This window comes from Vidua macroura, chromosome 1 (genome assembly GCF_024509145.1).
Source record: "Vidua macroura isolate BioBank_ID:100142 chromosome 1, ASM2450914v1, whole genome shotgun sequence".
NCBI classification, from domain to species: Eukaryota; Metazoa; Chordata; class Aves; order Passeriformes; family Viduidae; genus Vidua; species Vidua macroura.
Genome location: NC_071571.1, coordinates 23,207,815 through 23,328,267, shown reverse-complemented (window position 1 = coordinate 23,328,267; position 120,453 = coordinate 23,207,815). Strand labels below are relative to the sequence as shown.

At 36.3% G+C, this 120,453-nt stretch overlaps 2 protein-coding genes across 5 annotated transcripts; one reads left to right on the top strand and one right to left on the bottom strand.

Moving 5' to 3' along the window:
- The first annotated feature begins 1,877 nt into the window (after positions 1-1,877).
- LOC128814442 (lanosterol 14-alpha demethylase) lies at positions 1,878-13,278 on the top strand. Its single transcript, XM_053990315.1, has 10 exons — positions 1,878-2,055; positions 2,860-2,958; positions 3,957-4,133; positions 7,608-7,734; positions 8,674-8,848; positions 9,025-9,144; positions 9,593-9,788; positions 10,387-10,482; positions 11,360-11,528; positions 12,121-13,278. The coding sequence occupies exons 1-10, from the start codon at positions 1,903-1,905 to the stop codon at positions 12,297-12,299; spliced, it is 1,491 nt and encodes a 496-aa protein (XP_053846290.1). The 5' UTR covers positions 1,878-1,902; the 3' UTR covers positions 12,300-13,278.
- A 277-nt stretch (positions 13,279-13,555) lies between these two features.
- AKAP9 (A-kinase anchoring protein 9) lies at positions 13,556-119,727 on the bottom strand. 4 transcript variants are annotated; one of them, XM_053989944.1, is made up of 51 exons: positions 119,525-119,727; positions 94,609-94,863; positions 86,426-86,470; positions 80,217-80,270; positions 79,639-79,809; positions 77,138-77,293; positions 76,036-76,233; positions 72,911-75,355; positions 71,109-71,322; positions 70,268-70,347; positions 68,509-68,644; positions 67,956-68,077; positions 67,336-67,441; positions 66,604-66,802; positions 65,969-66,065; positions 65,037-65,129; positions 63,435-63,809; positions 62,586-62,816; positions 60,848-60,988; positions 60,220-60,323; positions 59,288-59,490; positions 52,492-52,703; positions 48,233-48,395; positions 45,232-45,444; positions 44,004-44,042; positions 42,573-42,805; positions 41,830-41,949; positions 38,640-38,816; positions 38,425-38,529; positions 37,869-38,021; positions 37,439-37,618; positions 33,390-34,478; positions 32,253-32,393; positions 31,385-31,870; positions 30,891-30,954; positions 30,080-30,198; positions 29,114-29,305; positions 28,141-28,329; positions 27,359-27,503; positions 26,386-26,605; positions 24,628-24,778; positions 23,058-23,726; positions 21,087-21,286; positions 20,103-20,211; positions 19,084-19,269; positions 18,324-18,524; positions 17,691-17,923; positions 16,596-16,681; positions 15,818-15,893; positions 14,822-14,961; positions 13,556-14,180 (listed from the first exon to the last, which is right to left on the bottom strand). In XM_053989944.1, the coding sequence occupies exons 1-51, from the start codon at positions 119,570-119,572 to the stop codon at positions 14,137-14,139; spliced, it is 11,808 nt and encodes a 3,935-aa protein (XP_053845919.1). In that variant the 5' UTR covers positions 119,573-119,727; the 3' UTR covers positions 13,556-14,136. The 4 variants fall into 4 exon arrangements, with proteins under 4 accessions (XP_053845919.1, XP_053846002.1, XP_053846092.1 ...); XM_053990027.1 differs by lacking the exon at positions 80,217-80,270; XM_053990117.1 differs by lacking the exons at positions 79,639-79,809; positions 80,217-80,270.
- Positions 119,728-120,453: the final 726 nt, after the last annotated feature.

Genomic DNA, 120,453 nt, shown 5'->3' with positions numbered 1-120,453 from the left:
TTAAAAAGCAAGAACCTATTCAACTGCCAAAAGCAAAGATTTGAGTAGAACACTTTTGCCCTGTAAGGCAAAAGAGTTTAAGAGAACTTAAAACTGTGAAAAACAGGCAGGATTTTACCAAGTGGAATAACTGATCCCCCTGACTCCAGTGAGCAACTAGTTCAAGAAGGAAGCCTTGTCCTGAGGTGATGTCCTGATGCTGCTACTTGGTGCAGGGAACAATTGCTCCAGGGAGGTGGGAGTTTCCCAACCACTGTCAGCTTATAGCTGAATGAAGTTTGAAGCTGGGCTGTTGACTGAAAAAAGAAATACAGGTTCAACAGAAACAACATACATGGTCTGCAAAAGCTCTGCTTTACCTTAGTTGTTATTACTATAGGGTAAAGATATAAAAATAATGTACAAATATAAATTTAAATATAATTAGTAATTACATAAAAATGAAGTAAAAGCTATATTCATATATAGGTAATTAATCTGGAAATCCTCTCCCTTGGAAGAAATAGACTGACACTATTCCACCATAAATGTCCTTACTTCATAAATTGACAGAATGTCAGTAACAACCAGTGATAGCTCTCATGTCCCCTGAAAGAATTGTCAAGGCTTGTAAATACGAAGGAACTCTTTCTCAATCACTACAGCACTGATGAATTTCCTCTGGCCCTGAAAAGTGTTGAAACTTCAGAGCTTGCAGGCAACAAATTGAAAACTTTACTAGATCCCTGTAGCTGATATGAAGAGTTTGAAGATACTCATCACTGATTCCATGCACATCTCAGCATTCACAAGCATTCTCTGCTACCTCCACTCATCTAGTAATAATACTCAGCACATATGAGACTTTGATATAGAGTTTACCACGGGATATTACACATTAAAAAAAAAAACCACAAGAATATTCACTCAGTAACAAGCTTATGCTTTTGCCTGTGCACCTTTTCCAGTTGACAAAATTAAAAGTACTCAGAACTGATGACAACAAATAGTTAATTTCAGATTAAGTCGGGAATTGATGAGAATTTAGGTTTCTGAACTTTGCAAAAATTTATTTAAAAGCATTACAGATAATCTTTGGAACCGTACCCTGTTGAAATGTCTTACAGTATGTAATCATCAACTGGCTTCCTGCTAGTGTTCCCAGATGTACACATTTAAACTTTCGAAACTGACTGGACTCACTGGATGAACAAATACTGCCTTTAAAAGACCTGCTCAAACCAGAATTTTCCGGAAACACATTAAAATACACTCCTGTTGAATTAAACAATTGTATGTGGACAACAAGCTGACCTCGGTTGTGATGAGCTCTCTGTTTCCAAATACAGCTTTGTGCATTATTTGATCTTAAACCCTTAGATCTTAGTGGGAACTCAAAAACAATACGCGGATTTTCTGACATTAAACATTTGGAGCATCCGGAATTAAACACAAATAAGTCGTCCTCGTTCTCCGCGCGCTGTTGCAGCCTTACAAAACAGCGCCCTGGGCTGTCAACGGGGGCACCGGCAGCGATGCCCGAGGGACGGCTCACCGGCCTAAGCCCCATTTCTCGGAGGAGAACCGTGCTGTCCGGGTGTTCGAGGACACCCAGCACTTCAAACACTCAGGCGCCGAGCGCCCCGCGGCCGCCGCCGCCGCCGGGGCCGAGCCCTGAGGCGGCCGGGCCCGGCCCCGCGCGCCGCCCGCCAATGGCGCGGGCCGCAGCCCGGCCGATGCCGTCGCCCCGCGCGGCGCGGCCGCGGGTTGGCTGCGGCGCCGGCAATCGTCACATGGGCAGAGATCAGCCCAGCGCCGGGAGCCGCCGCACGGGCTCGGACCAGCCCGGCCCACCGCGCCGCGCCGCGCCGCACCGCCCTGCCCTGCCCCGCGGAGCCGCGGCGAGTGGCGGCGGGCGCCGAGATGCTGAACCTCATGGAGATCGGCGGGTCCTTGCTGGAGCGGGTGGCCGTCGGCAACCCCCTCTCCCTGGTGCTGGCGGCCTCCGCCTTCGCGCTCAGCCTCGGCTACTTGTTCCAGCTGGGGTACCGGCGACACCTCGGCGCCGACCAGAAGGTGAGCGGTGAGGGCGGCGGCCCGGGGCTCCGCCGCTGTCCCTGCGGGCCGGGGGAGCCGGGCGGCAGCTGCAGGGCGCGGGCCCGGGGAGCGGCCTCGGGACAGCCCTCGGGAGCGCGGGGGAAGCGGGCTGGAACCCCGGCGTGGGGGAGCGGGCCGCGGCGGGCGAGCGGCGTTTCCAGCAGGCTCGCCGTGGGCGGCTTCTGGGGCAGCTGGCCGGCTTCGCCCTCACCGGGCTGCTCGGTACCGCGGCGGGCAGAGGCGCTCGCGGAACCCGAGGGCATTCCCGGTGCTGTTTCATCGATGGAGCTTAAGAGAGGTTGCCCGCTAATCGATGAAACACAGTGTTAACCTGAAGGCGCTTTTGATGGGCTTTTTAACAAATCCTCCAGCGCTGTTCCGTTTCTGGCTGCCTTCTTTTCAGTTGCAGTATCTTTGTGCTTCACATTCAGAGGCAGCATAGGAAGAATCTTAATCCTATTCACTTTATTTTAACCTTTGCTGCTTTTAAATGTACTTCTATCTGAAAAACTGAATATTCTTTTAAAGTTGGCCTTTTCACAAAAGAGTTTAAACAAATATATATAAAACTTGCTCTGTGGTTAGTTTTTATGTAAATGGACATGATTTTGTTACTTTTGGGCTCAGGGACATACTGTCACCCTTGTGGATGGCCCTGTGCAGGGCCAGGAGTTGGACTTCGATCCTTATGGGTCCCTTCCAGTCCAGGATAGTCTATTAGTTCATGAGTCTGTGATAATCTCTGAAGAAAATTCAGTGTTTATTTTTCTCTTTCTTCTACAGAACTACCCACCTTTTATTTCATCAGGCATCCCTTTCCTTGGTCATGCAATTGCATTTGGAAAAAGTCCCATTGAATTTTTGGAAAATGCTTATGACAAGGTATGTTTTCCCACATGATTGGCTGAGCATATGCAAAAATATTTTTGTGTATATATTAAGTTCTCTGTCTGAGGCCTGTTTAAAATCACTTCATTCTCATTTGCCACCTCAAATATGGAATGGAGTGTGCACAGTAGGCGCCGTGATCTTCAGGTCTCTTTATGCAGCAGTAGTGTTTTCTGAGCTCTCCTGATTCACGTCACAGATATGCTTGTACATTTGGGTAATATTCATAGCTGAATCACAAGTTAGTTAAAAAGTCATTTGCATGAAGTTATTTCTTGCTGTAATTGGTAACTCTTAATCACATTCTTTACCAATCTATGACCAGGTTGGAATGTAGCTGGCCACCTCTGTGGGTATCTTGATGAACTTTAAGGCCTCTCTGATGTTAATAGAGCTTGTGTATAAAACCTCAGTAGTTTTTATACTGTAACAGCCTAGAAGAAATTAACTAAAGTAAAGCTTTAATTCCAATTAAATTAGATTTATGAAGCTGTTTCACATTGTCTAAAACTATCTAGAGTTACAAGCTTAAATCTTAGCTTGGTTAGCTTAGAGGAAGCCAAATCTGGTACATGAAGGTCTGCTGGAGATGACTTTTAAACTTCAAAATCTTGTTTGCCCCTAATTATGTATGCATAACTCCATAAATCCAGAATTTTTCGAGACAGTGTTTGTAGATTACTGGGGTTAATATGTGCTGCAATATCTCTATTAGTCTTTTCAGTGTGGTTGATCTTTTACTAATGTTTTCTAAAATAAATGGTTTTAAAATGTGCATGTTCACATGTGTTCATTATAACATTAGATATCACTGGTATGTACATTGAAAACAAATTTAAATGTGGTTTTAAATTATATTTATCTTTATTAAATGTCTGGACTTACTTAGGAGAAAAAGTAATTTATGAAAGACTGTACGGGATAGAGATTTAATGATTTTTGTTCTTATTTCAAATAATTTTTTTTGTTTGTTTGTTTATTCTTTCTCTCAGTATGGACCTGTGTTCAGTTTCACTATGGTTGGCAAGACATTCACATACTTACTGGGTAGTGATGCTGCTGCTCTGCTCTTCAATAGTAAAAATGAAGATTTGAACGCGGAGGATGTGTACTCCCGGTTAACTACGCCGGTCTTCGGCAGGGGAGTTGCCTATGACGTCCCGAATGCGGTTTGTATTTTACATTGCAGACGAGTAGAAAAGCAGTGCAGTTGTTATGCTGAGTAGGCAGCCCTGAGCTCTTGGCTCTGTGTGATGGGGTTTTATTCATACCATCTGTGGCATATTGCAATGGTATAGGTAAATAGTCTCATCTGGATAATCTGGTATGTTCAGGTAGCTTTCTTTACCACCTGGCCATTTGTCACCCTGGATGTTATTTTTTGTTCTTTGGCACCATCTGATCTCACCATAGAGGAAAAACTAATGAGTCACTTTTTCCTTCCCTTGCAGCATGCCACTACCTGCAGCTCACTTTTCCCTTCCAAGCAACCTCAGTTCTTTTTTCTGAGAAAGCCCTAAGAGTGGTAACTTTAGATTTATGCCATGCCAAATCTAGACAAGAGAGTAATAATTTAACAGTTTGAACCACAAGGTTTGTTTTGCTCAGACAGAAATCATGCAGTGTATGTTTGCAGAATACAGTCTGCATGGGAGCACGGGGGCTGTGTCACGTGGCATTGTGTCTGAGCTAAGCATTGGCTGCTTTCTTGTTTGTGAGGGTGGCCTGCCATGTCAGACTCTCAAACTGCAGAAGCCAACTTTTCTGTGGCCCCACTTGCTTCACTGGCACTCTGTGTTCAGTGCCTGTTATATAGCAGAGTAGTTGGGTGGAAGAAACAGCACTGTGATGTACTTTATTTTTGGATCTTCAGTTTTGGCCTCACTTTGTTAGTATAAATGCCAGTCATTTGACTGCTTCTGTGACCATGAATTTCTTTTCCTCCTTAGCATGCCTCTTCATTCATCCCTGCCTACGTGCTGTGATTGTTGCCCTATTAATGATGTGGCTTAAGGGCAGTAATTACTACTTTCTTTGCCTCCATGCTGGCAGTTTGCCATGATCCACAGAATAAGCATGTTGTTCTTCCCCTGTTCTTTTGGAAATCTCATACACAGCTAACTACCTACAACTTGCTGCTTTCTAAGTAGGTAAAGGAGAACTTGGTTGTCTCCTCCTTTGTCAGAAGTACTAAATTGTGGATAGCAGCGGGGGGAGAATTGGTGGGTTGGGTGGTAGGTTCTTTGCCACTTGATGGATTTGCATAACTCCTCATCCCTATGAGAACCAGCAAGACTGCAGCCTGGATAACAAGTAGGAGATAATTTCTTGTGTCCTAGGAGATCTCTTTCATGAGTGGGGCCATTCTAACAGACTTCTTTCTACCAGTTTGGATAGTCAGAGGTCTTCCTCAAAAAGTCAGGGATGGAGTTGGGAATCACTTTTGTAGCTGCTGGATCATGGAGGATGCATGATTCTCTGCAATACATCTCATGTTCATCTCTGTTCTTCTCTGACTTGCTTCAGAAGAGTATCTGTGAATCAGGCTGCTAAGCTGGCCAGATTTTCACTGTGTTGTGCTTGTTTTGTGGATTCTGACTGTTATGGGATGTCTGCTTGAAACTTAAAGGTCATGGTTTGTACCTTAATTCTGTGAAAGTTTACCCACTTGTTACAGATGGTTTGACTTCTGCTTTCATGCCCTTCAGTTTGTGGATGGATTTGAATGTCTGTCTTCATGCAAGAGCTAGTTCTTTGATGTGATCTAATCTCATCCATCAGTTTTATAGAATTTTCTGTAAGCTCCTTGGAAATGGGCATTTCTTACCACCATGTACTTCAGGCACATAGGGACGATTGAGGCCTACCTCATTGGCCCACCATATACAGCTTTTTGTTGATTTTTTTCTGAAATGAGGTATTTTTCTAGAAAGAGTCACCCTAAGTTTTCTTTTTCCCTAGAGTGCACTTGAGTTCTGCTTTAGTCAAGAGATGAACCATATTACTCAGTAAGTCTTGGGTATCTGTGGATATGTCTACTTAATTCATATCTTTGATACCAGAAAGACTTCTTTCTTTTTATCCCTGCAGATTCGGGTTCCTCAGAAAAGTCTTTTTTTTCCACAAAAATTACTCTTTTTCCACAGCAAGGAGATACAGGGAGTTTGCTATTGACATTTCAATTATCTCTGACACTGATTTTCTCTAGTTTCCCTCTATGAAGCTAGAGAGGTAGCACAGCCAGTTGTGGCCAGGATGCATTCTGCTAGAGGTAAGCTGGTTTTTTTTGCATAGTGTCACCACCATGATTTCATTTCAGACATCTAATGGGAAGTCATTTATGAAAGCCATGGAAAATTTCGTTGGCATTCTACAGTTGATGGGTCATCCTGAAATTTCTTTTGAGACCCCCTTTTCTCTGCTTAAGCTGCTAAGTATCTATTAGTTCAGTGACTTTCAGTCATGTGTTTGGAAGAACCACCCCTTATTCTTCAAAATGAGTAACTTGCTTACTTACCAGTGATTCTGGTAATTGTTAATATCCATAGTCAATATATCAACTAATATTCACTCTCTCTCTCTCCTCCCTCCAAGCCTCTTGCAGATAGTTTTTGTTGAGAGGAGCTGAAATTGCAGAGGATGTGTTCATTCCTGTGTGCCATTCCTGTCTCCATCAAGCTGGAGACTGGCTAGCCTGCTGCAAGGGAAAATGTGCTTGTCTCTTTGCTCTGTGGCATGTGTGCCCTCTGACAGACTGCTGGGGTCCTCACTGCATTCTCAAAACAAAAGCTTCTAGGAAGTAGCTTTTCTTTTAATGCCTTTTGCTCTGTATTGTACATGCAGAGCCCTTGGTGGGAAGAGAGTTTTTGGTGTATTACTCATGGTACAGTGCAGAGCTATAGGGAAGATGCCTCATTCATAATTAGGGCTTAAAAATCAAATAAATACATTTCTGAGTCAATGTCCTGTGAATGCATTGAATGATTCTCATCTAATGAAGGGCTTTTCACCAGTAGGTTTGTTAGCTATGAATCTGTATGTAGAAAAAGAGGATGAGGTGAAAATGGTGTGAAACTCACTGTTTTCCTAGGAAGCAGTTTGCCTCCTGCTTCTGTGTCTGACTTGCAGGGCAGCGATATCAGAGGGCTCTGTAAAAGAAAGGGTCATCTCTAGTTCAGGGTCCTTCTGCCTGAGAGAAAGTGAGGAGGCCACATATCAGGGAACACAGGCCAAATCCAGACTTTGCAAAGATGGGGCTGGTTGTGTTTGTGATTATTTATCTAAAGGGCATTTCATAGTTCAACTTTGCATGCATCTTGTATCTTCAGGGATAAAGCTTAATGAAGATACTAAAATAATTTTTTTTTGTTTTGTACTGCAAAAGAGAGAATTGGAGCTTCTTTGAGCTATTATTTTACTTGAATGTTTCTGAACTATTGCTTGAAAGGCAAGGTGAAAAACAGAGTATTACCTATTAGTAAAAACTGAGTATCTGCTGTACCCTGCAGTCCTAATCATAATCCCTATTTACTTCTGTTGTAAGTAAACTTCTGATGTTCTTATAGTAGGAATTCTAATAATTTTTAATCACATTAATATGATGATCCTTGTACTGATTGCTTGTTCTGTCTTGGTTCTTTTAGATATTTTTGGAACAGAAGAAGATGCTCAAAACTGGGCTAAACATTGCCCAGTTTAGACAGCATGTATCTGTGATTGAAGAAGAAACAAAGGAGTATTTCAAAGCATGGGGAGAATGTGGAGAGAAAAGTAAGCAGGATTAAATGCATTTTTTTCCAGTTCTCTGGGAAGTACTTAAGGCCAATGCAGTATATTTTTGTAAAAGATGTACTGCAATATAAAAAGAATTAAAAATTACGTAGGTAAAAGGGTATTGAACATCAGAAGAAAGAAAATACAGAATTTTAAAAATCAAATATAAGACTATTGGAGAATAAAGCTGCTCAGAAAATCACTGAAAGGAATGAAGGACTGTCTTTGTTTTGCTTTCCTAGTCAGCTCATAGTGCACCTGTTATGCTAATTTTGGATGGTTATCAGTCAGCTCAGTGTAACCACTTCCTAGGCCCTGGGAAAAAATGCTGCTCTGACTTCCTAGAGAGCCTGTGCTGAAGATCTTGGCTCTGGGAGTTCTACAGTGAAAAACTGCATCTTCAAAGCTGATACGGTTATGTTAGTGACCAAAGTGAAATTGTTATTTTCCCTCATTCCCAACTTGCCCATCATCATCGTTGCAAGCTCACAGTTGCATAGCAGTGTCAAATATTATTGAAACATACATACTTATATTTAAATGCATAAAAATTATATAATACATGTCAAATTTTAATATATTGAATTACTTTGATTGTATATGATTTATATGTAAATATAGTTAATAATATGGTAATATATAAATTGATATTTAAGTGTCTAGGTACTACTATATAAAAATAATTCAGTGAGTAGCAAAATGAACTGGTTTCCTATGGATTTGGATTTCAGGGTTAAATCTTTGTATGACTTCACTTACATTTATTAAGGATTGAGCTTGTGATGCATGGCTTGCTTTGGAAGATTTACTAACTGCTAGAAAAATTTCTAGAAAGAAATACCTTAGAAAAAAGGTATCTGTGATCCAAACAAAAAGTTGTTCAAAAAAACATCTGATCAGACACATTTCAGTAATGTTTTTCAAATATTTCCTCAGACCTGTTTGAAGCCCTTTCAGAGCTGATCATTTTGACAGCAAGTCATTGCTTACATGGGAAGGAGATCCGAGGCTTGCTGGATGAGAAGGTGGCTCAGCTGTATGCTGACCTGGATGGGGGTTTCACTCACGCTGCCTGGCTGCTGCCAGGCTGGCTGCCTCTGCCAAGCTTCAGGTACCAGCACTAACAGAGAAAGGCACTTTAGCATTTTATCTAAACATCATTGTTTGGATTGCCCCCCATCCCCACCACTTCTTCTTTGTAAGCTATTCTAGACATCCCAATCAATCCTCGTAAGCATTTTGTGTTACGCTGTGTAAAGTTGCTAATGGGAGTGTTTTGAATCGCAGACGACGAGATCGAGCACACAGAGAAATAAAGAATATTTTCTACAAGGTTATCCAGAAACGTCGAAAGTCCAAGGAAAAGGAGGATGACATGCTCCAAACTCTACTTGATGCTTCATACAAGTAAGCCAAGATTTACTTTAGCTTTGAGCTGTTAAGTTAGAACTATCTACCAAAACCCAAGAAACACTCTCTCATATTCTGAATTGTTTTGTTGCATGCAGTTTGTCCTAGTTGTGTTCTTAAAAGCAGGTTTAAAACTTCAGTTGTCAATGGTTATTCAGATTTCTGAGATTTTCATTGGTGGTCATGAGGTAACTGAGGTTGCTTCCTTTCTCTTTGCTGGCTGTTGAGGAATGATTTTCTTTAAGGCTCCTAAAGAGTCTCTCTCCCTCTCTTCTCCCTTCTGCCTACCCTTAGATCATTTGCCCCTTCGTTTAGGGTAGGCAATAAAAGAGTAGAAGGAGTAAGGAGTACATTAGAAAAAATTGTAAATGCTACTGTATAAATAGCAATGCTAAATGGTGAAACATGACCAAACGAAGCTCCAACGTGGTTTCGTTTGATGCAGGGATGGGCGCGCGCTGACGGACGATGAAATTGCAGGAATGCTGATCGGGCTGCTGCTGGCAGGGCAGCACACGTCCTCCACCACCAGCGCCTGGCTCGGCTTCTTCCTTGCCAGGGACAAAGCCATACAGGAGCAGTGCTATGCAGAACAGAAAGCAGTGTGTGGGGAGGACTTGCCACCCTTAACTTACGACCAGGTTTGTTTCTATGTTACATTAGTCCTGAGGGGCATTTTTATATTTTTAGATGCTTATTAAAAAAAAAAAAAAAAAAAAAAAGCTCGTTGGACATGAAATACAGTCATATGCTTTTGTGTTAAAATAATAATTGGCACAGTCATTCTCTGATAACACTGTTTGCCAGTACATTTCCTCTTATCTTCCTGTCTGAATAAATTTTCAGCTTGATACTGTTTTTTTAAATCAGTGTTCATTAGGGAAATTGCAGTTCCTGTGCTTATTTAATAAATGGCACTTCTGTAGCAAAGGAAGATCCTCATATTTCCACTGAGGAAAGCAGTGCAGTGTGACCTTGTTCTTTAATTAGGCAACAGAAAATACTTAAGAGACAGATCACTAAGACAGTAGTTGTATTTATTGCACTGGTCAGTGATTTTTTTTCTTCTTAATTGAATCAAATGGAAAAGAAATAGTCAGTGTAGCTAATAAAGTACATGTAACTATAAGCTTACTCTTTGATTTTTTAAAAATGTTTATAAATGGTATAAAATAGCATTTTGTTCGTGTTGAATAAACTTGGCTGTATTTTGATATATTCTTTCCTCTCTATTTTCAGCTCAAGGATCTCAGTTTGCTGGATCGCTGTCTAAAAGAAACATTAAGGCTTAGACCTCCTATAATGACCATGATGAGAATGGCCAGAACTCCTCAGGTGAGGACACTTTTTGGAGCTAATGTCACTATAGGAGCACAGGCCAGGTCAGAGGTATCTCAGCTGGCAGAAACACAAGTGAGCTGTTTGCTGGCAGGGAGGAAAGCTGATGGCATTCCAGGGTTCCGTCAGTGGTAACGTAGCCAGTGTTGAGATAGGAAAGCAATTAATACCTTGAACGTAGTATTTTTTACCTTCATGTGTAATTGTGTCCAGTTTCAGACCCCTGCAGTCCCCAGCAAGCAAAAGACTGATGAAGTGAAATATCCGGCTGGGAGGGGGCTGCAGTACTGGTGGTGAGAGGCTGAGGGAACAGGGATTGTTCCACCTGGAGAAGAGCAGCTCTGGGATCCAGCAACAGCCATGTGTAGTTTTCTTCAGCAAAACTGACCCTTTCTTGTAGTTACAAGTCTTATTTGAGCTTAGTTTGGTGCCACCATTTTTTGTTTGCCAGGTATTTTGAATTGTTGTAGTAGAAAAATTTGGTATGCATTTAACACAAGCTAGGTAAATCTGAAAGAAAACTTGCTGTTTGTACAAATACGGTACCATGTCAAAAAATTCAGTTATTTTTTAGCTATGTCCCTTCAATGTCAAAGGCTTTCAATAAAATTTAATTTCATTCTTCCTTTTTTTTTTTAAACCTCCTCCTGTGGAATTGCCAGCCTTACTAAAACAGCTGGAAGGTTCCTGCAACTACTTGAGCACTGTGTCCTGCTCAAGTATGAGAGGAAGTTTTAGGTTGCAGTAATTTTAAATGCACTTGGCCAAAATCTCTTGAAATGTAAAGCCTCATGATGTAACACTTCAGGTAACGTTTTAAAAAGAAAAATTGAGACATTTTGTCATGTGTGGGGTCTTGTCTCTTCTCTTGTAGAGTGTTGCTGGATACAATATTCCCCCTGGCCATCAAGTGTGTGTATCTCCCACTGTTAATCACAGACTCAGAGACTCCTGGAATGAGGCTCTAGACTTCAAGCCTGACAGATACCTCCAAGATAACCCAGCAGCTGGAGAGAAGTTTGCATACATTCCATTTGGTGCTGGTGAGTTAAAGAATGCAACACCTTGTGTGAGGTTGTGTTGAGGTGGCTCACACCAGCCATCTCCTACAGCACCTCTCCACACTGCAGCAGCTTAGGATAGATTTTTTTCTTTCCTGTTTCTGCCTGAAAGTTTTCTTACTGTGAAAGTGCTATTAAAATAATTAAGTTAATAGTTCTGCATTAGTCATAGCTGTATATATCTCTCACAGCAGTTATCAAGACACCTTTAGATTAGTGTGAGTGATGCCTGACTCACATCTTTTCAAGTCAAGGACAAACCTGGTAACACAAGTTCAGCTGAAGGCAGAGAAAAAGTCTGCAGAGTCCCAACTTCCAGAACAGTTTGCAAATATTGCCTTGACGGAGTTAGAGCTGATCTCATTCCTGTGTTGCAAATGCTTCTTTCCTGATACATAAATTAATGCTTTCTAGTGGGGACAGAACAGCACAATCTCATTCCAGTTATTTGTCTGTTTTATGCAGTGACACTTGGAAAAATAAGACTTGGGTGGAATTATAGAATAGAGTATTTAAAACATCAGAGCCTCAGTGTGTTGAGAATTCTAATTGCATTTTATGGCTTTCCTTCTAGGCCGTCATCGGTGCATTGGAGAAAACTTCGCTTATGTTCAAATTAAGACTATTTGGTCTACTTTGCTTCGTTTGTATGAATTTGATCTCATCAATGACTATTTTCCAACTATAAATTATACAACAATGATACACACACCTAACAACCCTATTATCAGATACAAGAGGCGGTCACTGTAAACTCTGACGCTAGAACCTTACCTTTTAAAGTTGTGTGAACTAACAGACTTCTGAATAAAATTCTGACAGAATAAGTGGCAGATGGAAGCTGATGAATCTACTGTTAGGAAAGCAACAGTAGTCTACCAAATGCAGAAGTTTTGCATCTATTTTGTTTGCCCATACTGTTTACTGCTGCTGTGTATAATTGCTCGTTCTACCATTTTCTCATTGCATTTTTAAAGCAAAAGCGTGTTTTCTATTGATGTAATACTTTTAAGGTGCATGCCAGATCTTCTTAATGAAGAAAAAAGTAATTTCTACAAGTGGAACTCTTTCCTTTAGAAAAATGATTGAAGATTACTTTTCCCAGATAACCAAGGGGCAAGGCTGCCTACCTTGCCTCTGTACCCAATTTCAGCAAACCGATCTGGAACAGGCACCACAGGGGACTGTACTTGGTGGTGCCCTTCCTTTGGTATTTATGATCCTGTTCCAAGTGAGTGATGGTCTTGGCTGATTTAAGAAAAGGTTACTGTACAGCTACGTGGTAGGCAGAGTTCAGAGTATTCACAGGTAAGTCATTTCAAGAATGAGCCATTTAACTGTCGAAGTAGTTGTAAAATGTTTATGTTCAGAAAGCAACAACAAAAAAAAAAATTGAAAATGGTGATCTCTGGAAGCTTGATGTCCAGTTGTAAGAGTAACAATATGAAGATACCAACAACATGAATTTTGTAAATAACATGTTTGTGTAAAAAGGTGAAATAGCTGAATGTTGTCTGGGTTTGTACTGACTCATGCAGGATTGTTAAATGGTGTTTGGTTCAAGAGTTCTGATGGTAAATGGTAATGAGCTCTGGCTCACAGGAATTTTGAATTAAATTTGTAAACAAACCTCTTGGGGAAGCTTTCCATGCTCAGCTCTGTACTTCTTTTTGAAAAGGTTTCATCAGTAAATTTGTAACTCTCTCTGGGAGTGGGCAGTGCCCCGTGTAAACAGGGTTTTGTCTTGTCCTTCCTGGTTTAAAGTTAGTTTAACTGTTCTAAAACCTTGTGTTTGCATCAGTCATGGCAGGTGAGGGAGCACAGGCTCTTCCCTCCTAGCCTGGTCAGATGTGACCAGGGTCTGCAGAAGCCAGGCTTCTCCCTGTCCCTCTCTGATAGCAGCACTTTGGAATCTGTAAAATGTGAAGCTGCAGTCACTACAAGCAGGGGAGGAACTCGGGCAGGAGCAACCTATTTCATGTGAATAAGGGAGCGGTTCTTGAACACAGTTAGAAGCATGAAGTCATGTTTATTTCAGTACTTTGACAAAATACCCATAAAATTCAAAACTTCTACCATTACAAAAATAGGTCTCTACAAGTGATATTCTGTCTGCACTGCCAGTAGCAAATATTATGAGAGTCAATGTAACTTCAGTAGCCTTGCCAGAAAAAGTGCAAGTAAACTTTGCTGAATGTAGCTCAATTTAATTAATACACAAGTTTCATCTTCGCACCCTTTTGATAAATACACACTTCATAAGTTAATCATTTAAATTAGCATTCCACAAATATACATGTAATTTAACGGTGGGGAGGTTTGTTTTGGGCTTGGGGGGATTTTTTTGGGGGAGGGGGTGTTTGGGGATTTTTTTTTGTTCAGATTTTTTTTTCCCATAAACACAAAGTGCCTACATCCATAAATCCCAGTCTCTGTGGGTGTGCCAGGATGGAACTGTATACAATCGTTACAGCTGTGTTCATATTGGTCCCACAATATACACATTATACAAAAGCACAGAAAGAGCACAGATTTACAGAAGGCAATCTGTTAGCATCACTGCCAGTGATGGAGACGTTGAAGGGTATTATTATCTTCTTATACCCAAGTGCAACTGAGTGTATGAAGTCGAACCTGTAAGATGGAGAAAAACTGTCATCAGGATTACTTGTAACAAGTATGTACATTCAGTTGAATAAGCATGGAAGATTTTACATGGGAAATTGTAGAATAGAGACTTTTATAGATCAAATCTTTTAAGAACAAAACTTTCCGAAATGATGGGGAAGACAAACACAGTAAATTCAAAACTCAAGTTTGATAAATTTCATCCCATTCTTCTGACAATTTTCTTGATGTATTCCTCTTTCAGTACAAAAACTGTCATCTTCTATGGGACAAATTGACTGTAACTTCTGTAATCGAAGTGGTAGGAGAAAATTCCTCTCCCACAACCCAATCTTCTGGGTACATTTTTCTCTATATAACTTAAACTCCTAGCAAGATGCCAATTGAATCCTTCCTGTACATTTATTAGAGATCAGGAAGTAAATTGTTACCAATAATCTCAAAATCTATAATGAAAGCATACTTGTATCTATTTTCAAAGAATTATACAATCTTCTTTTAAGTGAGCTTTTTGCTCAGAAATGCCTCTTGTTTAAGGCTGAAGATTGAAATGGAAGTTGTTTGTTACATATCTCAGAGAAGCAGCACCCACGTGGCAGTGGGCCCTGTGCTGCCCAGAGGTGCTGGGCAGGGTGCCTGAGCCCTACCTGACTGCACGCTTCCGAGCCGCTTCTGCAGTGCCTCCAGACGATGGATGTAATCTGTCAGAGCCCTTTCGGGATCGTAGTTCTGCAGCTGGGGACAGGCGAAGGAAACTGGGTTTAAATCTGCATGCATCCCGTGGAGCCTAGGGGCAGAACAACACACACCATTTCAAAAAGGGAAATTTTGAGTAAAAATATCAGCAACACAGCAAAATACTGTAGGCAGGGATAACTTACGGCCTGCATGGCCCTTAGCGTATCCATGTGGTAGCCAACACATCAAACCCATTTAATCTCCCTGCCACTTACTGCCCAAGCCAGAGAAATCACTCTTCCCCCTGGCCTTTTCTTTCTACTGCACAGGATTTGTTGCTGCATTTTTTTGAGACAAAGATTGACCAGCAAATTCCTAGTGAGATTGCAGCAGAATCCATGGTAGATTGAAGTTTAGTTTTCTATTAAGAAGCTTGTGTCAACAAGGACACTACCATCTTTACAGGATTCTGCCTCTTGTCATTACTCTCTGTAAGTAAAAGTCAATAGTGGCTAAAATAGATTAAATGTTTTTACCATGTAAACTGTTATGGTTATGACAAACTAAGACAATACAAATACTGAGGTGGTTTACATGAAAATGAAACCCAAAAATGGCTATAATTTGATACTCAGTGAAGATCTGAACTCACAACTTCATATAAGCTCATCAAAGTATGATGGCACTCATAAAAGTGTTGCCCTTGGTGAAAAATACCCGGTTTCACATTGAGCTTTGGCCTCAATCATGTGATAAGTAATCACACACTGAATGCCTGAGACATCATTTTTGACATATTCTTACAAAAACATTAAATCTTGCAGTATCAAAGGTTACAAACCTTAGCAGTAAACACTGAGGCTTTCAGTTATTTAAACACTGCCTGAAAGAGAATATTAATAAAAAAACCCCAAATATACTTATGTTGAAAGTTTATAGGAGATCTAGGAGATTCCATGCCTGACCTGGATCTAGAAGAATGCCTCTGTTCTCCATAAAGATCCATGCCACCAGAAAATGAATCAGGCCGTACTTCATTACCTAGAAATACAAAATATACAGAATATTAGAAATACAGAAAGCAGTGTTTTGAAAACTAAAAAATGTAACACCTTTTGCAGTTTACTGGGAATCTCAGATATGAGTTTTCTTTTTGCATATCACAAAAATGGCATTTAACAAGTGTAGACCACTTTCAGACTCCCTCAGAGAAAAACAGAGGTGAAATCCTGGCTTCACTGACGTCAGTAACAAAACTCTCACAGACTGAGCAAAGGTTTTAGTGCAGACCTAAATAGCCACTGAGTAACAAAGAAGCTTCTGATTCTCCTTAGACTCCTACAAAAATCAAACAAAAAGCAAACAGAAAACTCTTATTTCCCAGACTTAAACCTTTAACAAAAGAATGACAAACTTTTGTTCTAAGAAAAAGACCATGGTGCAGATCTCCTATGAAAACTCCAGTGACTCAGCTAAAACTGCTTTCATGAACACACTCCATAGGGAAACCTTCCATATTTTTTTAAATCTCACCCACGATGGAGCAAAACAAAACTGAAGAGAAAGTAAATAGGTTAGTGTGTGTGCTGAGCATGAAAACTGAGAAATAGGTTAATCCAAACAATTATAGCAAAAGAAAGAGGGAACAGCCCCCATTCATTCCATGTGAGGATAATACAAATTAAAAGCCATCTCCATTAAGCAGTGGTGTGACTTGCAAATACCATTTTTTTCAGTCATTACCTGTGTTCTGGCTAAAGACATCCCTATTGATAGTCAGAATACCAGAACCTGTAACTCTGTGCCATCGACGAACCAGGAACTTCATTCTGCATTTCAAATTAAAAAACAAAACAAAACAAAACAAAAACCAAACAGCTTCAGTATAAATTGTCTGATAAAAGTAATCTGCTTTTTGTATTCTAGAAAGTGTAAGAATTTCTTGACCAGCAAGCAAAATTAACAGATGGGCATCTAAAACCTGAGTACCAAATACAAAACATCCTTTTGCATATCACTAAGAAAGACCATCTTTTGTCCAAACCTGCTTTCAGTTTCACCTGTACAATTCCAGAGGTGCTGTATAGGTCCAAGTGGACAGTAAATGGCTCAAACACCAAAGCTACAGCACACCAGTATTTTAAAATCATACTAAATATACTTTTTTGCTCTGTTGCAGCCCCAAAACTTCAACTGCAGAGCACTATGAGTAAAATTCTCACAACAGGTATGTGAACACTTCCTTGAATTTATATGACACACAAGGCTCAGAAGAATAGCAAGCAGAAGTTCTTGGGCGTTCAAACCTTTGTGAAGGTTTGTTAGCAACATGGCAGTACTATGCAGTAATAAACTTTTATTTTTTTTTCCTCACCAATTCCTGCTCATCCTTAGTCTTGTGAAATTCAAAGGACTACCTAGACAGAGAAAATTAGTTCCTAAATCTATATTATACTTACATGTAAGACTTTAATTTTAAAGGAAATTTAGTTGCAGAAAAAGCCTTTGTAAATAAGTGCAATCCTTAGAATTGCTCAAAATGTTTTTTAATAATATGACTTTACCCAGTACACTCCATCTGTGATTATCAGATACTGAGCCCTTTTCAACTACACTCAGACTGCTTATTCCTATTACAGAATTTACGTACACTCTGCTCACCTTGTCACTCTACAAGTACCTACTATATTCATGACTACCAAAAATACACCATTTGTATTTTGGTGGAATATGGAATATGACAATTTCTAGATTTCAGTAGAGAGCTAGAAAAGTATATATTAAACAGCACAGTCATCACAGTCATATCTGTTTGAAATGTAACTTCCTCCAGGTTACCTTGAAATTGCAATGGACACTCTGACTGCAGAGCGAAATCGTGTGAATCCCTTTGAATGATGTGTGATGATTTCAAGGTCTGTGTAGGAAGGCTGTCCCCCCATCCGTGCTATGAGGGCCAGTGTGGCTTCTTCACACTCCTGGAATCCTCCTAGTAACAGCAGCAAGTATTTTTTCTGATATATGAGAGCTTTCCGAAAGCTCTCTGCTCGTAGGTATTTGCTGTAAATTCTCTGCAACAAGAGAAAAAGACAAAATGCCTCATAATCTCCAAGAATCACAACAGTTCCAAGACTTTTGACATTGTTACTTCTATAGCATTTCTGTGATTATTCATTTCTCAGAACCATGGAGAAGATTCTGCTGCTGCTCACACTTGTTGAATGCAACTTTGTATATTGAAGATCACCTAAAGAGCAAGAAATAGAGCACACACAAAAGGACAGCATAGGTGTTTATATGTCATTCTTGGAGAGAAAAAATAAGTCAGGTACCTGAGGATGAAAATTTAAAAAACGAATTAGTATCTTCTTACTCAAAATAAAGCAGAGTGAACACAATGAAAAATAAGCCTAAATCAAAAATTTTAAAGCAGCTGTAGTTAGTATGTGGGGAAAAAAAAAATCTTCTTACCCTTAAAACAGCATTTTCAGTATCTGATCCCAGTTCTCTGAGGAAAGCCTCACTCCTGAGCTCTGCTCTCAGCTTGGAGAGTTCTGCATCAGCTTGTTTCAAAGATTTCTGCAGTGACAGCCTTTCTCTGTTCCAAATTTCCTTCTCAGAAGCAACAAGAGTATCAATATTAACTCCAACATCTGCTGAGTGCCTAGAAGACTGAAGACAAAGGAAACTGAATTTGAATGACATAATTAGGAGAAGCCATGTCATTCTAGCCATTGGTTTGGTGGAGAGCTCATAAAATTAATGAGAAAAACTATTCAATGCTTGGATCTAAGGCCACCCTTGCACTCTGACACATCAAAAACAGTGACTTTAGGAGCCCAATCAAAGTCCCAGAAAAATACAACTTCTCTAAAAAAAGAGTCCCCTCAAGTGGATCATCCTAGCTTTGTGATCTTGAAGGGTATCTGGACCTATCTGGATCTGCTTATCATGGTGATGAGATAGAGATAAAAAAGAAAGGCACAAAGGATTTAAAATAAAAGAGTAGTTAACAAAAAGAAGCTGGGTAAAATCACAAAGTTTTACACTTAACAGAGTGAGCTGATACATACTGACCACTGAACATGAATAACTCACACCAATTTACTCTGTAGAGGGAAGCCAAGAAAGACAGATAGCTTGATCACTCTCAACTGGGTGACTAGGACAAGAAATTAGGCTTTTATGTCTGTATACATAACTCAGTAGATCAGTACCACCAAGGACATACATAGTCTGCAGAAGGCTGTCTGTGCTGGTATCTTCTCAGTTCTTCCTCCAGTTTCATAACAGCATTCCTCAAATTATTCTTCTCTTCACTCAGTCTGCTGACAAAGCCTGTCAGCTCAGCATTTTGCCTGAGCAGCCTCTCAGTCAGGGAGCTGGATGGAGTCCCTGGGGGCAGCACCATCTTCAGCTACGAGGAAGAAAGAAAACCAAACTCAACTTCTATTAAATCCAAATTGCCAACTGGAAAATAACTGGCTTACAGTGAAAAACATTTGTAGATAATGACAATAGCTTTGTATCAACTTCATATAAAAAACTCCAGCGTATACGTAAACTACAAATCACAGTGACTTTCTTGTTTATACTTACCCTATACATTACAACAGAGTATTTTCATACAAGCTCAATTTGCAAAGTTTTCTACTATGTTTATGTTTATCTAATTTAGAGGAAAAGAAAAAAGCTTTTTTTCAAGTTACATTGAAAATCCTTGCTTAAAATATAGGGACCAAATCAAGCTCACTTAAAAATCAAAACTTGCCGAATTCTTTGCAACAGATTACCTAACTTCATTTCTTTTACACAGGTGCATGCTATTCAATCTTCAGTGGCCTTTCATTTACTTAAACAATGCAGTTTAAGCAAATGTGTTGTGTCAATGCAATACAGTAAATACTATATGTTGATTTTAATGTCACGAAGTACTGAATAAAATTTCCTCAGTTACAGGATTACTGCTGAAAGGAAACTATCTTAAAGAAAAAGCCATGAGATGCAGAAATTTAAAATGAAACTGGAAAAGTTTTGATTTCAAAGTTGAAAAATCCCTTTTAAAGTATTAAAAATTGTAAAAAAACAAAAGGAAAGGGGTTTTTACACTTTACAAACTCCAGTCAGAACGCTCACTGGAATTTTCCCCTATAAAGACCTGAATAAGTACAGGCTTACAAACTCCTTGCAGTTTCTGCTCACAGCTCTTCATCCTAACTCTCCCATCAAAGTTACAGCATTGACTCTCACCTCTTCCAGACTGGACAATCCAGGCAGTATTTTCAGTTCTGAAATAACTTCTTCAATAGCATTTTGGACTGAAATGAAGTCCTGATCATCTGCTGTTTCAAACTGCAATCTGAAACAAAAGGGGTTTTAACAGCAGATCAACTCTGACATCACGAGCCAGACTAACAGAACTTTCATGGATACCTATGCACTGGATCTATAGCAAGTTCATTTCAGCAGTACTGGAGACAGGGCAATGTTTTCAAGACTGCTAAGTGACTCTAAACAAAATTGTCTTGATTTAAAAAAAGTGTACAGAACGGTTTCCACTCATTTGTAGACAGGGATATTCTACATGAAGCACATTTAAAATAGTGGTTCTGCTTCCCACAAATCTGTTGAATCTGTGTGATGAAAATCCTAGGGTATTTCCCAGATACACTGCATTCTGCTTTGCCCAAATGTTTCAGAAGGAATGTTTAATATTAAATGACCATCACAGCAAAATAAAAACAGATGCAAACCTCCCACGGACCTGCTACCATGGTATTTTTTAACCTTATAGAGATAGTAACCTTCCAAAAATAAGAATCAAGATCAGTTTCACTTGACCATAATTATTTTTTCCCCAGGGAGGGTGATTCAGAACAATAATGCCTATATTCATCCCCTCAGGCATGATGAATTATTTAATTACTACTTTAAATTCATCTACTTATACCATACCCAGATAAACCTTATCATTTTTCAGAGGAAAAAAAGACAATTTTGCTGTGCCTTAGAAGGGACCCTAATAAAACATATAGGACTTACAGCAGCACTTGATACTGGTCCTGGTCCTATATTTTGATCTTCCATCAGTATATCTCAAGTAAGAGCATACACAATAAAACTAACAACCCCAAACTCAATTAAATCCTGCAGTCTGTGAATTAGTTTTCAAACCAAATATATTAGCTTGCTGGCTGCTATTTATTAAACTAAATGGCTGAAGACTGGTCTAACCTGCTAGCAGCTTTCCAAGCCAACTGCTTCAGCTTTGGAGATGCATTTTGCAGCTTTTGTCTGACTTTTTCCAGAATTTCAGTAGCAGCAGAGAGATCTCCTGTCAGTGTCCGGTAAGTCAACTCATTTGTCTCAGCTCCTTCCATTTTCTGCTGTAGAACCCAGTTTCTTGTTCTGTCATTGGGTGTATCCCAGGTAGTCTGGAAAGAAATATGTATTTTTATATATATATATATATATATATAGTATGTGATCCAGTGCTGTAAAATGAAAACATATACTTCTGAAACACACTCGGAAACTGAAGAACAAATAATTCTGACAGAGAAAGAAATTTAATGTGACTACAACACTGCTGTAATGTAGCACTAAACTATCATTCATGAAAGGTCTAGGGTCTTTCTGTACTAAGAACTAACAATCATGGAGCTATGGAGTGATTCATAGTCAATGAAGTGACTCCATGAAGTCATGGAGTGAATCCAGTCAAAAAACTCAGCAGGATGTCACCAAGCCTTTCTGTTTCTTCCATCAGCAGCTCCTTTACCAGTTGTGCAAGGAATTGGGCAACTGGACCTATGTGTTTTTGAAACCAACTTATAGTCAGAAGAACAAGGGCTGAAAGAGACCACCATGGTCATGGAGGTCAGTCCAGTCACAGGCAACCACACTACTAATGCTACCACAAGCAAAACAATGCACTGAAGAGGTATTCCTAGGTAACAGCCTCCCAACACTGCCATGGAAGAACTGCTATCCCTCACAAAGAAATCTGAGTCCATGGCTCTGCCTTTGGCTGTCTGCCCTACAGTGTGGTACCAAAGGAAAAAAGTCAGAGTGTTGCAAATGTCACAGGAAACAGCAGGAGATTAATTATTTGAAATTCCAGGCAGATCCTGGAAAGCAGATCATACTATCTGCTGATGAGGAAGGGGGAAAAACCCCAACAGCTGCTGCTAACCTGATCCAAGGGAAGACTCTTTGCTGACCACAGTGCTGGCAGTTCCCTCTGGGCAGAGGAACAAGGTGCACAAAATGAGCATGGCAGGAAGGCTGCTGCTGTCACAGTTACCAATACACTCAACATCCTGCCTCTAGCTGTGGGTAGTTTCCAGTGCTTCAGAAGATAAAAACCAGTAGCTGAAGTAGATGAAAAAAAATTTCCTTCCTGGCTCCACATACAAATAACTGGTAAAACAAATGATGTCAGGATGGGCAAAAACATAGCAAAGAGGCAAGTAAGTCTCCCATCAGTCCTCTCTGCGACTACCCAAAAATCATTCACCCAGCAACACTTACCTCTTACAGACAAGTTTCTAAAAATGTTCTAAAAGTAATTTAAAAATAATTTAAAATCTCTCCTAACCTTTTAAGGCAGTGAAGAACTTGGAAGCAACAGAGACAGCACTTTCACTCATCTAAAAATTACGATAATTCTTAAATTGATTTTTTACCTTGATTTCTTTCTTCTATTTTGTTTGCTAATATAGACATATTCAGACATATGCTAGCTTGATTGCTTAGTCATTTATTTATTGAAGCTGTTGGAAGATCACTTATACTATTTCAAAGACCTCTTGCAGTTTACGAACTAAAGATTAAGGGCAGTGACCTGGGGCATTCCTGAGTAGGAATAGCTCATTCCTGCAACTGGTTGCAAGGAATGTTCTTCTCTTGTACTGAGACACAAAGTGGGTGTATATACCCAGATGCATTTCTCCTGCTCCTCCTTGTACACTTCTATGCTCCTCCTTAAATACGTCTATAACTTCACTCTCAGGAGGAAGCATGTGGATAGTTTTAGGAAGCAAACTGGAATGCTTTCCCTTTTCCATTCTCTGGTGCCCATGTTCTGCAATCTGCAGGCTATTTTATAGATTGAGTCAAGGCACAGTGACACATAACTGAGCAAACAAATTAAAGCTAAATTGCATATTTCAATATTACACATTACTTTCAATCCTACTGTACCTCATTTGGGTTGTGGCTTGGTGTCCTTTTGGCTTCCTTTCTTCCTTCATCCTCCTGCTCTTTTTTCTGTAGATCTTGGATTATTTCCTGTAACTTCTTTGTTTCATTATCTAATTTATGAACTTCTTGCTTCTTTTCTCCAAGTTGCCACTTAAGGTCTTCTACTTTGGACTCCAGTTCATGGAGTTTCTTTTGTACTATTATGTTAGCATCTTGTTCTGCTTGCAATGCTTGCCTCTGAATCTGCCTTTCTTTTTCCATTTGCTGTCTCACTTGCACAGATTCCAGTTTATACTTCTCCATCTCACTTACTAACTCCACTATACGGTCATGCTTTTCATCCATTTGCTTCTGTAGCTCTTTAAGCAATTCCTCAGATGGATTAGGTGTTCCAGCTTGCCCCTTATCTTCAGCACTTTGAAGCTGAGCACATAGCTCTTTTTCCCTTTCTAGGGCACTGCTTATTTCGAGAGCTCGAACCTTCTCTGATTCAAGAAGCACCTGCAACTCAGAATTACGGCCTCGCTCATGTGACAGCTGGGCAGCACTGAGTGCTTCTTGGGATTCAATTCTCTGTTGCAGATCACTTGACAGCTGTTTCTCTTGCTCCAGAAGTTTACTTAACTCTAAGTTCTTTTGTTTTTGATCTTCAAGAGAAAACTTTAAGTCCTTTCAAAAGAAAACATAAGAATTTATCAAAGCCATTTGTGCATACTTTCCATTATCTTCTGCAAACTGCAAATATGCTACCTCTACAAACACTGCTTTTAACAGGTTTTGCTATTCCCAAATAATGCAACAATATTCTGAATGCTGCAGTTACATCTGATACTAAAATACATTACAGTTGTCTTTATTCCTAAATCAGATTATTTCATAAAAGTGTCTTTTTAACACATACTTTATAGTGAGATACAAACAACTGTAGTTCTGAAGACAGCCAGCTTTTACTTTCTAAAACTGTGAAAATGATTTTTCAACTTTGGATTTCAAGATGTAAATAAATCAATGTTGTTGATTTATTTATTACTGCTTTTTTGTCTTTTGTCTTGTACCAGGATACCTGCTCTCCCCTTCACTATATCAAATACTGCAGAGGTACCAAAGAAGATACTAATGTAACATTTTCTCCTAAAGTAACTCCCTAGTTTGATTTTCATGAGGTGAAATTGCAGACTTTTTAAATGCTGACAAACAATATGTCTCCTTAAATCATATTCTTAAATACTATATTTTATGAGTTAGGCTGTGGTGGGGGCTGAGTGTAGCCATATCAGCAGTGTCCTGTCCCACTGAAAAACTGAGAGACATTACAGAATCTTCTAATCTTGGGCCTGAAAAGCACAGTAAACTTCCTATTGATTTAAATGGAATGTGCATCAGGCCTTTTTCATACTTTGCCACACAGCTTCTGTACATTTTTCTTCAGTTCTAGATGATATAATACTACAGCTGAAGACAGAACAATGAAGAATGCATTGGACAAAAAATGTAAGCTGAGATGAAATGTTAACCAAAAGAGTATTTTCATGTTCCTTGATGTCCCAGGCCACTTGGGATTATGGAATACCTCAAGCTCTTCTCTTCCTCTTTCCTCACTGCGTTCCATTTTAGCTTTTTCTTTTTCCAAAGCCCACTGTAGCTCTCTTGATTTTTTCTGTTCATTGGCCATTGTATCCTTGAGAATATCTAGTTCAGCTGCTTTTTCTTTAACTTCAGTCCTAAAAGAGAAATGGGCAAACTTTACATGAGGCAATGGCTCTAATACTATAATGAAACAGTCAGTTACTTGGTAGTTATTCCATCCTGTGCACTGAAAACGCTGCTAGTCTAGTAGAGTAACAGTGAAAAGCCTATTTAGAAAGACTAACTCAAACCCAAAAGAATTGCATAGTTCAAGAACTACAACAAGTGTGTTCATTCTGCTACCTTTGTAGCTGCCACTTGTAGGGGCTCAGAGGCAGTTAGTGTTCAACCTTATCCAGTCATGGGCCAAAATCTTAAAGAATGCCATGGAAGTGCATCTTGCTGCCATGTTTCTCAGGGGAAAAAATATATTGGGGGGAAAAGGAAAAATCTACTACTGGAATTTTCATTTTTTTGCAAATAAATTTTGCATCTGTTTGCAAAACAAACTTGCTCCTGATGGTCTGTAAAGGGTATAAAGTAATCTGTGAAGTAATCCCAATCTAAACTCCATCTTAATTTGTTATCTCTGAGCTGAACATTAAGATAGTGTTCATGGTGCATCCCTCAGGTTCAGGCATAAATAATAATGGCTTTCTTAAGTGCCAAATCTGCGGCTTCTGGTATCAACCATGTCAAAGCAACATTTAAGAGTATTTCATATGGAAGCACTTGCAAAGTCATCAATTTTTCTTCTCCATGTTCCTGGGAGATTAAAAAACTTTAATAAATATGGTCTATTTATTAGCTTGTATACAGTAGTCTAATGTGACAAAGTTTAAAAAGGAACTTGATAATTAATAAAATATTAAATTATTAATTGAAATACGTTTTTTGTCAAATATAGAAAGTCTATTTTTGTCAGGTAGGTTTTACAGAAATACTGAGAAGTGTTGGAGTCTAGGACATCCCTCTGGCTGCTCTGGCTGTCTCGAGACCCTGGTAGGGGTCTCAGAGATCCTGGCAAGAAGTCAAAAACATCTGTGGCTTCGATTTTAGACTGTGGAAAAAGCTGCCAACTCTGGATGAGGAATTACAAGGGTTTTAGTAGTGCGATATTTGTCCTAACACAGGTGGGAAAAGTAGAATTTTGGGATTTTTAAAATGGGGTTCAAGGGGGTACAAGATGGAGGAATCTGGGCGTGTCTTAGCCATCTTTCCCTTCTTCTTAACCTCCATGTCTTGCTGTGATAGTGACACTTTTCTGTTGGTAGGGACACACTGTCCCAACATAAATGTTAGGTATTGGTAATAAACTGTAAACATAGTATATGTAACTTTTGATATAAAAGGTAAACACCACCCAAGAGGGCACGCAGAATGTTATGGCCTCCTTGCTAGCCAGGGCTCGGCAGGTTAGAGAGAAAATATTATAGATAAGAAGAAATAAACAACCTTGAAAACACAATCGGAAGCATTCCAGACTCCTCATTTAACTGTGTGCGGGCTAGGGAAGCAAAGACTCTTTCGGATCTCTCTTGGGGTCACCCTGACGTATAGGAGCCCCGAGAGAGAAGAAATCCACAGAGAAGCAATTATACAACATGAGATCAAACCCCTTAAGGAAATCAGTATTATGGTTTCAGATTAGGAAAGATAATCTTCACAGTCAACACAGACAGCTTGGCACTGAAAGCCACACCTGATGGTTTCTAGGTCCTTGAAGTGCTTGTGCTGTGCTTTAAGGGTTGCTTCAAGTTCTAGTTTGGCTTGTGCAAGTTCATTTTTCAGCTCTGTACCCATCATCCTCTCTGAATTCAGCTGCTCCTGAAGCTCTGCTGCTCGGTCCTTCATACTCCGGAGCTCCACTTGCATCTCCAGAATCTGCAACTGCTTCTGCTGCATATTATACTCCAGCATTTCTAATGAGAGCACATTCACATGGAAATTACTTCATGAAGAAAACACTGTGTTCGGGTAAAGCTTCTTCTAGCCAAAGCATGACCACAAGGCTATTATTAAGAGTGATATTTTAAAATAGTATTTTCTTTCAGTAGCGCAATAAAAGCAAACCCATGACTTTTATACTTGAATACCTTTTGTACTTTGAATAAATCACTTCAACTTCTTTATTTCTTACAGGCTATAAGATGAGTGCAACTATATCAATATGCATCATCTGCATAATGATTAACACAATTTAAGTTAGTTATATTACACATATATACTTGTGACCTAATATGTGTAACTAAACACTGACAATGAGCTTTACTTAATTTTAAAGTATACCTGTTCTCTGAACCTTTTTTTCTTCATTCTAATTGCTTCTTAGTTTCTGCATTATGACTGACTATCCAACACAGATAATTTCAAAGCTGCTGAACCTAAACAGTGAAGCATATACATGGAAAATAACCTTAAAATTCAAGCTCGATTTTTACAGCAATTGAAGATAACTTTGTATCACTTTCAGTTTGATACAAGTCATAAGGACACAGATTATATCTTAATTTTTGCAAAAGTAGTCAAATAAGATTGAAGAAGATGAAAAGTATGCATGTTCAGAACATGCATATCAAAATCAGAGACCAAAGAAAGTCACCATTTTTGTCACAGCATTATGAGCACTGCCTTGAAAGCATTTGGAAACAGACATATATTACCACAGAAGTCACCTTGGCTTTTTGAATCAATCTCTTGTTCTCTCTTGGGGTTACTTTTCTTACTGTTCATCTGAGCATGTAATACTTGAATCTCCATTAGCAAACTTCTTCTGTCTGCATTCTGAAGACTGTCCATTGCTGCTCTCTGGTTAGTAGCCTATTAGCATTAGAAACATTTCACAGTATAACTCCAGATTTTATGAGAAAAACTATGGTGTTGACATCACATTTATTTATATATTCATAGTCCACATATATTCAAAACATTTTCAATGAAGTCAGTATTACAGTATTTGGAAAAACTGCTTGTTATTTTTTAGTTCTCTTCCAGGCATCAAAATTAGAGACTGAAGAGAGCTATCACTTATCTGGTGAGCTGCAATTTTCTCACTAATCCTTCCATGTTCCAGAGGAGATAACTGACTTCTCTCTGTCCCATAGCAGCCTTACCACTTTCTCTTCTCACAAATTATTTTGTATAAACAAGCTACCTTTTCTCTTAGACAGTGTAACATAAGTCTAATTAACTTAACGACATCAAGCTCAGGACAACTGTATTTAATTCACATTGATCTCTGAAGTCTGTATATAATCTGTAACGTGTGCACCCAAAACTTTCTTTCCCATGCCACATAGTTTTTCTTTTAAAAGACACCAGTTCATTCTGCAAGTCTGACTTTTTTTTCATCCTCAGACTGTCAAAACTACCATTAATACATATATTTATAATGGATTTATAAATTTAAAATTAAAATCTAATGTAGACATTTTGACTACAGTATGGTTTATATTACCTGCTCTTGTAGTCTGTGCTCTAACTGATTCATCAACATCACTGCATCTCTTGTGCCCATTTCTGCAAGTTCAGTTTGAAATGCAGCAAGGAGAACATTTTGTTCTCTCACAAAAAGCTGTTGAATGGCATGCAGAAGTTCTCCTCGCCAGTCTGACACGCCTTCAGGAGATTCAGTACTTGCATAGATCTGCAGTGGTATAAAAACAATTTAAAGAGCCAAATTGAAAGATTATATCATTATAATTTCTATGTAGAGTGTGTGTTTTCACTGGAATATTTAGCTTTTCTTAGTAATTGTGTAAATTTCATCCATCCAAGTGGATGCATTTACTGTACACATTACAAATTTTTCTGCATTCACAAATCATAAACTTTTAGCTTTGTTTACAATGGAGATGATTTAGCTTTTTGTAACTGAAAACTTAGCACTGTGAGGTTACTAGATCACATTTTTCTTTTAATTTTTCATGTATTACATGTCTCTCCCTAGGCTCTCACAGAGTTATGTGGTATTGTGCAGATATTGTGTATGAAAAAGATTTAATTTTAAATGACACGAAGTTCATCTGCCCACTTTATATGCTAAAGGAAATGTTGATGCAATAGAAAGTGCCTGCATATATCCAAGAGTCTACCTGGGGTAATTTAAGAAGCAAAAGTTTTAACAGATTACAGATTAATAAGCCAATAAATAACAGCATTAAAAATTCAATTTAAACTGCTACTGGAATATGTTTCAAAATAAAACTATTCTTATGAGGACCTATACAGTCAAAAGTTATCAATGCACAGAAGAACAAATATAAGCTGTAATACCATGAAGTGCAATACAGAGTTTTATGGCATATTTTAAAAAATATTTTGCCTTGTAACAGAATATTTAAGCATTTAAACCTGAACAGTGAATGTGTCTTAGAAGGTTATAATAAATTATTTTTTATTCAGATAGAATCTTACGATATTATTTATACCTCAGCTTCTCTATGAACTTCCATTTTTGCAATTAGATCTTTCAAAGATGAGATGGTGCTTAGGAAAGCTTTTCTTTCTTCTAGCCAAGATTCTGGCTCTTGCTTATGAGGTGACAGATCTTTTTCACTATATGGAAATTCAGTGAGAGACAGCACCTGTATGCCTTCATGATGGACTGCTCTCAGCAAGCCCTACAATAAAAGCAAAAAGAAATCAGTAATGCCAGTAATAACAGCATATAATAACAACAACAATAATAATTGCAATCTTATTTCATATGTATTGGAAAACTGGTACTTCTAGTTTGATCAGCATAAGGAAACTATGCTTCCTCATATAAAGGACAGAAATGTAAGCCAGTCCTTTATATGTGTCAGACAGAAATATATTAAATACTTGTATTTTTCATCAGTTTCAAATACAGTTTTCCAGTGTACATCTGCCAAATCAATTTTTTATTTTTAAAATAGCTACTAATGGAAACCGACAATTTCAAAACAGTCCTGGGAAGCTTCCAGGTGAGCTTTGCTATTCACTTTTTGAAATTATTTTGAAGCTAGGGATTTGTTACAAAATACTTTAAAAAAAATGTAAATAAAACATAGTACCTTTACTGTTTATGATAAACACCTTTGCTTTCATAACATAGCTATAAAAATAGAATCTATAAAATTGTGTAATATATGATCATGACATTATTGTTAATGCAACAAAATTGCAATAAATTATAACTAGTTTTCTTTCTCATAATCATAACTAAGAACAAGCCTAGAGATATAAAACTCGTATTTAGCCTAATTTAAAATGCAAAAATGCACATCACTGTGAGAAAATCTATTAAAATAGTCAATACTAAAACTTATCTAAATGGCTCTGTTATCAATAATCAAGCAGAAACTAATCTCAAATTTCAGTAGTATCACTCTTTTTCCTTAAAAAAAAAAAAAAGCTAGAGTCTATTTTACCTTAATTTTTTTTGGAAGTAAATCTGTTGAAGTTTCACCTTCATCTATTCCTTCAGATATCGTGTCAGATCCCTGGGTCTGAGCAAGATACATTCCTTGACTCCAGTCTGAACTGGAGTCTAAAATAAAAGGAGAGAAAAACATGAAAGTTGGATTACTGTGAAGCTTTGAAGAACAGGCATCAAAAAAGTACTTTTTATCTGTTGTTTTAACAGGTAGTTGCATGTCACTAAGGGTTCATTCTAAGCCTGGAGACTACCTGTTTCATAGTTTTTCTTTTTCAGTTTCAAAGAAGTAACAGTAAAACTAAACTAAAAAATAAAACCACAATCAAACTTAAAAATCCTTATTTAGTTTTACAAGACAAACAACTACTTGCATAAACACTTGTGCCAAATGACCCACTCTTAATAAGCTTAGCATTGCCTATGTAAAGGAGCCTATGTAATTTTATTACACTTGGAGAAGTCAATCCCTGTAACCATCTCCCACTGCTAGGGAGCTGTAGTTTTAAATGCTATCAGGAGATGATGAAGAGATAATGTAATATCTAAGAAGGATTTAGAAACTCCAATGGAAAGGAAAATAACTAGCATCTGATGCCTCAACTAAAACCCATCTCTGCTCCAGACATTTTTCTTTTTACCAAATTAACAGACATGGCATGCCCAGAACCTTTTACTTCTGCTTCAATCTGGGCAGTAGTTGTTTTGATTTCTCAGAACACAAACTCTTTAACGGTAAACTTAATATCAAAAAAGCAGATTTAATTTATAATGCTGTTTGAAATCTGTAAAAACAAATTTCTTACCACTAGAACCTCCATCTCTAGCTTGATGTGGTGGAGAATGTGCTAATCCAGAAACTGGGATTCTCTATATTTAGAAAAGAAAACAATCAAGTCTTTAACCCCTCATCCACTCTCAGTAAGGGAGAAACTTTTAAGAAGCATGAAATTATGTGAACCCCTTTGCTCCAATTTCCCTGCAAAGTAATAAATAGAGTATGATACATAAATGAATATGAGAGAGATGGCATTCCACAGGGTGACCTACATTTCACAGAGCAGGACAGGTTCAAGGCAGAAGCACAAGGAAACACCTGATAGTTGAGCACACTTGCAAACTTACATGCTGAGAAAGGGGTTCACAAACTCTCCCAGGGCCATGGAGACATTAGAACACTTTTAAGTTTTTTACTGAGCATGTGGTGGTTCACACTTTACATAATTTAAATGGGAATTTCTGTAGCAAGAGCAAAAGCTTGAACCAAAGTATTTCAGTAATTATAAAATAAAATACATACTTCTTTGGCTTGTAGAGTTTCTATGACTTCCTTTAAAGTATTACATTCTTCAGTCAATACTTGTACTGCAACAAACTTCTCTCTCTTTAATGCTTCAGATTCAGAGATATGCCTTGTCTCCATGTCCATGATTTCAGCAGCGTGGAGTTCCTGCATTTGGTCAATTTTTTCAGTAAATTCTCTTACAATCTCTGCAATCTCTTCTGAAGAGCATCCATTTTGCAAATCAATTTGGATTTCTGCATTTTTAACAAGGACTGGTGAGATTTCCACAGTCTTGTCTGTTTGTGATGAGGAGCTGTTTCTAGTTAGAGTAGACTCACTGGCTGACAAATCACACAATATTTCTGCATCCTTCTTGCTTTCAGTTTTCACCATTTCTTTGTTCTTTCTCAGGTAACTTGCAAGCTTCTCCTCTGCTTGAACCAGGTTGTCTTTGACTTTGCACAGGTCTTCCTGAAGATGTATCAGACTTGCCTCTTTTACCTGTAAATATGGAGAATCTCAAACTGCAATCCTTCCAAATACTTACAACAGCTAAAATCCAAGCAACCCTCTAAACCATTACAGCTCAGTTTAGTTCTATTTTAAAGCAGTTATGACACATGGTAGCACATATTATCTCCTAAGAAATACAGTTCTAGATCCACTGTTGCACTGCAGTAAAACTAATTACTTTGGCAATGAGTGAATATTTGATCTACAGCCTCAGCTGTGTTCCACTCACAGTAGGCACTGAGTGGATGTTTTTCTTGGTGGCATTCTCAGTAAAAGATAAAAAAATCCCAAATTATAGCATGCATATTTGAACAATAAGTCCTGTACAACTATTTGATTTAAATACAATATGAAACACTCTGGTTCTTACTGTTAGTTCTTGCTGAAGTTTTTCTGCCTTTTCTCTGTAACTGTTCAGTTCTTCCTTAGCAGCAGCTGCCTCTTTTTTCACTTGTTCAAGTTCAGTAATAAGCACTTTTTCTTTTTGGCTTTCCATGAGCTGTGCTTCTACCTATATGGCAACACGAAACATGGAAAATGGTAAAGAATCACGTTTTAACAGCACTGATCACTTTCACACCAACTTACAAAGTGAAAAGACCAACGGGGAAAACAAATGTATGTTATTTGGGTTAACACAGCTTCAAAAAATAAGACTAAGACCATGGGAGGAAAGACTATCTTATAGTTCACTGAACTGCAAGCATAAATTAGATACACCACACAGCACAGGGAGCAAGGTCAACGGAAAGTAGGAAATGAGGTTTGATAATATTATTTAACTTATAAGACATTTATGACATTCATTAAATTTGTATTTGGATGGAAGATGTTAGAACTTTTTCTTGTCCAGTTCTGGGTTCCATGACTTCCGAAACTCTTACATTCATAGACATCAAGCCCATTTTTGGACTATCAAACATAGTCAATTTTGACTGATGGCTCTAAATTGAGAGGCAATAAACCACTAGTGCATGGAAATCTGGACAAATGAATACCGGAAAAGCTACTGAAGGGAAATATCTTTGCAACTGAGATGAGAAAACAAGAAAACAAATCAACATCAAAACATACATAAATAAACAACCTCCATCCCAAAAACACCTGTATAGAAAATTGGTATCACTTCTCTTATCATTCTGAATCTTGTCTTAGACAGTTTTTATCATTTTAATTTTTATGTCTCTACCTTCATGCCATGTAAAAGTGTACTACTTTCCATTCTATGTCATGTCAAACTAAGAATAAGAAATTTCATGTCCAAAATTCAAAACCACCTTACAATCATGAAAAGGTAGGGTGTTTTTAATACATAATGGAAACTGATAGTGGCATTCTCCTAAAATACCATCCTTCTCTTTGTAACTGTAGGAATAATATAGAAATGGAAATGCCACACAGAGCAGAATATGCCTACAGTTATTCTCATTAAGAACCATTTCATTCATTGTATGTACATAAAATAACAGGTTTTAGTGAAAACAAGACAAAAGAAAATGGTGTCTACCTGATATGTCTGCATTTCTTCTTGCTTAATATATCTCTGAATCTCTCCTTTATGTTTTTCTTTAATCTCTTCTAACAATTGCTGAAGCTCTAAGAACCTCTCTTCTTTAACTGCAGATTCCTTTTGTGCAACTTTTACATTTTCTTTTTCTAGCTCCAAGCTATGATTTACCATCGCCAGTTGGTCTTCCATCTCACTAAGCCTCTGTGTTAAGTGTGATAATTTTGATTCTATCTCATTTTCAGTTCTATCACTCGAATCCTCTGTTTGGGCATTCTTGCTTGCTTCATTCACACATTTTGAAGCTTCTTGAATTTCCTGCATGAATCTTCTCTGCTCTTGAACTGCATTTAGCTGAACCTGACTCACAAGAGCAGCAGCAACTTTCTCCATTAGTGACTTTTCCAGCTCTAATATCCTCTTTTCAAGTGTTTCTTTTTCAGCCTTGCTTTGCTCTTTTGTGTCTTTTATTTCATTGTAGCACTGGCACAGTTCTGAATCTTTTTGCTTAATGCATGCCTGAAGTTGCTGCAGTTGTATCTCCATCTTGCTAATGGTGACTCTTGCATTCTCATCTGAAGTCCTAAGCTGGGACTGATCTGACAAGTCTATCTCCTGACATAAGTTTCCTTCCATTTGTTCAGTTTTTCCATTGCTCCTGTCTTCTGGTTTTGACTTATCACCTTGGACCAGTGCACACTTACATTTCTCTGTTATTCTTGCATGCTCTTTTTTTAATGTATTTATTTCTTGCTTTAACTGGCTAATTTTTAACTTTGTTTCCTCCAGCTCATTCTTTGTTTGAGATGACTCTGCATTTATGTTTTCTACTTGCTTTTCCAAAGCTTCCTTTTCTGCCAGAACTGCTTCAAGTATGTGTTTTGGACTGTCAGCATCTTCCTGAAAACCAGCAACATCTGTTGGTATCTTTTGTCCAATAATTGCCAGCTCCTGCTGAAGCTTATCGATTACATCATTCAACTGCTCTACTTCCTCATCATTTTTTTTCTTCAGACGTTCTTGATCACTTTTCAGACATTCTACCTGGGCTTCAAGCTCCCGTATATGCTCATTTTGCTCTTCAATAACCTGGGGAAGAAAAGCCAAACACAGTCAGAAACACAAAAACACTCAGATCATGTTTGTCCTGGGCTTCACAGAAACAGTTTAATCAAACTTTGAAAGATCTCATAAAAGAAAATTCTCAATGAATTTCTTAACGTGATGTCTCTTTAGCTTTAATGAGAATTGAGACATCTTCAAACAGGACTGAGAAAGTAGCCCATGACCTTAAAGAACTGAAAAATAGGTATTAAAGCATCAGATGAAGTGAAAGCATTTGTAACATTCACAAGGCAAGGGAACACTGAATTTTAAGTGTTCATTATACTTGCTTATATAAGACACACCCAATTTAGATGAATATGTATTTTATATACAAACAGACCTTTTACTAATTGTGTTGAAAAACACCAATATAATGTGCTTTTTAATCTGAGACCATAGAAAACACCTATCAGTTGACTGTGACATTTTCTGTCACAATCCTAAATATGTGTCTGTGTGTTTATGTGTGCATGCACACATGTATGCAGATGGGCACACAAACACACAGGGTAAATAGTACACACAGATCCAGAGCACAATCATTTCTTTGTGCCATAGTTTAAATCAAAGTAAAAAGAGACAAAGTTATAGAAGTATTTATTTGATAATGTATATGACTATCCAAACAAGAATCAGAGACTCATGAAAACACACAGAGAGTAAGAATAATACTTTCCTATTACAAAGTAGATTTAGATTATTTAGATTACTTCTAAAGACACTTGAAATTAAACGCTGTGTAAAGGGATCAAAATTCCAAGAAATTTATAAAATTATGTAATTGATCAAATATGAAGGTGATGACCATATGATGCAGAAAAGACAAGACATCTTATATTGGCTTCTAATAAATGAGTAGAAACAAAAAATGGAATGACTGGTGTTGACAAACGCTAAATTCAATAAATAAAAAGTTTCAGCAAAAGGAATAAAAATTTGTTTAACAACCTTCTTGTTAAATTGCAGTGGAAGCAAATTTCACTTGAGTGTAAAAGTGACAAAAAAAATTATCTTTATGAAGACAAAATAAAGGCAGAGAAGATTGCAAGTAGTAAGGCTAAGAAACAAAATGGATTTTTTTTTTTTTTAGTGAATGTTTGGAGATCTGAAGTGAACAGTGCTTCAGAAATGCAGAAGAAGATACATAGAAAATAATCCAAAAAACATATAATAAAATAAAATCAGTTATGGTATCTGAAATAGGTAAGAACTCTATTAAGAGTATTTTCAAATATGAAAAAAAACATGCAGAAAAGATGAAAGATGACAAAATTCATTACTCAAATAGCCACGTTTTTTCCTTTATGACTTAACACTTCACTATGCTTAGTTAGTTAAGTAGAATAATAAGATGACTTTGTAATAAGTACAATATGTACAAAAATAAACGTGACCATATAAATTAGAAAGGCTGGTTTGCCAACCAAGAACTTAATTTTTAAAATCCACAGACAGGAGTAAGCTCAGAAACACTAAATAAAATCTGAATGAGTCATAAAATCATAAAATGGCTTGGGTTGGAAGGGACCTTAAAGATCATATAGTTTCAGCCCCAGTGCCACAGGCACAGTGATCCTGGTGACTGCCATCAACTCAGCATAACAGTTTCTGTTCTTGATTACATCATGGAATAAAGGCCCACAGAATGCAGATACAGTAATTAAAAGAAAAGCACTTAGTGGGATGAAGATGTCTAAGGGACTTAGAAAAGGGATTAACCTAAGAATAATCTATTAATATTTAATAATGCTCTCAATAACCAAGCAGAGTAATTATTTAATGTCCTGGAAAATAAAACCAAGTCAGATGATGAAATTAAGAAAATTAAGCTTCATATAACAGAAGAAGAACCAATTAATCAAAATGAATTATATCTGAATGCTAGGTATTTTTCTCAAGGCAAGAACTATAACTCTATTACTGGGGTCATTGTATAGAGCAGAACTCTTCTGGATTCTTGAAGTATATTTCCTAAATCCAGTTTCCTAAATCCAATTTGAATTTTCATTATTAGTCACTGAGTTTCACTATAACTGAATTTTGAACTAAAGACTTAGTGAAATTATCCAGCTTAGTCAGAGCCCTATTTTAGTGGATTCTATATGTCATAGTAGAATGTTAGCCTAAATGCTCAGTCAGCTACCAAGGGATAACAGAAATCCTGTTCTTAACTTGCTTTTGAATGAAAGCTTATGACAAATAAACAACATTTAAAATGGTAAGAATGCAAAATTCAGCCACTGAAAAAATCAATGTGTTTTATCTGTATAAAATTAAAGTAAGCCAAAAGAAGATGAAGCTGATAATCAAAAAACCACATAATTGAAAAATAACAGAAAGCTACAGGTGTTAAAGCTCACTAAATAAAAGATAAATCTGCTTCTTTCTTTCTTTCTCTCTACTTCTAATAAAACACAGCATTTTGTGAGCACCTCCATGCTTGAAATTGGATAAAAGATGTTGCCAACACTGGTATGAGAACAAAGCATTCACACAAGCTCATGGAGCTCAGAAGTTCACCTGCTAAAAATGCATTAAAGTCTAACATGATCCAGCAGATGTCACTGGAGTGCAACACCGAATGTAAGTCATGTGAGGGAAGATGATAAAATCAATGTTGAGATTGAATTCAGCTACCTAAATACTATAAAATATTCAGAAGTATCAGAAGACTAAGGAATGAAGAAGAATTTAAGACAAAAACTCAAGCAGAAGTAAAAGAGAATAATTAAAAAGAAAAGCCAGCAAAAAGCAGCTGTCATAAATGAGACTAAAAGGGAAAAAGAGATTAGGTTTGAAGCATTGCTTGAAACTGAAGCATTTGCATTTTTAAATTAAGGCAGCAATAGAAGATAATGCAACTGGTGGGGACAGAGAGCTTTTTTTTCCTTCAAACTAGCAGCACAAAGTAGGACTCTGACAAGGATTTCAGAAGTATGTACCTTGTTGTCAGTTGTGACTTCAAGTTGCTGTTGCAGTTTTGCTATTTGTTCATGAAGATGATGTATTTCCTGATCCTTTTCTTGCATGATGTGAGCGAGCCTCCCAGCCACTAAGTGATGGTCCTTTATGGCAGCATCTTCAGACTTCTGGATAGCTAGTCCTAGTATTTCCATTTCATCCTGCCCAAAAACCCCCCAAAAACATGTTACAGTCATACATAGCATTTTCTGCATATTCTTGTATGAGTATTTCAAGTGTGGGAATTAAAATATACAAATTTCATGGAAGTAATCATATGAGCTTTTTAATATTTTGGCAAGTTGAATGGTGGAATGTTTGAGAAAGAATTTGATGTCTTGGCATTTTCAAAGAATTTACTTCTGTGGAGGAAGGAGACTAAATCTTTAGGCTTATCTGTTGCAGAGTTACCTTAAATAATTTGTTCTCTTGTTCAAGTTCCTGCAAGTGTGTAGTGGACTCCTTTTGCTGAATTTCTAGCTGCATGTGCAATTGCTGAACTTCTTCATTTTTATTTTCTAGCTCCTCTCGAAACTGCTCCAATTGTTCCTCAAGGTTTGTGACCTATGTTTCCAACAAAAGGAGCAGGAAAAGGAGTAGGAAGCCATACCAAAAATTAAATGCTACAAATTTCAAATACAGTGTCTACAGTAAACTGGTTGGCTATGCACAAACAAAAGAATGGGTACTTGGTGACATTCTGAGTCCTTAAACTGAATGGAATTTTAAACACCACCAAAACAATCAGTTTTCCTTAATTGGGCTGAATTTTTATTTCAGAAACACTCTTGCACGTCATAAATATTAATACAGAACAACAAATATCATAGATCATGAGAGAATTTCAAAGGGATTTGGACTTCTGTCTCTCTAACTGTAAAAAATCAATCTGTATAGTTCACTAAGCTCAACCAAAAGCAAAAATTGAGAAACTAAAATCTAAGTGGAAATTTTCACAGCCTTTTACCTCCTTTTCCTTTCTGTCCACAGCTTCTCGTTCAGCTTGCAGTTGTACTTCAAGAGGTAACTCTCCCTTTACTATGATGGTGCCAAACTGTTTCCTTTCTTCCACCTATAAATATAAATAATACTAATAGTTATCAAATTAAAAAAAATACACTATTTTGGGCTCAAGAAAATAAGAAAGCAGCAAATCCTTGATAAATTTCAACCAAGCAATACCTTTTGCAAGTGGTCTGCACTGATGATTAAGGCTTGTTCCAGTTCTCTTATCCTGCATTCTAGCTTCTCAATTTCTTCATTTCTTTCTTGTATATCTCTCTGAAGCTGCTCCTTAGAGAGCAAAAGTTCACTGCACTTGTCAGTTTTTTCTTTGAGATGATTTGTTAACTGTTCAACCTGATGACAAGATAGCAAGATTATTATATTGTATTGCACTGGAAGGGTTGGCTAGCAATAGCAACACCATGCATTTCTGACACAAAGAAAATGTTCCTCTTTTTCTCTCATAACGAAACTCCTACTCTTTAGGTGAAACAGAACATACAGTTAGAATACTGTAGTACTACATCCAACAAATACAAACAGCATTATTTAAGAAGTGGAATGTTCTGTGCCACATCGCCTACTCTCTAGATCTGATCTTGTCCTTCTGAAGCCTTCAGACTCTGTAGTCAGTTAAAAGCAACCAGCACAACATCCCTATGCAGCCCACTAAAATGATGCCTTTAACACCTGTGGATGGAATGTCTTGACGCTATGGTCAAGAAGCTATTTGCCTCAGAGGAAAATCATAGTTCTAAAAATCTGTGACAAAATTATTCAAAAGAAGGAGCTGATTAGTGACATACAGGAATAGCCTAAAAGTCACTGGATCTTTAACATTGAAGAGAATAGCTACACTTAAATCACAAAAGACAGGAAGCTTTGTTTTCTTGCTATGTCCCTTAAATGGGACCAAACAGATGTCATGGATGTAATAAATTCACTTTCTAGGGGGGATTAAACATCCAAACCAAACATTCTGAATCTCAGTAGGTCAGATGTATGTATCTCAGAAGCAACATATTAAAAGATTAATTAAAGTAGCAGAGATAGTAATATCTATCCATTTCTAGTTGTATTTCAGAAATTATTAATTGAAATTACAGATAAGAAAGATGATAACAAATCCATAGTATGATGTACAGAGATAAGACCTGAGTTACTGAGCAAGAGAGAGGGAAAGTAATCTTTGCCCCACTCAAGAAACTGATTTCAGTATTTACAATTAGGAAGTTACGATGTAGCCAAAAGGTAGAAGACTCAAAGCATTTCAAGAGATAGGAGAGAAGAGGACCAGAACATAAAGCTGGCAGGATGGTATTATTGACGTTATCCACCCATGAGTAACATCACAGTCTGAAGTGACCTCAGAAAAGTCCTGAGAAATGGAAAAATAAAAATCAAGTCTGGAGCAGACTCTATGACAACCCTCCCTGGAATAAGTTGACAAAGCTGAAACAACAGGAAGAAACAAATGGTCATGGCGCTCCCTCAAAGCAGAAGAAATATGCAACTATGAAAAATAGAACAGCTCTCCCAAAAGCATGATAAATAATGAAAATATGTATATTTACAAAATATTTCAAGGAACACTGTGACATCAAAATACACTATATAGTAAGAATATGTACTGCATTTGGTAAGATAAATGTAAGTCTAATACATTATTGAAAATCCCATCTATAATTTCTAGCATATCACATTTAAGATCACCTATATCTAAACCAGCTCCTACATCTGTGGTGCTTGCAGACATTATCTTACTGTCTTTCTGCCTACTAAAAAAATTTAATTTAAAGACATCAAGTACAAATCTCAAAATTTTAATCACAGTTAAAGCATGTGTTTATAACATGCTTTCAATTTCCATTGTAGCATATCTGCCACCTTAAGAGTGTACACATATGTGTACATGGACATATAAATCAGGATGATTTTTATATATAGATTATGAAAAAATAGGACAATTTTTATTATGCTACCAAATTTGAACTCTTCTTGGGAGAATTTTTTAATGTGAGAATTTTAACCAGGAATTCCATGGATATGCTATCCATGCCAAAACTAATAAACAGACATGTAACAAAATGTACTGTAAATGAACATCCTGGAATCAGGAAAATTAATTGTGCTAGAGCCACCTCCATCTGTGTAAAATGTCAGCAGCAGAGGAATGTGCACATTCTTGGCAACAGAAGAAAACAGATGTAGAATTGCTCTGTATGTTTTGTTTAACGTGTACCCAGCTAATTCCAGATGATTCATTCTTCACAGAGGCTGATGACAACCATATCCCATAGTACTGACTGAACACTGTCACATTTCACACAAACCTTTGTACTAAAATATATTTAGAAACCAAATGAAACACAGTTTTGCAAATTCCAAACAGAAAAGTACTTTGACTCGCTCATCTCACATATAGCAATTTACGTCCTGTTAATGTCTGTGGTCCTAAACTATAGCCTAGAATCTTAAAATGGTTTCGGTTGGAAGGGACCTTAAAGGTCACCTAGTTCCAACACACCTGCCACAGGCAGGGACACCTTCCACTATTTCATAATAATACAGAATATGAAATATTGCTAATATTTAAGAATTGAATGACAACAAATTAACTACTCCAGTAAGACCTTTGATTTGAAAATGACAGTCTAACGTAAAAGAGGGCATTTTATTGCTGAATATCAAGCAAGAAAATAATGCAAAAGTATCAGCCTTAATCAAAAAGCAGGACATAAGAAAACCCACAAAAAATAAAATGTAATTTAATTGAGTAACAGTTCATCAAACAAAGTCTGCAAAGGCATTATAATAGATAGCATTTCCACTGCTGCCACTTGATTTTGCTGAGTCTAAAGAGTTTTCTGTGATTCCCTTGAACTGCTGTTCTACAGTCACTACATTTGTTTCAGTGCCAACAGACTTTCAGTGGAGAGGTTCAGGTGTACACACAGAGCGCTACAACATCTCAGGTGTTAATCCTCAGTAATTCAATTCCCTCAGTGTGTACCTGTGCTAGTACAGGATGTCAAAAAAAACCATAAGAACATATAAAATTGCTATAATAGTCTTGAATGTTTCCACAAACTTTTGAGAACAATGGATTTTCTAAGTTACAGGAGAGAGCCTTATTGAAAGTCAAGAAGTTTCTGTACATCTGCTATTAACACCAAACAGCCTAAAAAAAATTCCCAAAACACAGTTCCACCAGTTTCCTGCAACACCTTCGATCTCAGGGCATTTACTTTTCTGGCTTGCAAATGGATGCAGATTAGGTACACCATAAAATAGCTTCATTATTGTATCTTAACTGCTGTCAATTTGTCATTTATATTCATTGAGTACAAATAACAAAATGCGTTACCTCTCTGGTTTGATGCTCATTGACAGGCTGACTCCTTTGAGGAATCTTAAGCTGTTGTTCCAGCTTCTGTATCTCTTGCTGGAATACATCTCTCTCATGCTCTCGGTCAATTGCTTGCTCCTGAAAGTTAAGAAATTATGTGGATCCTCCACTTGATTTAAAAACTATCCAAATTGAGTGTCATCACTTCTAACTTGCATTAATGCGGGGCTGGTAGCAGTAATATCAGTATTTATAAGATAGCAGAACCTATTGCAGATACCATTAACATCTTCATCATTTGGGGCAATAAATTTCATATTTTTTATCAAAAAATCAGCACAGCAGAGACACGTCAAGTAAAATTTCACAAAAATGGCAGGTTTGTTTCTTCTGTTCCAGGTACACCACACAAATGACAGTAAGCAAATATTTTATGATTTCCTCTCTACTGTTTGTCTTTAATAAATAGAAATTAAAAATATAAATTAACTCTAGGTAAATATTATGAAAAGCCATCAGAAAAGAAGAACAATAAATTGCTTGAAATACAGAGCTGTCCTAAGCAAGCACTTCCAATTAATTTTTAACTTTTAAAATTTTATTAAATTCTTGGGCTGGAACCTACAACATGGCCAATGTTTGCTATCATCTACCTAAGTTTGCTCAAAATCTGAAAAAAACAAGCATTTCTCCCTGAACCAAACTTCAGTAGCAGTGCTACCACTCCCATCTTCATGATAGCTGCCTTTTACCATACTTACATCTAGAAATTTTCTTGTTTTCTCCAGTTGCTTCTCCAAGGCCTGGTTTTGCTGTCTTAAGTCCATTAGTTCTGCGTTTTTCTCTTGTTCTAGCTCTATGAATCGACTGACTTGTTCTTCCAAATCTATTTCCAAGACTTTAACTTGCTTCTGAAGGTCATCATACTCTTTTTCAGCTTGACGTTGTACTTCAATTTTTTCCTTCATTAGCTTTTCTGTTTCCTCCAGTAATTCTGAGTATAATAAAAGCATCACTACTTTTAAATACGAATAGTAAGCAATGTTATGAAGCAAAACCACTCCCCAAGGTATCCATGCTGTAATCTGCAGAAGGATGTGAACTGGCTTGGGTTTTTACTATTTTTCTTTTTTTGAAAATATATTTTCTTCTGAGAGATAATCATGATACTGACTGAAGCAAATTCGTATTAAAATTACTATCCTTTAGGTAGTCTTCAAAGGACTGTTACTGAAGTCATACAAGAGCATTCCCCTGTTTAAGTTTCATATCAATTAAAAGGCCTTTGTACAATTAGAAAGAAAAGAAAATGTATGGGGTCAAACCACAGCTGGAGTCAGCACAGGAGTTAACAGTGATGCACAGAAAACCCAACCCTCTTCTCATCCCCACTGCCAGTAAAATCAATCCACTCCCAGATTTCATTATTTAATGTGATACATATAAATAATTTGAGGGAAATACTGAAAGACTTAGCGAGGTTGCCGGGCAGACAGAGAGGAAAATTACTGACCTGCAACTGGAGCTTGCAAAATCAGTGACTGCATGAATGCCCAATTTTGAGTCATCATGAAAAAGCCAGCAAGCACATATATAGGAAAGCCCCAAACCACTCTAAGACTCTTAAGCCACAGCCCACTGAAGTGCCTATTAAATAACCATACAAACCCCTTGAGGTAAAACCCAAACGGCAAAGTGCACTTACTTTTGGAAAATCTTAAAATCAGGATTGATATTTAGACAGAAACAATAAAATTTACTTTCACTAGAGAAGAAAGATCCTTCAGGCACCATCATCTTACATCGTATTTAATCAATTCTCATTTCTAGGTAACCATTATATACCAACATAATAAGATGTTTAATTAGCACAGTGAATGACTCAGCTGTATTTGGAAATAAAAAGAAATAAAAGACTACAAAAATATCTCTCAAATACCATCTAAGTAACTGTAATTCTTAGGTGAATAAGATGATGGTTATTGATGAATTTGCTTATTATGTTTAGAAATTATAAGAAATGTTGTTAGCAAAATGTAGAACTGAGTATGAAATACAACATCAAAGCTGCAGGCCAGTAAGAATTACAAGTAACGTCAGTAAGCCAAAAGCCCAATAATCCTGATTAACAATGTCAGTACGTGTAAGTCTTCCACCCAGTTACAGATTGGCCATGCAACATACAAACACACCTGCTTGGGAAGCTGCATCGATTGCAGCATCTACTAGGCCTAGGAGAATAGAGAGAGAGAAAACAAAAAAAAAAGAAGCAAAGTAATTCACATGCCAGCTATAGTTTTCTTGTGGTGCAACAATGTAAGAGAAAATGAAGCCAAAGATAGATGTGGCATTTAATGACAAAGTTGTTGAGATAACTTAGGGAATGTGACAAGTTATTCTGGTATGCATAAGTACCTACACATATTTATAGAATTGTTTATCCCTACAGCTCTTAAACATGAAAATAACTTTAATATATTTAGAAGCCTAAACCTTACAACAATAACTAAAGTGGAATCATAGACAAGGATCTTCTTTATTACAGAGTAGGAAGCAGCAGGTTGTTCTTAAAATTCCATTGTTACAGACAATTGCAGGAAATTGCAAATACACAAGATGTGCAATCTATAAAAATGGTAATATTATATACTGGAATAAACCTCTAGAAATTAGACAAAATGATTACTTAATCCTGCTATTTACAGTGTAAGCTGCAATCCTTGAAAGATCAGTTACTTCTTACAACACTAGTGTTGTAATTATCTTCCCCTCTCAAACATGAAATATTAATTTCAGTTATTAGTTTAAGGAAGAATTAAAAGACACTTTTGCTTTATGAAGGTAAATGCTTTTTTTGAGTAAGCAGTTAGTTAGATTACATTGACAGGATATATATCTGAAATTTTCACGATCAGGGCTGAAAGTTTTCATTACTGGTAGATAAAAGGCTTGCCTTATCATGCAACTGTTGTGCTATTCTTCCCTGAAAGAGGAATTTATTAGAAAAATTTATCTTCTGTGACTAAAATAAATACAGCTGTCACATGTAGTGCAACCATGTTCTGGTAGGTATGCTTCCTAGTCTGTCTTTTATGTCTGGAAAATATTTAGACAGTATTTTTATCCATTGTTCCTATTCCATCTCCAGTGGTAATCTAAATAAAAGCAGATTTTTGGAGATAAAGCCTTTTCTGGCTTAAAGAACAACGTAATTTCTCAACATTTTTAAAAATGCAGTCATTTCTTGTTTAAAAATCAAGAAAAAATTATCATGCTAACATGTGTGAAAATATCACAATTGACCCTATCACATTTTTATTAATGGCCACAAAGGCAATGGGGAGAAGCCTTTGCCAAGACTACTATTGTTTTTTTGGAAGTATAAGCAAATCTCATAGAAAGATTGTGATGAATACATACGCTGCTCTACTGGCCCCGCCTCTGCTCTCATGGCGTCCTTCTGTCTGGAGAGTAATTCCTTTTCTTCCTGGACCTGCTGCTGTTCAGCCTCTAACTCCTGCAATTTGTTACCTGTACACAGCAGCTCTTGCTCTAGATGATCAATTACATCTATTTTTTCCTGGAGTTGTTTTTCCAGAAACGCTTTCTCATCTGCATAACCATCAATGAGGCCTGTAAAACATCCATTTGGAGGCAGATTTAATAGACAATCAAAACCAATTTTTTTCTTGTTGAAGTCACTATTGTATTCTGATATGCATGCACGTGGTATGTTAGATACTCAAGACCTGACTATTTCTACTCCTGTCCTTGCTATCCTATCATGATGAACAAATTACATGAAAGACACCAGAACACCAAATATAGCTCTTAATTTTTACTCAGCACAAAACATCTGGAGCAAACAGGAACTCCAAAGCCAAGGAAAAATATGTACGTAATAAACACAGGAGAATTAAGGAATTTAAATAAATTCAGTATAAATCACTATAAATCCAGTCTTGAATCACTATTAAAATGGATTTTACCCTGTCTTGAGAATGTAGAAAAACGAAAGGTATTTACATTTGTTAACCATGTAGACCCATCTTTTCTTTCCATATTTGAATTCACAGAGAACACACAGGACTGAACATATAGGACTGCATATTGAAACAGAAAATACTGAATGAGTAACATAATTTATAACATTTCAAAACTTGGAGACAATACAGGCTCCAGTGGTTACTCCCACCATATCAGACACTGTTTACAATGAATATGTAACAGATTTGAAGTTGAGAGGGCATTCCCAGGTTAAATGGAATGCCCACTCCCACAAAAAAGTTATGAAGTCTACTAAAATCACACATTGTGGTATTTACTTCTGCCAGGTTGGTTTGTTTTTTTTTTTGAGATGTAATGAAAATTGTCAGAGTTCAGTGAACAAATTTGCATTAGCTTTTCCATCACATCAGATAAGTCATATCTGACACCACTAAAACACAAAAGGTTCAAAAATGTCTCAGCTGCAGCAGTTTTTGTGATAAGAAGGAAATGATCACAAATGACACATTTAATCCCAAGAGAAGACAGAGTACCACAAGATGTATAATGAACTAAGACATTGCTCTGCATACCTACCTAAGGAATTCGATAAAAGAATGTAGTTTGTCAGAGTATGCTCACAACTCAGTTCAATGGGCAGAAATCAAATAAAAAAGAGTTCTATGACATCCTTTTTTTGTCATATCAACACCAAGAAAAAAAGGTGTCAGTCATTTAAAAGTGTATTAATTTCAAATGCACCTAACTTACAACTGTGCAATATATTTATCAAAGGCTAACACTAACATCTAATTCTCTCTTGTATTCTAGAACTGTTCATGAACCAAATCAACAAAACCATTCTGTCTTAATATATTAGGCATTCTTACTTTATTACTGAAGATTTGTGAATAAAATTTGTATCAAGACAAAATATCATCCTCCAAAGAAAGCAGCAACGTATAGCTGCCTACATTCTGAAATTCTTCAATATTAAACATTTTGTAACTCCATCTGTGTCACAATATAAATTCTTAGGTCACTTATATCTTGTGGAAGAGTCCTTCATATTTCCACACGTTAAGATGTATTCCAAACAATATTTTTTCACTCTTAATTGAATCTTGAAAAAAAAAAAAGTAGTAACACGTATTTCAGATTTTCATTTATTCCCTCTGAAATAAATTGTTATCCTTTCTGGTTTTGCTAAAGCTACTGAAATGTTGTAGCCAGTACTGCTGTTGCTGACACACAACATTTATGCTGTAACAATTGACAGGCCACCAATTGTCCCTCACACTACATTTTAGCCACATGGCTTAGAAACCTGCACTGCTTTTCAGATTATGTGTGTCCCAGCTATTAATAGCATGTGAAATCATGATGGATTATCTATCTTTGTAAAAAGAAGAGGAAGCTTGGCAGGGTAGCATTCTCCAGGAGCAACATTTGACTATCAAACTTCACTCTATGCTCCCACTTTGAAACAGAGACATCTGCTGAGCTTCAAAATTATCAAAAATATCTTTCTGCTTACTACTACAGAGATTCTATCTATAGAGCAGGTGTTTTTTGCATATTTTCCAGATGCTAATCAGATATAATGACAGAAATGTTGGGTGGCTACAAAACACTGAGCTATCAAAACACAAGAACAAATAAAGTGTCTGTCAGATTTGAACATATTTTCCTGATGTCAGAATAGATTATCAGATTCCCCCTGTTTTAAGATGCTATAATTTTTAATTGCCTCCTTAATGCAGTTGCAAATACACTTTTTAAAAGATCACTTCAAACACTGCAAATTGAAACACATCACCACCATATAATTACATTCAGAATAAAGATTCTGTGTCAAGGTCAAGAGGCAGCAGACACAAACTGAAATATGGGAAACTGCACTTCAACATATGAAAATAAGTTTGGCTTTTTTTTCCCTTTCTCTTCACAGACGCTGCTTGACCACTGGAACAGACACTCAGAGAAGCTGTGGACATTCAACACCTGACTGAACAGGGCCCTAGGCAAGCTGCTCTACCTGATCTTGCTCCGAGCAAGGGGAGGGAATAGTTGATCTCCAGAGGTGCCTTCCAGTCACAAGTAATTACGATTTTATGCTGTTAACATTTAAGCTTGTTTGCACAAACATGTTATGATGAAATAAATTAATTTTGAGGATCCAAACACATACACAACCTATTAATATTGTCATGTATATTTTCAGACAGTAAGTGAGTCAAAACTGGAAAACAGAATCACGGTGTGCTTGATGTTGGTAGGGACCTCCAGAGGTCATCATGTCCATAACTATCCTATATCAGAAGGCTGATAACATTCCAAAATTTACAAAGAAATTGATCAAATTTGCAATTTCTTTACCCAATTAATAAGTAAGTAGGGGCAAAGTCCAACAACTCATCAAAAAGCTACTCACCTTCAGCTTTACTGAGCTCCAAAGCCAACTGCTCTCTGGCTTTGGTTTCCTCATTGAGACGTTCTTGTAGCTCTTCCTGATACCTGATAAATTCTGTGGCCTCTTGCTGCTTCTTGAAGGACTCTCGCATGAGTTCTGTCTGAGTAATTTTAGCATGTTCAAGCTATCACAGGAAAAAAATTACAGAAATTAGATAAACCACCTATTCTATCATTCCTATTTAATTCACAGTTGCTTTACAGTGTGATGGGAAGCCTCACATAACTTCACTAAACATTTGATAAAATCTTTAATGAACACTCATTTGCAGAGTACAAGATGAAGACTGACTTATAAAAGTCTAAGCAAACAGGCTTTGTCAGTACAGTGAACTCCATGAGCCACATGGCTAAATCCGTGTCTTTGTTCCGGTAACTCCGGATTTATGAGTTTACACTAGATTCACCTTTGTTTACATGAGTTTTGCACTAAATCCCAGTAAGCTACCATTCACCATACACTTAGAATGGCCAAAAAACATTGTATAAAACTGGTAGAATCCTTATTATAAATTGACTGAAATGGTGCTTCACCTCTTTTTCTCTTTAACATGAAGATTGATGAGAACACCAGGAAAATGTGAATTTTCAGAGTATTGCACATTTCAACCAACAAGGGACTAAAGCAATGTTTCTTCGAACAGTATCAACCTAGCAGAATTACTAATTTTTTTTTTTTTATTCTCCTCCACTTGTCTGGTGGGTTAATATTTAACATCTACTGACACAGATGCAGCACAGCTTCACTGTGCCATTATCCTCAAGCACTGGAAAACTATGTCGTGTGAAATTGCATATTTACAGTTTAGACATATGCAAAATGATAATTTCAAAACTAATGAAAATTAGAATTATGAAAGGAAAACAATGTATAAAGATTAAACATTGTTCAAAGTATTGATTACACAAAATGTTTTGATTACACGAAACATATTTTCTGTTCCTTTGGTTTTCTGGTTTTTTTTTTCCTTTTTAATATTCTGGTTATTGGCAGATATTTGAAAGATAGTAACATTTACAGTTTCTGTATATTATTCTGTCTCTTGATTTCTTAAAATATAAAAGCTTTTTCACTAAGTCCTGCTAAGGTGATGAGTATGAGGAGTTTGCTTTAAAAGCTCAGAAAAATGGGTTAAGGAATATTAAATAGACCAGTGCACACAAAATTATCCACTTACACTTTGAAAAGAAAATCTGAATGATCAATATATTCGCTTTTTATAATACATTGAATTTAAATACTCAATTTCTTTTCTACAGCATTCCTTTTCAGATGGGCATCATTAACATGTTCATGTTAAAAATTTATTCTGACAAGAGTTAAAGAAAGATCTAAATACTGCAACTATCTGCACTAGTTTGAGATATTTTTAAAAATCACAGAGCACCCTTCCTTTATCCTTATATTTTCAAGTGCTTAATGAAAGACCCACCTTGGATAAAAAGGAAACATATGATAGATTTACTGTACATAGACAACTGTAAAAGTGGCTTCCTGAAATGCATTAAATATTCTGGTTAAAACTCACAACAAAAATTATTCTCCAGCTTTTTTCATTAATAACAACTCACAAGTATTATTAAAAATATCACAGGGCAAAACCAAAAAGAAGTACAAACACAAACATGATTTTTTAAGATCAACAATTTATCCACAGAATCACTGAAAGCAAGCTTACAGCTTGTGCTAGTTACTGTTACTAGTCAGTGCACCAAAGTTAAAGGGAACAACTTTGACTGCAGTCTCTCCCCCACTGTGAATTATTCTCAGTGAGACAAATGAAATGCAATAAATAATTCTGAAGTGCTTTAAAACGAGATCTCAAATATCTGGAATTTAACATATTTCTGTGGCTGATAAATGTCTTCTGTTAGAAATTACCAGAGAATCGTATAATTAAGTGCCCACTTCAGTGCCCACTGAAAACTGACAAGGAAAAGGGCCTCTCAGCAGTACAATTTTAACAATAGAGACAAGTTTATATAATTTTTCACTGCATTCTCTTCTATTTAAGCTTAATTTATTTTAAAAGCTTGTATACTTACTGAATAGGGAGGTGTAGGCAATGAGATTTTAGAGACAACTTTCAAAATGTGCCCATTTTTTTTGTGGCTGAAGTGAAAAATGGAAGTATTTACAACTACAGAATTATTCTCATCCAAGTGTTCGGTGAAAGGAAAAGGATATGGCAAAGGCACACGAGATTCAACCTCATATGTATCTTCTTCTTGGCCTTCAGTCCACAAACCACTAAACAGATTAGATGCCCAGTAGGTGCGGTAAGAATCCATTCCAAAAAATATTGCTCTTGTGTCTTCTCAGCTGTCCCGTGGGTATTCTGCACTAGCTAGGCTGGCTTTAGAAATTTCTCACAGGAATTTGTAACAGAACACGTGTGTTTAACAGTCTGAAGACACATATCAGCACAGTCAGTGACAAACCTACTCAGAATCAGTAGGAAGCCTCAGATCACTTTTCAAGCTGAGTAATTCGGGGGTGGATTAATCCCAAAGAGGTACAGGATAACTTCATATGGTCACTCCTAAAAAATCCTTCTTAGAGAAGTTTCACATGAAAAAGCAACAGAAATCTTCCAATAGCAACTGGCAAGTAATTTCCAAGGCAAGGAAGCAGAATTTTCTTCTATCTGCCCAGGAACACTACAGCAGACAAGCAAGCTAAAAAAAACTGAAACTAAAAAATTTCCAACTCCACTACAGCAAATGAAAGAAAAATACAGGTATGTCATTATTTGCATTCATCCTTGTTGCTGGAGCTAATTCAACAGGAAGAACTTTCTCAAGCTCTGCTAGTTTAAAGGCTTCCTGCTAGTATTTCCCAACTGAAAGAGTTCAGGGGAGTGGCCCAGTTTATTTACCTATACATAACACCAGCAGGTGGAATTTGAATTAATACACCCACTATATGTGTTGCCTCAAGTTTCAAACTGCACTTCAGCTCTGAAAGTGTGTGTTCAGACAGGTCTCATAGTCACTTTGAAGATTTTGCCAGGCTCCCTCTGACTCTTTTAAAGTTTATTTGAAGAAATGGGTACATGTCTGTATGCAAAACACAACTGATTAGAGGAAAGGTTAAAATCTTTTCTGCCCGTAACCAGTTCTGGATTCTGAAATATTGCAGACTAGAAAAAAAATTAAGGATTCAGTTTCTTAATATTTAAAAATAATTTTCAAGTCACCTTTATATCTGTGGTATATACAAGAACTGTATATAATCCAATAAGCAGACATTGCAAAGCAGACAAGCTTGAATGCTTGTGAAGTCCCTCTACAAAACAGCCAGAGAGGTGTCAATATTTATACTGTGAGAAAATGTGCAAACAGAAGGATTTTTTATTAATTTAAGGAAAATAAAAACGGCAAACATATGTGATCATCAGGGATAAATCCATCTTTGTATAGTATTAATGAAGAAAATGTGTCTGTATGTGTTTGAGCCATAACTCTTTGCCAATACCAATTGGCAAAGTCTCAGCTACAAAGCTATGAAGGAAAATACTTTGAAACCTTCAAATTGCAATGTACACAATCTAAAAGTAAAGCACATGATAAAAGCAGTGTGATTTGAACTGACCTAGGTATATAGTTCCTATTTCAGTTACCAAGGAAGTACTCCAGACAGCAACTAGCATCCCACCACAGAAAGTACTCCGAAGCAAACTGCCTCTTTTCTGGATACTATTCCTCACATAAATGTTGGAGTGCAGACTCCTTTTCTGATAGCAAGGTGGATATGTGCTTAACTGGCCATGTTTAAACCACAGTTGGAAGAGACAGCAGGAGAGCTCCACCTTTTTGGCCAGTTAATTGACTAAAATGTTTGTCAAGAGAACTAGACACAGTTCCCCTTAATCCTCCCTCTTCACAAGCTCTATGTGCTCTGACACCTCCTGTCTCATCTGTCAGTTGTAGCAGAATGCAGATAATCTGTATGAGCAATGAAAGATTGACCTAGGTTGGTAAGAATGCCCAAATTCAGGCTTCCTCTGCAGACCAAAGCAGGTTTCCAGCAGGAAAGTAAATTCATTCAGTGAAGTCATGCTGGAGCAGTCTTTTTTCTGGTGGAGGCACCTGAAGTATTGTTACAGCTGTCAAAATGAACCTATAGGTTTTAGGCTTATGAAAACACAATCACAAGCAAAAGAAAAAAGCCCAATTGAGACACAGAATTTAAAGTGCTTCTCTATTAAATCACCCCACCTGATTTGAAGTTTCATTGATAGCTTCCAGAAGTTTTTCAACAGCCGCCTGAAGTCGAGAACTAATGTTCAGAATGAGCTCTTCATTTTCAGGATCTATTTCCATGCCACTTTCTGCAAGATGTTGGCTCAGCAGTCCTTCACCTGCTGTTCCTGACCACATGTTAATATCATCATCTCCCAAACTACTACCATGATATAAGGAGCAGGAGTCTGAGAAAAAAAAAATAGTTACCTTTTCACACAGACTCTTAGCAATTAAAAACATGAAAAGCTGTGCAACTGAGTTACAGTAAGAAAGACAACTCCAAAAATGATTAAAATATTCACCTTAGTCACAAAAACAGAAAGGGAAATACTGCATACTAAAATTCACACAAGCAAGATAAACAATGCATTAATTAAAAAGAAGCAGGAATGCAAGAGAAAAGGAGATATTAACAGACAATATTTTAGACATACTTTCAGTATGCCAAGGGGCTCTGACGCTCATCTTTGAACCTTTGTTACGATCAGTAACCCTTACTACTTAGCATAACTTGCAATAATACTTGCAAGATTGTCTTTAAAATACAAATCAGTTAAAAAACCCCAAACAAAACCAACACCAGACTGTCAGTCCCTGTTTCCCCAACATCCAATTATGTTACTATGCATTAACACAAAATTGTTCAAGTCAGTGAAACAAACTCCAGTGAGTAAAAGGAAAGGTATGCATGCAATTCAGCTCCTTAGGACAAACAGACTGGAATGCAGAACAACAATATTCAGCATGGTTATTAGAGAACTGAAAATTTACTAAAATGGTTAGCTGAACAAATCAAATACGGTGCAGCAGGACTGCAACTGTTCCTGCTACTGGGCCAACTGGCACCTGCCTGCTTCTCAATCTTCCTGAGGTCTCATTCCATTTAAAGACATTATCCATTCTTTCTGAAAAGTCAGACACACAAGGTTTGCCTATGGTATTAAACTGATAGCAATTCCTTTAGAAAACAGCAAATTTGCTGTATTTAGAATTCAAGGCTGTATTTAAGCAATGCAAGTGCAACCGAAGACTTGAGATGTTTAAAAATCAGGCTTTTGGTATGAAAGAACAATACAGTAGGTATATCGTGACAGTTGAAACTATTGTTGATAAAGTCTTTTAAAAATAAAGAAGTGTTATGCCCTTAGACTGGCAGATCTGAAATGTCAGAAATAAATGCTAATGTGGAGAGTTTTTTAAATGACAATTTATTTAAATAAAGTATATTTCTGGAATATATTTAAAGTAAGTATTTTGGTATGTTGCATTTTTTTTAACAATTAGATGCTTTTGCTTAGGATTTTCTCAAAAATATCTAATTTTTCAGGAAAAGCAGCATGATTAAATGAATTAAGAATAGTCAATGCCTGTTTAGCAATGAAGTTTCAATACTGGGTCAACTTCCTGGTTACTCCACGAATTGTGACTGCTGAACTAGAACAGTCTGTTTAGCTATTGAAATTGAACTGAAATTACAACAGGTCAGTCTCACAAATTGCCTTTAAAAATGTAGTTAGATCTTGTTGTTTTTGCCTCCTAACCAGGCAGGCAAATAATACTGGCAGGCATATAATAATATGAGCACTCTTGTTGATGGTGTTTGCACCTATCAAGCAAGTCAGATTCTAGTTTGAGGTTTGTTTTTAGCTTTTTTGTAACAAGCTGCAACATGATTTACCACCCGGTGTACTTGATATACATTCCTACCTGCAAGTATTCTGACAATAATACCTGTCGCCATATATATAACCCATACACAACAAACTAATCTATAGTGATTTTAACTGAGGAAGGTTTCAATTGGTTTACTTTTCTCTTAAAATTGCTAAGATTTTTCAAATGCAGATGCATTTAGTATTTTTTTTTTTAGTTGTATTATTACTGTTTCATATCTCCTTTTAGATATTAGGGATATAATGTTACAAACTGTTTTCACACTCCAAAGGCAAAAAAATAGAAGCACACTATATGCACGAGTTGAACGAATAACCAGATGAACAGAAGATAGATTCACATGGCACCTTTCATCTACACAGGATTTCAAAGCACTTTTGAGTACTGCACTTTGGAATGGCAGTCATAAACTCCTGTAGTGGAATCACCCTAGCAGTGGCTGGCAGTCATTTTCTGCCAGCACACTAAATATTTACAATGGGTTTATAGACCATAAAAGCTTTCCCATAACACCCTAATATTCCAACCCTCTGCAGTACAAGAAAGGCTGCAAAATTAACAATTTCACCTTTTTATATTCAATAGCATTTTGATATCTTACCACCCAAATTTGGGCTGTGTTTGAGTGTTTCAAAATATATCAATAGTGATGCAGAAGCTTTAATATCCTCAGAGTAGAAAGGACCTTCATTTGAGATGGATATCGAGCAGCATACGTATTTCCAAATGCTGTACCAAAGTATTGGTTAAAGACTGAGGTGAAGGAAAATATATTCCCTACTGAGCCACCAACACACTTACTGCAGCACCTGATGCTCTTTGGAGGCCACCCATCTTAAGAACTGACCAGGTAAGACCCTGCTTAGCTTCAGAGATCTCACAAAATAAAAGCTCACAGTACAGTAGCACAGCTATAAACAAGATAAAACAATTACATATTAGTTATTGCACAATCTAATTCTTTCCTGATGGAGTACAAATCATCTAGGTAATGTTCTTGTTTTCCTTCTCAGGTTTAACCCATAATTCATGTCTGTCGCCCTTCTATTTCAGTAAATGATTTGCTTGAGAGGTACATCTGAATTGTGCAATGATGACTGTGTGTAAAATACAGATTTTGTATAATAAAGATTATACAAAATGACTGCAGAAATGTGCAGTTGGTTGCAAAATCATCTGAACCGTCTGTCTGGAAACTTCTGAAAAAAACTTAAAAACATTGATTGCAAGTCAGAATGTGATTTTTAAAAGCCAGGTTCAGAATATGTCTTTTACATTAATAATGTCACTAATATTATTATTTCTTCTTGCCAGTGACCAGAACAGAACCAACGGGCCTACCAACTCATAACAAGACTTAAAACTCCTGTTTTGTTTATGACAATTCTTTTGTAATTTGCTTCCATTTCTTCTTGATAAATGCAAAATAAATCAACATTAAAACATGACTTTGTTATATGAAATATCTCAAAACAAAATATCATTATTTGCCTGAAACATAACTATGAAAAATGAGGAAAGTAAAAGTGAGCTGTCACTGAAAGTATAGTTTGGCACATGGAGACTTTAGTAGTCTCAAAGAATAACAAAAGACCACAACAAGTGTCAAACGCACAAAAAACTTGTAATAATTCTGTTTATACTATGGGGTTGGCAACCCAAATGATAAATGTAGACAACCATACTATGATTTCTACAAAATGGAACTTAAGAACACAAATTCACATTAAATATCTTCCTATGTGCACAGCAGAAGTCTCTCTATCTTTTTCCCCTCAAAATGGTCTTAGTACACAGCAGCTCAGTACAGCATCTTTCCACATGATTTTCAGTGGTGGAAATAAGAAATAGAAACATTGCTCACTCTCATTAATCACCCCTGGCAGCTTAATGTCTAATTCCCATTTTGTTTATCCTTCTATGGCTGTTCAGTCTCCCACCCTAACAGAACTAAATCAAACTCCTCTTTCCTACAATTTTGTTTTTCAGTCAATACAAGATAATTAATAGACTATAACTGACTTAAGTAAAACTATCATCTCTTTGTGTAAACTCTCTCCTGGTAATGAAAAAAAAAAAAAAAATCAACCACAGAAATAAAGGTTTATATTGTTTCCTTTTCCATGGAGCGTACAGTTCAGTACATCAGATGTCATGGCCCACTAATTCTTAAGAAAAGTGCTTAATTACACAGTGCTTGCTCAGAAGTTTCAGATACCGAAGTTGTTTATGAGCTGCCAACTGACATTTATGAAGCAACACATATTTTGCATCATGTAGAGACAGTATCTCATTTTACTCCTGGGATTTCACTTAGGAATTAACTTAGGGGTTACAAATTCAAAACAAAGAATCAGTCTTGTGGCAACACAGTGTTTAGCTATTTACTACCTTTTTTCCTGGTACGCTGCTCAGAAATAAGGAGCTCAGAAGGTAGGCAAGAGGGTTTAATATTCAAGGAATGCCATAACCTCGCAGGCTTCTCCAGAGCAACCTGCATTACTGCAGTCCCTCTACCCAAGTAAACTCACCAGATTACTGAGCACAAATGCCATTCCAATGATATGTTTTATGACTGAAATTTGAACTTTACTCACTCTTCTAGAAATAAAATCCTGAGCTTGCAGATAACCTAGTCAATGTCTCTCTATAAATGCACTCTATAAATCAGGTGTGGTTATAAGTATATGATCTTAACGATTCAGCTTTTAAAAATGCTGAAACTCAGCAAAAACACTTAGCTGAGTTTTGCTTGTCAATATATATGGATTACATTCAGAAGGTCAGAGAGAATTCCCTTCAATAAATACATTATTTTACTACTTTATTATTAGATTTTTATTAGTATAAATTAATTCCTACAGATTTCCTAACTAATTAAAAAGTAAGATCTGTTTGGCTGGGTACAGAAAATACAGTAACATGCACAGTTAAAAAAAAAAACCAACAGTGTCTACATATTTCTTACTTCCATAAAATAATGGGGAAAATTTTTAAAATTTGTCCTCTCAGGTCATTTAGTGTTAATATAGAAAATGAAAAACAAGAATCCCATTGCTGAAAACCCTAACAGAATTGGTCATCTAATTCCTTTTGAAGAAACACTTTAGAAACAATATAACTATTACTATGGCTTCATGACTCCAGAAATGGATGCTCCCAGATTATTTTGAGAGCAAAAAAGTACTGTGAATACAGCCCCAGACACATTCAGCCATTATAGCTACTGTAAGCTTATCTCTTCTTTAATTTTCACTTTTTACTTTGGTTACTCCTTCCTTCATTGTTATTTCTGAATGTAAAGAAACATGCAAAAAGAACACTTGAATAAACTACTGGTAGGTGGGCAGCTTGAATGCTGCTCTGTACCAAGGAGGGGCATTACAAGAACAAACACCTGCTTTCTTACAGGAGCATGAAACTTTACATACCTCTTCAAAATACACTAATAGCAAACACATTCTATCACTAACAGAATGGAAGAGAGCTTTTTTCTACCTGAAGAGACTCCTCTTTCATCAGAAGACTTCATAAGAGATTAGCAAATCATTCCAATTACAGGGCATGTTGTGTGTTTAGACAGCAGCACTATGACAGCCAAATAAGTCAAAATGACAAAAAAGGTATTTTTAACTGTGTTTTGCTACATGTATGTAATGCAAGTAATCCATATTAAGAATTGTTAATGACAATAATTAGTGACATGTACAAGTATACACACTGATGTGCAGGAGCAGGCAAAGAATAAGATCAGAAGCTTAGTTATCCAATCTGCTATTTGAGGAAAAAGGCAAAGCCTCAAAAGCCTGAAGTTTCAAAAGATAATTTCTCTCACAACTAAATACAGTTGTATGTATAGAAAACAAAAGTTACTTTTTTAAAAAAATGAAACAGTAGTACCAGAATAAAACTGCTGTTAATTTGAAAACTTCAGAAACTGTTAGACTACAACTTTATACATTTCATTGCAGATAACCTTTTGAGTGATCAATTGACGATGTCTCTGTGCTACAAATTCATGCAACCTTTCTCAGTTTGCCCCAAGGCTTAATGTGACCTATATTTAAAGCCAGATGGAATCAGTAACATGCAATAATCTACATTTCAAAAAAAAGAGGTAAAGTTCACTTTCATTTACCAGTTGTATTATTATCCTGTAATAGACACTTTCTTAATACTGAAATGTAGTATTTGACTTCCAGTTCTTTTTCTCATTCCTAGCAGTTAAAATTCCAGCCAAATCTAGACGTATAATGTGTTTGAGGTTGAACTGATCTGTTGTTCAATAGCTCCCCACAAGATCCAGGATGCATGTCACAACCTTAATGTACCCAAATGGCAGTACAATCATGCACCTACTCTTGCCCAAAAGAGAAATGGACAGACACTATCCTAGTGCAGTCACAAGAAAATAAAAAGAGCCCAGCAGAGCTCTTTGACACTGGTATGTAACTAACTATAACATCAAAATGCTCCTTCAGTCTTGTGTCAACTAGCGCTCCTGGAAACAGCTGATGGGCAAGTGTTGGCAGTTGAGAAGTCCTTGGAACTGCGTCCAAAACTGGATTTGCATGCAAACACTTCTTTAGGAAGCATTAATGACTTCTATTATGAAGTCCATAAGCACACATATACGGGCTTGTCCCCTACCAGCTTGCCCTCAGTGACCAGCAGCATGCCTCTGTACTTTTAGTGCACTGGTGGAGATACAGCCCTTGACACTAGCTCCCATTTCCCACGTATACACAGGAGGGTGTAAGTGGTACAATATGCCATGGAGCTATGTTTCATTCTCTTTGCCTCCATCAACAGAAACTTTTTTTTCCTTGATTTCTCAATCACTTTCCCATTCTGTTGCAGACTTTGCAACAGGACCCTAGAATGTGAGTTGTAACTGGTGTGGAGAATGGCCCAGACAACTCCTGAAATGTTGTCTCTGAAGTAGAGATGTCATATCCATTCAAATGAAAAATAGGTTGTGGGGGCTTTTTCCTTAAAAAAAGTTTAATTTAAAATATCAAAACTAAGAGTATTTAGATTTATCATTAAAACATGCAAATGATACTTATGAAATATAAAACCATACAATCAGTACCTTTTTCATACCCCACACGGATGCAGGGTTTTATTGACTCCTCTGTCTCAGTGTCCCACCCAGCTTGTTTGGAAGCCTGGACTTTCCCAGATCGATCCAGTAACCCAAGAACATGCTGACCAATTGTCTCCTCCATTGCTACAGTTGTCTTCACAACTTCTAAAAGAATCTTCATGAGTTTTTCATTAGCCTTCATCACATGCCTGCAGGACAGAAACTAATCAATCCTCTGATCTTTCCCTGATTTCCAAGTGGGTTGTAGCCTTTATACACCCTTGCAACCAAAGAAGATTTGCAACTGAAATAACAAAACTGAGATTTCTTTTTTAAGGCTAAACTCTACATCATATAAATACTAAATACACATTTGTGTTAAAAGTCAGTTCTTTTTACAAAATATATAAAAAGTCAAAGTATTTATCACTAGCTCTACTTTTATCTTGGTGTTTTATCTAGTTATTCTTTTAAAGCGGAGGTCTGCTTTTGCCTGGTATTCATTATAAAATTAATCCTTTCTCAAATGACAGTTAAGAAAATTGTCCCTCTACACAGATCAAAAACTTTACAGAATAGTAAAATGGCATTATAAAATAAAACATTAGTACTAATATAAAATTAATTCACATATGTACATACCATATGTATATAAATATATGTGTATAAACAATGTTTATGATTCAATGTGTGTAATACAAAATATATAGTAAAATAGGCTAAGATTTGTCTCATCCTCTATAACATTACATGGTTAGGTTTTATAAAAAACAAGACATTATTTAACCTAAAGTACATACACTTAGAAATATTGTTTTCTAGAACAAAATGTGCATATTATCATCAGCCAGAATAAAGCTTATAAATATTATTAATTTAACAGCAAGAACAAGATTATCAAAATTTAAGAAAAATATTTTCTTAACAGTTCTAAGCACCTTTCTTTAGAAAGAAGAGCTGAAGGTGTTTCATCAGGCTTTCTTCCCCCATCTTCATGCTCAAAGAGCTGCTCTCTTGCATCCTTTTGGTTTTCATTTTCATTCTGAGTAAGTTTTGGCAGAGGGAGAGAAAACAAAAAGGACAGGAATCCTGTCATGCCAGAATCAACATATTCTTCTTACATATGGCAGGATATGAAATTTACAATCTAAATGAGTTGCCATTTCCTTTGTAATACTTCCACACCAAATTACAAATAAAGTAATACTCTTACTATATGGAAAAAAATATTAACAAAAACAAACCAGGAAATCCAGGGCAGGGCCAATTAGAAAGAACTTTGTTACACTGATTAAACAGCTGTTGTATTTTCTGTTTGTGTTGCCATAGCAATATGAAAAAGTGAGTTTACTTAAGGAACTAGCTGTAGCAATAATCACCACCTTCAAGCTTCTGCTTACCTGAAGTCAAAAAGCTATGTTTACCACTATCACCTCTTGAATCACAGCTGCTCTGCTCCAGCAATACCCAATATCTTTTAGGAAAATATATTACACAGAACAAGTAACAGCGAACAGGAATCTTTTACATGCCACGGTTGCCCAGAAAGTCAAAGTCCGTATTTACCTCTGTCTGTGTGCTGTTGTTCTGTAACTCACAAAACAGCCTCTCTTTTCCGGGTACGGAATGTTGTTTTAATGATTCCAATTCTTCTAAAAGCATTCTCTCTCTTTCTGCAACCAGGTTGTCATTCTCCATTGAGACACGCTAAAAAAGAAATGTTAGAGAGGCTCACGCAGTTTTTTAAGCTTCTGAGTAAAGTGAGTCCTGTCACTTCTAATTCTCTACAGACACTGAACAAGGAAATTTCAGTCTGTCTCTTTAAATCATTATAAAATCACTGAAAGCTTTCTAGAATGGAAAATAAATATTTAAAAATACTTAAACCTTCCTTAAGATTTTCACACCATTTTTATGCTCTTTAGGAAATACAATGATCACAATGCAAACTGGAGAGAATTTCTCAATATTACATGCTGTAACATGCTTTACACAAGACAAAAGATAATAACAACTTATTTTTATAAAAGTCCTACACACATTCTCTTTTAGAAGAGCTAGAAGTGTTCATGGCTTAAACACAATGCATATATTTGTATGTAGTTCATATGAACATACATACTTGGAATTAAAAACCAAAAAAACCCCAGTATCTTAAGTTCTACTTAGTGATTTTTATCAGTTACAGGAATTTGAAACCCTGACAAAGATGCAGTTACAAACTGAAAAAAAAAAAATGGTAAAAGGAGAAAGTATGCATACATCAAAAGGAAAGATCAGGATAAATTATTCTACGACACCTTCAAAGCAGCTAGGAGAGGCAGCTGATGTTGCTGAAAAGGATTCCTAAGGTACAAGTGACTGGTTTTCTAGATTCCAGAACTCCTTGAGCCCAAACTTAAACAGAGTAGAACCAGGTCTGGAAAAGGTCTCAAGCTCCACTCCACAGTGACAGCAAAGAATTTTATAATTCGCCGATTACTAGCTTCATGTGCATTTTGGTAATGTTACACTGTTGAAATTAAATCAGAGCAAGATATATTCTTCAGGATTCTTTTTACTTTGTATTTCAGTGTAAGGAATCCTTGAAAGACATGTCTATAAATGACATTACTGAATTATTATTAATCAAGATAAACTAATGAGTTTCATTAGCACACCTACCGTAGGCTTTGAATAGATACGGACTGACAGCAAGTTAAGTTTGAAAAGGCAAAGAAATATTGATGTTTCCCACCAAACCCCACAGATGTTGTTTCATTCTAAAAGTTGGTAAGGACTTATCTCCCAGAATTGGGGAAAAAAACCCCAAAATGCCAAAACACAATGTTGCAGGAAGCCATTGATACTGTCCAAATCAGAATGATGAAAAATGAATTTTTTAGTACTTCTAGTCATGGTTGGTGACTTCACTGATGTAAATGGCTGCTTGCCTGCATCCTACACAGGGCCATGTATCTGGGAGGTGGCATGATTGGCAGTGCATCCACAATCACTCTCTTCTGGCTGCTGTGCAGTACTGCAGGTTTGCTCCACGTTTACAGAAGTCTAAATCAATTAATCACAGCCTGAGCTATGATTAAAGCTGTATGTCTTCTATAAATATATGCATATATGGGTTTGCATGTACACACAAACACACACACAAAGGTATGTGTGTGTGCATGAGTGTGCATGCATGCACACGATAAATATGGGCATGCCTCTCTCTCCCTCTAAATAGATATAAATGTATAAATATGAATCTGCCTGGTGATGTTCCCTTGTTAACCCATATTAACTCACTGGCTGAATTCTGTATTACCTCAGCTAATTGCACCTTAAGACTCTCCAGCTCAGCTAGGAGTTGATCTTGATTTTCTTTCTGACGCTCCATTTGCTGCATGTGCCCCTGCCTCAGTAACTCAGTTGCCTGCTGGTGCTCCTGGTACTGCCGCACGAGCTCCTGCCGCATGTCCTCCAAGCGCTCCTCGTACAACAGCAGCTGACTGGATGTTTCTGTGTCTGTGTCCGTGGCCACCACCTCACCGGGGTGCTGAAACAGTGCATTTACTTTAGCATCTTATTTTTAACATTTAAATAAATGTATAATATCTAAATATATATCTAAATACATATATATATATATATATCTATATCTATATCTATATATATATATATATATATATATATATATATATTTACAGTCCAGGCTTAGAATTATTCTCCATTTAAAAAGGTAATTTTTTCCCAATAACTCTCAACAGTATTAACTTCTATGCTTTTTATGACTCCTTTTTATCTTATTTATTTTAGCTCAGCCCCACCCCATGTTTGTGAAATGCTAACTATATGCTTTACATTGCTTTAATAATTTTTGTGTAATAATTGTTGTGCTGATGTCCTTTATCACAAGAGACTCAAACTGTTTAAGCATTATTTTTAGCCTGTTCTTTGTATAAACACTAAAATATAACCTAGCTTACAAAAAAGTCTTTATACAATTTATTGTCTGCGATATAGCTGGCATCATATTCCCTCCCTCAGGCATACACACAGAAAAGAAGGGTAGATAATTTAGGTCTGAAGTTGTCAACCCTGTGAAAGGGAAAAGGAAATATTTAAATGGAATTTTCATCTTAATATTTTCTTTGCTGTTTTTTTTAACACTTACTGGTGTTTCTTCTGCTGTAAGACCTTTGTTATGGGAAAAAAGTTCTTCAGAAATCACTGACTTATGTGTTGTTGTCTGTCCTAATATGCAATCAGGGCTGCTATTAGAATGAAGCTGTTCTCCAAGTGAGTTGCTCTCTCCAGACTCTTCACGGAGTTCCTTACAAAGTGATTTCAATCCTTCTTCATTCTTACTGCCTTTTCCAGTTGCTTTCGTAAGAAGGCTATCAACCTCTTCCTCACTGTGCTGCTTCTTAATTCCAATATGTATTCTCTCTGGATGTGCAATATGCACTGGTGCTTCTTCTCCCTTCTGCCTAGCAATTCCTGACAATTCAGTCTGTTTGGCAAATGCTACACTCATTGACACAATAACCTGAAAAAATAAGAGAAGTCTGAATTAGTTTATGCTTCACAGCATCTCCTATTACTGAAGAAATCTCATAGATGACCATCAACAATAAAAATATAAGTTTTCCCAGAGGACAACAAAAAAAAGGATAAAAGAACAAAGATATCTTGTCAATCTTGAAAATGGTCACATCTTAAAATACACACTATATTTAAGGTAGTTTAATGAACTACAATGTTGTTTTCCATTACAATAGATGATTTAGCATGGAAATATCTTTTTCATTTTTTTAAAGATCCTATTAGATGATTTCAAAAAGTGCTGGCAAACAGACTTAAGAGCAGCAGTGCTAAGTTTTTTCTATCTAGCCAAGCATCCTATGCCAAAGTTTGACTGACAGGGAATTTTGGACTGTATAAAGAAAGCAGTGCCATGTGCTTGATACTTAGCCCAGGAAATTCTAGATTTGGAATACAATGATTTATAGCATAAGTTACAAAAAGTGTGAAAAAATTGTATCATAAATTCAGAATTGCTACACTTGAAAACACCAAACTCTTCCTTTTCAGAAAATGTTTGTCTTTTGAACTTAAACTGATCTTGACCAATATAACATTTGTTTCCTCATAAGGAAGGGTTTTCTTGGCAGCAGATAAGAGAATATTTTTTGTATTCTGCAAAAAAGTGGAAACTTTACTGCAAATCAGAAAGTAAGTAAATCTACAAACATATATACTCTACCTACAAAATCTTACTTTTAATTTTCATGTTTTAGTCACCAGATCCAAAGAAAAACTATGCATTTTACACAACATATTAAAATGCACAATAAAATATGATGAGAAAATAATATTAAACCATTAAGTGCAAAAGTCTTTTGAACTGACCTGCTGATAAACCTACGGTAGCAAGAAATACACTCTAAGTCTCTGGACTTTTAAAATAAATTCCAGTGCAGGATATGGTAGCATGTTGTCTACTTCCTTTGAAGTTTTAAACACTAACACTACAACCCATATGAACAGGAATTTTGAGTTAGGAATAGGACATAGAGCTAAGAATCCCCAAAATGTTCTAGAATTTTTAAAGACTTTCCTATTCAGAAGTCAAATGAACTATTCCTTGTAAATAAATCATACAAAAGTTAACATATGCTACAGCAACTGCCTAAATAGTTGGAAATGGCAAATAAAAATGACAAATGACAGATTTTTTAAACATATTTTAAAGTAACGAAATAAGAAGTAATACCTTTGCTACTTCTTCTTCTAATCTTTCTTGGTACTGCTTTTGGAGCAACTGAACAACATCCAGATCATTCTGCATTTCCATCTCCCTACCAAGCTGTAAGAAAAACATGAAATCTCAATTCATGTATTAGTTTCAAGTTTAAATCCAGCAAGAGATTATTTCCCTCAATTAGGTTTTCTTCATCTCATACAAATCACATAATTTTGTACCACAACACAGAAGAACTGGGTAGAACACTTTGCCTTGTTTCTGCTTCAAAATGAAATTTAAAAGTTGGGTTTGCAACAACTCTCCTTCCAGCACTATCTGAAATGCCAAATGCAGTGAAACCAGTTCAGGGAGCACAGAATCACAGTACAAAACAACATTACTATTTTGCAAAATGCAGAATTTTTGAGCCAAGTTTCCAGCACTCCTAGGGGAGGAGTCTGGGGTCTTTCCCATTTGCACTTGTTCTCTTAAAATCTTTGAGGTTACTTTTTCAAAATTTCTTCTAAACTGTGCAGCATGTATAACAAAAGTCCTAGTATTTCACTTAAACTGCTCCTTTCATAACTCGTGTTTAAAGAAAACTCACAATATTTTAAAGTTTCCTGAAGAAATCTCAGAATTTGAACACTAATTCTCTCCCACTTTAGTCAGAAGCAGCCAACTGAAACGTCTTGTTTCAGAGACAAAATAAAGAAAATAAATTTAAACCCATCAACAATAAAGCAAGTTTTCTTGATCATAATTCCCAGATATGTTTTTCAAAAAAAAAATTAAATATTTTGCCCCTAACGTGGACTGTCTAATAGTTTATTACAGTACTAAGACGATAACTACCATAATCTACTAAGTATTGGTGCATAATTCACTTTAATCTAAGAAGGCAAAGCATATAAATTATGTCACTCTTATATATATTAGCTATCAACTGAGTCACATCATACCTCTAATGCTTTATCTGCTTTTTTCTGATGAAGATTTTCTGTGCACTTTACTTTCCTGAAGACTTCTTTTAACTTTCTTTCTGAATCTGTGGATACACTAAAAAGGTACAAAAAGCAGAGAGGGGAAATAATAATTAAAAAACAAAAAATCAATATTTTACCCATGACTTGGTGAAAACCAGAATGTGTTAACTAGACCTAAACTTCATCACAAACTTTATTATTATCTTTCATTCTAGAAAATAATTAATTTCTGGCAACTACATCTACACAAGATGTCTTTAGATGTAAAGGATAATGCCTGGAGTTTTGAGGACTAAATGTGGTCTACTGAGTTGAAGTTTTGAAATTACTGCTATAAAGCTCATATATATGAAATTACTTTTATACATTATTCCATTTATCAAATCTTCCTCTAGTAACTATAAATGCCACACTACTCAATTTGCAATTTTTATGTCATTTTTTCATAACACTCTTAACACCTCTTTAAGGAACAAAACTACAGAAGAGTAATATATTTATAAAAAATGTCTCCAATTCTGAAATAGAACACAGAGCTTTACACAAATGGTTATTTTAAACACTTCTTGAAGGAGCACAAAGCTATAATCATTAAAAAAACCGATGAATACCTTGTGTGATCAGAGGATACCCCAGCAATCTGAAGCTTATCCTGCAGATGGATAAGCTCTGTAGTGTACCTCTCTTGACTTTCTTTCAGCTGCTGCTGGAAATAGGACCGGAGGTGTTCCAGCTCTTGAGCATGCTGCTTCTCAAGTTGTTTTTTAAGGTTCCCTATCTCCTTTGAACAGTATTCTTGAATTGCAGAATCTGAATATAGGTTATGTGAAGCAGGGATTGAGAAGGACAGATGGACAGAAAGAAAAAGAAATAAAAAAAGAACAAAAGAAAGAAAAAAATGGAAGAAAGAACAAACAAAAGTATGAAAGAACGAAAGAATAAAATAACAAAAGAAAGAAAGAAAGAAACTATATTAACTTCTTCACAAATATTTAGCAGTGAACTGAATAATTAATGTAGTTAAAAAAAATTTTTGACATCTGGTCAACTACTTTTCCGTAACAAAGAATGATAACCTAATATTCCATTTTGCAAAATAATATTTGATATGGGTAACATTGTTATTGTGGAAAACTAGAAAATACTAAACCAAAAATGTATCATAGAATATACTTCTGAAAAAATTTACTGAATTAAGAAAATCAGAGTATTGTACTGCAAAATCGGAAAAAATCCCTTATGTTCTAGCTGTACTAAGATATAAATCAGTTACAATTAAAGTCATAGTCTTTTTTTTCTCTCTGAATATGCATACTTTAAAAACAGCATATACATCTTTTTACCCATTAGATTCTGTGAAGGCATCTGCAGACCTTCCTTTCCTATTTCCATATGGATAGGTTCCTCTTCTTTCCTCCTTTCTGAAGAAGATAGCCTTGGTTCCTTGACCTAAATAATAACCAAGTAAATGCAATTAACAACAATTTGTCTAGTAGTAGCACAAAAATATTATATCCAGTGCTGCACTCCCAGTATGAAAAAGGAATGGACATACTGGCACAAGACCAGCAGAGAGTTACAAAGGAGATGGGAGGCTTGGAGCATTTGTTGTACTAGGAGAGGTGGAAGAGCTGGGCATATATAACGTGAAGAAGGCAAAGTTGCCCATTGTGCTCATGAAGTATCAAAATTCAGCTGGACACAGTCCCTGGCAATCTTTCCTAGCTGACACTGCTTTGGGCGAGGGGCTGGGTTAGATGAACTCCAGAGGTGCCTCCTAACCTCAACCAGTCCACAATTCTGTGACATGGACAGCAGTTTTCTCCATTTTCTCAAATCACTGCCTTGCTCTGCCACTCAACCAGGATACACACATTTTCAAACAATTCCTCAGTCATCCAGAAGGAATTCATGCAACAGAGAAAATTCAAATGCTCATCTACTCTATGCTATAAAAGTTTACCTGTTTACACTCTGCCATCAGCTGTGTCTGAAGTGCTTTCAACCTGCTGTACTCTTCCATTATTTTCTGGAGAAGTGCATCCATACGTTCTTGCACAGTTAAATTACACAAAGAACCAGAGACTTTAAAAAAAGAAAATGAACATTTTACCATAAATTTTAATACAAGTGATTTGTTCACAAGTTCTGCCCTGAAGAATTTTCTGGTAAACATTACAAAATACTGAAACAAGTGAAGCCCTTCCAGATTTTGAACACATTTTTATATTTATTGATACACATGCATTTTTTTGGTAGGACTGCTAGCTTCTTCTACAAAAGGAGGAAGAGAAAGAGAAAAACCCCAAAAACGTTTTTCCACCAATACCCATGAAAATGAAAACAGTGTAAAAAATATCCATAACAAAAAAAAAAGTGGTTCAGAATAATAAGGAAATCTCTAAAACAGCAATTTAAACACATGCATCAGTACTTGAAAAAGTAATGGCATAATTGCCAGTCTGAAATACTTTAAATAAGTACTTTTAGCCACCATAATAGTACAAAGTGATTACCTTGAGGTTGATCTCTGGGTACTGGTAATTCTACACTAATTTTTTCTTTTACAGCAGTTTTACAGAAAACTTCCTGTTCCCTATCAACAGCTTCTACAGCAGCTGAAGAGTATTCAGTCTGACTGTCACACAAAGCCTGTATACCAAATCAAAGTGAAAAATAAACAATTTATTATTATTTTATCAATCACAATTCACAAAGAAAACAAGAAAAACAGGAAGAAAGTAGTATTTTGTAAGCATTAACTTCTGTGAAAATGATGGCATAAATGTACTGTTGAATCCTAAGAATCTTTAAAAGTCCTGATAAAAGAAACATATATGAAAAAACTTTTCAGCTAAAGCATAAATGCATATGTTTCCAAATCAGTATTTAATTTGGAACTGCCAAGTATTAAAATCTTGTAGAGAAAAGCCTTCTTTATTAATGTGGAAAGCAACTTTACATTTTAAATGTCTCATTCACATAAGCTGCAATTTTATTTAAAAGAGGAATTCCTTAAAGCAGAAATTTGTATCTTTTTAGGGATTACAGCTTATCTTGTTCTTTAAGTGCTGAACAAATCAGACAAATGGGTATGGCATAAAAAAGCCAGTAGTGAACAGAATACCCTATGTTTGTAGGTGCTATGTGGTCAGCAGAACACTGCCATATTCACACTGGGCAGGCAAACAGAAGATTTATCCATATGATTTCTGAAGATAAGTGATACTTGAAAAGAAACTGCTTGCTCAAAGCACAGCGGGATTCTTTATTTAAAGATTTTGTACTAAAAAAACCCAAATTCAACTTAGAAAAGAAAACCCATAATTTCTCCGACAGCTCAACAAAAGGATCATACAAATAGGCAGCATTTTTCATGCTGTGAAGTAACTCATGCCAAGCACTCTCATTTAGCTGCTACTTTCTGTGAGCCATCATGGAGTCCTGCTTAATCTCTCCTATGGTGGATCTCAAGTTAAAATCCTGCTATTCACTTTCCCAAAGAGGTATGGAAAAAAGTCCAGCAATGAAGAAAAAAAAACCCCAAACCACAAACCCCATCCATTTGAAGTATTTCAGATTTAAAAACTTACAATAAGTGACAGAAACAGCTTAATTTATCTAGAAGTAAGTCTAATAAGTAACTCGATTGACAGTCAAAAAGTACCAGTAAGGGCCATCAATTACTATTACTCTAGAAAAAAAGAGATGCCAAAATATTATTATAGGCAGCTGATATTGGAATGAAGACTAAATATAAGCTTCAATTTTTGACTATAATATTTATCTATTAAAAACAATACAGACAGTAATTTTTTTAGATTGACACTTTAAAGTCTTTGAAAGATAAGCTGCAACTAAGAAAGAAATTACTGTCTTATTGCAGATATGAGAGGTGATGTCCTGCGCATCAAGATGTTTTTGAGTGACACCAGACTCTTGAATCAAAAACATACATCCAGAAACAAAGTGAAAGGAAAAAAAGTACTTCCAAACTGCTAGACAGGAGATCAACATTAGCTAGAAGATTAGGACTATGTGTAAGACAAAAGACTTGCCTGGACAAGGACATAAGTTTAGGGAAAAAAATACAAAACCATTTGCAATACTATTTTGGAAGCTCAGGTTTAGCAGTCTCTATTTTGAGATCAATGCAAAGAGAAAAGCTGCAAAGAAAACCTGCAAAAATAATGTAGAAAAACATGATGACTCACTAACCATCACTTTTTGATTTCCAAATTTTCATTTTGAAAAAGGCTTTTTGGTAAGTCTTACCTGAGCCAGCCTGGAACATTCCTCAGTGACAGCTTCATTCAGTTTTTCTATAAGTCTTTGTGTAGATTTCCCTTCATCATCTACGAATACAAATTATTCATATTATTTTTAAACACTAGATGCACAACATCTTTTCAAAGGTCTAATTTCCTGCCTCAGCGAGGCTGCCTCTTCAGCTTGAGGAAGGACACTTTTTTTGTTCCTCTCTTTATTGTTACAACACATCGACAGTTTCAATTATCACAGTTGAGCTGCACATTCTAGAGGAGCAAGAGTTAAGAAATGGCTTTGTGTATTAGTGACCTCCAAAAAGATACAAGCATACAGATAAATAGTGGAGGGAGAAGAACTTGTGCAAAAAAAATTAAACAAGGGCAAAGCATGGTATAACAGAAAACCTGAGATAGAAAACCATCATGATAACATAAAAGCTCACTGAGGCAAAAAGTAGTACCAAAGTTTACTTAAAGTGTGCAGGGAGTCAATGCAGCAAATGCAAAGAAAAGAGAAAAGAACAAGTCTAAAAATACTTTGCTGGTGAATTTGCTTATTATTTTACTTTATAGGTGAATCTACTATACTGTTCTTTACAATTAATTGAGCTAATATAAACAGCAATACTTTTGATTCCTTATTTTTAATATACTTTTTTTTCCAAGTTAACTCAGTAATAGACTGCATATACTGGGTAAGCAATTTGTTGAAGAAAAATACTTCAAAATATGATATAAAAACAATTTATTGGACAGCTAGCTGCACAAACTCTTGTGCTTGTTTGGTTGGGATTTTTTAAGACAGCTTTTCATATAGAGCTTCATTCTCATAATTTTGGTCAAGTTACCTGCTTGTTGAAATTTCAGGGTCTGGAGCTCCAGCTGATGCATTCTTTTAAGATCAGTCATCTCCTGTATATGATTATGAACAAGTTCTTCTTTAAGACTGCAAAGTGCACTCTCTTTTTCTGCCTTCAAGGACTCACAAACCTGGTCTACATGAGCTGAATAAACCAGCGATAGACAAATCCGCTGTGCTTCCATTTGCAGTTGTAAATCAGTCTTTGAATATAAAGACACAATTTAAAGGAGTGAGAAACAAGAAAATAGAAAGACCCATCTTTGGAAATTTCTGAGATTAATAATGTGTTGAATGGAATGCTGCATGTATGGCATGCATAAGGTAAATTTAAATATACATAGTTTGGAAAATTGAGTTTTAACAAAATAGTAAGACATTTCTTCAACTTAAAAATCACATTAAAATCAATAAAACTCAATATGCTTCAATTCCTGTTTTGCAGCAATAAAATCCCAATGAATTTTAACCCAGTGAAGCAAAAGCAATATCATTATTAACAGAGTAATTAGGAAAGTGTACTCTAAACACAGAGAAAGATTGTATTATTAGCAGATGTTAAAAACATTGATTTTCAAGGCTTGTAGCTCCAGTCTGCACTTGGGGGATGTTAATTGTAAAAGAAAAAAGATGTCTGGGATATGCCAACAGGGACCAACTTAGAACTGAAGTTTGAAAAGGTTTTTAGACATCTCTGGACCACAATGATTTTTAGTTGTGTGGCAGGAAATTGTAAGACCCTTATCATAGCCTTATAAAAAACACACCAACCAATCAACCCATCAAACAAACAAACAAAAAAGCCTAAACCAAACCATCACAAAGCTAAAGCTCTTTTTTATAATCTCACAACTGTTTCCAATGTGGCTTTGGTTGTGATTTTATTTCTTAGGAAATGAATGAACTACAATGCAATATTAGGTGGTTGGTGGTATTAGTTCACTGTTAGGTTGACTTTCATAAAACAGAAAAAAAAAACGTTTAAAAACGCTACATTTTTAAGTCTGCTTAACATCTATTTCCACAGAATGCTTAGTTGCATACAACTTGCAGCATGCTTTGAACTTCGCCAGTGTACATAGATTTAAATTTATATCTAGATTTATGATTCCACACCTAATTAAATACTGGTAACTCAGTACTTAGGTATTTATATTGACAAATAAGAATCCTTTCCTTAATTGTTACCTACAATTAATTAACAATACCGAGAAATACAAGCAAAACTGTGCCAACAAAACTTAAGACAATAGTTGAATGATATGCATTCTCATTATCACATCCTGATACATTTCTTAAAAAAAAAATATTTGATAATGTAATTTTGGTATTTCACAAGTTTGATATTTCAAAAATTTGGTCAAAGATGACAGATGAAGTTTCATTATTCTTTACATTGTTTGAATGAGTACTTAGAGAACTGAAAAACTAGTCACAGAATAAAAACTTATGTCCAAAATAAGTTTTTCCCTTAAGAAAGTGAAATGCTGCATCAAAATATTAAGTGCTCTGATAGTCTTCTTACATTTTTGTCATTGCTGTTGACTTAATTAAATGCAAGGGAAGAGATTTTTTTTCATTCAAAAAGCATCCTCATACACACTGACTGTGCTTATAACTCTGCTCATTCATGTAACCCGTTTCAACCACTGGCCACAACCCTTTCAACCACTGACACACACCTATACTTCAAAGCAGCCAATTGGAAAAAATATAATGCAAATTTTCAAGTGTAAGCTCCTACCAATTTTCATAGTTAAAGTATTTTCTATCCTGTTTTACATCACATACCTGTTCTGATTTTAAGGCATCCACTTGCTGCTGAAGGTTATTTTCACCCTGTGTAATGGCTGGTAATGATGTTTCCTCTGTCGGCCTGTCTGGCATCCCATGCAAATATTCCACAACAGACTGCTGTTCTGGTTTCAGCATTTGCTGGACCTTCTTCCTTTTTATTACCTCATGGCTGCAGTCTTTACCAGAACTTAGATTATCTCTTGAATTTATTCCTTCATCAGCTTTACTCCTTGAACCAGGGGATTTATTCCTACTTTCAGATGCTGGAGTAGCAGTCTTTAGAGATTTTCCTTTAGAGCATTTTTTCTTAGAGTCATTACTACTACTAGTTCTTCTCTGAACATGACTAATTCTGACTTCTAGTTCTTTACATTTTACTAGAATTTGCTCTTTCTCATCTTTTAAGGATTTGACTTTTTCATTTAAATAGCAGATTTCACTATCCTTTGACTTCAACTGATCAGCGAGATCAGAAAGTCTCAGGGATAATTCCACTTTCTCACGTTGAGTAACCTGGAGCTTTTCCATAAGTTCTGTTGCATCTTTCTCAACAACTTCTCCAGCCTCAAATATGTCTTCCCTGGACACCTTTACTTCTTTACTCCCTTCAAAACCAGAAGGTTTAGTTTTAAATAATACTGGTCTATTGCTTTGTAAGTGGCAGATTTTTTCATTCAAAGCTTTGAGTTTGCTTTTATATTCAGCTTCTTGCTTTTTCTTGTTCTCTTCTAACTCAGCTTTTGCCTTCAGAAGACTTGCACATTCTTTCTGTAGTTCCTTATAGCTAGCTTCAAGTTTTTTCTCAGTCAATGAAAAGGCACTCTTCTGCCTTTCAGTATCCTCTTGGAGGATACTGTTTTGGTTTTTAAGTTGCTCATTTTCAGTAATCAGCTTTTCTATTCTTTTTTGCAAGTCCAAAATTTCTGTCTTAGAGCTAACACTACTGTCACAAAGTATGTTTTCTTCAGAGCATACCAACATATTTTTTAATTTCTCTTCCAGAGTTTCATTTTCCCCCTTAAGAACATTATTTTGTGTTTCTAGTTCTGAACATTTTTTTTTAAGGGTATCTTCTCTCTCCCTCATTTGTTCCTGCATCAACTCAGTTTTAAGCTGCAGCTCTTGTATTTCTTGTTCAAGGGTACCCTTCTCTTTTTCCTCTTGCCTAAGCACTTCAATCTCCTTCTCCAGTTCACGGATTTGAAGTGTCATTTCTTCAGATTTAGAATTTACGATAGACTGCTGTAAATCTTTCAGGTTTGTAATCTCTAAAATCAACTGATTTTGCTTTGTGACTAAGTTGTCCTTTTCATATTGCATGGCTTCAATCTTCTGACTCATTTCATTTTGTACTTCATCTAACTGCTGCTTATGGTGCATATTCAAGTTGTGTTTAAGGCTTTCCATGTTCACCATGTGCTCTTTTTCTAAGTCTTCTTTAAGCCTGGAAAGTTCCTCTTCATGACTAAACAGAAGATTTGTCCTCAGTCTCTCTAATTCTGCTTCTTGAGATTCTGCCATTCTGTCCAAAACTGCATCCTTCTCCCTTTCTAGCATTTCAAGTTTTATTTTGTAATTTGTGATTTCTGCCTCATGTTTTAATTCCAAATCCTTCCTAAGTTCAGAGGCAGAAGCCAGCTGAGTTTTTAAATCTTCAATCACAAACCGGTATTTTTCAGCTTCATTTAATCTACATTCCATATCCACTATAGTTTGCTTGGCTCTTTGAACCTGCTCTCTTGAAAAATTCAGTTCTTGAAGAAGATCTTCAATTCTAGCCTGTTGAAGAGATTTCTCTGTTGCAATAACTTCCATCTGTTGTGACAATTCTTGCTTTATTTTTTCCCTTTCCTTATCAGCATCCTGCAATTTCATATTCAATTCATTAATTTTAATATTCATTAAATGCATTTGATCCTTATTAGCATTCTCATTAAAACACAGACTTGAAGTTTGCTCCAATTCTACTTTTTGTTGCAAAAGACGCTGTTCTATTTCCACTGCATGCTGCTTAATTAATTCTTGCTTCATTTGTACAATCTGCTGGCCGTGCATTTCATCTAATTCAGCCTGAAGTTGTGCCAGTCTCCTTTGTGTTTCTAATTCCATTCTTTGCACAATGTCAGCTTCAGACTGGCTGTCTTTATAACATCTCTTCTGCAGTTCTTCCACAGTTCCCATTAATTGTTTTATTTCATCAGAACACTGTCTTTCTTTCTGTTTGTAGGTGGTAAGTTCAACTTTCATATTACTTATCTGCTGGTTTCTTAGGGAAATCTCTTCTTTCAATTCTTCAAGTAATTTGCTGACATCTGATAGTTTTTCCTTTAGCTGAAATGAATTTTTTTCCTCTTCTCCAAGTTTTGCTTCTAGCTCTTCAACTAATGCTTCCTTTTCTTGTAATTTACTCAAATCTTCCCCCTCTTTTTTCTGTTTTTCCTTAAAACAAGAGGAAAACCATGTTCTTATTTTTAGATAATTATCTGAACATGTAAAAAAATTACAGACTTAGCCATTTAGTCTTTCTTAGAAGGCTAGAGAGGCTATATTAGTTATAAAACATAAATATAAATTGTTTGTTGACCTTATTTGGAAGTCTCCTGCACCCTTGGAATACTGAGAACCCGTACCCTACCCATGTCATCATGCCCCTCCCCTACTCTTTCCAACCCCCAGTGTCTCTATCACTTTTAATAATATTTGCTTTTTTTAGGTGGTTTTAAAATGTTTTCCACGAAGGATAATAAAAAAAGTACACAAAGGAAAAAATTCATTCTTTGCTTAATGCAGAGAAGAATGTTCAAGCAGATAATGTTATTTTTTTTCTAAAATAATGTCATCTATTGAAGGCATTTAAACACATGAAACAGTTTCATCATTTGCTCTAAATATTTTTACAACTTTAATAAAAATAATACATAATACTGACATAATTTTTTCGGTTTGAAATTATATACATATTATGTGTTAGTTAACAGAAATAGTGTCAAAAACTTAAAATCATTGTTTGCATTCTATGCAGCAAACTCATTACTTGTGTTTTGGCTTTTTTATTTCAAAGGAATTACAAAATCCTAAAAAGTGTTTAGGAAAAGAGATCTTTAGAGTAAGGAACATACCATTTCATATATCATTATTTTCTCTTGGAGATGTGTAATCTGCTCTTCAAATTCTTCTTTCTTTCTTTGATAATTCTTAAGCAGACTTTCTTGCTCTTCTAGCTGTTGCTGATGTGAAAGTATCTGTTGCTTGGCTTGCAATAAATCAGCAGCTGTGCAACTATGGCTGCTGTTCCTTAGGGCTTCACTTGCCTGCAACTTGAATTTTAAAGAAATAAAACCTAAAATATATCAGGTTTTTCAGAAAATGCTTGTGCTACATACAGAAATAGTGATCTTTACTTTCTTCAACATTACAAGTCAAAGATTTCTAAGTTCTTTTGGAGGAAGTCAAACATCCTTATTCATTTGGGATGGCCAACCAATAAAAAGATATCTCATATTAATTAAATATTCATGGTGAGCTAACAGTGTTTTGGATACATCAGTATGTACTAAAACTAACTAGTTGCACTTATGGAGCCCATAATTCGATTTTTAATAATAAAATCTCAGGCTTCGGAATATAATCCACTTGAAGCTCAAAATAAGCTATATAATGTACTTTAACAGCATGAAATACTACAAGATTCAACTGCAACACAGTAAGGTGTAGTCTGTGTGCCTGTGGCACCTCAATCACCACACTTTTTAGAAGAAATGTCTTTCTGAAGCTTCACTTTGTTATTTAAACTACCTTTTAATAACACCACAAAGGAAGTTTTTATTCAAAAATATAAGGACTGGAGTGTGAAGCTGTGGCCCATGGAAGTTGATGGCTGGATATTTTGATTTCAAAGGGAACATTTCTGCCCAAAGCTCTGAGAACTAATTACCCAAGTGTTTTTCCCCAGGATGGGGAAAACTCCCACAATTCAGTATTTATCAGAAGCTATTACCACATAATAGGGAAGAAAACAGAGTAATATTTATCTTTTTATAGTTAACTATTCTGTACTGTGACAACAACTGTAGGACCAGGAAAATGACTGCTGATCTATGCTAAGAGGCTGATTCTAGAAAAATGTACAATAAAATTTTCTGCAGGAAGTAGCTATTTATGGGGCCTCCAAAGTGACAACTATTGTCAAACCCAAATAATGTTGGTTGCTGTATAACTTACATGCTGAAACTGAATTTGCAGTTTTTGACTTTGCTCAGTAAGCTCCAAGAACTCCCTCATGGTTTCATCTTTTTCTTTCCGTGCCTGCTGTAGGTTAGTAGTGAGCTGAGTGATAATGTCATCTCTTTTTTTGATAGCAGCTTCAAATTCTTGCAGCTGTTAGAGATAAAATTTAAACTATTAATGCACATGAAAACCACAGTCAAAAATACTAGCTGATTTTAGTTAAGTAGGAATAAATCATCCCTAATCTCTCTGTTTAAAACGTGTCTCACTAGTATAGTTTTCATATTTTCACAAGCTCTATTTGTAAAAATGTCAGAAAGAGGGTTTTTCCCCCTCATTGAACAATACACAATCTCTCCATAAAATATAGTAACAAATAACAAGATTTGAACTTTTAAGAAGGTTAATTAGTTAAATATATAACTTGCTTTTAAAATAAAAAGTGTGGCCACATAAACCATCATAAAGGAAGCCAGAATATCTACTAAAAGCGTTTCAGCAGTTTTGTACAACTACTCATGTTCACACACTTTTCCCACAATAAATGCAAGTTATATCATCTCTCACTTGAAGTGCAACAAACAGCATTCATTGTACTAAAGCAGGTAATAGATACCATGCAGTATCCTACACTGTGAACCCAGGGAAATCATTCATAACTACATGAGAAAATCAGTTCAAGCTGCAAAATGGATACAGCATACTTAACAGATGAATCTCTTGTAATTTGTAATGATGAAGAAATAATAAGACAAAAAATTATTTGCCAACTGTTTCAATTTTTTGCAGGATTACACTCAAGCAGTCAAATTCTACAATATTGACTGGCAATAGTTTTGTGTGCATTTATATAATCATGTATCAGTATAACGTTTCTTTCTCAATTTGAACTCACTTAAGGCTAGTGGAAGCCTCCTCTCTACATATTGCAAATTTCTTAAACCATTAGTAATCTTCTGTAACTGCTTTGTTTACAATGTTCCCCAAAAAAACCTTCACCGACTTATATGCTCAGTCTTGGCTGATAACATGGTAATGCTTCCAGGTAAAGTTCTTTTTCGAACACTGGAGTCAACTCCTACTTTAAAAGCACAGACATGATGAAAATACTAAATGTTTGTTATAGCAGAGAAAATCAGGAACAGATCGGGAACTTAAGTGTGCTACACCTTTGCTTTTGCAACTGTTCAATGAAATTGAATACATAAATATGTCAGTTCCAAAGCACATCCAATCTCTGTTCTTGACAAAGAGACGGAACTAAAGCGACAACTATCTTCCCCACACCCCTTTTACAATTCTTTTGTTTCTTCTGAAAAATAAACCATATGCATTTCTCAATTGAGATACTATGCACTGTACCACTATAAACAAAAGTACATTGCAACAATTAAAATATTATTGTACCACAGCCCTGAACCCGAACATGCTCAATTTTGTTTTAGTACATTTTTATTTTATTTTAAAAACTGTAATTATAGTAATTTTAAAAATGCAAACATTTTCACTTTCTACTCTTTCAGGAAAAATTAACAGTAGTTACAATCATTAGAAATACTTATTTTCTTTATTATGCTATGATTATGACTATTATGTTTAACACAACAGATACTAGACACAGTAATTAAAATTCAACACCAGACAAAGAAATAATAAACCAAATAATAAACCATCTCTTCTGGGGCAGCCACTTAACTGGTGCTATGGAGGATAAAAGGACATCTATTATCACAGATAAAACAATAATAATCATAACAATAACAACAACATTGCAATGGCGAAAATAACTGATTATTAGATTTTAAAAAATTTTATAGTACTTTGCAAAAAAATAGCAAAATACAGTGACATGACCTGAATCCAAATTAGGAGAGAGACAAGTAAGACATAAAGCACAACAAAGCACTGATTTGAGTGCACTGCACCACTGGTTTAAACTGGAAGAATATTCTTTACTTTAAAACTTAAGTTTATATTCCAATGGTATTTTTAAAATAAGAAATTATTTCCTGTAAACCCAAATTATTAGGTGTTTTAAATTAAAACATTCTGACACTGTTGGTTTTGTATTTCACACTGTGAAGTCTGACATACAAATATATTTTTGGTTCAGTTATATTATTCCTTAGGGAGTAAAACCTGAGGTTTCTTTGATTTTGGAGGAGCAGGAAAACATTAAAGTCTTTGCATAAGTAGAGAAGAATTAGGGCTTTTCTTGAAGAAAATTGTCTTTCCATTCCTAATTTGAAGTATCTCACTGCAAAGACAATTCGAATTTCAGTCACAAAATACAGAGAAAAAGGACACACAATGGAAATGCCATTCAAAGTAATGAAACACATGGCAAAAGATTGAAATAAACTACGCGTAATTAATTCTATATCACACACAGAGCATTCTGAACAGCTTCCATTAGTGTGAACTCTTTCCAGTGAGGCTCTGCATTTTTGCATGTAATCAAATAGCAAATAGAAAGCAACATAAGGTAATTATACCTGTTGCAATCCTTCTGTACCATAGGCTGCCCTCATTTCTTCTATCTCTCTGCTTAGTTCTTCAATCTCTTGCTGTTTCCCAGCCAATTGATTCTCCATCACCTCTAGCTGTGTGTGTGAGTGCTGCATTCCATGCTCTGAATGAATGTCTCCAACTCCAAATTCTTCTTCCTAAATCAATCCAAGTTCCTTTACATGCCAATTTTTATGTTTTATCAGAGTAAATAAAGTCAAGCATCAAATTCTGTACCAAATGCCACCTTAGAACATTAACATACAATACAGCATCAAAGATCTTATTGCCATGGTAACCTCCTTTGTTAGTATAATTCACACCTCAAAAGCACTGACACAAAACATTTCTGCGAGTTGTGCTCTATAACATCAGCCTTAATAGATGGATTAAATTGGTTTGCATTTCAAGTTTAAGGATACACTATATTAATATAGCAAACAATGCAGGTGTGGAGCACAGCATGCAAAATAAAGCATTAGTCAGCAACACAGTGTTTGTTCAAAACAAATTGAGATGTTTAGTATTCTCCATTAGTATTCTAATTCAATTTGCAATACTGTACCCTGATTAAGTCTGCAGGTATAGCTGTTCTTGTCACAAAACTGCAACCATTTACCTGTATAAAGACAATTTCTAAATACATTATTTTAAATAATGCTTGATTTCTATTTCCCACTTACTTGAATCTTATGTAGCAATTTATGGGAATTGTTATACTACAAAAATTTACTTCATTTGAAATACAAAATCGCTTTCTATAAAGCAAATTGCATCAAAGTAAGCATAGATAACAGGTAAAATGCCCAAAATTGCAAAAATAAACAATATTGTCTAAAATGAAAACCTTATTACCAATCAACATCTAGAGAAAACAAAGGAATTCAGATTTAAAGGTCAACACAAAGCTTAAACTCTTAAATCATTAAAATGCAGCACTGTTGCATTTTAAATTATATGTTTAATATTTTTAGATATTACAAAACATAGTTATGCTTTCTTGAAGATTTTTATATACCACAAGATTGAGTCTTTCTGAAAGTCATCTATCTCTTGATAGGGGATGAAAGGCAGTATCATAGACTTTCATTCTCAATTTGAAGGAATTTTGTGGAATTGAAAAAGAGCAGAAATTATACATTTGACATAAGACATTTGAAAATAAATCCTCTTTCACTCACCTCACACTGCAAGCCCTTTCAGCTTCTATGAGAATTTTGGTTCTACTGACTGTACAAACCAAAACCAGCAAATCTCCAAAAGGCAAGCACAAGCCAAAGTAGTAGTTACAGGTAAAAAAAAAAAAATCCAAATGAAAAGAACAGGCTGTGTACACATGAGTAACGATCAAACAGACAGGCAGGCTTTTAAAACAGCAGACCAATGTTCAAAAATGAGAAAGCAAGAACTGTTGCATTTCTCCTCAGAGCTCATTATTACATCAGAGTCTGAAACAAAAATAATGGTACTAGACACAGAAAGTCATCATAGTATTTCAGACCCAAATACTATGTTTAAATCAAACAAAGAAGCTGTACTGCTCAGATGTCTGCCACAGCCTAGATAAGGACTTACTTACAAATAACTATCACGCCTCAGCAAATCAGTAAGTGCACTGTTATAAATGGGATCAATACAGTCATTGAATTTGTATTAGGCGAATGAATAAATCTGCATTAGAGAATTTGCAAAGTTGACACAGTGCCCTTTGAATTTCTGATTTTCTCAGTAAAAATAAGACACCATAGAGATTACTACCTTAGTTTAGAAGGAATAAAGAAAATTGCAGCAAACAGCAGTCCAGGCAACTCATAGAGGCACTGTGTATCATTTGTGTATTGCCAGATGTTTGATCTACGTTTAGACACACGAATGTCTACGCAGCGCCTGGCACCAACATCTTTATTCAGATTTTGGCACATGTCCCAGACTAACAACACTAGTAGTTTAACAGAAACTACTATGTAATCCTTCCCTTCCCCTTGTAACTCCCATTTTACTTAGGCTTAATTGATAAAGATGCAGTGTACAATCACTGTAATCTACCACAGTGGATACACTTCTCTGCCCATGAATCATGGCTATGTGTGACTATCAAAGACACTTTATATCAAGAGCTCAGGAAAGGCATAAAAGTCTTATCTCATTAGCTGTTTCAGACTTCTCAACAGCTGAAAATTCTACAAAAGACCTTTAACTTAGAGAAGAGATTTTGCTACACACATTCATGCTACACACACATGATGTGTGGAACATCAGAAATCCTGCTCCATTTCATGGGAGCGTAACTCTTTGACATCACACAAGTGATGTACACAGTAACATAGGAGTCCATGCTTTTCTCATCTGATACCTTCTTCTTTCAAATGTCTTCTGGCAAAGTGTAAGTGGAAATATGACAAGGTAACAAACTGCACTGCAATCTGTGAAAAAAAGCCCAGCCAGACAGCCACAGCAGGGTACTGTGTTGAGGGAAACCTTGGAAGCAGCCTGGCAACCCCTAGCATAACAAATTCTGCTGTGTAAGAGCAGACAAACAATTGGTAATGAGCTACTAGCTTCAAAAAGTCTTAATTTAAAACTAATTTTCCACTCATCTAAAAATATGAATTCAGTAGTTCAGATGCCAACTTGAGTGTCAGTAGATGGCTAAACAAGGCCTGCAGGACTCCTGTCCTGACTTATGGTCCCAATGATTTACCCATTTAGAGGTCTTCTGTAAATCTATAAATGCTCTTCATGTAGATTCTTATAATTTCTTCTTTAAAAGCTTTGCAGTTCACCTTTAAAACTGAAACATTCTTATGCCTTAATTACTTAAGATGTGCTTAGTTACATACCTCAGGAAACAATTAAACATTGAAAGAATCAAACCACATATCATTTTAACATAATGGAACAAAGAAGTAACAAGAACTCTGGATAAAATTGCATGAGCAAATAATCACAAAATAACAATAGGTTAAATTTTACAATACATTACTCAGCAGTCACAGTTTTGGTGAACAAACATTATGAAACAAGTGAAGGTTGTAGAAGTCTCAAAGGACATTATGTCTGATAATTCTTCCTTCCTTGCATTTTCAAAATAATTCAGAGAAATATTATTTAGCATTGTAAAGTAAAAGATAATCTGTAGTCTAATGGCTAAAAATAAAGGTTTCATTTCTATTGCATCAGTTAATACATATGCTTAAGGCAAATGAAAGGAATTTTCTTTCTGAGAATAAAGGAAAACCAACTTCCACCACTGGATTAAGGGAGTGATTCATGACAAATGCCACCAGAGGTCAGGATTACATTTATGATATCACTTTATCCTATCTAATGTTCCTTAGACCTTGGAAGACCAGAAATTGTATCTCAAAAATAGCAGTAATAATACATAATGTGTAACTACTTGCAACATTAATACTATTACTACAGAGATTTCCCTCTATAAATAATAAATTCATGCTCAGAATAAATCAATACATACTGCTTAAAAGACTTGTTTGATTCGGTAGTAGAAACATACAGAAGTATCTGGAACATATTAAGAATTTAACCTCATGTTTTCTTTCCCCCTACACCCTTTCTTGTACATTTTGGACATCTGATTCCTTCCTAAAAATTTATATTTAGACCTTGATCATGGCTTGTCAATGTTCTTAGCCTCTCCTGAATCTTCTAGTTATGTCAGAACTGCTATATGAAACTTAGCTAAAATTAGCAATTAGGTTACCTTGGGAAAATGAATTTCAGCATATTTTGGGAGGTTTTGCGGGGCAGGGTTTATACTCCATAAACAAAAGCCATTTTCAGATTGTGACGAAAATAGTTACAATCCTGTAACTAAGCTTAGTAACTTCTGAAGGCGAACCATTGATGACTTTTTAAAACATCATGGCTGAATATATTTTTCTATATAGTAACAGAACAGCAACTGGTTTCTTTATGCAGTAGTTAAGGTTGAGTTATAAATGTCATTAAAATTTATAAAAACAAACAACTTTCTAGACTTCATATTAACCATCTTCTCAGAGATATACTTTGCATTTTGGAAATAGAGCCAAGAAGAGAAAAAAAAGTATCAGGTGGAACAGCTTTTTAGTTATAACATAAAACTGAGGCATATGGAAAATGTATGGGGGCAACTTTACCTTACACAGTTATAAAATCCCTCAAAATTCCAACTGCTAGGAAAACCCTAACTTCCATTAGTTCTGAGTTCAAACTATATCCTTAAATAGCTAACCACCACTATAATTTAAGACTATGCAGGTAAGGCATCATTGCTGCTTACATTGAGGAATTTGTCCCAAAAGACAAGCTGGTCATATGAAGGATTTACCAGTCTTCAGTCAGCTTCTACCTTGATAGTGTAAGTATTAGAAAGGTGGCTGAGCAAAACTGAGCAAAAGACTGTAGTTACAATAAATTTCCTTCAATACAAGAATTCTTACATAAAAATACCTTCAGTTTTGCTTAGATAACTGTATTGCCTTATAATGTTGTGTCTGGTAAATCTCCTAAAGAGGGAAATACCTTATCACATAGTTTTATCAATTCCTCAAGAGAAGGGGCTGAAGAATCATCTGTTTTAATTTATCAATGACAACAAAACAAACTATTTACGACCCATCTGAATTTGAAGCATGACAACCACAATTCAACTTAATTTCTGGCAAAACCACTAAAAATAATACAGGTGTTCTAATCTATAAGGAAAAAGATGGATTAACAGGCCTATGTCTCTTCAAATATGGGTTTTCTTAGCGTTCTGGAAAGGAAATCATATATTTGAAAAAAACAACCACAAGCTCAATATTTTATATATCTGCATAATTATGCTGTTACAGACAAAATTTAATTTATTGTCATCTTCAACTGAAAAGGTTTCAGATAATTTTATTTACAGTGTGTCCATGAATGGAAGCAGAGATTTTAATAACAAAAGTAACATAACAGCTGATATGAAACATATTGAAAAATCAGCTCCCAAAATATCTGCATTCCTAAATGTGATGTCCCCCCATTTCAGATATCAACTAATTGTAATGAACTGGAATTAAAAAGAGTTTATTAGAAAAGATGGCAAATCTGACTGCTTGAGCTTGCTCTTCACCAGAGTCAGTATCATGGTACTATTCACGAGTTTTGTGTTGCCTATTTATGTCTTAGAAGATAACTCTCAGCAAGGTAAAAAGTCCTTCTGCAGGAATAAGAACTGCCTAGTAATGCATCTGCCACTGCATTTTTTAGGAAATCTATTATTTTTTTAAGGAATATTCAGATATTCCTGTTCTTTCTATTCCTATTTTTCCTATTCAGCAATGCTATTCTTCTATGTCTTTGGTATCTGAAAATTTGCTTCCTAATATCCTCTGCCGGTTATCTACGGAAATCTTTGAAGAATGACGTGTTTAGATGTGAAACTTCGTGTTAAAATGAGAGCTTTAAATTCAACCGAAACTGAAGCCCCAAACACTAAAATCAGGACACATCCACAATTACCATGTGGCATTATACCTGATGTTTTCTGTATCTTGTTGTCCTGTGCAAAGACATGTTTTCTTTAGCTTTTGCTATCAGTCTCAAGCACTGCTTCCTACCACCTCAGAAGTGAACAGAATTTCATCCATGTTTCACTATATACGTAGTATGTTTCGCTTGTCAAAATACATGCGTATCAATGACATTGTCAACTGTTTTCAAGGGTCCATTCTTCACATACTGCAAATTCCATTTAAAGGTAGTCACATACCATGGTGATGCATATTCTAAAAAGGAGCACTACGATCATGGCAGCTCTTCAAAAGTATGTCTGTTACACTCTTGATGGCAAACAGCAATGAGATTAATTTGATTTACTTCATCCCCTCTTACTTGTTGCCAAGCTTAACATTCTGGGTGTGTTTGTTCTAAACTGTTAGCACAGAGAACTGCAAAATAAAACCCGGACTGTCCCTATACAAAGTGATTGTTTGAGACATGAAAAATTAGATTTTTAAACTAAAACCAATTCCTGTTTTGTTCAGCTGTTCCATGGCTATTTCTTGCTGGCATGTTCTTGACCAACATTTATGCATGAGGTAGTTTACTCCTTACAAACGTAACTGTTTTATCTGACAGGACCCAAGTTCCACACACACAACTACCCTTCCATGTGACACAGATGAGCTGTAGATGCCAATGTGTGGGCTGACTCTGGCTAGCAGCTAAGTTCCCACTCCAGTCACTCATACCCCCACCAGCAGGGTGGAAGAGAGAACTGGAAGGGCAAAAGCAACTGAAATTCAGGGGCTGAGACACAGTCAGCCTAATAAGTGAAAGAAAACAAACGAGCCAAACAACAAGCGAGGCACAGTCAATCACTCATCATCTCCCATAAGCAGACTGACACTCAGCCAGTCACTGAGACTGCTTTGAAACTCATTAAAATGTAATCAACTTGTTAAATAGTCTCTCACAGAAAATTAGTAGAGATTATGCACAGCCAATACACCCACGGCAATACATAGCATTAATACGACCTTAAGGATGATATTGCTACAACAATTTATGTATATATTGCATTATTTATTATAGTAGCCATCCCATTATGGAGTTCACATAATGCTTGCTTTAATGGTACATTGATCATACCAGTAATAGCATGCAACAGATTTGTCCATAATATCACATCTGCTCTTTCTTTCCTTCTCCTTTTGAAAAACTATGCACAGCATTGCAGCAAACACGTAACAGAAAAGGTTGAAAGAAAAGCTAGGAAAAGCATTACTTCAGTCTTACCTCAGAACTGTAATCTTCTACTGTGGTGGAAATTTCACTTTCCGGCTAAAATAAAATATTAAAAAATTTACAATGATGGCACTCTAAAAACACTAAACAAGACATTTCCCATTTTACAGTATCTGAAAACACCAAGGTGTACACGAATTTGATAAGAGAATATGTACAGCAATGGTCGCCTTCACTTTCTGGAAATCCCAGCTTTAATAAAGTCATTTTGCTGTTGAACTATGATCACAGAAACACTATAATTACCTGATAAAATCTTCACACACCTACAGGTGCAAAACAATATTTTGAAAATTTAACTTAATTTTCTGGGATTTATTTTTGCTTTTTTAAAAAGAACTAAGAAGTATCATGAAAAGAACTTGTCTCTGCTATATCAGTTTTATCTAATTAGGAACTCTGCTGGCTTAAGAACACAATTTTGTATAGAACATAATTTTCATGTTTTGATGTTGACTAGAATTTTAAAACAAACACTCACCCTTCAGCTTCCATGGAAACCAAGGGAAAATAAATAGACAAATACTCAAATCTTGTGATCTAATGAAGTAGAGGAATTAAGGGAACAAAGCCTTAACAAACTGAGCATAAATGTGCCATGGTAGATACCTGAATGAAACAGTGTTATCTTGATGAACTACATAAACTGTATCAAGATTGAGAATCAAAATGTTCATTGGAAAAGGTGTAAATTATGTATATAAGGTGCACTACCATTGAATAAGTGCACTTGAAAAAAAAACTTGAAAACTTGAGAAGTGCCACCATGAGTTAGAACTACTTTGGCAAAATTGACATGCACATAACCAAGCTTGTCCAAAATTCACTTAACACATTAGCCAGCCTCACATTAAATGTCTCAATTTTATATTGAGTTCTGTCAGGCTTATTTTCAAATTAACATGGCACATTTTACATCAGTAGACACAGGTAAAATTTGGACTGTAAACTGCGTTCTGTTTTGTTATTTTTTAAGTAATTTTATTTATTTATAATTTGAAAGTAATCTACCACACAGACCTCCTGAAGTTCTGCAGTTTTTACAATCCTAACAACACTGATTCTACATATTTTGAATCCAATATGCAGCTCCAGAATGTAATTAACCTAACCAAAGGGTATTTTTTCATGTACAGAGTGCACAATATTCCCTTACAATACTTATTTGGAAGTTAAAATTCATACACTGTATATAATTTTAAAAAATAAAAACTAGGTTCACCTCAAAAATAAGACACAAACTGAAACAGAAATCAAAAGAATGTTTTAAAACTCTAGGGTGACAAAAGTGTTTATACTATGAAATATAAAATTAGTATTTTAAAATATTTCATTTTCACACAAATTCATATTATTTATATTTATACGAATATTTATATATATATAAGTTCATACCAAAAAATTACATCTTGTTTGTATTCTATGTCCTTGGTCTAGGACAAAATCCTCAGGAAGAAATAAAATCAGAGAAAACCACATTATTTTTTTCATAACAGAGATAACAAATATATGGTTGTTATCTTCTTACAAATTTTCATGGTTTGCTCCAATTCAGGAGCCTACACAAAGAATAATTAGAAGTATTCCTAGAGAAGCTCAGAAGAGGTACTACAAATGTGTATATATATAGCTAGATCTAACTCTTCAAATCTTTATATACAGCATGAAATACAGGCATTTCTCCAACATGCAAAAAAACAGGAACAAGTAGTACCACTTCTTCAATAGTTTTACCTTGTAATGCTTTTAAATTATAAAACAGTCTCTTGTTCATAAGGAAGATGAAAAATGAATTTGTACATCCTGAGATAAACTACAGATAGACAAATCTAGTAGATAATTATAGAAAAAAGCTAAGAAATTGCAGATTGAAGCTTAGGCTGGAGTGAGAATATATTAATTCTCATAGGAAGTTGATTTTTGAAAATAATTCTCTAGTTTTTTAATGGCAATTTGGCCAGATATGATATTTTTTAAAAAAGTTAATACATTGTTTGTTCCTTTCTGAATACCAACCTACAATTAAAAAAAAAAATCCTGAACTATTTTTTACAAAATTGTCAAAAACACATAGTCCTCCATCAGTTTAGGTGTACAATATCTGTTAGCAGCATAAATAATTTCTAAAATGCCAACTTCAGTCCTGGATCTAGATAGTTCTCTGCATGTTAAAACCAAGCATTTTTGCCAAGGGATTCTGTGATTTTAAGGACAGAAAGATGGCCAAATGAACCCCAGTTAAATGTGCTGTCTCCTGTGCTAAGGGGATCATCCAAACTGTGCAAAAAACCAGTTAAAGAGAATTAAATCCTATGAGCTCACACATTACACCCCAGACTGTAAGACTTCATGTTATTCTTTTGCTATCAGAATCTGTAACATTACAAATAATCAACATTTTACAGGCAGTCATCGTGCCCTCCAAGCAGCTATGTTACTTCCCTAAGTCCTGACCAACTTTATTTCAAATACAGGTCCTTCCATCATCAAGCTACCTGTTCTGTATGCTTCAATTCTTCTTTGGTCAACAAAGTAATTAGACTTTACATAGCTAATTTCAGCCACAGGGGTCCAGTTTCAAAGGAAATAATTTTTAAAAATTCTTACTATACTCTTAGCAACACAAAACACATTATCCTTTTGACAGGATAATGCCAAGAAGGCTATTTATCAGGCCTCTCAATGCTTCACGGAATTAGAAACAGGTATTTGTTACACCCTCACAGTTATTTTGCACCTATCCTATTAACTATGTCCCACAGTATTTTCTTGCTGCAAACAGTTACTCTCTTCTGGCAAAATACTTAACCACCTTATTTAGTATTTTCTTCACTGACAATGTAATTGATTGCTAAAACACATTGAAGAGATATCTCAAAGACTCTTTGTAGGCAACTATCTCCATCAAGTCTGAGATGGAACCTTTAAGGATAACAGTATTCAGAAAATTTTAAAAAGTTCTGTCTATATACTTCAGAGGAAATACAAAATGATACAAAAAAAAAAAAAAAAAAGGGTATCAGCCTGTGGAATACAGCAGGCCCATTTTAGAGTAACTTCTTTCTGTATGCAGTTAAGCACTGCTCAAAAGTCATGTTCTTGAACACTGGACACCCAACAATACCCCAGGCTTCACAAAAGAACTCATATACAAAATTGGCCACAAAAACTGAAGAGTGATTTTCATATTTTTTTGGAAAACTTCCATAAGTGACAATAAAATGTTTAGCAAGAACCTACATATAGTTGGTTCTAATCTACTTGAATTGCAATGGATGAAGGCATAGACTGAATATTCACAGAACAGAATTCTACCTGAAGGAAACTACTGTCTTTTTTATGACCTCAGTGAAAACTGTCACAAAAATGTAACTACAAAAGGCTGGACTAATTCTTGACCAAGTTATTTTGACTTGGCCATTTTCAGATGGGTTTCTAGCAATTCATAGAGGATCACAAGTAAGTCTAATTAAGGAGACCATGACTAGAAGTGAGGCAAAGAGAGTGTAAACAGAATATCCCAGACTTGAAACCCCCTCTTTAGGTCATCCTGAACCTTACGGGCCTTTAATACTTGTAGAACATTCTGAATATGAAGGGCTATTCTTTTATATTGCCTTATCATGTCTTGCTTAGCTCCTAGTATCAAGAACCATTCAACTTGAATTCCCTGGTAATTTATGACCCACACTTATTTACTATGATCAAATTTAAACTGATTGTGTTTTAGTGGAGATAAACTGCTGGCAAAGCTGAATATAACCTGCAGCGAGGTACTGAACTCTGCAGTGTGTGTGAACCTCTGATGGTATCAGAAAACACCATCAACAGTGCTAACCTACACATTCAATTAGGTTTCTATTCTTTGGTAACATGGCTTTATAAATGTTTAATCTGAAGTGAAATACCCTGTAATTGCAGAGACCATTCTCCAATACAGGTAATTTCTGTGCCAGTAAATCTATTATATATGAGTATATACAGAGATAAAGGAAGACATAATACCAGAGGTTGTCTTATGAATCAAATAAAATTGGCAAGTTATCCTGGCAATTTTCTGGCCAGATGGTGAATAGAAAGAATGACTGGCTACAATCAGAACCATATGCTACTGAGAATTTACTATCTTCTCCTGTGGCACTGACTTTACTACTAAACAGACTATTTCCAAACATTTGCTTTTCTTCATTCTTCAATTTCAAAACATGTTTCAATGGATGCTATATTATCTGACGATACTGGGCTAATTTTTACTACATTTTAGTTATCCATTTTTTTTTCAATTCCTCCACCTTACTGAACATCCCAGAATAGCTCTATTCTAGTCAAAGCCCTCAGTTGCTCTTTGCTTTCATGCTTCCATCACAGGATTGTCTTTCCACATTCACCACTTACACATTTTCTCACTGAGGCATCCTCTCTGTTTCTCCATACTGCTTACATACTTTCTTATTTCTCTCACTTTTCTTCATCAGTTCTGAAGAATCCTACCCAATATCTCCTTCCTAATCACTTGCTGATCCTTGTCTGTCAAAATCTCAGACACTAACAACTGGAATACCTTATAGAAATGAAACAATGAACATGAAGCTTTACCACGCACTTCAGTTAACAGTTAAGCTATTCTAAAACTATTACCAAAAGGACTTTTAAAAACCAAAAGACCAGTTACTAATCCAACCTTAGTCAATTAGCAGGTATTCTTCATCACAGAATGTTGAACTTTTCTTTTCTAAGAAGCTTTGTATAATAGCTTTTACTACCCAGGTGATTCAAGGACAATTTTACTGTGACACAGGTTAATTTCTTTTGCTTTTCTGACATTAGGACATTCTTGCAAAGCAGTGTGCTCCAATCCATCATTTCAAGGCTTCCCAGAAAAGGTGATCTCAGCAATTATCTACATTAGAAGCGACTTTTGCTTTCTTCCATTTTTAGCTGCAAAAGTCACAAAAACAAGCAATCCTAAACCCAAGATTTTAATTGATTCCAGTTCATTTTATGATGTGGTCTAGGTTATTTTTACCTCTGTATGGAAAAGGACACTATGAATGTCAACACCTAAAGGACACTAGGGATGTCAATACCTAAAGATATCAGGGTGCAACAGAATAAAGACAAAAAATAGTCTCTTTGTGAAAACAAGACAAAAAGCATTCAACATGAAACAAGAGACCCAATAAATACCAACTGTCATTTCTCTAAGAAATCTTGTAAATTGTTCCTCCAACAAAATGGAGGACGGAAATCTTAGAGATTACAAATGATTTCAGATGGAATGTAAAATGTAATGGCTAAACAATGGTAGCTCTTCCAGAGTTCTTCCCATTAGTTTCTGCAACTGAAGAGAACACAGGAGGATAGAGGAATCCACCCTTAGGAACACAGAAGGGAAAAAAAAAAAGGAATTGGATGACTGCAAAAAAAAAACCCAAAACTTTGTACCCTAAACACTTCTGTCCTCTCTGAAAAGAAACTCTTCTGCCTTCACAAGGGAAATAAGCTCTCAGAGGAGTATCTCTCTTTCACTTTCTGATATTCATATGGAGTAAGAGAACCCTTTTTCACTTGTATTTGGACATGCTAATTCCACTGGGGGCTTAAAATCACACTAGGACAACTGCAGGGAGATAAACTTCTACCCACAAAACTACCACAGAGAAGACCAGCCAAGATTTTTAGATAGACAGGCAGTACAGTCAGATGTTCTGAGTCTGTATTTTGTGGTACAGAAAGAACAATTCTAAATATCAGTTCCAGTAAAAGATGAAATAAATAAGTAGAATCAAAGTTTAGCTAGAAAATGATCCTGCATAATGCTTCCAGTAATCCTGTCTCACTCTTCTGACACAGCAACCTACAACGACTTAATGTTGGGTGAAAAAGCAAACAGCTCAAAGCTGTAATTCTCCATGGCAGAGATTAGCCTGAAACCGCCTATTACAGTGGCTGCCATTTCAACTCAGCAAGCTCCAATCCAATTACTGTAATACAGGCTCTCTGTCCAAATCATTGCACTTGTAAGACTAAAACCAGTAAATTATGAGATTCACTGAAACTCTTTCAGAGTTTTTCCTCTTCTGTTAATATTGCAAAGACTTTAGCAATCACCTTCCAACTACAAAATACCGATTATTTATTTAAGTAATATGAGTAAAGAGGCTACAGACCATGTTTAACAAAGAATAATGCTCTCCCAGTTGGGAGAGGGGTGTTTTTCTTTTCTGTGGAAGTGAATACTGGTTTAAAAGTCACTAAGTAACTCAACAGAGTCAAATTACAAATTCTAATGATTTTAATGCTTATTCTTTTAAAGCTACAATTTAAAAAATAAAGAAACAAACCACCTCCCCCCAGCAAATCAAAAACCCAAGTGCATCTCCATATTTATTAATTTAAACAAAAGATAAGTTGCTTTGGGAGTAAGACAGACCTCAGAAAAATCATACCACCATCTTAAGATGTATCTATGCATACAATCTTTAGCAAATGCAAAGTAGATATTTTTCCATTTCTAAAATCACCTATGTATTGTACTGTATGCATTTAGAGGCCAACACAGGCCACTAGGACCAACCTGATCTAATTAGACCAGCTTTGAACACAGGATCGGACTAGATGACCTCAAAGGTCCCTTTTAACCCAAGTTATTCTATGACTCTGTACTTTACCCTGTTTCTCCAACTGTACTAGAGATATTTATCCTAACAAAGGAAATACATTAGCAGAGTCCATCTGCAACTTCAAAATATATTTGATCAAGGAAATGACTTCATAGAGTTGTCATATTTATGCAGACTATTGCATTATTAAAACAACAGTTTAAGTGGTTCTCTCTAAACACCTCTCTTCCCTAGCAGTCCTCTCTCAATAGCTGTAGACAACCTGATTCATTTAATAAAATACATCTTTCTCTTCTCTTAGAAGGCAAAGAAGTCATATCTTCATCTAAGAAAATAGTTATTCTGTTATCAAATTTCTTACCTCCTCCAGGAAAACCTGAGTTCAACAGTTTTATTGAGTTACTACAGTTTTGCAGTCTTAACATGAGCTTTCTAACAATTAAAAGCTACATATTAAAGGCACATACCTACAAGATTCAAAATATCTACTGTATTGATATATACTGATATATCTATTACTGATATATATAATCCAGTGTATTATAGGCTTAAAACTGTAAAATAAATGGATCAATTACTTTACAAGTTTTCATTTGCATGTATGATTTAGTCTGTCTGCCTCTCCACCTTGGTAAGTTTGGGGTTTTTTTTAATAAAAATGCAAAAAACATTTCAAAAAGTGTAATTTCTCAGTTAGTCCTCAGTTGCTGGAAATTCAATAATGGAGCCAAAATCGTTACAAATGATCTATCCCAGCACAGGACTGGCAAGTCAAAATGCAGAGCATTCATCTGTACCACATCTCTCAAAAATTACTGTATTCATCTGCACAGACCTGGGAATTTGCATTGAGATGCTTCCTCAGAATGCCACTCATGTCATTGTAGAAGCACTGGTTTCACAAATGGACTAAGTTATTCTGTAAATAGTATCAGCCTTTCTTGTCCCTTCTATCTGTAATGACATTACACGAATTCTTGTCCACTCAGAACTAAATTGGACTGCCAGCGTATGTCACGCAGCAACTTCCAAACTTCCCACAGCATGTATTTTCAGCCAATGGTAATTAGGGTTATATTTCATTAAGTAATAAAAGTAGAGTAATTGTTCACCAATCTCTTAAGCCACCCAGTTCTCAGTAGTGATTTCTAAATTCATTCCTTGTCCTCATTAACCAGAGAGACTCAAATTACATCATGAATACAAGAAAGATGTTTAGTTTTGCATTTTGGTGGAGCCATAAGTGGAGAAATCAAAAATTCACTTCAATTTGCAACTTCTAATAAAACAAAATTAATTTATGCACATTTAAGGAGTATAGCGGTACAAACACACTATCCATTCTCTACAGGGAACTGACTACAATAAAAAAATTATGCCAGCAGGCAAGTAGGAAGTGTCTTCTCTGGACATACTAAGTAAGACAAAAGAAGAAAGGAAACAGTGTGCAAAGTCTCATCCAATTCCTTTATTTCCACTCTCAAAATGAATGGATTATTTTATGCCCACTCATCCCCAAAAGTGACTGTTTATAGCCTGAGACAAACTTACCTCAATGGTGTAAGCTGGGGTGTGTTTAATAATTTCTCCACTATGCAAAGTCCTGATAATAGCAAAGTCAGCAGTAGCAGCTCCTCCCCTTCGACTACTGCATGAGGATATTTCATCACTTCGAGATCGATCAGTTTCAATCCCATCTTGTATTGATTCTTCATCTTTGATGCTTGCTGTTTTCTTCTTCTTTTTCTGCTTCTTTGATCCATTTTGACCATCAGTTTGTGCCTTCCGCTGCCTAAATTGGGCAAGCTGTAGAGAAGACAAAATCTTGTTAAAGGTGAAAGTTTTCCTCTTTATTACTAATGACATCCTCTATAAAGCCTTACCCACTATTCTACATATAGCTTCAAATGAACCACTACTGAAAACAAGGTGGAAGTTAATATTGCATATGTGAGACAGACCTAGATTATTTTTTCCATTTACATACTTTGCTTTAACAAAATCTTAAATGTAAACAACACACTCAATTAATTCTTTTTTCAGTTTCATGCTCACAAGTTACTGTTCCACAGACTGATAGCTAAAATTCGAAACAGTCAAAGGTAAAGGTACAAATGTCATTATAAAGGACAAATGCAATGAAATAACCTGATCTCATTTTTCAGTTTCATAGGAACCTTAAAATAATTTACAGAAAGTCCTTTTAATTTTTATTTCAGAGACAGATAAAGGCAAACTTCTCTTCAAGCAAGCATCATAAAAAAAATTTAAAAAGTTAGCTATAACACAAAAAGCTGATCAAGTTAGTGAAAACACAAAGAAATAGCAAAGTAGCAAAATACTTATTAAGGGAATACTCTAAAACCAAAAAGTGAGCAGATTACAAGACACACTACCTTGTAGCAAAACATGCTGATGAACAAAAAGTCATAGGTGAGCCAGGCACACAGTTTAAAAACCAATTAGTATGTAAGCTATTCAAATACGGTAAGACACTGCCTTTTGAAGAGCTTATCACTTTTAATCACTTTACAGTGGTTTACACAAGAAAATCCATTTAATTTTTTTTTCTTAACAAGAACAGAAGTTTTGTTCAAATAAATAAAACAAGCACATCGGGGTTTACCAACTAAAATTAAAAACTAAAAAAGTCTTATCAATAAAATCTGAAAACAAGAATCATTACTTTTCAATTGAAGCATCCAACATTAAGTACTACAATACATATAATAAATGTAGCTCCAATGTAAAGCATACAAATAAAGCCCCTAAAGCATTAAACTTTCAGCATCAACTAATACTCAATTATCATGGGTTTTTTAAATAAATATGCTGCAATTGTAAGAAAACAAATATAGAAAAGATAGCATATTTGCTCATGATATTCACCAGTCGAGAAAGCCAAGCTTCCATCCAACTTCTTCAGGAACACCCAAACCAAAAAGGATACACGATCCCCTTTCCCAGTCACCGTTTGGTTACAGTGCAGGATGTCACCTGAAGGGCTTTCTAGTTCTCATCTTGCCCCAAGAGAGCTGAGAAGTCCCAGTCTAAATGCATCACTGAGAGATCAGTTCTGACTCGTGGGTGGATTATACTTTTGTCCCTTTATTTGTATTTCTTTGTGGGTTTCTTTAGCCTCCTCTCCTTTCTTAGGACGACAGCTTGGCATATGGCTCCTGCTCTGTTTACAGGAGGAGGACCTCAACATGTGCTGAGCCAAATATGCTCACCTAAGTACTTAATACTTACCTCCTCCCTACTACTTTTCTAATTAGTTAAACTTTGTGATTTTTTTTCTATTTTTTAAAATATGTATCTTTTGTTATTTCACAAAAATCCATTAAATTCAAAAATTCTAAACAAGAAAAGAAAGAACAGTCCCTTCTACTTCAAAATTTAAGAGGAAAAAAAAAAACCCAAAACAGCCAACCAACCACCACCAAACCCAACTAAAGAGAAATTTAGTTTCTCAAAATGATTTAGTTTCTCAAAATGGGAAGGGTAAAGGTTCCAGTTGTTCCGTTAGGATATTACTACATTCTCCTAAAACTATAAGTTTATCTCAATAAAATTAAATATTTTCAGTTTATCTTATCCAAAAGAAAAGCAGAATTTGTTCAAATGTCCTGATGACAGAAAGCAAACAACATGACTTCAAGTGTAACTACTCAGAGATTTTGCTTTTTCAAATGTTTTATTTCTAGGTAATAAATTACATGTAGTGCCACTGGTCAAGAACTCTGTTCCCCAACTTGATTGAAACCTTCTGTAATGGAAAGTTAAGTTGGCTTTTTTAAAGCAGCTTTACAGTCTTTATTTGTCTACAAAATTAGATGTGTAGCTCAAGGACAAATGAATTACTCCTAGTCTCTCCTCAAGTATTTTGCATATTTTAACTGAAGCATCTGGGCATGCCAGATTTCCCTCCTTTCAAAATTAAGTTGTCGACTTTCACTTCTTCAGAATTAACAGATTAAAATCTACCATGGCTGTTACAAGCAGATCCTATTTTTTTTTTCTGTTTAAACACTGACAAAGATGAGCACATATGAAAGCTAAACACATGAGAAAATGAAAATGTTACATTTTTGTATAACACCAGTTCTCAACTGACAAATTCCATATGAGGATCTAGGACTTTGGAAATAACTGCACTAGTAGAGACAAACGTATGCACAAATCAGAGCACTTTTAACCCCACACATTCAGGTACACAAAGAACTATCCAGCTACTAATGCAATATGATTTTAAATTCATATTTTTAATCAAATTTTAAAAGCTAGAAATAAGAGAAGCAGCACAGCAAAAAGCTATTGCTGACCAAACACATTCTGTGACGCTTACATCAAAACAGGCGAATCTCAGATACCAAATTCCTTCTCATGAACTACAGTCGAGGATCTATCATTGTTCCAATGACAAGCAGGGAAAAGTCCACCAGGAGTCATGGCAGCCAAGGAAAACAAATTCTTTAGAACTAAAATTTTCAATTAAAAAGAAAAATACTTCCAGATTTTGTATTTCTAGAAAAATAGATTTGTCCATAATGAACAAAATGTGAAACAAATACACACTGATACAATGTCTTACCCTGTCTTCCAGGCACACCAGCTTAGTTATGCCACAACTAAGCCTGTTGGGAACTTAATGCTGCTCCCATCAGTTCTGAATCTGCAGTTTTGAAACAATTCAATGTCAAGTCTCTGCTGAGTTACAAAAATTGCAAGCAAGAGCCAAGTGTGTAAACACAGGAGGTACTCGAGGAGGAAGGATGCAAAGAAACAGAAGCTGAAGGACATTCAGAACAGGCTCTCTGCACTGATATGCCTCTGAGAACCAAGAGAGAATGAGCACCTTACCCTGGGAAAGCATCGGGAACACAGTCAGCCATGATCCACGTAACACATTTTTAGCACACGTGAAAACCAATCCAGAGCATTTTTAAACACTATTCACCTATCTGTCAAGACATTGCCTCCAGCTTCTCCCATCATGCTGATAAGATCTTGCTTGGATCCTGCAAGCAGTACTGAATCCCGTTAAAAATTTAATCTGTATTTTTAAGTAGTGAAGAACAATTGATTTCGATCCTTGACTCTCAGCTTTTGCAACTAAATAAACTAACAACTTGCAATTCCCAGCTCACAGGTTTTTTCAAGTCCTGCTTCTGGGCAAAAGCCTAATATTCTTGGAATATTGGCATGTTCACAGCATTTAGAAAAAAATAAATTATTGTCTGAAATATTTCTATCAAATATCCAGTGTACAATGAAATGAGAATGAAAATATGTTTCTTTCCTTTTAATGCATAAAAAGGGACAATAAAATTGTGCAGGAAGAATTACTTGTTTATTTCCAGATTTTCAGAAGTGCCATTTACAACAGCTACTCAACTTTCCATCAGTTTGAAAAATAGGAAATGGATATTAGCACTAAATTCTGTCACAAGATGTTGTCTCTTATAAACAGAAAAACACTGAGAGTCAGTGGACTGCAAGAGAGCATCATGCAGACTGACAATGGGTATACTTCTCAAAATCATTTCCCACAGCATAAGAACAATTGAATAGAAGAACGTAGGTATTTAGATGATACATGCATTTATCTAGTTCTAATTATAACTTCCTACTCATTAATCCCAAACCAATATACTAGCATCAACTGCCACATCACAGACTGCACCAAAACTACCAACACCCTGATACAACACTATCTTCACTTTTAAATGCCAGTATCCTCCAACTGGCAGAAGTCAGAAATGTGGAGAAGAATCAATCACTATTAGGAACTAAATACTTATCCTTGAGACAGAAGGAAACCAACTTGCAGATTGGAGGGGATTACTTATGTAAATCATGTCAGTTATGACAGTTAATGTACTGCTATAATTACAACAGCAGCATTATTTACTTATTCAGCTACCTTCAGCAATCTGGACTGTTGGGTAACACTGTCCATTGATTAGTTTCAAATATGGTCTGACTGAACTATTTCTAGAGTAAAAGTCCATGGTAAAATAAAATTTGGCTCCAACATAATGCGAAACTTAATCTCTTAAGCACTTTAAAAAAAGTCTGAACAAAAGCTGCAACATTTAATCACTGCCTATATACCAGTGGAAGACATTACTGAAAAACATCCCTGAAAATCAATGAAGCTATATTTGTAAAGCATCAATAGCTATATTTTTAGTTCACATGCATAAAATACTTTTTAGAACAGAAACACATTCAACATCATTTAAAACTGGATGCTACTTTATGAATGTTTGTTATTCTTTAACATTCTCAGATAATGTAACAGATTGGACAGCCTTATTTTAAGAGGTATTACAGTTAACAGAAATTGAAAGCACTCAGGGCTTCCAAAGAAGGATGTTAGGAAATAATATAAAATATATTTGCTGTAGTTACTGTCAAAAAAAACCCTTCTAATTGTGAAGAAATCCATAGGTATAGCACATCCTGTACAAGTACAGCTGTACAGTCACACTTCATGTACCTGTACACAAACATTATTAGATTCAAACTTCAACTTTCTAAAATCAAACTCATCTCCAATTCACTGCTATGCAGGCACTTCTTACAGAAAGAGCAGGGTCTGTACATCTCTCACAGCTTCTCTTGAGTACAAACACCTATTTCTTTTTTTACACTCATTTAAGGAAAAAGTATAAAAGGATGAGTCACAAACTTACAGACTGACAACAAAAAGTAACCTCAGACAAGCTGCTACAAGCAAATAATTGCACTTTTTTATTTTTACACAGTACAAAAAGAGCATGAATGGAGATCCACATCATGACTTTGCATTTCTCAACTACTGTAACTTCAAAAGATGTTCCAGACGCTGCTTAAACTTCAGATTAATATGTCCTCACAGACAGGGACATATTCTTTGTCAGAAGTTCTAAAACAGTCTGGTGTCCAATGAGAAATGCTCTGTGCCAGACCAGGTCATACTTAGATCACTTATTCAATGTAAGACAAGGACTTCTGATCTTCTGGACTGTAGCTAAAAACAGTAGTTAATGGCTGAAAGACAAACTGACAGCCCTGTAATATTCTTTATAGATAATCTGGATGATAAAATTGAATACATCTCAAGCAAGTTCATGGATCACAACAAATGGGTGGAAAGCCAGATACAGAAGAAGGAAGAACTACCATACAGTGAGACCTCAACGTGCTGGAAGCCGAAGCCCATAAACCTCATGTCCTGCACCCAGGATAGAATTATCCCACATTGCAGTAACAGCTGGGGACTGACGGGGTGGTGTGTGGCTCTGCTGAAGAGGACCAGAGAGCTAACTTGGCAAGCTACCCCAGAGTGAGCAGCATGCCCTGGCAGCAATGAAGAGAAACCATTAAACTTTGAAATGACTCTCAATGCCTACCACAGTAAATGACTAAAACATCAGTTTGGTGATTAAATACTTACGGCTTGACTGAAAAGCCCCCAGGCAATCCTGTTTTGTAGAACAGAATTTGATAACAATAATACCATTTGTTATTTGAGACTGCCTCACAATACAACAGAAAAAGCCCAATAAGCCTACCAAACAAATCCTGGCTTCAGTGCTTCAATACAAAAGCTTTATCTAAGTGTAGAAAGCATATTTTAAACTTTCTATTTAGCAGACTGAAAGTCTCCACAGGAACAGTATCTGCAACTGAGTATAATGAGGGTAAGAAAAAGTGAAATAGAATTTTTTGTTGGGTGTTGCTTGAAACTTTCCATCAACGCAAAAGGCACAAATTTGCCTCAGAAAGGTATAGTTACTCTACATATAGAGCAAGTGCTACAAAATCCACTTTAAGCTGCACCTGAATGTATAACATGCATTGTGACAAACTGTATTGTGTAAGTGGTAACTACGATATATCCCAGACCCAGACAGACTCTGGCTGCAAGTACACAGCAACACTTGGATATATCATGAAACTCATCATGATAGATCATAACCAGTGCTGTGGTAGAAAGGCTCAGGCTTTTCTAATGATACTGCTCCTAATCCCCAATCACTGAATGATAATGAGGTATAAATTCTGGAAGATTACTGAGAGTGAAAGTGAAACCAAAATATGTAGCCTGAGACAGACTGTCACCGTGTCTTAAAAGATGAAGGACTAATTTAAGAATCACCTGCCCTAGTGATAGGTCAAGTGCCTACTCCCTCTGACCACGGGTAAGTAATTATTCCTACAGAAGATTTCAGCAACAAAAAGAAGAAAAAGCAGAGCCCTGAGGTGAGATTTGTTTTCATCATTTATTAAGCACATATATGTCCCAAGAATTCTTTACTGGGATGTTCTACAAGCCAATAGTAACAAACTAAAAAGGCCAACCTGAATTTGAAATTTTGACATGGTTTAGAAGTTGGACATTTGCTGTGGTTTAAGTTTATCCATCCCACCCTACCCTGGACAACTGAAAATATAGCTGCCATAATCTCTCTCTCTCCCTTGAGAGAGTCATGGAGACAGCAACACTGAGGTTTAGGCAGTAAATCTCACCTGAGCTGTTTAAAACTCATCTGCTGTTAGGCTATCAAGTTTTATAAAAGCTACTCTGTCCCCTGAAGAGATGTTGAACGGTTAACTGGTATTAGAGAAGAAAGTGGCACTTTGTCACTTTTGTCATATTCTCAGAAGGTCTAAGCACTAAGGGTTGTCTTGGCAAAGCACTAACTCCTGAAGTATAGGTAAGTTTATAGTGCCTGCTTTCTTCTAGGTTCCTGATGTCTATACTAAGCAAAGGATAACTGAAAGTAAGGTGAATGAAAAATTGCCAGCACAGATAATAAACAGATGTCATCTTAGTGAAGTCTACTGAATCTATTCTGCTAATCAACAAATAAGAGAGTATCACAACTCTTTTCAAATCTGAGATAAAAACCCACAAATAGAAGATAAATGAGCAAGCAACCTGCAAATACTTTAAACATATTATGTCACGTAGCTGAAAATCCAACCTGTAAGTAAAGAATTAATGTTCTTTGCAAGTTTCAATCTGCTTATCTGTTGAGCCAAACAGAGCTTTAGGTTATTTGCTCTATTCAGCAGATGTTGAATTTACTAAATGGGAAACATTAGGCTGAATGAACAAGAAATAATCACCCAGAAATTAAGAATTTTCAATCTACTGATTTTTATGTTGCACTCACAGCCAGGTTTTCCCAAATAGCTTGAACAAGACCTTAGAATGTCTCTCCTTATGGAAACTTAAGTGGCTCATGAGTATTACTTGATGATAGTAAGAATAAGAAAATTTCCAAAGAAGAAATCCTAGTGTCTTCCTAAATAAAAGCCTGAGAGTCTTTCAGGTTCAGAGACAGCCATTCCTTTGGAGTCCTCTGAAGAAAACCAGTGGGATCACCAGGATTTACAATTATAAATAGCTATGGTATCTTGAAGGACAACACAAGACAATGAGAGGAACAGCACCTCAGGCAATTCTTTTTAGTCTTTATCAAGTTAAGAGTACTGTTGGCAGCGCTAATTACCAAGGGCGCTGAACTGGAATGAACCCCGCCAGATGGCACTGTGAGCTGGAAAGCCTCAGAATTAGTGTGGGTCTGATCTGGTCTGCTCTTCCCCATCCCAAGAGTTTAAATAGGAACAGATCTAGGACCAGCTAAGTTCATTACAGCTGGGTTATTTTCTGGACACAGAATGGAAGTTAAGTGCATGAAAATTCACTCTAAGTCAGATTACAATGACTGACACAAGTATACCAAGCACATTTCAATGCTGGATTGCTTCAACAAAAGCAATGCCTCAAAGTAACTTCTAAAAAAATTGCTCAACTGGCCTTTAACTAAACTGCTTGTACCTAATGATTTATATACTAATCCTAGTTACTTTTTAATTTTACTCTTCTCATACTGAATGCCGCCTCTCTGGTGATATTGAGGGCCAAAAAAATCATCTGACCCACCCTGGTACTGAATACCCCCAAAGCCAAGAGGAAATAACTGGATTGGGACAAGCTGTTAGAGACAAAAATGAGAGGGCAACAGAAGCTTGTTTCATGCTGCTTTCTACAAAAAACACAGATCATCCATACTTGAAGCCTAAAACATTAGGATCTTTGGCCATCCAGGCTAAAGGCGCTGACATAAAACCAAGTCTCATTTACTCTTCATGAAATGATGAGGATCACCAGTTGGGTGCTGTCTCAAAAGGCAATGTCTATCAGTTACTTTTGCCAAGTTTCAGAGGCTCAGTAACAACAGGAAGGCAAAAGAGTTATGCATCAACAGAAACAAACTCTTGCTCCACTAGGTTCTGTTTAACACCAACTTTTAATTAAAAAGTGGATCCTGAAATATTCTTCAGCTAGGCTGAAAAAACCCCAAATGGCACAAAGTCAAGTCTTCAGTGTCCCAAAACCTTTTGAAACAAATTTTGGAGGGGAGGTGGGGAAGTAGGAGGACTTATCATAATGTTAACAAATGGATTCACAGACATGTTAAAGAAAAATGTTTCTTCCTCCACTCCCTAAGCTTTTCTAAAATAATCCAACTTGCCATAGCAAGTAAATTCCAGGCCAGAGCTAAAGTTCTGTCAATAATGGTGATACAAATGTTACCAATTATTTAAACTTTCATAAAAGAATGAGGGAAGAAAGGTTTTACTGCTTTGCTAAATTGTGAGTTTTTAATAAGTTTTATGATGCTTTCCACTAATCTTTGAACTAGAATACTTCACTGCTTTGCCATGTCATCCTTCACATCTCACAAAAGTCTTTTGAAAATCTGCACCCAGAAGATGGCTTTATATATTAATTCATTCTTAAAAGTTCAGCCTAATATTAGATTTAGATAGTCTGAAAGCATTAATTGTTTTCCATACAGTTACAGTACCATTCACTGGACTGTATGAACACGTTATCCCACCATCCTTTAGAAACAAAAGTATCAATATTTATCTTCAGGCACTTTTCTGAGGTGTTTTGGTATCCACATAAGGCTATGGGTAATTTCAGCTGTGGCATCCATTTAAGAAGGAAGTGCAGGACCCTAAACAAGATGTAAACGTAGATGAGATTCTATTAACTGAAACAGCTGCTGTTTTAAAGGTGTACATAAGTCTACACTATGATCTTAGTATCAGTTTCCTATGAATGAAAGCACAGGATGTGATATGCTTTGCTGACACAAACAAAAGACAGACTTTAGAAAGTGAACAGAAATTTCGATCTCTGGTGTTTTAAGTCAACCTAAAAAATGATCATATCTTAGTAGCACTTAAAAGCTGAACAGTAAGTGGTAGAGGCTGTGACAGGCAGAATAATATATAAAATTTTTGAGCTCCAAAAGGAGACCCTACCTATCACGGTCTTGATGTGTAACAACATGATATCCCTCCACCTTAATGAAAAGTTGCCAAAATTCAAAATTGCCAGATATTGTGTTAAAACTTAAGAATTTCTTGACTAATAAAATTAAGCCACTGGTGGCATGTAGTAGACTAAATTAGGCGGGGTACACATGATACATGACACCATCGAAATGGAAGGTAGATTGCTGTGTGTTTCTACTGGCTTAAGTCATACACAGCAATCAAGACAAAGCCTGTGCTCAATAAATCTGATCAGATGAAGATACAGGTAAAACAAAAGCAAACAACTAACAAATAACCAAAAATGCCTGGAACTTGCAAAAGGTATCACATCTCAAAGCCTTTGAAACAGATCAAATAATTGCCTACAAACCACACTTGACAGAAAAATCATTAGACAGAAGCCATAATTAGTACAGTATTTCCTAAAGGTGAACTCCTTAGCAAGTTTCTGCATTGACATTTTTGTAAGGTTGTACAATTACAAATATGTTTAAGATTTTTAGTACTTTTCTCTCACTCAATTGTTCATGAATTCAGCCTTGTGAAACAAGGCTTCACAAGGCTGCCGCTTGAACAGAAGGCAAAAAGCACTTAAGCATTAAAACTATGTACTAGGTTGCAATTTTATGTCCGCTATTTCTTTCAATATTGTGTTTGATTCAACAAAATTGTAGGGTTAGGCTTTACATTTACTGCAGTTGATTTCTACAGACCCAGTGAAGTCCAGTGAGTTACAAATAGGATCAATTTTTCTCATTCTTACCTGCAGAATCATACTTCATGAACTGTTCACAATTAAATATTTAAATAAACTATAAAGATGAATATGTCACAGACCACACGAAATACAAAAAGAAGTAATGGATTTTCACAGATAGCGAGCATCAGTCAGGCTTAAGAAAAAAAATAAGCCCCAAACATTTATTTTACAGCATACTAGCAACTTAGAGGCTAAATATACACATTAAAACATGAATCTATTCAGAATTTCAATTTCTGGAAAGCAGCAGAGTCATCAGACAGATATTGGTATGTATCACCAAAATAAATTTACTAACAATCTGAATATTGCTTATGTAGTAACTTCAATTTATTTATTCTTAAAGCAACTGGTTTTACACCTGTTCTTTAATAAGTATATAGTTGTATCAGCTGTTTGACTAAATATAGTTAAATCAACAGCTGGAGACGCCTTTAATTAATCCCTTGGAGTTGTTAGAGGGTAACTAAGAAAACAACTGCAATGCAGTAACACGGTTAAGCATATAAGCATGTTAATTCCACTATATTTAGGTCTTAAAAATACTCAAGTCAAAAGAAAAGTCTTACAGAATAGGTACAGTCTAAAAAGCAATGGAACTATGTAATTAAATACTAGAAGCAATCAGGTGGTTAGCAAATTTCTGCCTTATTCTGTAATTTTCTTCCTGTGCTGCCCTTCTTCCCCAAAAAATAACCTTAGGAAAACATTTCTGAGATGGTAAGGCAGTGAAAAAGTGAGTCTACCTTTTTCTTGAGCTCAAAGCAAGGCTAGATTTCAATCTAAATTTTGGTAACAATGGATGGAAAGAGGCAAGTCTGGTTCTGGTAAAAGGGAAATTATTTTCATATCTCATATGTGCTAATTTTGCTTCTCAATTATCATTTTCTTTGTATTAAACACACATAACTGCAATTTATCACATCCTAGAATACAGACTTTATCCCTCATTTTTAACAGGAATCTGAAAGGGGAAAAAAGTTATACACCACACTGAACTTCAAACACAAGCCGAACAAGCCTGGTATTTCAAACAGAAGTTCACATGGTTTCTCTAAAAGCATTTTAAACTCTAGGTAAGAGCACTCCTAAATACTTTATGGTCTTTTGACTTTAATACCACTGAAACAACTTACTCTTTGTGGCTAGAACATTCTTTATTATCAGCATGATAAAGGTGTCAAATCTGAGTAATTTTTTTTCAAGAAAACTTTAAACAACTTCTACTACCACAAAATAACACTGACTGCTTCATGAGAACAAATGTTCTTATTAGTTCTAAAAATCCCACACTCTCACTTCCCAATTAATACAAGATATTGAGACAATGAAATTTAAAATACCATATAAATGTTATATTTAATTCAGAAACACACAAAAATCATAACCTATGGCCATCTGTGCCTGCCAGTTAGAAGGCAACTCTAAAAATACAAAAGTATGCAGAAGCAACAGTTGCCAGTAACTCCACACTATGATTGTCAATCAAATTACTGGCAACCTGCAAGTTTGTATGTAACACACACACTTTATTCCACTTATTGTCTTACATGTTTAAAAGTTAAGGTTGACATTTTTCATTTTTATAAAGATTGAACTATTAACATTAAAACTATGAAATAAGAAAATAAAAAGCTTTGAGAAGCAAAGTATTGATTCTCATGTTTCTAATAATGGTATCCTAAATAAAAATTACTTATACTTTATTTGATTTTGAGCATCACCAGACTAATTTATCTTATTCCTTACATGCATTTATGTAAGAAATAATTATGAGCAAAATCTGTAAGTTTTCAACCAAAGAAAAATCCCCAGAATAAATTCACTTTCACTTGTTTTATAGCATTCTGTACATTACTTCAAGTGGGTTTCTTGTAAAACACTTGAAATCCATTTTCCTCACACAACTAGTTACATAGACATTATAGTCCAAGTTCAAGAGGCGTTCTTCCCCAACCTAAATAGATGAAGATAACACCTAAAAATAAAGACTTATTTTAGGGAGCATGGACGGAATGATACAGTATCATAAATTATCTTAATTGCTAGTCATCTTACCGCATTAGATCAGAAAAATGCATTTTTTATATAATACTTTTGTTGCAGATTTACTCAGCTCCTTAAAATATAGTATAGTACTGAGTATATGCCTATTTATTTGTATTTTTTAATTAGCTTTATATTGCGCCTAATTTGGCACTGTGAAATCAAGTATTTGAATGTGATTTTCCCAACACAAAGGATTATCTTATTGCAGCTGCTTGGGAAAAATAAACTTGTGTCTATTTCCTCCATTCTCCCACCACCCCAATATATGCTGCAATGAAATAATTACATGGGGAGGAACAGGAGAGATGTTAAACAGAACCTTAGTTTCTTGATCAGTATTTGATCACATCCACCCATTATCATCCAGGATAACAGCTACGATGCTATCAAACAACATAATTCTGTTCCTCAAGTTATTCTTACCTTGCTTCAGGTAAAACCCAAGAATATTACCTACCCAAGCTGACCACATTAGAAAAGCACAATTTGGCTTAAAGAAGTCGTGAGAACAAAAAATATTCCAAAATTGGGATGTAGGCAGAAATCAAATCTGGGAGTCCTCCTCCTGTTTCAGGATATGAAAACTACACTGGCTAGCCACTACTGAGAAATGCAGGATCCCTTCCTGACTTGAAAGTGGATCACACAATATCACCTCTTTTAGTCACTGAAGGAATATTCTGAAGGCTACTTTTACAGCCCAGTAATGAAATGGAATTTTAAAATCCTCTTTTCTGCCAATGGGAAAGTGTGTGAACTTTCCTCTGCCATCTTTCATGCTGCTAAGACTTCCTGAGTTTTCTGCCAGCCTGTTCTTTCAGACTTTCAAAGTGTTTTTGATAAGAAGTCCTATGCCTCAATTCATTAATCTCTCACTAAGGCAGTATCATCCATGAGCACACAGAAGGCACACTCCCCCCAATTCTGTAGGTCATTTACAAAATATCCAACTGTACACCTGAAGAACAATACTCACCAGCTGGACTTTGCTTCAGCAATCTGAGCAGAGCAGTCCAGCTAATTCTCTGCCTACCTTACAGACCACCTACCTCCAATTTTACAAACAGAGATCACATCAAATGCCTTCCTAAAGTCAAGGTAAACAACATCACCATTCTCTCCCCATCTACTGAGACATTCAGTTTATCACAGAGGACAATTAACATAACCTTGATAAATTGCAATCACACTCTTGGCCTTCCTGTGCCTGAACACGGGTTCCAGGAAGATCTGCTCCATCATCTTCCCAGGCACTACAGCCAGGCTGACCTGCCTACAGATCCTGATACTCCTTGTCACCCTCCTTGAATATGGAGCTGATGTTTGCTTTTTTTCCTCCTGCTTCATTTGAAATCTCTGAAAGCAATGACCTTTGAAAGATGGGCAAGGAAACAGTCTTGGAACAATAGCACTGTACAATGCATTGTACTCAGTCCCATAAATGTTTATACATCAAAATTGCTTAAGTGGTCCCCAGTTTGACCTGTACAGTGGACAATACATCAGCCCTCCAATTCTGCCATTAAACTCCGGGATCTGGAAAGCCCAAGGACAGTCCTTACCACAAAGAAGCAAAAAAAGCCTTGAATGTTGCTTCCACATCCTTTTACACCAGATTATTCTGAAGTCTAAGCCTCTTTACCATCTTTACCATGAAGTGGGTTTGCCACCCACTTCAGTTTAGTACTGTGTACATACAAATACACATTCTTTCCACAGCTAATAATGTAAATACTGAGTGACACAGGTTTTGTGGAAGACTAAATGACCACCTACTTTGAGAGTAACCCATTAAAACAAATAATGCTAAGCCAAATTTTCTATTAATTTGTAACATGAAATGATGACTGTATGTTAACCAAGTATTTAGTTTGCTTATAAGATGATGTCACACAGTGTCAAAAATCTTTAACACTTTCAGCAAGTTCTGTAAGATTAGCCGTAGTTACCTAAAGGGGGTCTCCTATTAACAGTTGTGCAGATCCTCAAGGACCTTAATGTTGACAATTCATTCAGAGAAGTCTGTTTTATTTAAAGAGCAGTCTTTGCCAGTCTTTTGAGACTCCCTAATGAGCATATACAGAGTCTTACTGGTAACATCAGGATAACTGCAGCCGTGGTTACAGTGTATTATCAAGCATCAATGTGGCTTCCAGGGAGCCAAGGTTGGGGATAATCAACGGTTTCTCAAAAATCACGAATACTGATTAGAATCCCACAACAAAAATCCTGACACATCTACAGAAAATTGTAGTCAGGCAACAACTACATCCTGTGGGATCCTAATCAATACTCCATTCCAGCTCCCATAGTTCCTCCTTCCACAACACACTGCAATTATTCAACTGCAAATTCTGATCAGTTAACTTTAAAAACTACCATTTCTAGAGCACAGAGCTTTAAAGATGCAACAATACTGCAACACATAAAGAACTGTGTGGAGAGAATCTGTATCTGAAGAAGCTTTGTCCAGACTTCTTCAGGTAGCTAATGCAAGAAAACTTGAATCACAAAAGCATTTGCCATTTGTGCTGATGCTTCAAGAAAGGGGCTGCAGCCCACGGCATGTTTTTCCTGATCAACAGAAGTCCTGCATTACCTAACAATGCATATTTGTCCTTCCTCCTGCATGGTAACATTTAGTCATTATACTAAATGAGGAAGAAGAATTTATTAGGTATTGGCTGAGAAGGGCCAACAAAAGTATTTCTGGATGTTAGAAAAAGCATAAACCATTGATTTACTTTAAGTCTCTATGCACTGTTTACATTATCCTGATTCATGTAAATTTAACTTTTTCATCCTAAGAGGAAATAATTTAGTTGCATTTATGTAGAATACATCTACATTCTTCCTCTCCACAGTGTCCTCTTTAGGAAAAATGTAGTTGCGACAGAGATATTTAAAGATCAAAAACTGAGAGAAACCCAACAGGTAGAGAAAACATGTAAAGGCAGAGCAAGATCTCAAGAGTTGTTTTTGCATCTAATTTCTCATTAACCAAGAAGTCTAAAGGAAAGAGGCACCTTTAGAATGAACAGACTCTGTCTAAATAAGGCTTTATTAATAACCAACACAAGATCATAATTTTTTTCAACTTGACAAGTGCCAACTGGCACAGAATCTGAGAGGTTACATCTTTGGCAACAAGACAATCAGCTTTTCAGATACAGATCAATTGTTTAAATTCAGTTCATGCTAAGCAGGAACTGATAGCCATTCCTTGTTAAAAAAAAACAAGTGATGTGATGACTTCCATCCAGTTGTCAATGCAATCTTTTGAGGAACATTGTGTTCAGTTGTCAAAAGCAGAAATTCTGGAGAATTTAGATACATTTTTAAGCAATTATTCATACACATTCTGGCCATCTCCGTGCTTCAACTCCCTACAGAAATTGAACAAAAATTTTCATTTTAAGAAATGTTTAGATTCTTTTCTTTTTACTAAATTGCAAATATTTCAGAACAAGTCAAACTCAGTTGTGCTTCACCATTTTCCCACCTTGTTTATATCACTTTTATGTTAATTCTCACCATGTGGCAAGTCTGGCACTGAATGGACAGAGTGAGAATAAAGCCCACAAACTGCAGCTTATGAGAGAGAGACAGCTCTGTGAGGAGCTGAGCAGATATAAGGGAAGAACCAACTGCATGAATTTCTGCTCAGTGTGCAAGGCTTGACAGGCTTGTACTATTTTGACAGGCTTTTATCACTTTTTGCACGCTGCTGAATTATGAGAAAAGCAAGCTCATGAAGACATTGATATTGCTCACAAAACTGCACTTGTCTGTGGAGTCTTGTTTTAGTGTTTTTTCTTTTTTTTTTTTTTTTTTTTTTTTTTTTAAGAAAGCTAAATTGAATTCCTAGAATATATTCCAAATAATGAAGAAAATCTAACACATCCATCTTTAAGGAGTCTTGTATCAGGACATCCTTTATTTCTTTTAACACAGCAAACTAGGCTAGCTAACACAGCATACAATTGAACAGACCCAGAAAGGGTTTTCTTATCACTGTTATTAAGCATTGCCTGTTATAGTAAGACATTTCTCCTATATACCTTTTAATTGAAAATATATATTCTCAATGCAAATATATAGGTTTTACGTTAAACCAGTTACCTCCCTTAGACAATCTAGATGGATTTAGAAATATTTTCCCCTTGTTTTGTGGTTGAATACTGGAGGTTTCTTCGCAGAGAAGAGTTTAATGACAAAAGGTCAGCAAACAAAGCCAGGATTAAGGGATAACCACTTCTATCAAATTACAGCCTACCACTGAACTCAGATTTGAATAAACTGTTATGCAATTAACTCTGCTTATTCTCTGGAACACCTGTTTGATCAATATTTGCACAGAAACATGTTCAGTGCCAGAACAATCCCATCTACTCCATCTCTTTAACTCCATCAATCTTCTTGGGTCTTGCTTGCTATCATAGTCTTAGAGATATCCTGTAATTTTGCCACAGCAGCACAGTTTTCATAAAATCTAGGCTTTCCTTTAAAAATATCACAAAAATGGTATATATTCTCTTTATCATTAATATCTCCCATTGTCAAGAATTTTAAAATTCCTTCCTGTTTTGAGATTTAGAAGCATAGTCCAATAGACCACCTCTTCTTTGTTTTGCCATGATATTACAACTCAGTGTTGTTACAACTGGGATTTGATCACTCCCTCACTACCCTCAACTTAGTGTTTAGCATCTAGAGTCTCACATTCCTTTGCCCAGCTGACAACTGTTGAATTTGCTCCATCTGGAAGCTTGCTGGGGCTCCTTTTTAGAAGAGGAGAGAAGCAGGAGAAATCATTCAATACATCCAAGAAACTAAGAATTCTAAGAAATCTGAACATTTTTATTAATTGTTCAGTCTTTTCTCCACTAGTTGTAGGAAAAGTAGTTATAAAATGTTGGCTTCTCAAGAAATCAAGGGAAAAAAAAGATTCCCAAAGATTTCCTTCCATAAACAGGAGCACCAGAACCATCAACACAATAGGGTGTGCCAACTCTTTGCAGTCAACAGACAAGTGTCTCATCAACATAAATTTCAAGAACTACTTATGTTTCAGCATAGCAGTTAAAAGACTGCAATTATGAATTGTGTTTTGTTGAACTGTGGTACATTTATTTTTCCAAATTCAAAGTGACATGCCAGCATGTATCTGTAACAAAATTATTGTGCAACAAATACACAGAAATACCTTGAAATCTGTCTCTGTGGGGCAGATATTTAAGACAGACCTTTCAGACCCTAAATTAGGATTCTCAACAATTGTGTTACTAGTATATAATCTTATGTTGCAATATACAGTAGCTCAACAAAGTTGGACCTACTTCAACAACCTTATTTTCTTTTGTCCTCATTTTCATCAGGTTTTTCACTATTCCAAACTCTAAGATGCTAGAGTAACCACGTATTATTCTATAGTTAATAACTTTGTACGTCAATATTTAAAAGCAACTGATTGTTTGGTTATTCCCTGTCAGGAAAAAAATCAGGATTTTCTCGCAACACCTACATATGCCAAAAAGTCTAACTTCCTTTGAGTATCAGATACACTTTAGTAAAAATCCTTTAGAATTAATCTGTGGTGGTGATCAAGCTTATTTCTAAATAAGTACCAACAAACAAACTTTTCTAGATTCTAGTTATAACAAGGAAATAAATGTTGCAGTCATCTCTGTTTTGCTATTGCAACATGCACACTAAGAAAACAAGTAGTTGGAAAGAAGACCACAGAAATGAGAGACTCACATTAAAACAAAGAAAGTCTTGAAAGTAGGCAAAGAGCAACTTTGTGCTTTCTTTTCTGTAATTCCTTCTCCTTACACAAGGAACAACAAAACATTTTAAACTGCAGTTTTACAATGCCATTTCTTGCTTGCACAGTGCTATTAACAATACTGCGTTGACTTATTTCTCTATTTTTGTGAAATTCATTAGCATTTTGGATTAAAGAACAATTTTCTCTAAGCTGGCAAAAGAAGAAAGGTTATTTTGAAGTGATATTTCTCTGCATTCACAGAAGAAAACAAGTATAAATTACAGCTCGTTCTACCTTGCACCACTATTGGAAAGTAGAGAGCTACTTTAAAGACGTCAACAAAAGGGCACATTTATAAAAACATCTAAAACCAATAATTAAGCCCTATATCAAAAGCAAGAATAGATCTCTGGAATGAGGGAAATGGACATCAAAATAACATGAAAAAACCCCACACTCGGAAACAGGAAAGCTTCTAGTAGTTTCAATTTAAAAGAGAGTTGAAATCCCAGATTTCAATTGAAGTACCTTTTATTTTTTAACAAATACCTAATAGAATCCACAAAAAATTAAACTTTCATTTTATTTCTTCAAAGCAAAAAAAAAAAAAAAAAAAAAGAACACTGAGTAAACTGTAATGAGCTGGTATCCTATCAACCTCAAAAGAAAAATTAAACTAATCATACTAATTTTTCTGCTATTAGGCATAAAATGTGTCTAGAGAATGGTCTCACATATTTCCATTTGATCCCTCATCCAAGCTTATGTATCACCCCAGTAGCAATCAATTATCTAGACTGAATGTATTTATATCTCAAATGTATATATTTTTTTTCTACAATACAACTTAGATATCCACTGTTTTGAACAAAAATAAATGCATGCACAACAAGCTGAACACCTCACACTTTTCTCCTTTCTCACCTCTACTCAATTTCTGTCCTATCTTCTTTTACTCAAAAAAGTTTTAAAACCACATGTGTTCTCTCCAGGGCAATGTTCAGTCCTTACATCTGTGATTTTCTCTGCAACACAAAGTAAGCTTTTAAGCTTACTCATGTTCATAATCAAAATATACACAGGCAATTCCACATACCTTCTATTATTTGCATTTAAAATTGACAGAGATGCATATTGGAGCAAGCAGATTGAAACCTGTAAACGAAAAGAAATCAAACCCCACAAGTTCAGAAGGACCTAGAAAAAGCAACAGCTTTGCAGTACAACAAAAGAATGCCTAGGAACTAGATACAGATTTGATACAGATTTCTGAGGATTTTCATGTGCAAGAAAAAGAGTTCTTTAAAATATAGTATTATGGTATTTTTTCAGTTTCACTGTACTCTCAAGCCAAAGCCTTCCCACACCTTTCCAGGAAACTCTTGAAAGATCCAGTTGTTTCCTGTCCTGTCTGTTAATACACACCAACATCTTCAGATAGAGAAAGCACTGCTGCCATGCTGTGAACTTTTACCTCAAAAAGCTTCTTCCATCCATAATTTATGAGGAGTGACCACAATGACTAAGGCTTTATGATGACATCAGCACTTTGTGATATGGCAAATATGACTTCTTTTAAAAGAAAAGCAGAGTAGGAAAATGGAGACTGAAAAGTGAATTCCTCCATAATTCTGATTATTTGAGGCAGACAGGATAAACAAAATGAACAGTCTACACTTGAAAGCAAAAGATGATGTGTTAACAGCCCAGCTATTTAATAACATCTAAGTTTTAAATCTATTTAGTTTCATGGACCCTTAAATTATGTCAATTGGGTAGAGCATGGACCTGATAGCAACAAGGTTGTGGGTTCAATCCCCATATGTAACTATCCTAAGTCACTTAAGAGTTGAACTTGATGATCCTTGTAGGCCCCTTTTAATCCAGAATATTCTGTGATCTGTGACTTCAGTTATGAAAAACTCTAATAACTACTGAGATACTGCCTTTTTTCCTCTTCAGGTAAATTACAGGGAGTTTAAAAGGACTGTGTTTTATACACAATCTATACTTTAAGTTCTTCTGGGGGATTTAAATTAGAGCTTTTATCACTGAGTCACATAATTACTCCATGTTTGCTTGAGTGTTTTATTTAAAAAAACCCCAAAGTATCAACACCTTTCCTTGAGACTCCCAAAACTACTGAGTCCAAAGAGACTAGAGAAGAGTGAGGAAAATCTTTTTCTCCCCTCACAAAAGAAAGATATAGCAATGCAAACAGCAAACATTCCCAGACTCTTAGACAATGCTATTTTAATAATACATATAATTTTCATCTTCAGCCATCTGAAATACATGCATGACCAAATGACAAAATATGCAATTATTTCTTTTGACTATTCAATTTGTGAAGATAACTTGCCAAATTAGTTATACAACCTGTAATACTTGTCCACTGAGAGCCATTAGAGCTTCCCCAACCGACATCACTGTTCCATCTGCTCAGTGATTTTCTGGTACAGATCAAAAGCAGTAACAGCCTCTGTTCTCAAGTGTTTAAACTAAACCAACTCACTAATTTCTTCAGGTTCTCCAACAATTACACAGTTTCTTAGAACACTGCAATAATGTATTTCAAGCATTCATAAAAGCTTTGAAAAACAAAACACTAAATTTTGTATTTCTAACATCAGACCTGAAATCCTAGAGCAACCCAAGAGTACTTACAAAGTGTATTAGTATCTTTCCCTTGTTCACTCCTCCCATAGGAAAAACAACCATACAGATTAGGAGTACCCTTTGCTCACTAAAAGTTTAAACACTTATTTAAATACTTTGCTAACTAAATTTCAGTACTGTAAAGTGGATCATTCCATAAAACTTGCTATTGATAGCTTCATGTCAACTTTGCCAATTCTAATAGCTGTGCCTTTCATGTGTGTCCGTGAGCATAGAAATGAAAATATTTTTATAAATTTCAAAAGCAAAATATCAAAATACCCTCAGCCACTTTCTGACAAGGGAATCCAATCACCGTGGTTTTATTCTGAAGCTAGCAAACTACCCTCTGTAGTTTTGAAAGCTGATCAAGACAGTCCCACATCATAATAAGAAAAGCCAGTTACTAAGCTGCTCAATGCATACATGAAATTAAAATACCCAACCCAACTACCATAAATAGTACCCTCTTTAATGTTAGATGAGCTTTCCAAGCAAAGTAGTGCACACAGGAATCCACATGTAGTATGCCAAATCAAGATCTTCAACCACCATCCTCTGTAGTCCTTTTTTACACATTCACTATCTCAGGCCATCAACAATATTCCAGAATCTCCTCAGCAAGGCACAAAATACATCTGATGGATTTCTTCACTGTGTTTTAGGGCACTGATTAACCTTATAGAATGCATCCATATTTCTATTGCTGGCACACATCTTCTCCCTTCCACTTTGCATCACAGTTAACACTGTGTGCCTTAACTGGCCTTTCTAACAAACACTCTTCTTGCTTCCATAATGACAACACGAGATAAGATAAAGAAACAGCCTGTTTGAGGGAGAAGGGAGTTCTATAGAGGAACTGAGAGATCATTTTCAATGGAAGGGAGACAGACATTTATAGAGGCTGGGTTAATATTCAGCAGATTTACCTCACAGCAAAAGAAAATGAATGACTACAGGTCTGAAAAAAGGAGCGTGTAATTTACTGGGTTTAACTTTGTGCCACCCTTGCCTTTGCAGGCTTGTAACAGACAGAACAACAACATGTGGCGCAAACTGCTTCATAATGCAGACTAGGGTGTAGTCTCCAAAAACCAGCAAGTACACATGAACATTGGTGAGCCTCCATCAAGATTTTTTATTCCAATTTTCTAATTATGTACTGGCAAAGGCTGTGTGTTCACACTGAGACCTATTCTGCCACGCTTGAGTACACTTAGCACTATTCAATCAAGGTAAGATTCACAGCGCAGCTTCTCGTTTCCAGGAACAATAAAGGAGGACTCAGAAAAAAAATTAATTTGCAGAAAATCCACTTTTAATACACTTCTCTGCAAAAGATCAATGTGGGGGGACAGTGTCTTAGAAGACATCAAGAAGAAGTTCCATTGTAGATAAATTCACACAAAACCAAATGCCACATTTACCTACCTGATATTAGAAAACAACCAAATGGTTCCTTTACAAGCAAGTTCATGTGGTTTAATATGCAGACACTGAGATTCAGCAGTGCCAACTTTACAAGGAAAAAACCAACCCAAACCAAACCAGAATCCAGGTCTCAATTGTAAATAGTAACTCCGCTGTTAGCAATGTACCTGCCACCTTCATGGCATCTACTTGGCTCTTTCACCAGACTCCCAATCACCCACATTAATCCTGCAGTTTATGGAACATCTTATTTAAAGTTTCTCATTTCAGGTGGATGGTTTAAGGTGTCTGCAGTATAGCAATATCTGCACTTTTTGGCACATATACTTAAACACATTTTCTCAGCTATTTTATTTAAATAACTCTCAAGTGATAAAGCTTAAAGGTTTTCTGGATGCTTGTTGCTGTGGTTTGCAGAAAATATCCATTGGAGCCAAGCAATTTTAGGAGATGCACTGATTACACTACTGTGAATGTGCTTGAAAAAGAGAAAAGCAGCTGCAGGAGTAACTCCTGCTTTCATTCTCTGCTAACACAATTTGTTCTTTTCTGCTTTTATCAGTGACATTTGTCACTGAAAGACTGTGACCTAATCTCCACTATACAACACATTTTTACATTCACATGTAAAAAGGGGGTAAATGCAACACAGAACACAAAAAAAATCTGAAAAAAACTCACATTGCTTTTGTAGTCTCTTTTCACATAAACCATGTATAGCTTTTAAAGAGTGATAATGACTTAAATCACAGGGGACATTTAAAAGCATAGAATACTAAAGTCTTCAGGCAAATACTAAAGTCTTCAGGCAAAGAACAGCATTAGGTTTTAGACAGAAAAAAACTAGAACAATAGTGAAAGTTATAACAGTACCCTCCAAATACAGAATAAATTAGTAAAGTGTATATGTCTTTTCTCAAAGTTTGAAGGAAGCCACTGAATTCCTGCTAGAGTCCTGTCTTTTGGTTCATTTTTCAGTAAATGTTATTAATTTTCTGTGTTAACCCCAGGCCAACATGGGCAGAAAAATCTAAATTCTTCATTGTGCTTTATAATACTGGCAAATCTACTTCATCCACTTTCTTTATTAACTACTTTCTAATTTTCTGCAAAATAATTAGCCAATCTGTGACAGAATGTACTGCCACCAGGATCTAATTTGTCCCAGTGCCTTTTCTGAGTACTATATAATGTTGTGCAAACACCACTCTTGCACTAAGCATTTAAGGAACAGGTTTTTCTATATAAACATACAACTCCATCTAGGAGATTTTCCCAACTGACATTTTGAACTCAAACAGAAACACACTAAGTTAAGAAGTTTTTTACTAATACAGCAAAACACCTATTCAATACTTTGCAGATGAAGTATATCTTTTCTACAACCCACATAAATAAGATGTGAAAATGATGTTTCATAGTTTCATCTTTAGCTTGTCTTCGTTTTGCCTGTACTATTAGCTCCTGCCAAGTTACATGCATATCTTTAGCATGAATGACTGACCAACTTCTGAACTCTTATCATTTAGCTATGATTACAGGAAAGAAACAGATGATACCTAATGCCAAAACACTAATTTTATCTAGAATGCCATTAATTAGCTTATCTCGTTGACCACACCAGAGCTTTCCCTGAAGTTAAAAAGAGGTCCTCCTGAAGTGTAGTCTGGTCTGCTGCCCAGAAGGCAAAATGCTGTGCAGCCGGTGTGTACTGAGCCATGCTTAGGGTAAAATGATAAGCTCCCCGACTAACCCTTGGGTTAGCCCGCGGAGCAGCGTCTGAGCCGCCTGACAGCCCCGAGGCGGTGACGGCTGCGCGCAGCTCTGCGGGCACCGGGGGTGCCGGCGCACACGGCGGGGTCCCGCGGGTGAGTCACGGCATTCCCAGCCCGCCGGCACGGGCGCCGCGCCGCACCGCACCACTGGAGGCATCGCTAATCCTCGGCGTCCTAAGGCTCTCTCACGGCATTAGTTCCACACTGAGAACAGCTGTCGGTTTCATAAACTTCCTTAAAGGTTCACAGGGTTTCCCAGGCTTATGAGGTAAACGGGATTCGCGCCACGACTGAGAAGGGTAATGAGGTTAACGCTCCTTCTCCTCTTCCTCCGTCCGGCGCCGCAGTGGGCGCTGTCCGGGCTGTCACCGTCCGGCCCCGTGACTGGCACCTGTGGCATGCCAGGTGTCGGGGCCGGTGTCGCCGGGCACTGGCACCCACCGCCCGGCCGGGAGCGCAGCCCGGCCTCGCGGCGGGCGGGGGAGCGCGGGGCGGGCGGCACAAAGCGCCTCCTCCGCCCGCGGCTTTGTTCGCCGCGGGGCCTCGCGCCAAGCCCCTGCCGCAGCCCCGCTCCGCCGCCGCACCGCGCGGCTCGGCCCGGCCCCGCCGACAACCTCTCCCGCCCTCACCCCGCTGTGTCCCCGCCACGCCACCGCCTCCTCCTCCTACCTTGGCTTTCCCAGCCTCCAGCTTCTTCAGCCGCTCCTCGTCCTCCATGGCGTCTGTGCGGGAGAGCGGGATGTTACCGGCAGCACGAGGAGGGGCTCGCCCCGCGCCCTCCCCTCAGCCGGGGCGCACACGCTCGCTGTCCGGTCCGGTCCCGTCCCGCCTCACAGCGACGACAGCTGCCGTGGCGGGGCCACCGGCGCCGCCATCTTCAGCTCCACGTAAACACGCGGCCGGGGAAAGTGACGTGTGGCCGCCCGCTCCTCCTCCCGCCGCCGGCGGCCCCTCCTCGCCGAGCCCTGGCCGCTCCCGGCGCCTCTGCCCGCCGGCGACCCCCGCCCGCCCGGCTGCCGCCGAGTCCCGCCGGAGCTGCCCCCGGAGGAGCGGGTTTGATCCCTACAGGGCGGCGGCGGTGCCGGGGGCAGCGGGTGCGGACGGCACCGGCGGGCACACCCCCCTCCACACCCCCGTCCACACCCCCGCGCCCTGCGGGCAGAGGCGGGGGCTCCCGCTGCCCACAAAAGAACGGCACCGCCGAGGCGCCCGGCGCTCGCTGGACTGCGACACAGGGCTCTGAACGGGCAGCGCCCGAGTTCTGCTGCCCCGCCAATCCCGTATCTCTGGCTAGAAGGCTAATTCTGACAGTTCTGATTTTCCAGGTGTTGTCCTCCTGCGCGCGGCTCACACAATTGCAGGGATCCTACAGCTCGCTCTAAGGCTTGGCTATACAACGAACTTCCCGAGCGTGTGCCGCAGACTGTGCAAGGATGACAACAAAGGATGTGTAGCCCCCCATGTTAAAATTACTTACCATGCACTCATCGTACCAGACGGGCTGGAAGAAGTGTGTTAAAAGCACAATGGGGAATATGGCACGTGGCAATTAAATGCTCATACAATTTCTATACCTCAGCAAATGCAGAATAATATTC

What these genes read in the sequence shown, in the direction of transcription:
- LOC128814442 (XM_053990315.1), top strand. Translation starts at nt 1,903, where the DNA reads ATGCTGAACCTCATGGAGATCGGCGGGTCCTTGCTGGAGCGGGTGGCC. An exon ending in CCTATGACGTCCCGAATGCG is followed by an intron (nt 4,134 to 7,607) that starts GTTTGTATTTTA and finishes TGGTTCTTTTAG; the next exon opens with ATATTTTTGGAACAGAAGAA. An exon ending in GAATGGCCAGAACTCCTCAG is followed by an intron (nt 10,483 to 11,359) that starts GTGAGGACACTT and finishes CTTCTCTTGTAG; the next exon opens with AGTGTTGCTGGATACAATAT.
- AKAP9 (XM_053989944.1), bottom strand. Translation starts at nt 119,572, where the DNA reads ATGGAGGACGAGGAGCGGCTGAAGAAGCTGGAGGCTGGGAAAGCCAAG. An exon ending in TACCTGCAGACTTAATCAGG is followed by an intron (nt 79,810 to 80,216) that starts GTACAGTATTGC and finishes GGATTGATTTAG; the next exon opens with GAAGAAGAATTTGGAGTTGG. An exon ending in AAACTCTACAAGCCAAAGAA is followed by an intron (nt 30,955 to 31,384) that starts GTATGTATTTTA and finishes TTCTAAATATAG; the next exon opens with AGAATCCCAGTTTCTGGATT.